The sequence below is a fragment of the Astyanax mexicanus genome, unplaced genomic scaffold (assembly GCF_023375975.1).
Source record: "Astyanax mexicanus isolate ESR-SI-001 unplaced genomic scaffold, AstMex3_surface scaffold_37, whole genome shotgun sequence".
Taxonomy (NCBI): domain Eukaryota; kingdom Metazoa; phylum Chordata; class Actinopteri; order Characiformes; family Acestrorhamphidae; genus Astyanax; species Astyanax mexicanus.
The window spans coordinates 1,190,809-1,312,704 of NW_026040047.1; the positions used below are offsets into that span (position 1 = coordinate 1,190,809).

The 121,896-nt window shown below is 38.4% G+C and overlaps 6 protein-coding genes across 7 annotated transcripts in view; 4 read left to right on the forward strand and 2 right to left on the reverse strand.

Moving 5' to 3' along the window:
- caprin1b (cell cycle associated protein 1b) overlaps positions 1 to 11,798 on the forward strand; it is a 13,904-nt gene extending 2,106 nt beyond the window's left edge. The window contains exons 3-19 of one of the 2 annotated variants that reach the window (XR_002649164.2): positions 222 to 284; positions 383 to 469; positions 661 to 899; positions 1,019 to 1,101; positions 1,547 to 1,717; positions 5,306 to 5,355; positions 6,443 to 6,526; positions 6,616 to 6,774; positions 6,860 to 6,968; positions 7,064 to 7,125; positions 7,307 to 7,417; positions 7,506 to 7,649; positions 8,581 to 8,734; positions 10,329 to 10,526; positions 10,989 to 11,095; positions 11,193 to 11,570; positions 11,605 to 11,798. Coding sequence is in view for 1 of the 2 variants with exons in the window: in XM_022664365.2 (XP_022520086.2) it covers positions 222 to 284; positions 383 to 469; positions 661 to 899; positions 1,019 to 1,101; positions 1,547 to 1,717; positions 5,306 to 5,355; positions 6,443 to 6,526; positions 6,616 to 6,774; positions 6,860 to 6,968; positions 7,064 to 7,125; positions 7,307 to 7,417; positions 7,506 to 7,649; positions 8,581 to 8,734; positions 10,329 to 10,526; positions 10,989 to 11,095; positions 11,193 to 11,279 (1,908 nt within the window). In the remaining variant the exon portion in view is untranslated. Of the gene's footprint in view, positions 1 to 221; positions 285 to 382; positions 470 to 660; positions 900 to 1,018; positions 1,102 to 1,546; positions 1,718 to 5,305; positions 5,356 to 6,442; positions 6,527 to 6,615; positions 6,775 to 6,859; positions 6,969 to 7,063; positions 7,126 to 7,306; positions 7,418 to 7,505; positions 7,650 to 8,580; positions 8,735 to 10,328; positions 10,527 to 10,988; positions 11,096 to 11,192 lie in introns of both variants that reach the window. The other variant, XM_022664365.2, reaches the window with a different exon arrangement.
- Positions 11,799 to 13,892: 2,094 nt separating this feature from the next.
- On the forward strand, positions 13,893 to 40,140 carry nat10 (N-acetyltransferase 10). Its single transcript, XM_022664366.2, has 28 exons — positions 13,893 to 14,309; positions 15,601 to 15,692; positions 16,585 to 16,756; positions 16,842 to 16,964; positions 17,054 to 17,115; positions 17,773 to 17,887; positions 17,963 to 18,070; positions 19,456 to 19,589; positions 19,688 to 19,781; positions 20,977 to 21,075; positions 23,771 to 23,907; positions 24,573 to 24,697; positions 25,971 to 26,121; positions 28,566 to 28,662; positions 28,742 to 28,858; positions 30,165 to 30,266; positions 30,353 to 30,427; positions 30,820 to 30,936; positions 31,035 to 31,168; positions 31,281 to 31,329; positions 32,415 to 32,505; positions 36,083 to 36,193; positions 36,284 to 36,456; positions 36,540 to 36,659; positions 39,157 to 39,255; positions 39,354 to 39,427; positions 39,541 to 39,621; positions 39,733 to 40,140. Exons 1-28 carry the CDS (start codon positions 14,196 to 14,198, stop codon positions 39,833 to 39,835), a joined length of 3,069 nt encoding a protein of 1,022 aa, XP_022520087.1. The 5' UTR covers positions 13,893 to 14,195; the 3' UTR covers positions 39,836 to 40,140.
- A 15,000-nt stretch (positions 40,141 to 55,140) lies between these two features.
- Positions 55,141 to 64,008, forward strand: LOC103026077 (LHFPL tetraspan subfamily member 3 protein). Its single transcript, XM_007242749.4, has 3 exons — positions 55,141 to 56,196; positions 61,645 to 61,881; positions 62,935 to 64,008. The coding sequence occupies exons 1-3, from the start codon at positions 55,770 to 55,772 to the stop codon at positions 62,937 to 62,939; spliced, it is 669 nt and encodes a 222-aa protein (XP_007242811.3). The 5' UTR covers positions 55,141 to 55,769; the 3' UTR covers positions 62,940 to 64,008.
- A 10,873-nt stretch (positions 64,009 to 74,881) lies between these two features.
- On the reverse strand, positions 74,882 to 80,545 carry LOC103022952 (uncharacterized). The gene is made up of 15 exons (XM_049473362.1): positions 80,447 to 80,545; positions 80,168 to 80,315; positions 79,284 to 79,973; positions 78,038 to 78,129; positions 77,901 to 77,945; positions 77,718 to 77,810; positions 77,563 to 77,640; positions 77,370 to 77,458; positions 77,174 to 77,276; positions 76,861 to 76,977; positions 76,653 to 76,753; positions 76,087 to 76,245; positions 75,928 to 75,988; positions 75,703 to 75,831; positions 74,882 to 75,088 (listed from the first exon to the last, which is right to left on the reverse strand). The coding sequence occupies exons 1-15, from the start codon at positions 80,543 to 80,545 to the stop codon at positions 74,963 to 74,965; spliced, it is 2,130 nt and encodes a 709-aa protein (XP_049329319.1). The 3' UTR covers positions 74,882 to 74,962.
- Positions 80,546 to 104,852: 24,307 nt separating this feature from the next.
- LOC111192015 (G2/M phase-specific E3 ubiquitin-protein ligase-like) lies at positions 104,853 to 109,566 on the forward strand. Its single transcript, XM_049473398.1, has 4 exons — positions 104,853 to 105,140; positions 106,079 to 106,233; positions 107,116 to 107,354; positions 109,058 to 109,566. Exons 1-4 carry the CDS (start codon positions 104,880 to 104,882, stop codon positions 109,309 to 109,311), a joined length of 909 nt encoding a protein of 302 aa, XP_049329355.1. The 5' UTR covers positions 104,853 to 104,879; the 3' UTR covers positions 109,312 to 109,566.
- Positions 109,567 to 110,020: 454 nt separating this feature from the next.
- On the reverse strand, positions 110,021 to 116,867 carry LOC111194824 (uncharacterized). Its single transcript, XM_049473399.1, has 5 exons — positions 116,614 to 116,867; positions 116,286 to 116,416; positions 111,461 to 111,622; positions 110,717 to 111,004; positions 110,021 to 110,577 (listed from the first exon to the last, which is right to left on the reverse strand). The coding sequence occupies exons 3-5, from the start codon at positions 111,508 to 111,510 to the stop codon at positions 110,148 to 110,150; spliced, it is 768 nt and encodes a 255-aa protein (XP_049329356.1). The 5' UTR covers positions 111,511 to 111,622; positions 116,286 to 116,416; positions 116,614 to 116,867; the 3' UTR covers positions 110,021 to 110,147.
- Positions 116,868 to 121,896: the final 5,029 nt, after the last annotated feature.

Here is a 121,896-nt window from a genome sequence, read left to right on the forward strand (position 1 = left end):
TTGAAAGGATCATTTTTGGAAAGCATTTTCTAGAATCTAACTTTGTTAAATACAGTAAAGTTAAGGAACGTTTATAGTTTTATAGCCTTTAACAAGGACAGAATGTCTAAGGCAGAATGTTTAGAAGTTCATTGTAACATTTCGTTTTTCATTGATGCTGTTTTTGCTAATGTGTCTTTATCTTTTCATATAAAATCATTATTTATTGTGTGTTCTGTCAGAGCAAACTGGATGACTATCAAGCCAGGATCAACAAAGGGGAACGCCTCAATCATGACCAGCTGGTGGGTGAAGATCATGCTCTACAGATTTGGTTTTGGGCTGTTTTTTTTTTTTTTTTTTTTTTTTTAAGACTTTTACATTTTATGTGCTCGATTTATAGGATGCTTTGTCCAAGTACCAGGAAGTGAGCAACAACCTGGAATTTGCCCGGGAGCTGCATAAAAGTTTTCTGGCTTTGAATCAAGATGTAAGATGATTTAATACTTTGTCTAATCTTTCAAATGAGAACAAAGTTGACTATAAATAAACTATTTAGTGAATTTAAGGATATGAATAATGTGTAATTGTAATGAAGTCCAATCATGTAACATTGTGATGCTTTGTATGCAAGTGAATCTCTCAGTAATTTAATAAAATTCAATTCACCATGCACTTCAGATCCAGAAAGCAGTAAAGAAGGCAGCGCGTCGGGAGCAGCTGCAGCGGGAAGAGGTTGACCAGGCGAGGCTCAGGAAACTTCTGGAAGTGCAGTTTCTCCTTGATCGACTTGGAGATGAGGCCATGCGGCAGGAGCTTCTTCGGAGTGCTGGCAGACCAGCGTTGCTGACAGAAAGTGAGCTCGCTGCACTTGATGACTTCTACAAACTGGTGGGGCCGGAACGTGACCAAAATATCAGGTTGATTTAAATTACTTTTCACCCAATTCACTGTCCATGTTTGCCTGTGACATTGGGCAGCTCTGAGTTTTTCTTAATTTTATATTTTGTATTTAAAAATATTGTACGTTCTCATGCAGGCTGACTGACCAGTATCAAGAAGCTTCACAGCATTTCTGGGACCTCTTGGAGGGGAAAGACAAGCCTGTTGTAGGAACAACATGTAAATGCAATTTTTACTATATTATTCCTATATAAAAACACTTAATGAACAGCTGCTGTGACTTTGAGTTTTTGCTTACCTCACAGTTGCTGCAGGATGGATGTCATGTATTGACACCATACAGAGCTGACAACAGCAAAAATACATGTTTATTTAATTGCAGAGCTAAAAACGCTGACGCATCTTTGGTCCATTTGATGTAGTTGTTGCTTGTAACTTGGTACTAAAAGGTCATTATAAAGAGTAGAGAACTAAGGTTGTAGGGGGAATGTGACTTGACTGAAAAAATATATCTAGATAGAGATGCTAGCAGATGTTAGATAAGGGTAATTGTGCACCTTAATAAAGGTTTACCGGTTCATTTGTGAATATTGAGGAAGTTGTGTGTTAATGCTGGCTCGTAATGGAAGTTTAACAGTTTCTGATTTTGTTTTTTTTTTTAAAGATAAGCACCTGAAGGAGATGCTAGAGCGAGTGCTGCAGAGCGGCTGTTTTGAACGAGTGGAATCTCATCAGAATGGCGTTTGTGCCGAGGATGGGGACCAGCCTGAAGATGCAGTGGAGACCTGTGAAGTTGTGGGGTTCTCTGTAACAGAGGAGCAGCATGCAGACCCAGGTTGCCCATTTAATTCACTAATGTAATGTAATGTAAAGCAGTAACCATATTTCATTATGGAGGATGAAAAAAGACGTAAGTGTAAATAAATGCACATATAAATGAATAACTATTCTAACGTAAGGCAGTGGCCGAGGCACCACGCCGTAGCCGGGGAGATCCTCGACCTGCCCCTGCCCGAGGGTATGACTGCATGTAAATTCAGGAAACTAAAAATAAAAAAATAAGAAATGAAAGTAGATATTCATTAATCAATCAATAAATAAATGAATAAATAAATAAATTAGAGCTTAAATTCTCTGCCCGAACCCGACCCGCGGCCCGACCCAGAAGTTAGTGAAACCATCAGACCTGAGCTCTCTAATGTGATTTGTAAAAGCTAACAAAGTTAACTGAATTGGAAAAGAAAAAATAAAAACAAAATTAAATTAAACAATAATGAAAAATTCTAAACTATTAGGTTACAAATTAAACTGTTTAAAGAAAGTTGCACCAGTTAGAATTAAAATCATGCAGCTCTGGCCGAACGTGAGCTCGTCCACTTGTCCACGTTTGACTATATAGTAGCATAAAAATAGTAGTTTTATGCTTCTATGTTACAGTGTTAATTAACATAATTCTGAACAGATTTCGCTCATTCAAACGGCCCGAAAACAGCCAGTTTATATATATATATATATATGTAAATTTAGAGATATATCAATCAATCAAATACATAAATAAAAAATTATTATTATAATATTATTATTATATTATTATTATTATTATTAATTAATTTTACTTATCTATACCATTATATACAGTCATATGAAAAAGTTTGGGCACCCCTATTAATCTTAATCATTTTTAGTTCTAAATATTTGGATGTTTGCAACAGCCATTTCAGTTTGATATATCTAATAACTGATGAACACAGTAATATTTCAGGATTGAAATGAGGTTTATTGTACTAACAGAAAATGTGCAATATGCATTAAACCAAAATTTAACCAAATGATCTAAAAACAAAGATTGTTCAACATAGTTGTTCAGGGGAAGGATACAAAAAGTTGTCTCAGAGATTTAACCTGTCAGTTTCCACTGTGAGGAACATAGTAAGGAAATCGAAGAGCACAGGGACAGTTCTTGTTAAGCCCAGAAGTGGCAGGCCAAGAAAAATATCAGAAAGGCAGAGAAGAAGAATGGTGAGAACAGTCAAGGACAATCCACAGACCACCTCCAAAGAGCTGCAGCATCATCTTACTGCAGATGGTGTCACTGTGCATCGGTCAACAATACAGCGCACTTTACACAAGGAGAAGCTGTATGGGAGAGTGATGAGAAAGAAGCCATTTCTGCAAGCACGCCACAAACAGAGTCACCTAAGGTATGCAAAAGCACTGCAAAGGCTGGATTGTCCTTGACTGTTCTCGCATTCTTCTTCTCTGCCTTTCTGATAATTTTCTTGGCCTGCCACTTCTGGGCTTAACAAGAACTGTCCCTGTGCTCTTCCATTTCCTTACTATGTTCCTCACAGTGGAAACTGACAGGTTAAATCTCTGAGACAACTTTTTGTATCCTTCCCCTGAACAACTATGTTGAACAATCTTTGTTTTTAGATCCTTTGAGAGTTGTTTTGATGAGCCCATGATGCCACTCTTCAGAGGAGATTCAAATAGGAGAACAACTTGCAATTGGCCACCTTAAATACCTTTTCTCATGATTGGATACACCTGGCTATGAAGTTCAAAGCTCAATGAGGTTACCAAACCAATTTTGTGCTTCAGTAAGTCAGTAAAAAGTAGTTAGGAGTATTCAAATCAATAAAATGATAAGGGTGCCCATACTTTTGCACTGGTCAAATTTTGGTTTAATGCATATTGCACATTTTCTGTTCAGTACAATAAACCTCATTTCAATCCTGAAATATTACTGTGTCCATCAGTTATTAGATATATCAAACTGAAATGGCTGTTGCAAACACACAAATATTTGGAACTAAAAATGATTAAGATTAATAGGGGTGCCCAAACTTTTTCATATGACTGTATGCATGTATTTATTCATTTTTATATTTATTTATTATTCATTTATAAGTGCAATTATTTACTCATACTTATGTCATATTTTGTTCTCCATAACAATTAGATCACTGCACTTAAAAAAAACAATCTATTGTGTAGTTAAGTGATCAGTTTTACATAAGAGGCCAGACAACAAAATAAAATTGGTTTCCTGGATTGAACTGCAAACCGTACACAGATGTTCTGGGTTCTGTTTTTGTTTATTTCAGCTATAAAGTCTTTAAAGTTGTATAACTTTCAGAAGCTAGCAAAAATATGGCTGAAATAAATAATTGGATTTAGGTTTTTCTTTTTGTGTATACAGATAAGGTTGGACATTTCTTTATCATTGCAGAGTTTGGCTTAAGTGATTCTTTCAGTCGGCCTGAATCGTCTATACACACCGTCACAACATTATGATCACCTGTTTCTACACTTTCTATCCGATCAGCTCCACTGATCATATAGGAGCACTGTGTAGTTCACTGACTATAGTCCATCACCCTGTTTCCATCCTGTGGGTCATTATTCTCAGCGCTTCAGTGATTGAGGTGTATGAGGTGTCAGTGTGTGCTGTGCTGGATCAGATACAGCAGTGCTGAACTGAGAATAGTATTTGACTTTACACAGTCATAGACACTCCTGACTAGGGGTCCACTCTGTAGAAGGGGGCAGTGAGTATTTATGACTGAAAACTCTAGCAGCACTTCTATGTGATCCACTTCACTCTGATCACCAGCATCACCTACGCTAACCCACCACCACCATGCTAATTAGGGCTGTGTATTGGCACCAACCTGGCGATACAATACGTATCATGATACAGGGCTCACGGTGCGATATATCACGGTACCTCATACAACCTAATTTAATCAAAGTGGAAAAAGTTTAATTTGTAAACAATCAGAACAGTGGGTGCTCCATTAGACGTAAGAGGTCCTGTAGCATCCAATATCATGCCACTTTTTTTCAACAGTTTTAAACACTCTGCCTTCTTCATTGTGGAAGCCAAAATGAGCCCACACTTCAGCTCTGTACACCCCAGGAGCCAGCCTAACGTGTTTAGATTCTGCCATCGCCAGCGGGGTGCTAATGCAGCGCTGTACTTACATGCAGTGTACTGGAGGCACCGAATGGATCAAGATAGATCACAGCACTGCCACCTCGCGGCCGGGTGAATAAACAACACAAAAGTAACTACTGTCTGCCATCTAGCTGCCGGGAGTTTAATAAAAACACACTTAATAAAAAAATCAATACAACGTTTTTGAGAATCGATACAGTATCGCGAAACGTAATATCGCAATATTCAAGTGTACCAATATTTTCTTACACCCCTAATGCTAATCAGTGCAATAATCCCCCACCACCCAAATAATAGACCTCTGTTATGGTCTATCGTGTGGGGTTCTGAGTATTGTAGAACAGGGTGAAAGAAGGATAATAATAAAGTATACAGAGACACAGATACAAAACTATAGTCTGGAATTATTAAAGAACTACAAAGTGCTATAAACCCTTTATATGTTTCTTATGGCTCTGACAGATGCTGAATTGACTGGATATGCAGAGTCCATTCTAATGGAACAGAAAGAGGTAAGAACAGCACAATACAGAGAGTACTGAGAGTACAGTTCAGATACTTCCACAATCACATGTTCTTGTTCTCCCTAGCTAATGGAACAGTTCTTATTTTGCATAGGATTGTAAAAAAATAATCAGTTAAAGTGCCAGTATGAGAAACATAAGGCCAGTTTTTGAAGGATAAACTAATACTCCATGACACTGCTCCATCCCGTTAATGCACTGCTCGGGTGTGGGCATTACAAAGGGGTTCCCTGCATCGTCCAATTAAATCAAAATAAGACAGATTTAGTTATTTGTGTGAAGGTAAGGTAATGTAATTATTACAGGTATATACAGGTTTTTTTTAGACCCTGATGTCTCTTACACTAAAACACAAGCACTTAACATGTTTTGTTTGTTGTACATTTGATGTTGTCAGGGAAATAGTAATTTTTAGAAATGTTCATTGAACTTATTATGAATCCAATGATTGGCCAATAATTGAAGTTCTCCCCATGGTTCTAATTAAAACTGTGAGGCCTCAGAGATTTATAATGTATAGATTATCGGTAAAAAAACATTTGATGGAGTGAGTTTTTATTGTGTTCATTGTAAATACATAATGAGGTGCAGCATGGTAATAATATGCACATTTGGTATATTACAGGTCATTTTATTTTAAGATAATCATCCAGATTAACACAAGACTTGTGATTGTTGTGGCACAGTGAATAACACCACTACCTGACAGTGAGCTACCATATCACGTGAGAGACTGCAGTTCAATTCCTGGTCTGGGTGACTATTCTGTGCTACGCCATTTAAGAGTACTTAAACAAGACCCCTAACACTACATTAACCCACCTCTGTATTAGGAGTAACCTTTTAAGTCGCTCTGGATTAGAGCGTCAGATAAATGCAGAAAAATGTAAATAAATAAATAAGTTGTATCAAAAAGGTATTGATAAACTATTGTAACAAGGAAATTTCAGTGTTGTGACAAAACTATTAAAATGTGCCTGTTAATGATGAATGAGTTGAGGTACATGAAGGGATATGCCGTTTTACATTATTTTAATGTTTCACTGAATGATCCTTTTCTTTTATTTTTCCTCAGTTTGTAAATACACAGTTCATTCCAGAGACCACAGATAGCAGCTGTGAGAAGGAACAGGAGGAGGAGTGGTGTGATGACACCAAGGTAGTGTCTTTTTTATACTATACTTTACTTCATTTTTTTTATTACTTTACTAATAGTTTTACTTCAGGTATTTTTTGTACTTTTTTTAGATGGCTAATTCCTTGCAACAGCCAGTTCATTCACCCCCTAATACAGAGGCTCCTCTGATGACCTCAGAGACTCCCCCATCCTCCTCAGACCCGCTGGTCCGAAATAAGGAGGTTCAGGACCTCATGGCACAGATGCAGGGACCCTATAACTTCATGCAGGTCGGAAGAGTGGTTGCTTACTCTCTACATTCAGAGATAATGTGTTAATTGTTTTTTTATATTATTATGATGCTGTCTTTCTCAGGACTCCATGCTAGAATTTGATGCACAGTCGCTAGACCCAGCTGTTGTCTCGGCACAGCCGATGAATCCAGTGAAGAGTATGGAGGTTCCTCAGATGGTTTGTCCATCAGGTTTGTTCAGTGTTTTTTTATGAGGGCTGCTCTTTAAGGTTCTTGTGCAGATCAGTTAGGATTGATTTAGCTCTCACTGTGCTTTGTACCCGCAGCTCATCCACAGTCACACCTCGCACAGCCTCTCACTGTTCCTGTACAGACAGAATCTACACAAGTAAGTGTAGAGTTTTTTCGTCTTAACCCACAATATGAATGTTCTCTAAAACTTTGTATAAATATTTTAAGATGCTAAATGATATAAGCCTGTGCTGCTGCTGTTGCCACACAGATGACATCAGGTGCTACAGATCTTCATAAAGTGAGTTGGAGGTGTGTTTGTCTTTGGTGCATTTCAGGTTTCTATAGTCTCTCCCTCTCCAGAGGCGTACTCTTCACCTCCACCTTCATACCAGACATCACACACAGCTGACCCTCGGCCCAGAGCAGATTCTGAAGACCCCATCCACGTAAGTAGTGACTGCTTTACTGGTTGATAGATTTACAGTACATTAGCAAAAAGGGAGTGTAATTCTGTGTTATGTTATTTATTTTTAGGTCCCCATTTCACTTACGGAGCATCCTCCATCCTCCACGGCTCTCGCTGGCACCTCCCAGCCTCAGGTGTTCCAGCCCAGTTCCAAACCCCTCTGCAACAGCGGCATCAATGTCAACGCAGCCCCATTCCAGTCCATGCACACGGTAATGCTCTCTTAAATGCACAGGAGATGGTCTGAGGGTGGGCATTTCAGTACTTTATGTACACTAGACTTCTGCATTGGTGTCTAACATTTTATTCAGTAATCAATTAGCTTAATGCAACAACCAGTGGCTAAGAGTGTGAATAAGTTTCACAACCCCATTAAGTAATTAAGTTAAGTAAAGCTAAGCTAAGTAAACAAAACTGAAATAAAAAAAACATTCTTTTAAAGTCAAACAAGCACTGGATATTAATCTAAATCGATTTCTCTCCTGAAAAGTGTTTATTTGGGTGAGTAAAGCGCTTCCATTTATTTACAGTAGCCTTAGGTTCTCTAATTTCTCCAGCGCTAAGGCTGGAGCATTAGCATTAGTGGCTAACCACTAGCGGGTAGTGGCTAATGCCGCCTGCTGTGCTACACTGAGGATCTGGTAAACCAGGGCAATTTCAGCTAGTGGTTCATCCCACGTAGGTTGTTTTAACACTGTAAACACGCAGACTACAGTCTGATATACTCACCTCTGAACACTGAAAAAGTTAGCGCAGATTTGGGTAATGCTAATGCTGCTTTAACAGCACTAGCCGCAGTTAGGAGCAGGTTACAGTCCGATAATACTCACCTCTGATTGGGGAAATAGCGTTTAGCGGCTAATGTTACTCCAGCACCGCTGCTGGAGAACTAAACTGAAAATCCTGTATAACTCTTTACTGCTCCTTAATACCTGACTGGTAAAATTTATACACAAGGTGCAAAGGATTATAAGGCACACTGTCGATTTGTGCGCCTTATAATTATTTAATTTAGCACCAAGGATGCTCAGCAATCACTACACTGTCTGTGCATGCTATAGTACTGAGTGCTGACAAAGGAAAACAAGAATTACGTTACAAACAGCAACAAAAATTTACTGTCTTCTCCAAATTTTCTTTCAGGTTTTCAATCTTAACGCACCTGTCCCGCCTTCTAATGAAACCGAGTCTCCTAATCACAGCAGCCAGTACCAGAACTGCTACAGCCAGGGTTTCAGCAGCCAGACCAAGCACTCCTCTGAACAGGCAGATATGCAGTCAGAACAGCATCAGTCTGGTGAGCAGCTTTTTTTTTTTTTTTTTTTTACAGAGAAGGCAAGGTTCCTCTGTGAAGTGTAGAGTATATAAGATAACTCCTATAAGATAATAAACAATTTATTGCTGTTTGTGTTTACTGTCATGTATTTTAGTTAAGATAATGATTCTTAGTTCTTATTTGCAAGAATTAACAAACAGCTATGCTGTCAGATTAGCTGTAGAGATCCTCATGTATTAATTACTGATTGATTAACTTTCCGATTTTGACTAGAATATAATACAGTTTTACTGTTGCTGTAGCCTTTCACAGTTTATTCAAGTCATATATATATATAGGTGTAGCTTGTATTCCAGTATGCCAGGAGTGGCCAATCTTTTAAACACAAAGAGCTAGAAAAAAATCATTACTACCAGGAGCCACAGGTTATGAATGTGAACAGAAACATGCTGACAAATATCAGTACTACCCCAACCACGAGACTGCAGTGGCATCGCTGAGACAACTTTTTACAAATTCCCTTTCACTCTACCGCTTTTCAGCACGAGCGATATTCCATGCCAGCTGATAGGAGGCAAGCGTGACAGTTTGTGACTGTTTTGTTAACTTCTGAAACAGTTTACCTGACTTTAAAGTGTTCAGCTTGGGCTTTTGCAATTCTGTACCTTTGGGAAACTCGTGGCCCTTTGTTGGCTTGCAGTGAGGTAAAGTGGTGCTGAAGAGTGGACGCTTTAAAATATGATAATGATATTTGGCATAACTTTCCTCTCAATAAAAATACAAATCCTCCCACTCTGGTTCATTTTCATATTGTCCTTTGGCTTTACATTACCCCGGATGCTGCCATGTTTCAGCGGTTATTTAGCTATTAGCGTGGCTATTGGGTCACACCAGCGCGTTGTGATGTTGGGGCGTACTCCTTATTGCGGGAGGGGCGGGGTTTAGCATCACTGTGGCAACGCACTTTAGTTTGGTCCGGCCACAAGTCAAATGTAAGCACGACAAATATTCAAGCACTGATTTAAATACATAAGTTGAATGTGAATATGTATTTTTTAATTATGAATGGAAGCCGCACGTGAACAGGCAAAGAGCCGCGGGTTGGCCACCCCTGCTATACTCTATTTTATTTTACATAGAAAATTTAAACATATTCAATTCCAGTGTCTAAATATTTTAATCGCTCTTTTCCAGAACCAGGGATGATTTGTGATTCTTGTATGATTAACGTTTTCACGCCCAAAGAACACACATTAGATTTATTCCCTGAAAAAACAAAACATGCAATTCAGTAGATCAATCTGAGTCTGAATTTATTTAGTAATGCTACACTACCTGAGTTATGTGATACAGTTGGATACTGAATACAGTAATGAGGCTGTAACAGAAACAAAGGGCAGCTACCATATATGAATTACCCCTGTGTCTAGAACTACCTGTAGGGTATGAGAGGACAGATCAGTGTGAGTAAAGGTAAAGAGCTTCAGATGGTGGAGTAACAGAGTAGAAGGATCAAACGCTAGAAATATAATTTTCCTATAAACTGTGCGTAGCATGGTTGTAGAAGAGTCACTCCTACCTGGTTTACAGTGTCATTTGTGTTTGTGTTCTGCAGTGGTTGGTTCTTTCCAAGAACAGTCTCTGAATAGTTGCGCTGGTCACCCAATCCTGTCCCAGCAGCCGGTGGGTCCAGGCGCCACCTTTAACCGCCAGCCGCAGTCCTTTTACAACAGCCGCGGAGTGTCCCGTGGAGGACCTCGGAATTCCCGGGGTGTGATCAACGGCTACAGAGGACCATCCAACAGCTTCAGAGGTACAGTACGGTCTTCTTGTGTTTGCTTTATATTGATCATCAAATAAACAGCTGCTGCCAGAATGAAGTATCATATTGAAACACTGCATGGAAGTAGGTAAAAGTTAGAAAAACAAAAAAAAATCATTCAAAAGTTTGACTAATATGGGCAATATTTATTATGCTCCACATGTAGAAATGACACCAGTCTTTCAGGCGTGTGAGGCATAACAAATGGTTTATCTTTGTGCTGATACACACTAGGGGTGTAACGGTACAGAAAATTCACGTTCTGGTTCACACCACTGTTGGGTAGGTTTTCGGTACCGTTGGCAGAAAAAATAAAGAGGCTGGGCATTCTGTATAGCATCTCCTTTATAAATTCATTTTCATAAATTTTGACTAAATGTCTTGTGCTGTTGTCTAGAATGTTTGTAATTTCTTTTCTTTTTAATGTGTGTATCTGTAATATAAATCTGATAGGAGGCTACGATGGTTACCGCCCACCCTTCTCTGGGACTCCAAACTCTGGCTATGGACAGGTGCAGTTTGGTGCTGCTCGAGACTATTCCAACACCAGCTATCAGAGAGTAAGTAGATGTTTATGAACTTTTTGTGGTTTTGGTCCAGAGGAAAATAACTCTTGATTTAAGTGTTTTTTTTTTTTGTTTTGTTTTTTTTTTGCAGGACGGCTTTCAGCAGAATTACAAACGTCCCGCTGGGCCGGGTCCTCGCGGTGTCCCCCGTGGAAATGCCCAAGCCATGCGGTCCTAAAAGTCCTGGAGACCGTTTTGACATGAAGTTGCACTTAGTGTTTAGTCAGATGTGGAAACGCATAAGTCCAACTCATTCAAACGTATGTTTCAAAAGTAAGGAACTTTCTGGGCACAAAATAAGCAAATTAAGATTATACTGTCCGTTTTTAGTGCCCTTAAGTGTAGTGCGGGACTGTCTATCCTGCACTACGACTGTGTTTAGTGTTACTCTTTGGAGAGGTGAACATAGTACAGGGCTACACTTAATATAGACAATGACCCCAAGTTCTGTAAGAACTAAAATACCACTGTTGAGGTTTTAAGCTAGATTGTGCACTTGAAAGATTTTCACTAATTTATTTTTTATTTTTTTATAAAATTAAAGGTGTGATGCACCTAAAGTACTTTTTCTTATTAGGTTCACAAAAGATGCTCTTTTTAAAAACTCAAAAAGAATTTAAAACAAGCCCCAACTCTTCAATTTGTATATTGATGTTGCTTTGAGCGTTTCAATAAAGATGTGTTGCATAAACTCTAATTGTGTTACATGTACAATTTATCACAGGTATATTAAGTACGTATTCTGCTAAATAAAATGCAGTATATGGTGTATTTTACTCTCACTGATCCAGGATGGCGTGTGCACTTATTTAGTGTTTGCAGTGGAGAAAGCAGTGTTGAATGCTGCTGCTGTACTACGCCAACACAATTCATCTATTCAAACTTTTCGTCACAATAATTACTGTTCAGACATTTCAGATATAAGGCTCTTAATATGTTCCTGCTGAAATAATAAAGGGTCTTGGTGAGGTATGTGTTGTATCACATGTTTGGTAGGTGACTGGGGATTTAAACTGTCTGTGTTTAAGACATGATTTATTTAATTCTTTAAACAGAAACAGGAACCACCTCTAGGTTTTAGATCAGGTGAAGGTGGTCAGATGGCTTGGCATGTGGATCGATGTTAATGTGGAAAACAGGTATCACTAATATTGAGGAGAAGTGTAAAAGTGTCCTCAGTGTACTTAAATGCCTGGAGGGCTGTGATTGAGGGGCTGATCGGTGGGTGTATGGAATTGTTTCTAAACGCACTGGTCACTCTTTCAATATTGTTTAGAGCTTTGTTCACTGCAGTAATGTCTGTATATTTTATAATGTATCTGAATTCATCTAAACTGCAATAAAAAAAAACATAAAATATTTTTTATTACTTAAAATCTGACAACAGCCTGAACAAGTGTTACACAAAACTGTACATTTTACTTTAGTAATTTTATGAAACTTTATAATGTTACTCCACTTGTAAATCTCAAATGATTAATATATTTACTGCACAGCTGATGTAGTTATTTTTCAGATTATGTTTCATACACATTACATCTTTCCTCACCTGATTTAAGTTAATTTAATCATTACTTTATTTTCCCTCTCGAGTTGCAGAGGACCTGCTAAACTAAGGAATCCACTAAATACTGCAGGAAGATGCACCTATAGGGCCAAGGCTGAAAAACACAACTGTAGATTGAGGATTTAAACACCACTAAAATACCTCTAAACTTCAATTTAAACATTACAATTGGTTTGGAATTAAGCAGCATAAAGAAGATTTCTCCCACTTTTACCTAGCTCTTATTTATTGACATTTTTTTTGGTAAAACAGATTTAGATGTTTAGTTGAGCATGGATTTTAATCTGAGCTGTAAAACACCTGTTTACAAAGAATAGATTTTTAGAACCAAAAAAGTTGCTTAGTTTATACCTAACTATACCACCCCATCCCCATTATAATTATGTGCACTGTAAACATCATTAATAAACAATGTAGTCAACACAGGTTTAAATAATAAAGGGTCCAAGCACCAAATGAGCGGGAACATTTTTGTTCTTCGTTTTTTTTGTTTAATTATTTTTCTCTGATAAAACAGAACAACAGAACAAACCGTAAGTTGTACAGACATGACGGTTGGTCGACAGGTAGTAGTCCCTCCCGCTACTCAGGCGCTCGGGCTCAGGCCTATGGGCCTGATGGTGGCGCTATAGTGAAGCATCAAACTTCAAAGTCCATATCTCTTACCCCGTATGACACAATATGCAAATGGAATTTTTTTTGTGTGGGTAACGGTTGGAGAAGTAAAGTCGGACAGTCTCCACCTGCAGAACTACAGCAGATCTCATGGTGTGGCTCTTATAGAAGAATAAAAGTAGAAAATACATATAACACTTATATGTATTATTTATACGAGAGGAAATTATATCAAAAGTATTCAATATTCATTTTAAACTTACCTGGTCTACATAAAAATAATAATAACAATAACAATAATAATAATAATAATAATAATAATAATAATAATAATAATAATAATAATAATAAATAAAAATGAATGGCGAAAATTATCTTGTTTGCAGTTTTTAAAACAACAAAGCAACAGTTTGAGAGAATTTAAAGTGAAAAAGTAAAGGATATAAAATACTAAAAGAATTTTGGTGCTCAAAAAATACTACCAGACATGCTGTCGAACCGAGGCCGGCGCTGATTTGGGACACAGCCCAAATGCGCACTCTGTAGGGTGCCCCGGCTGATTTGGGACACAACCGAGCGGGGTCCTTTCTCCCGCTGTCGCAGAAGTTCTGACGTCAGATCGGGCACTGTGTTCCCACGTGAGCGCCGCAGCGCGTGTGCTGAGAGATGATCTGATTCAGTAAATACAGGAATATTACCTCCCGGTTTATATCAGATTTACCGCGCAGGGTTCAGCCTGGAAACTGCAGCAGCGCGCGGGGTACAGCCTGTCTACTGATACTGAGTTTAGTGTTTAGGGTTAGTTATAGTGTTAGTGTCGGGTGTTCAGTGTAACTGATATTAAATAGTAAAGTGTGAGCTGTTGTGTTCCTCCTGCTGCTGCTCAGGGCTTCTGATCCGGTTCAGATCAGCATGGCGACGGTTCGGAAGAAGGTGGATAACCGGATCCGGGTGCAGATCGAGAACGGAGTGGCGCTTCATCACCGCAGCCTGTTTGTGGTGGTGGGAGATCATGGTCGAGATCAGGTAACGTTAGATTCCTCAGCCTGTTCCTCCTGTAGCTACACTAATACACACGTGGAGTTCAGAGGAACCTCCGCCTGCAGCATGTTTACATTCTGCTCTTCACATTAACCTATTTAATCCAGCAGATCAGTTTATTAACATCCTGATCCTGCTGTTAAAAGCAGGGCATCACTAAAATATGTGCAGCAGGTCACTGTTCTCCAGGTCCAGGGTTTGGAGTTCTCTGCGAGTTGCTGATGGTGTCAGTAGTTGGTACTGATACAGGGTCTGTGCTGGTGATCTGATTGGCTGCTGTGCACTGGAAAATACCTCAAAGGTTCTTGTTGAAATTTTCCTTGAAATGGTCACCATTGATTTGCTCACTTGGGTCTCGGCTCTAGAGCTCTGTTAAGCTGTTTCTCCACTATGGAGAAAATACTGATACTTCATAATGTAACACTATTAACTTATGCAGTAATGAACACAGCAGTAGTTTACAGATAAAGATTAGTTGCATGTAATCATCAGTTGATTCAGTTGGTGTGGTGTGTACAGTGTCTTCAGATCCCACTGTTCACATATCTTTTTATACATTAAATCATACGTTTTTATATTTGGAACAGTTTGCTAAAATGTAATTACATTTTGTGACCCTGTTTAGTACATTTATTATACAAGGTTGTTGCCAATACAGTATTAAGTGAAATGTGCTATATGATGTAAATGAATTCAGTTGAAGGAGTGGTCTGGGTTCAGTCTGTTATTTAAAACAACAGTATCACATGTTCGATTGTTTGAGGTCAGTGTAATGTTTATTAATTTAATTTTCGAACCATTTGTGGCTAAATGCAAAAATAGAAAATTGAATGTAGAAACTCATTTTCATTTTTTTAAATGTAGTGCAGTGTACAAGAAATAGGTTTTCATCCATTTATCTAATTTTTTTTTTCATTTCTGCCCCTCACAATCATAATTTCAGGGGGGGAAAAAAATCTTATTTTCAGATTTTGCAATTTTTGCATTTTGCAATTTTTATTATACCATCATATTTTGGTTACAAGATAGAAAATGGACCGATCTGAAAATTGAGAGAAGATTCCACGTTTCATTTCTCTTAAAATTCTGTTTGGGAAAGGCTCAAATAAAAAAACTAGATAATTTAAAAGTTGGATGAAAACCTATTTCTTCATCATTTAGAATTTAGCTTGATACAGTCAGAAAATTAAACTGCTAAATGTTACGCTGACCGTTTGACCTGACACTTTGCTTCTACATTTACATCCCCTGTGTTCTGCTTCTGTGTACGCTGCAGGTTGTCATCCTGCACCATATGCTGTCCAAAGCTACAGTGCGAGCAAGACCATCAGTCCTTTGGTGTTATAAGAAAGAGCTTGGCTTTAGCAGGTGTGGTCATACATATGATTCTACAAGTTCTTTTCAACCTACATTCAACTGAGTTCACTACAAAGACAAGATATTTAATGATTAAACTGATAAACTCTATTGGTTTTTGCTAATTGTTTTTTACTCATTTTGAATTTCTAAAGAAGTTGGGACAGGGTCAGCAAAGAATGGGAAGGTTGAGGAATGCTCAAAGACTGTCAGAATTGGGTAAAAAGGGAGCATCTCTAAAAGACTCAAGGGTTGGCTGAAATTCACCACTTTGTGAACAACTGCTATGTTAGAGCCCATGGCATGGAGAACCTGTACATCTCTGAAGCTCCATTAATACCGAAAGCTTCATCCAGGTTCTGGAGAAACACATCCTGCTGTCAGAGCAACGTCTTTTTTGGGAACGTCCTGCTTATTTCAGCAAGACAATGCCGAGACACATCCTGCAGGTGTTCCAGCAGTGCAGGTACGAAACAGAGACCCGGAACTGCTGATCAGCTGAAGACCTACATCAAGCAAGAATGAGAGAGAATTCCACCTAAAGACCTTTAACTATTAGTGTCCTCAGATCCCAAACTCATACTGAGTGTTAAAGGAAAGGTGATGAAACACAGAGACAAACACAATCCTGTTCCAACTACTTTACAACGTGCTGAAGCATCACATTCAATATATATATATATGAATATTAATTGCCAAAACCAATAAAGTTTATTAGTTTGAACATTAAATATCATGTCTTTGTAGTTAATTTAATTAAATAGGTTAAAAAGGATTTTCAAATCATCAATTTATGTTTTTATTTGTTCACACAATATTTCCCCAACTTCATCAGAATTGGAGTTGTAATATCACTGTAGAAAATGTGTAGACTTTTAAGTTGAAAAATGTGATCAATTTGCAGTAATCGTAAGAAGAGGATGCGACAGCTGCAGAAAAAGATAAAAACAGGCACGCTGAACCTGAAGCAAGACGATCCCTTCGAGCTTTTTATTGCTGCCACCAACATCCGCTACTGCTACTACAACGAAACCCACAAAATCCTTGGCAACACATACGGCATGTGTGTTCTTCAGGTTTGTCACATTTTCCAACTTTATGTTCAGAAATGAAATCCATGTACTCTGGATAGATGTGACTGTGTTTCTGTTTACTTAAAAGGATTTTGAGGCTTTGACTCCTAACCTCCTGGCGAGAACTGTGGAGACAGTGGAAGGTGGAGGCATTGTGGTGATTTTGTTGAGGACCATGAACTCACTGAAGCAGCTCTATACAATGACCATGGTAAACGTCTTGCTGGTTGTTGGAGATTTGGAGTCCAGTGTTAAAGAGTCTGGTTGTGGTTGGTTGTGATTGTCTGTGGTCTTTTTCAGGATGTTCATTCCCGCTACCGGACTGAGGCCCATCAGGACGTTGTTGGACGGTTTAATGAAAGGTGTGTAAAATACTGTATAACAGAATATCATTAGGATGTTAGGATGTGCGAGGTCACTTAAGGCAATTAAATCAAACACGTTGCAAAGTTTTAATTCTTGACACAAGAAGTAGATACACAGCGCTGTCTCTGTTTCTGTATGAGTGACAGGCTGCCGCTGCCTGAGAAGCTCAAGGGGGCGGTGGGAGGGTGGGTGTTGGCAGGAGTAAACAGCAGGTAACCGCACGGCCTCCATCCACATGGTTGGGTGTGTGCTTGTAAATGCACGTGTGGAAAGCTGTGCACCTCAGTTCAGCACAGCTGTCAGTTACAGCTGAATTCACACTTTTAATCCCAGAAATACACGCTTATTTACCTTTTAAAAAGCCTGATTAAAGGCTTCACTGTTGTTGTGCTGTTTTTCTTGGGTTTTGAGAGCTTGGTGCTGATTCAGCTCATGGTCGGTTCAGACACGAGACAGCGCGCAGGTGGGGGCGGGGCTGGTGATGTCATGGGCCATGCATTGTTAAATATTGCAAAATATATAGTAAAAAAAAAAAAAAAAGAACATTTGCAATGTACAATTTTTCCGATATCGTGCAGCCCTACTAAAGATGTTCAGCAGATGTGATGCAGAACATTTTCATTTAACCGACTGTTTCCATTTCATCTTCACAGGTTTATCTTGTCCCTGTCCTCCTGTCAGACCTGCGTTGTTATCGATGACCAACTGAATGTTCTGCCGATCTCCAAGCACATTGCAAATGTCAAACCTGTCCCACCTAAAAATCAGGTATGATTTGTCAATAACACGTCCTGATCATTTACCTGGACTGCTGTCCTTCATGCTGTGTGGCTCTTCCTACAGGAGGAGGGTCAGTCGTCAGGGGAGCAGGAGCTGCAGGACCTGAAGGAATCGCTGCAGGACACTCAACCCGTGGGTGTTCTAGTGGACTGCTGCAAAACCATGGACCAGGTACGGCTGAAAGAGCTTTTATCTAAGTTATATTTTACACGAATAAAACGCTCAGCAAAAGTACTTGTGCAAAATTAGAATATCATTAAAAATAAACTTTATTTTTGGCAGTGTGCCAAGTCCTGCTGGAAAATGAAATCCGCATCTCCATAAAAGTTGTCAACAGAGGGAAGCATGAAGTGCTGTAAGACACTGCACTGACTTTAGACTTGATAATAAAACACAGTGGATCAACACCAGCAGATGACAGACATGTCTCTCCAAACCATCACTGATCATCAGTAAATTTTACATTTCATTTATAAATTAAGGGAGCAGGGTCTGGAGGAAGAGTGGACACACAGTCCAAACTGCTCGAGGTCTAGAGTGAAGTTTCCACCAATCAGTGATGGTTTGGAGAGACATGTCATCTTCTGCTGACTACCTCTTTGCAAACTGGATGTTGTTTAGCCCAATGCTACAAACTGTAATAATCCGACTAATTGCTCTGTTGGATTGGAACACAGCCATGTGATCTGTTAAATAGAAGAATTATAGCCATGTTAACGCCTGCATGGGATTACGTTTCCAGTCAAAACATTTAAGCACGTTCTCCACGCGCACTGGAATAGAGGCTTCTACAGTACATGTCCTCCGTCTCACTTGCCAGGACAGTCTGTCTAAAATCACAAAGGATCCAAATCATTTCACATCAAATACATTATCTACACAAGTAGACTTGAGGAAAAAAGCCATTTTATTAGTTAACATTCCTATAAAAAGAAACAAAAACATTTCTCCCTTTATTTAACATACTTTTCGGACTATAAGGCACACCTAAATACTTACATTTTCCCAAAAATGGACAGTATAATCCAGTGAGCATTACATATATGAATTGTACCGGTCAGGCATTAGCATTAGCCACTAACTGCAGCACTAGTGCTGTTCAGAAGTGAGTATATTAGACTGTAGCCTTACTGTGTTAAAACAAGCTTCGTGGGACAAACCTCTAGCTGATATCACCCTGACTTACCCTGGAAATCTAAGCTTACTGTAATTAAACCGAAGCGCTTTACCAAACTAAATAAACAGTTTTTAGGAGAAAAATCTGTGTAGATTAACATCCAGCACTCGTTTGACTTTGAAAGAAAAGTTTTTTTTTTTATTTTTTTTAATACAGTTGTGTGATCTGATGAATTAGAGGCGAGACATGGTGATGCCCTTCTAGTTTGCATTTTTACTAGTGTCACTTTTTAATCCAGTGCGCCTTATGTACGAAACATGAAAATAGAAGGAAATAAATGAGATAAAGCTTGGAAAGATGTATAGATGCGTCCCTCGGGCAGCGAGACGCAGGATCATATTTTTAATGATTTTATTCTGTGTCTATGTGTGATTTTCAGGCAAAAGCTGTGCTAAAGTTCATTGAAGCGATATCTGAAAAGACTCTGAGAAGCACTGTCGCCCTCACTGCTGCCAGAGGCCGGGGCAAGTCTGCAGCTCTGGGGCTGGCTGTGGCCGGAGCTGTGGCCTTCGGGTGTGTGGTGGTATTCTGTATATTGTTTAGTGGCACACATCACCTTTAATCAAATGTTTGATTAAAACATATTAAACTGTATGATCTGTTTATTACAGATATTCCAACATCTTTGTTACGTCGCCCAGCCCAGACAATCTGCACACATTGTTTGAGTTCATATTCAAAGGCTTTGATGCCCTGCAGTATCAGGTAATGATCACAGTTAATTTTACTAGCTTTTACTAAATCTATATAGAGTACCAGTTAAAAGTCTGGACACACCTTCCTATTCAGCGTTTTTCTGTATTTCTTCATTTAATATTAAAAGAAAACTATTAATCCCCTGATCTAAACCTGATGAACTGAGCGTGAAGTAAAAGCAACACCCCTGGAACTCCTTCAAGATGCTGAGAAAAGGTGACTCTACCTCTTGGCAATTAAGTTTGGCTGTGGGCCAGATATTTTTTTCAAGCCAATACTTGGCGGGCCGCAAAAATAAATTCTGTTTTGTAAAATGAAGTGCAATGAGACTAGTAGCTCTCCAGGTCAGTGAGTTGTTAAACCCAGTTACAGAACAGTTGAATTCAAAGCAGATAAAAAAATAAAATAAATTAAGAAAGGAAAAAATACATAAATAAACACTCCGCTCCTCACACGAGATTGAACCTGTGTCGTTAGGGTCATGGTCCAATACTCAACCGCAGCCCCGGCTAGTGAATTGGGACGTGGCCGGGGAAAAAAAGCCCTAATAAGGAGATGAGAACGGGCAGAAAAACAAGAACAGCTGGAAACTGAAGTCACGCAGAGTGCCACAGAGAGAGAGACAGGGGAGGCATGTAAACAAAAGCACACCAGAGAAGATTTTTATTTTTTTTCATTATGGTTCAAACAATTGCCGACCCCTGCACTCCCTCTTGAAGACACTGAGATTAAAATATCAAAAGTGTGCAGATATGTCCCCAAAGATAAATGTGACACTTAGAAGAATCTAAAGTATAAAACATATTCTTTTTTTAACACTTTTTATTTACATATTTCAGCGTGTGTTGCTGTAGAGCTTTGATAAATAATATAAAATATTAATTAATAATATAAAAATCATACAAAAAAAAAGAAAACACACTGAATAAGAAGAGAAAACGTGTGTCCAAACTTTTGACTGATACTTTATATGTGCTAGAATTGAAGGATATTTTACACGGTGTGAGTTGTGTGGTCCTCTTCGGTCTGGATGAATTAGGGCTTAATTTTGTTATGTAATTGTATTTGCATAATAAGTGCAGTGTCGTCGTACAGAACCTTACATATTGTGATTAATAATATAATTAAATGCCAGTTATATATCAGAATGCATGGTTATGTTAGGAGTTTATTTATCTTTAAACTTAATGATCTTGTCTGGCAGGAACATCTGGATTATGAAATTATCCAGTCTTTAAACCCCGAGTTTAATAAAGCTGTGGTCAGAGTCAACATATTTAAGGAACATCGACAGACCATTCAGGTACAGTGACGCCTCTCTTTCCTCTCTAATGTGTTTAAACCTCAGTTTGGATTGTTTTTATAGCTCAGTGCAGAGAAGAGTAACTTACTAACAGTATAGTTGTGGTTTAAAATCAACAGATTAATTTATATTAATTTATTTTTGTTTTTCAGTAATGCTGAACGCTCCAAAATGTCTTAATTCATCACGCCCTCATGCAGCTGTAAATGTTTTGCATGAATACTGGGATATCAGCATTATAATCCATTACACCAGGACCTACCCACCCTAACCAGCACAAACACATCCATCTGTGGTTAAAAACCGCGATTAATTCAGCTCAGAAATACTGTTAGGATTCCCAGTTAGCCAGCTGTTAGCCCTTGTGGCTAATCTTCTCTCTGCCGTCAGGCCAACTTGTATATTCATTTTTATTTAAAAAAGAACATCCAATTTTTTTTGGACTAAATAAACTTTTAATAAAAATAAAATGTTGATAACTGTTGATTTAAATATTAAAATTCTCCTAATATTAAAAATCTGATTTTTAAGCATTTTAAGCAGGGCTGGTATATTTTGTCATTCCTCAGCATCATATTTCAGCTTTGCCAATCAATAAAAAAATGTAATCAGATTAATTACAACAATATTCTTTGATTAACTGCTATTAATCACGCTTAGACACAAGTTTTTATAGTGAATATTTAAATGTACCGGTAAAAAAAAAAATAATAATAATTATATATATATATATATATATATATATAAGAAATGTAAAATGCAATTATATTTATATTAGTGGAGTCAATTAAAATACTAGTAAATCACCCAAAGTTGTAAGAGATTTACAGTATTTACAGCATCTTTTACAATCTACAATCTTTTACTTTTTGAAGCCCTTAAAACGCTTCAGATTTTCTGTTTTTACTTCATTTATTAAATTTTAGTTCAGTGAAGAACTTCAGGCACCAACAGAAATGTATGTTGCACAGATTGTTAGTTAAGTATTTACAAGTCAATATTGCCAATATGGACAGCAAAAAAAAGTGATATAGAACTATAAGACTGTTATTAAATGCCATGTGGTCGAAATTTTGGGTGCCTAAATTTTTTTGCTGGTGCACCAGCAAGGCACAGGTCTGCTCTAAACTAGAAATATATGGAGCTGATTAAATTAAAGTCCAATTCTAAAAAGAACATTGTTCAAATACCCAGCCAAGATTTATCCACTTATTGCCAAAAGCCAAATAATTAATCAGCAATACACTCGAGGTTGGTGTTATGTAATATTGGCACTGTTGTGCTGCGGTTGTTGGCGCGAGACCCGCAGCACAACTATTATTGCGATTAGGGCTGCAGCTATCGATTATTTTAGTAATGGAGTACTCTACTGAAAAATCAATTCAATTAATCGAGTAATCGGATAAAACATAAATAAAGAGATTTCATAAAATAAGAAATTTTACTTAATAATGAATGACCATCTGGTTTAATTGTTTAATTTACAACATACATTTCCACATTGCAAACACAAATAGGAATTAATAAAAAATAAAGTAGACATAAATACCACAAGTATTAATTTAATAATTAATAAATTAATAAATTAAGTTAAATTATTTCAAATTAGGATTTCTTGTAAGTATTAAATATAGGGCATTATTCAATAATAAAGGCATAAACATTGGCTTTAGCTAAATGGCAATACAGTAAGTTCATGGCCGTGTATTTTCCAGCCATTTTCCAACTTTAGCTTAGCTAACTATAACAGGTACTTGTGTTATACACAGCGCTGTGTTTACTGATTACATAAAGCCTGTATTAAGTCTAGAACTTGTCTCTTGTAATAAACTAATCAAACACACATTATACAGTATTAATAATAATCAGCACTCCACAGCGCTGTTGTTCTCTTATTAAGGTACATTAATGTTAATCTTATTGATTTGTTATGAATTAAATTTACCTGCTCTCCGCTTCAAAAACCTCTGCCTCCTCCACTTCCTGCTTCCTGTTTGTGGGTGAAGTAACGCTAAGCGCTGTTTTACATTAAAAGTCCCCGCTAAATTCCATGCTCTGAGTTTTAATATTAATTAAATGATTCCTCGAGGCACCGAAAATTAATTTATCAATTTTTTAAATCGAGTAACTCGAATTACTCGAGTAATCATTTCACCCCTAATTTTGACTATACCACAGTTCCATTATCACAGTTTATTCAAAGATGTTGAGTTAAAGAGGAGGAGAAAACACAATCTGTTTGGTTATAAAAACTGCGCCAGTTAAAATAGTTCCTTTACTGCTCTGTTTGTAGCTGTGCTGTTTGGTTTGTAATCGCTGCGTCGTTGTTGAGTTACCTGTATGTGGCGGAGTAATACATGGAGAGCTTCGGTTACCGGCTGATAACTCCACTTACAGAACGCCTCTCAGCCAATCACATTGCAGGGTCAGAACTTCATGTGGTATAATTCTAGTTAAGGTACACTGTGCTCAGGCTCATATAAAAAAACAAGATACGTTGTGTGTGTTTCTATCCCAGGATAAATAGTTTTGGGCCCATGTGGATTTTAGATCATTTTAGAGTTCAAAGAAATGGTTAAAAGCCCTTTGTTGCCATGGCATTCACGTAGATGATGAGTTAATATGAACTTCTGAGCCTCTGTCGGTTGTGCTGTTGGTGGTTTGACCTAATTCTGACCTGAGCTGTGACCCACAGTACATCCACCCCGCTGACGCAGTGAAGTTGGGTCAGGCCGAGCTGGTGGTGATTGATGAGGCTGCTGCCATCCCGCTGCCCCTGGTGAAGAAACTGCTCGGCCCTTACCTGGTGTTCATGGCCTCTACAATCAACGGGTCAGTTCAGCAGGATTTACACGTCTTACTGGTTACTGTGTTGAGCCCAAAAATAAGCACAGGATAGATTTAGATTAATCTTAATGTGGTATTGCATAAAAATATCATTTTGATTTCTTACATGTGACCGTCTATGGCGTTAAGAGTTATTAAATTTCTGTTTGCAGAAAATGAGAAATGGCTGAAATTATAAAAAAGATGCAGAGCTTTCAGACCTCAAATAATGCAAAGAAAACAAATTCATATTCATAAAGTTTTAAGAGATCAGAAATAATCAATATTTGGTGGAATAACCCTGTTTTTTAATCACAGCTTTCATGCATCTTGGCATCATGTTCTCCTCCACCAGTCTTACACACTGCTTTTGGATAACTTTATGCTGCTTTACTCCTGGTGCAAAAATTCAAGCAGTTCAGTTTGGTGGTTTGATGGTTTGTGATCATCCATCTTCCTCTTGATTATATTCCAGAGGTTTTTAATTTGGTAAAATCAAAAAACTCAGTTTTTAATTTTGCCCTCTTATTTTTTTCCATGTGTGAAAGATCTTCATGTACTTCATGTTAATGTTTGTGCTGTTTTCTTGATTAATTGTTTTATTACTGGTATACTAGCAGTTGTGAGCGGTGTCAGTGGATGTGATGTGTCCGGTGTTCCTCTCTGTGCAGGTATGAGGGCACGGGACGTTCGCTTTCTCTTAAGCTGATTCAGCAGCTCAGGCAGCAAAGCGCCGACAGCCAGCAGAGTCTCTCCGCTGAAAACAGAACAACCAGCACAGCCAGACTGGCAGCAGGTATCTAAATATTACACACTGTAGCTAAACTGCCCAGTGACGTGTTTCCCCCATCCCTGTTAATGCCAGGTTTACACCACACAACATTTTAAATCGTCAGTCGTTGGGCTGGTCGCACTACATGCTGAGTCCTTCAGTTGTTGAGCCTTTACAGTACACGACTGATCACCACGGGGTCACAGATTAAACAGTTTCTCTCTATGGGAAATCACAGACACACTGGCTGCACTACAGAAACACGTTTATCACGAGAAATAGTGATGCCATGCCAGAGAATCTCTATAGAGGAGAATACGCACTTAAAGTGAGTCCAACATGAATGAGTTTATATACAGCAACTGAGCAGAATTAGAGTTTATAGGTTTCTGATCGTTTTCAATTATGTCCTGAACAGAGAACCATATCAAATGTTTCAGCACCACAGACATCATTTTTATTGTTTTATTGTTTTAAATTTAGTTATAATCCTCGATCAATATACGGAAAACTTTTGGCGACAAAAAAACCTGGGCTAAAATTGTGTAGTGTGAACCTGGCATAAGAAGAAACAAACAAACTTTAGGCTTTAGGACTCCACAAACTGATTTCATCTATTTTTCACAACTTTTCTGATGTGTGTTATATCTAGAACCACAAGGTATTCGAAAAATGTTTCATACATTATACAAAATTTAATACATTATTATTACGGGCTATTGCACAAAATATTGAAACCAGAAATTAAATAAGGCTACAGTATTTAGCAGTACAGTTGAAAGAAAAAAAAACAATTATAAACACACAAGTTTATCTTAACACACAACCAACACAGGTGTAGGCTAGAAAAGGTAAGTAAACTTTTAACCTGTACATCCACCAAACATTTCTTGTAGCTACAAATAATTTTATTTTATTTGTGTGTTTGGAGTTCATTATCTTGCAGCTTGAGGTTTTGAGCTGATGTTAAGGCTCGACAGTATGTTGAAAAAGTTTCACGTGATCAAACTGTTTTAAGCAAGATCTGGAAAAAAAAAACACTTTTATACAATCATTTTTAATATTGTGCCTGATCTAGTTTACTGCCTGTTTGCAGTTCAATAATGTGGCAGTGGTTTGATTTTAGGATGGATTTTAGACAGCAGCATGTCTATCACAGTGCTCTCCTGTGAACACCATTGCTCAGTGCTTTGTAGTCTATTCTGTATGTCTGCAGGTGTTTGCAGGGGCTCTGTATCACTAGGCCCTGTCAGAGTTGCATGTGGCTGATTGTTAATACGTAACTCTTTCTCTGCAGCACGTTCCCTCCATGAGGTGTCTCTCAGTGAGTCCATCCGCTACGCTCCAGGAGACCCTGTAGAAAAGTGGCTGAATGAACTGCTGTGTCTGGACTGTCTGAGTGTTCCTCACATCATCTCCGGCTGCCCCCTGCCTGAAACCTGTGACCTGTATCCTAAAGCAATAATTAAATAAGAAGTTCATGGTTAAGACTAGTGTACAGATACGGACGTGTCAGTATTCGGCCTTCGCTGATTTTACCTTTTTTAGGAGCAAAAGTGTACATAAATATATATTATATTTGTGCAAAGGTTTTTTTTTTTAAATCAAGACTTAAACATGCGCATATACAGTGGTGCTTGAAAGTTTGTGAACAAAAGAATGTGCTATATTTTGCATCAATTCTGCATGAAAAATGAAAACAAAAGTGCAACAAATGAGACAATAATTATATAATTATATATATATATTTGTTTATTGTGGAAGATGATCCAGTATTGCATATTTAGATTGAACTTTTTCTGCACAGCGGTTTGGAAGATTTTAGCCCATTCTTCTCTGCAAAATCTCTTTAACGCTGCTATAGTGTTGGTAGGGTTGCAACAGTAAGATATTTTCATGTTTTGGTAACGTCTCAAAAACAGTACAATGCTACTTTTGGTATGTGTTTTGTTATTATATTTTGGAATAGGGATTTTTTTTTTTGGGTTGAACAAAAAATTCAAATGTTTGTTATTAATAGAAGTATATAAAGACTGATACTAAAGAAAATCTCCTTGGCATAAAAAAAAGAAAAATATCTTCTTAAGGAATGGGATGAAGTTCTTACTCTGCTGGTTGCCCTTTTAATTAATTGGTTTGTTAGCATTTTTGGTGGGATTCTGTGTTCAGTAACAACTGTTGTTATTATTATTATTATTATTATTATTATTACTACTACTATTTTTTTTCTGTCATGAAAAACACAGTCCACATATTTGGGCTTTATCCTGCTTGACCACAAACTCCTTTAATTTGTTTGGGTGGAACTGGGCTGTGGGGCGCATCTTAATCACACAGCCTTTATTTAACAGTCCAGCTAAAGAAAGTGAAATGATGGGGAAAGACCTGAGTAACTCTTAAAGGAGCACAGCTTTGGATAGTGTGCTGAGTGACGGGGACCATTTTTAAACATTTTTTTTTAACCCTTCTACCCTTAGTTTCAAAAAAGAACAATGAGTACACATGTCCCAATACATTTGTCTCTCTCTGTGTAAAAACTAGGGCTGCACAATATTGGAAAAATGTTGCATTGCAGATGTTCTTTTTTTTTTTGACAATATTTATTGCGATATTAAACAATGCAGGGCCCATGACGTCACCAGCCCTGCCCCCACCCGCACACTCGATCAAGAGCCTGATCAAGAGCAGAGTAAGCGCCAAGCAAAACAAAAGTAATATGCCCTTTAATCAGGCATTGAAATGGCTTTTTAAAAGGTAAATAAAAGCGTTTTTCTGGGATTAAAATTGTGAATTTAGCTGTAACTGGAAATATCTGCTCAAAACTCTGCTGGACTGAGGTACACAGCTTGCGGTTACCTTATGTTTACTCCTGCCCCCCTCTAATGAATCTCGGGCAGCAGCAGCCTGTCATTCACACAGACCCAGAGACAGCGCTGTGTATCTACTTCTTGTGTCAAGAATCAAAACACTGCAACATTGCAAAAAAACATGCGCACATCGCGATGGCGATAAATCATGCAGCCCTAATAAAAATCCTATTATTACTTGGTCCATAAAACCTTTTTAGCTACAGTACATCCAGTTCATTCAGCTCTGCCTTAATGCAACACTATTTGATCAATAAACTACTAAAAATATTTAAAATGAATAAAAAATAATTTATGTAAAATAAAAACTCATTTAAAACACAATCAAAGGCTTTCTAATAGTGTGCAAAATAATATCAGTTTCAGTTAGTTTCAGTTTCAAATAATTGAAACCTCAACTTATCCTTTATATTTGACAATATTTGATTACATTTACAGGTCCTCACTCATCTTAATTTATTTAACTAAACTGAGTTGTTTGATCCAGCTGTTATATAATATTATGTTATATTAATACCATTTTAACGTTTTTCGTTTCTATGTTTTGAAATTCGTTAGATTGTATTTTTGTCAACATTTTGGGTTTATTTTCGTTTGTTATTTTTCTAATAATAATAGAAATTGCATAATTTATTTTCTTTTGTACATTTTTTAAAGGGCGAGTAACAAAAGTAAGTCAGTAGTTACTTTTACTGGGAACTAGTTACTTTTATTGTGAAATAACTCTGTTAGTAACTCAGTATATAATATACCAATTAGGCATATTTGTAGTTATATACCTGATTTGATCTTTTTCCTACAGTCCCTGCTAAAGTTTAAGGTGAAGGAGACCTAAAGAAGGTCAGTGCATGTTTCTGGAAAAACAAAAAAGTGGGCGTGGCATCACGATGGTTACCATCCATCGCGATGTTGGATCATAAATGACGATGGATGATGATATCGTCCATAGGCACAACCCTAGTAATCAGTGCATGTTTAATTGTGTTCGGTGCATCATGTTGTTTTTCCTTAGCCTCTGATTTCAGGTACTACGTTAACAGAGACACTTTATTCTGTTACCACAAAGCGTCCGAGGCCTTCCTCCAGCGGCTTATGGCCCTCTATGTAGCTTCTCACTACAAGGTGAGTGAACCCTTCCTTCTTCCTGCACAGACGCTGTGTCTTTTAAAATACTGAATTAACTGTGAATCTCTTTATGCAGAACTCCCCCAATGACCTGCAGCTGCTCTCAGACGCTCCAGCTCACCACCTCTTCTGCCTGCTCCCTCCTGTTTCACCCACACACAACTCTTTACCGGAGGTCTTAGCAGTTGTGCAGGTAAACAAAATCATTTGTTATAAATTGCATATGTAGGTATAAAAGTTATGTGGCTGATTTGTTAAAGCTTCTTAATCATACTGTAACTTTTGTTCTTAAATCTGCCTCAGTCTTCAGCTCTGACGTCTTGGTTGTTATTTACGTCAGTGTCGCATTTCTCTCAGCTTTTCACCATTCCCCTCTTTCTTTGGGAAGAGAAGAGAGACAGAGAGAATTTTTTAAACAAGCCTTTTTGGCACAATCTCAGCACAATTTCATAACAAAGTGGAGTCAAACTCTCTGTCCTGCCTGGAGAAAAATAAGAACAGCCCTTTTTCTGAGGAGGTCCTGCTGCTGTTCCTCACTGTATGACTGTTTTTATCCTAATAAAATAGAAAAACAACAGCAAACAGAAATTATCCATTTGCTCAGAAAGAGAGTAGTGGAATTGTGCAATTGATCCACAGCTCAGAGAAAAGTTCCTCTTATCCCCCAGACAAGCCCACGGTCAGTCCTTTATTTAACACAATAGATCAAACTTCCTACAATTCTGGATACGAGGTGCAAATAAAGTTGAAGCGCAGTAACTATAAACAATTTAAATATATTAATACTGTATCTTGAATGATAATATTAATGCACACTAAACTGGGAATTGTGATAAACTAATAAACAGCTTCTTAAATACTTGAATGCCTGTAAAAGCTTCAGTGATGACACATTGTAAATTGATATAAAACGTAGGTCTAACTTGTTCAGTAGGACATATGACAAGTATCTCTTTTTAATACTTAAACTCTGAGTATTTTAGGTCTGTTTATAGGTTTTTGCTGTGAATGAAGTCTGATTTCTTCATATATTGTGTAATTTAGGGAGACAATAGTGAACTCAAGAATAATCAAAGCCTTAATGGTTTATACTATACTGTTGCTGTCCAATGAAAAACAAGTATCTTCATTTTTGTCAATTTTTAGTTTACTACGTATTTTGAACACACTGTCCCTCACACTGTACCAAAATTTCTTGATGAACGGACCAATAGAAACACTTCAAAAATGAGCTGAAATAATTTTTTTATATATTAACTTTCTTTGAAAGTTTAGACGTTTTTTTTCTCTCTTTTTCCTGTAAATTTCTGTTTTAGAAATACTTGTTTTTCATTGGACAGCGACCATATGTAATTCTAACAGTACAGTAAGTCACAAACCTATATTAAAGCCCAGTCATGCCAAAAAAATAAAAATACTGTGATATACATTTTAATTATACCGCCCAGCACTACTGAAGTTAAATTTTTGTTGTTATATTGTCTCAATTTCCCTTAAAGGTGTGTCTGGAGGGAGAGATTTCCCGCCAGTCAATCCTCAACAGCTTATCCAGAGGGAAAAAAGCATCCGGAGACCTGATCCCGTGGACTGTGTCTGAGCAGGTATCTGAGAACATCACCTCATCACTCAGAATGTGTTTAATGTATTTTGAGTTTGATTGTGAGAGCTGTGTGCATGGTGTGTTCAGTTTCAGGACGCAGAGTTTGGAGGCCTCTCGGGGGGGAGGGTGGTCCGAATTGCAGTGAACCCTGACTACCAGGGGGTAAGATATGCCCTTTAGCCTTTTTTAGTTAAACGTGAACCAAAGCTGAGTACATTTTGATGAACCACGCTATGTGAAGTGTCCTTATATTATAACTAACTTTATCTATGCAATTCCTGAACACATTGGGCTATTGAACATATCGTTGTTCTTTGTTAAAAATTGTTTTGTGTGGTTCATCTGTGATATTACTCAAAGATGTTTTTTTGTTTTTAAGAGTGTAGAGGAGAATTTCTATAGATTCTACTTTATAAATAACTATTTGATATTTAGAGTAAAATGAAGTAAAGCTAATCTGTATGATGAAAAGATTTTAACATAACAGACAATATTAAAACACTTAACTTATTGTTTTAAGTCATTTTGAATAATGTTTGTTTTTTCTTTATTAGATGGGTTATGGAAGCCGTGCCCTGCAGCTGCTGGAGCTTTACTATAAGGGACAGTTTCCTGTATTAGATGAGAGGGAACGGCCGACCGCCAGTAAAATCACCTCTGTTAGTAGCGAGGTAACGTTTACACACGCATACGCTGCACTCATGAACACTGGATACTGTACTGCACTGCAGGAGAAATCACTGCCCGGTGTTCTCTCTCTCCGCTTCAGGCCGTCAGTCTGCTGGAGGAGGTGGTGTCTCCGCGGACGGATCTGCCCCCGCTCCTGTTGAAGCTGAGCGAGAGGACAGCAGAGCGGCTGGACTACCTGGGCGTGTCGTATGGTCTGACACCACAGCTGCTCAAGTAAATACAGTCACGTGCTATAAACATACACGGCTGTATCACACTGTATCACAGCTTTCTATTATCCCTGCAGCCCTTTGGCTCAGTTTGTCTTTCTTCTTTTCATCTGCAGGTTTTGGAAGAAAGCTGGATTTGTTCCTGTTTACTTAAGACAAACTCCAGTAAGGATGAAGAGCACGGTTGTTTTATTTCAGCATGTTTAAATTAAGAAGTCTAATGTGGGGATGTCCCAATCATATTTCTCTGCTCCCAAGCCGGAAAAAAAAATATTTTGAGTATCTGCAAATAGCAGATCCTAGTTGTCCCTTACAGGTTTTTTAAATGAACTTTACATTATTGTTGAAACAACGGTATTAAAACATACCATTTTTATCACAAAATCAGTACCGAATGCCATATGAATCATTTCCATTTAAATATGCATCTTTTTAATAATATTTTTTAAATGCTGGTAGTTCTGTATGTTTGGGAGGGAGACAGTAATAATAGTGTAGATAAAACATGGCAGACTAACTCAAAATCTTTCAATAAATATATTATTGCTTAAAGATAAAGAGGACAAGAGTATATGATCGGTTTGGTTATAAATACTCCGCGATTTGAAAAATTTCCATTGCTGCTCTGTTTGTAGCTGCGCTGTTTGGTTTGTAAGCGCTGCATCGTTGCTAGGTTACCTGTATGTGGTGGAGTAATATGACGTTCTTCGGTTACAGTGCATTACCGGCTGATAAGGACACTCAAAGAACGCCTTTCTGCCAAACACATTGCAGGGTCGGAACTAACTGTGGTATAATTAGAGTTTTCTAGTGTATTATATCTTATGGCAGTTTTGATGCTTTTAAAATGAGAATATTGAAATGTGCTGAGTTACTGTATAAATAAGAGCTTTAAAAGAGGAAATAGACATCAGTGTAGCTGCATATACTGCCTTTTCTTTCAAATTCCACCTTGGCAAAGGGAAACAGTGAGTGTCTTCAGCAACGTGAGGGATGGTTGCTGCCAGAGTGAGCACAACATGGGCATTCTCAGTGAACAAAGGGCAGCAGAGTTTATAGTGAACTATGTTCAACTATAGTAACAATGTAAAATCATGTAAAATCAGTGCTCTGGATCTTTCCCATCCTTTTAAAGTTGCATGATTAGTACTGATTTCTGATCACATGATCAAATTGGAGACATCACTAGTGTAGAGTATGGTTTTGTGCTGCTGTGTAAGAGTGATACAGTCTTGTGTTGTAATTGGTAGAATGACCTGACGGGGGAGCACTCCTGCGTGATGTTAAAGGAGCTGAACACAGAGGATTCAGAGGGACAGTGGCTGCCTGCCTTCTGGAAAGGTGAGTCTCATCACTCACATTCCTAACAACCTGCCTCCTTCTGTGCCCAGTTCTTCTGGTTGAAGGTATTTTGGATGATTCATCTCCAGTTCAGTCAGGTTTGATGATTCTGATCATGAACAGCTGCTTTAAATCACACCACAGATTTATAATAATATTCAGGTCTGAGATGATCTGAGATGATCATTCCAGAACTCTGTTCTTGTTCCTCTGCATGAATTAATGATTTATGATTATCTGAGATTTTTCTTGTTCTGCTACTTCAGGTCTTTAACTAGAACTGTTTCTGTGGTTCTTCCATTTCCTCACTCGGTTCCTCACAGTGGAAACTGCAGCTGAAATCTCTGAGATTATTGAGATTTTTATATCCTTCCTCTAAAAATGATGATGTTGAACAATCTTTGTTTTCAGGTCATTTTATATTTGTGTTTTGAGGCTCTCATGTTGCCGCTCTTCAGAGAAGATAAGAAAAGAGGAGATAATTAGATTCAACTGTGTATGTAGGTCAAAGGTCAATGAGCGTACCAAACTAATTTTGTGTTCCAGTAATAAGTGCTAAAGGTTTCAAATCAATAAAACAACAAGGGTGCCAAAATGTATGCACCTGCCTAATTTACTTTAAAGAATTATTGCACATTTTCTGTAAATTCATTATTTCACTTCTCAAATATCCTTGTATTCTTCTGCTATATATGATATATTTAACTGAAATTGCTTCTCCAAACAACCGATGATTTATAAAGAAAAATAAGGAAAATTATCATGGGTGCCCAAACTTTTTCATACCACTGTATGTTCAAATGTTTGTGGACAGGTTTGTCCGCAGGTCTCGCCGCTAAAAAATTATTTTAAATTCAAACAAGTTTTGGACATTATTCTACACAGATTTATTTCCTAAAAAACGTTTTTTTACAGTAACCCAGAAACAATGCAGAGCTTACAGCGCAGCTACAAACAGAGCAGTAATGGAACTATTTTAACATATTTTCTCCTCCTCTTTAACTCAAAATTCCGTGCATTATCGCTGCACCGGTTAGTGAATTGGGACACGACCGGAGAAAAAAATGCCCTTATAAGAAGATAGGAGCCCAAGAATGGGCGGAAACTAAAGTCACGCAGAGCGCGACAGAGAGACGGGAGGAATGTAAACAAAATGTTTCATGTTTGCTTCATCTGTCCCACGGGCCGCCTGTCGACCCCTTATATATGGCATCTGAAACCCAGGTCTGAGTATTTATTTATTTATTAAGTTGGCTTGGAAAAGCCACCTTACTGTTCTTCGTAATCTTCTTCTTCTTATTATTATTATTATTCTATTCGCAAAATTTAATCACTATCTACCTAGGGCTTTTAACGTAGAAACCTGAAATTTTGCAGGATCGTCGGACCTATACCGGTTCAGGGTGCTTGTGATTTTTGAAGCGATATATCGTACGGTTTTCGTAAAAACTTCGTAAACGTGAGCGTTTTTTTCCCATAGGAATGAATAGGGGAGAATTTTGAACGTCCACGTAGGTCACAATTTTTGAGATACAAAGACGAAATTCGGCTGGTCTATAAAACTTACCGCGTTCTTTCTGAAAATATGCTTCACGAACCGATACGACGTACGGTTTTCGTACAATTGTCGTACAAATTTTTCCCATAGGAATGAATGGGGGGCCCTCCCTGCAATCTCGCACACCAGCAGCTCTGCGCACGGAACCCCTTCTCTCCCCTGCTCCTCCAGTACTGTGAGTGTATGGAGGAGCTGCTGTATGGAGCAGCTATCAGTCAAAAGTTTGGACACCCCGGCACCCCAGCCAGGGCTTAGCAACCACCTATTAACTGCTTAGCAACCACCTTAGCAACCACCTGGAAAATGTTAGCAACTGCCTAGCAACCACTTAGCAACACCTTAGCAACCACCTGGAAAACGTTAGCAACTGCCTAGCAACCACTTAGCAACTGCCTAGCAACCACCTTAGCAACCACCTGGAAAATGTTAGCAACTGCCTAGCAACCACTTAGCAACACCTTAGCAACCACCTGGAAAACGTTAACAACTGCCTAGCAACCACTTAGCAACCACTTTAGAAATTGTAGCAACTGCCTAGCAACCAGTTAGCAACACCTTAGCAACCACCAGGAAAACGTTAGAAACTGCCTAGCAACAGCTTAGCAACCACTTTAGAAATTAAAGCAACTGCCTAGCAACAACTTAGCAACCACCAGAAAATGTTAGCAACTGCCTAGCAACCACTTAGCAACCACTTTAGAAATGATAGCAACTTCCTAGCAACCGCTTAGCAACACCTTAGCAACCACCTGGAAAGCATTAGCAACTGCCTAGCAACCGCTTAGCAACCACTTTAGAAATGATCACAATTGCCTAGCAACCAGTTAGCTACACTTTAGCCACCACCTGGAAAACTTTAGCAACTGCTTAGCAACCACTTAGAAACCATGTGGAATACATTAGCAACTGCCTAGCAACCGCTTTGCAACACCTTAGCAACCACCTGGAAAACGTTAGCAACTGCCTAGCAACCGCTTAGCAACCACTTTAGAAATGATCACAACTGCCTAGCAACCCCTTAGCAACCATGTGGAATATGTTAGCAACTGCCTAGCAACCGCTTAGCAACCACTTTAGAAAAGATAGCAACTGCCTAGCAACCAGTTAGCTACACTTTAGCCACCACCTGGAAAATGTTAGCAATTGCTTAGCAACTGCCTAGCAACCGCTTAGCAACACCTTAGCAACCACCTGGAAAACGTTAGCAACTGCCTAGCAACCACTTAGTAACCACCTGGAATACATTAGCAACTTCCTAGCAACCACTTTAGAAATTATAGCAACTGCCTAGCAACCAGTTAGCAACACCTTAGCAACCACCAGGAAAACGTTAGAAACTGCCTAGCAACAGCTTAGCAACCACTTTAGAAATGAAAGCAACTGCCTAGCAATCACTTAGCCACCACTTAGGAACCCCCTGGAAAACGTTAGCAACGGCCTAGCAACCACTTAGCAACCACTTTAGAAACGATAGCAACTGCCTAGCAACCACTTAGCAACACCTAAGCAACCACTAGGAAAACGTTAGCAACCACTTTAGAAATTATAGCATATGCCTAGCAACCACTTAACAACATCTTAGCAACCACCTGGAAAATGTTAGCAACTGCCTAGCTACCACTTAGCAACCATGTGGAATATGTTAGCAACCGCTTAGCAACCACTTTAGAAATGATAGCAACTGCCTAGCAACCAGTTAGCTACACTTTAGCCACCACTTGGAAAATGTTAGCAACTGCTTAGCAACCACCTAGCAACCACTTAGCAACCATGTGGAATACGTTAGCAACTACCAAGCAACCGCTTAGCAACACCTTAGCATCCACCTGGAAAACGTTAGCAACTGCCTAGCAAACGCTTAGCAACCACTTTAGAAATGATCACAACTGCCTAGCAACCACTTAGCAACCATTTTAACTTTTCAACGCTATTAGCGTACTTTTCCAAGCCAACTTAAAGTTCGTTCACGATCTTTGCCTTTTCTAGTTTTATTTATTATTATCTTTTTTTTTTTTGCAGATTTTCGTCGGCGGTTTCTGTCACTACTTTCGTACCAGTTCAGCACCTTTAGTTCTCCTTTAGCCCTGAACATTCTACAAAACAAGAAAATCAAGGACGACAGCCCAGCAGGTATAAATTTATATTATTTACTTCAGAACTTGTGTTTTATTACAGGTAATCAAATAACCTGATTCATTATTCTAATTGTTCTGATCACAGCACTCAACAGTGGGGAGTTAGCTGCCCAGTTTACACCGTATGATCTGAAGCGTTTGGAAATGTACTCGAGGAACATGGTTGACTATCATCTCATCATGGACATGGTCCCTGCCGTCGCCCGAATGTTCTTTCTCAAACAGCTGGGCGATATCTCCCTCTCTGCAGCTCAGTCTGTAAGTCCAAGCTTATTTTTCTGAAGTTTTCTCTCAGAGGAAAAGCTGAGTTTAGGCTCATGTTTATCTGTTACCTCCTGCAGGCTCTGCTCCTGGGTGTTGGGCTGCAGCACAAGACTGTAGATGACCTGGAGAAGGAGATTGAGCTGCCCAGCTCTCAGCTCATGGGACTGTTCAATCGCCTCATTCGCAAGGTGGTACAGGTAAGGGCTCTAAGGTGCCAAAGACACATTGTGACTAAAGAACAAGAAGTGGCTTTATATATATATATATATATATATATTGCCTCTGATTGGCTAACAACACTGCACAAGAGACCGCCTACCTGTCAAATTTACAGCTCTAAAACTAAAAGGACAAAATGTTTTCAGAGACACAGCCTTAGTTATAAAGATAAAGCACGGAGTGCTGGATAAAGTTAACACTTAAACTTCACTTAACGTCAGACTCGAGAGCTGTAACAGAGCTGTTAGCTCCTCCTTAGCTATAGCTCATTCTGCTGTAACCCGGGTTCATATCTGCCTGTGGGCGGTCCTGAGACGAGGTGGGCGGGGCCATGAACTCACTGGTTGATGTTGACACCCTAACGTCTCTCTGATAAACTCGTATTTCTGAGGATTTTCTTTTACTACTTACTGCAGACAGTGGAGGCTGAGGAAAAGTTTTATATGCAGCCTGCCTATACAACTACCTATAGTATTTTACAAAGAACAAGCAAAAAAGACTTGCTTGCTTTAAAACGCAAGTTTTTACAGTGGATATTTTAATGTAAATAAAAGAATGAATATAAGAAATGTTAAATTAAATTATATTTATATTAGTGTCAATTTAAATACTATTATATACTTGTATGTTTGAGGGGATAGAGGAAACTGTTTTTACTTTATTGTAAACATCTCAGCTTGGTTGTAAGGATTTCTGAATTAGAACTTAATTTGCTGAGTATAAGAGAGCGTTTTCACACCTGTAGTTGGTTTCTATTGTCAGAATTAGTTGATGAGTTTGTTTATTTGGAACGTTTCGTTCTCCGTTTGATTTGGTTTCACACAGATATAAACCTAAACGCACCAAAATGCGCACCAATAAATCACACGAGCACATTTTCCCCTCTGATTGGTCAGAGCTGTCTAGAACAGGAGAAAGAAAGTAAATATAGTGAGAACTGTGTTGCAGCGTGTATATCTGTGCAGGGTGAAGCTGCTTTAACACAGAACACTGAAAATCTGCAGCTGCGTGTTTTAAACACTGTGTTTTTAATGGGACGAGAGGCGCAGATTTATTATACACAGTGCTGCGGCTCAGAGCGGTGAACGCTGCACTTTGTGTGTAAACAGCATGGAGCAGCAGAGATTGTTTGTGTTCATAGCAGGATATTATCTGGCTGATAAATCAGATTAAACTGTACCTTATCAGCAGTTTAGCACAAATAAAAAGAAGTATTTTTGATAGCTGGGTCAATGGCATCAGTTGTTGGTGATAACTGTGAACGAGTGTTTCTCATCTCTGTGGAGGAATTTCGTTCTACTCTTCTTTTTCCAGCATAAACTTCCTGTTTAAGATCATCCGCCAGCATCTCAATCAGACTTTAACTAGATCACTCCAAAACCTTCATTTAGATTTTTTTTTTCTCTCAGATATTAAATAGTTTATGATTTATATAGTCATGATTTCCATAGCACCCCTTTCAAAAAGCCTTGCCTTATTATCATACAATGGTCATAACACAATTTATAAAAACACATATATGAAGCCATATTTATGTAAAAATCACAATGTCATACAGCAAGCATTCACCCAGAGTTTTAAGGATTTTTTAATATGCTTAAAAAGACTGTGGTCCATGCTGAGCAATAAAACAATGTGTTTTGTCTTTGCTCTTCACATTACTATTTACCTGTCTGAATGATTCACTTTATTCTGGTATTATAGTTCTATAGGGAGAATGCAAGCAAAACTGTTTAAATATCGATAAACATTTTTTATTTTAATGATATTTTACTTTTTTGTCAAACTGATTTAAGGAACAGAATGATCCAAAAATTCTGAACATGATGTTGATGTTTACTTAGGTACGTATAAGGAGAATTAATCTGGACGGGATTAGTTTCTCAGGGGGACGTCTGTGAAAAATATTTCACACTCCTGCTCAGTGATAAAACTCCTGCATCCGCACTGTAATTGAAAAAAGAGGAGAACCATTGAGTTTTTAGGCTTTTTTCTCGGTCACGTGACATCACGTTCAGTAGCTCCTCCATTTCCACTCGCTGTTTTGTTTTTATGTGGATCTCCATGGAAACGCGCTTCCAAAGTGTAATTACGATGCGCGGCAGTGGACAAATAGCTATTTTGTTAAACGTGAGGTGATGAAACTCAGAGATGTGCGTTCAGAGAAAAACAGTAGATAATTCAGCCTGTAACTTTCTCTCAGAAGACGTCTGAGAAAAACACCTACATGGTCTTTCCAGATGGGAATAAAATTTCAGAGGATAAAAACACCAATAAAAAAGAAAATTATCCCAGGACCCCCTGACAAACTAATTCCGTTTGGATAGGGCTGTAGTGTATATGTTAATTTACAACCACCAAAACCCAAAAAGTGGAGGGCTTTGGAAACAAAAACCATGTTTTGTGTTAAATGTATTTTAAAAAAAATTATGTTCACACTTAATTCTTTTTTTTTTTTTTTTTTTTTTTGGACAGTTTCTAAACACACTCCAGGAAAAGGCAGTAGAGGCACAGATGGTTGCAATCAAAGACATTAACCTGGAACCAACTATTCGTCCACTGCATGAAGATCTGGTACGCTTCAAAATCTTTGAAATGCTAAACTGAGAATGTGAAGTGAGGAATAGCATTAATGGCTTTACCATATTAAATTCTCCATTCCTTGCCTTTAGGAGGAGGCAGCTAAAGAATTTCAGGAGAAACACAAAAAGGACATGGAGAAGATTAAGGATATGGATCTCTCTCAGTAAGTGTCCGGCTCATAAACCCTGCATTTCCCTCCAATTTAATAACGCTGTGTAAACATGCCTGAAAAAAAGAGACTAAAACAACAATTTCACACTTCACTGTTCTATACAGGTACATGATCCGAGGAGACGATGAAGAATGGGACCAAGTGCTGAAGAAAGCAGGGCATACAGCTATCGTGAGCATAAAGAGGTAAGATGAGATTTTCTGACGCAACACCCCCTCCCCTTGTAAAGGCTAACTGTGGGTGTGATTTTCGTTGTGAGATGATGTTTTTGATCTTTCCTATATTTTTTCTTTAAGTGACAAGAAGAGGAAATCAGAGGGCACAAATAAAGAGCAATGGCAAAGCAAGAAGCTGAAGAAGAACAAAGACAAAAGCGGAAAATTTGGAAAGAAAGCTTAACTGTTGGACAAAATTCTGATCCGCCTGATGGACTATGTTTTCATCTTCAACTTTTTCATCTGTAAAATCAATACCTGATCTGAGACTAGATTATGTAAATCCACTTCAGTTTCGCCATGTGTTTTAATCAAATGTAAATGAAGTGCAGAACATATGTACTGATAAAGGTTTTCTTAAATGCTAAAATCAAAGAGATTTTTTTTTCCTGTTTTAGAGCTACTTTAACACCTTAACTTTGTGCATCATTTTGACCAGTGTACTGGACTACATTCTCTACTGTGAGTGAATAAAACCTTTTCACGGTATCTCTATTTGGTGGCTCTTTTTTAGGAAACCCATCAGTGCAGTTAAACACACACACACACACACACGCATGCTTGGAGCACCCGAGTAGCGGTCAGAAGAGCTCAGCAGTGGTTCAACAGTAGCATGAAAACCAGGTATTGAATCTACAACCCTGTCCGTAACCTCAGGGCTCTAGCCAGATTTGATTTGCATATGCATTGATTTAGTTCAGATATTATTAACATGGCTTAGCAGATTTATCATAATGGTGAACATGATCATCAAAGATTCTCTTTTGCCTAATTCAACGATTTCTTTACCTAAACTACCCCAGTGTGTCCAGTTCTGCAGGCTGTGACGTAATGGTAAGGTAAAGCTGGTTTGGAAGCTAGTGCTATGTATACACACATAGCTTTCATTAATTAATTTTGGGAGTTTATACACAAATGTAAGATACTAGGTCATGAGCACTTTTGCTTAATAACATTAGTGTCACCTAAAAAAACTTTGCCTGTTCTTGCTGGTGTTGCTAACAAGCATAAAATTAAATATCTCTCATAAATGTAGGCCTTTTATCAGTCTTTGACAGTCACATGTTTACTACAAAGCCACCAAAATGCCGCTATGTAGAAGGTATAGTTACTGTGAGCAATACAGTATAAGTGATGGAATCGAATTTGCTTTAATAATCTTTGGAAAATTTAAAGTAATAAAACTGTAGAAACAGAAGTAAAATAAGGAAATGGATCCTTCAGACGAGCAGATTGAGTGTAAACAGTGTTGACACATGTGAGACAGCGTTTTGCTGTTGTTTAAAAGCAAATCTAGAAATGCAACGTTTTTTTCTAAATGTCCAAAACGAGAGAAAGTAAACGGAAAAACAGTGTGTGTGTGTGTGTGTTTGTTTTTAAAGAAATAAACGCTGAATTCGTGTCAGAATTTCACTTAAAATGCAATCACCTCAACTGCATTGTATTCCACTATGAAGCCGTATAGGTCAGAATTCGGGTCTGACGACGCATAAAGCGTGTGTAATGCTTAAAAAAACGCCGTTTAGTACGACAACGTTTTAGGGCTGTACAAAAAAATGAATAAAAACAGTTCACTTCGAGAATTAATATATATTAATATCAATATTGCGAGATTAAAGTCGTAATATTAGAGAGTTCTAATTGCGTGGGTTGCCGTTTAAGAGCGAAGCACTGAAAGAGGCATTTTACGCTCATTACCAGTTACAAGGCTAATCACCATTTATCTATTAATTAGATAGAACTGGTGCCTTTCAAACACAGAAGAGAGACTAAAAATGGCGGAATATGGATTTATACAACTATAGATGTATACAGTGAGGTTTACTAAAAATTTTAAATCTTAAACTTATGATTGACTACATCTGTTGCTTCATTTAAATTCAGACACGCCCACACACGACGAGCCGAGAAATCCGGCACAGCGATGTGCGTTGAATAAAAGTGCTAGTGGACGCGCACCGTAAGAAGGACATGCGTCTGACGTTGGCGTGTTGACAAGTCAGCGGGTGGTTCATTCGGTGGAAAGCCTTTCCAGGATAAGGATAAAATGAATGAACAGATTCATTTCGTCTCCATACTGTGGTACACTACAAGCTTGCGAGACTGACAAGGCGTGGCGTGGACAAAGTGGGTGGGACTGGATGCGCTGGACGTCCAACTCCGCCTTCCCGCAGGCTGCAGTCAGTAGTAGTTGGTTATTTTTCTACGTCCGAAAGTTCGAACCATCAAGAAAAGCGCTTTTACACTGCAGGCGAACCGGACCATAGTTCAGAAGATCCGGTTCGCCTGGTTCGCAGCCCCTTTTACACCTGCTTCCACCTAACGTCCTCTCTTTGGATAACAAGCTGGACCTGCTGCGGCTGAGGATGAGTGTTTCTGAAGAGATGAAGAACTGCGCTGTGATTTGTCTCACAGAAACCTGGCTGAATCAGACCATGCCGGACTCAGCCTTCCAGCTCGCCGGCCGGCAGCTCTTCCGAGCGGACCGCAGCCAGCTATCCGGGAAAGCCCGGGGGGGCGGTTTGTGCGTCTACATAAAGAAAGGTTTGTGCACAAACTGCATGTTGGTAAACAGCCACTGCTCCGAGGCGACAGAACAGCTGACTGTGAAGTGTCGCCCTCACTATCTGCCTCGTGAGTTTTCGGCGGTGTTAGTGATTGCTGTTTACATAGCACCGGAGGGACGTGTACAGAGCCTTCGCCCGCCCCCACCTCGTGCTATCCGACCACATCTCCATCATGCTGGTCCCCGCATACCACCCACCGCTGCGACGCTCCAAACCCACACAGAAGACCATCACTGTGTGGCCCAGGGATGGCGACGCTGTGCTGCAGGACTGCTTCGACTGCACAGACTGGCAGGTCTTCAGGGATGCTGCTGAGTGTGAGGGGGAGCTGGATCTGGAGGAATACATCTGCTGTTCTCGGGTACATCAGCAAGTGTGTGGAGGATGTCACTACCACAAAGACTTTGACTTGCTATCCGAACCAGAAGCCCTGGCTAAACGCAGAGGTGCGTTCTCTGCTAAAAGCCAGGGATGCTGCCTTCAGATCTGGAGACTCATGAACTCAGGAGGGCTAGAAGAGATCTGACTGTTGGAGTTAAGAGGGCAAAAGCTGCATATGCTCAGAAAATCCAGGGACACTTTTCATGCATTGAGTGCATCACAGACTACAAATCTAATGTTGCACAAAGCTCCAAAGATCCATCCCTGCCTGAGGCTCTCAAGTTCTACGCCCGTTTTGAGAAACCTGACACACCCCCCAGCACCAGACTCCCACACTCACCAGGAGAGGAGCCCCTCAGTGTAACACCAGCAGAAGTAAGGAGGACGCTGAGGAGGATTAACCCCCGGACAGCTGCTGGCCCGGACAACATCCCCGGACAGGTGCTAAAAGACTGCGCAGACCAGCTCTCGGACGTTCTGGCCGACATTTTCAACACGTCCCTCACCCAGGTAGCTGTCCCCACTTGTATGAAGACCACCACCATCATCCCAGTCCCCAAGAGCTCCACAGTGACAGGTCTGAATGACTACCGGCCAGTAGCCCTCACTCCGATAGTCACAAAGTGCTTTGAAAGACTGGTTCAGAACCACATCAAAGCCACCATCAACATCACTGTGGATCCACACTAGTACACATACAGGAAGAATCGATCCACAGAGGATGCCATTTCCTCCGTGGTCCACACTGCCCTCACCCACCTGGAGCAGAAGGATTCCTACGTCCGTATGCCCTTTGTGGACTTCACATCTGCTTTCAACACCATCATTCCTCAGACACTGATAACCAAACTCTCCTCACTTGGACTGAGCTCTTCCCTGTGCAACTGGGTCCTAGACTTCCTGACCAACAGGCCGCAGTCTGTGAGGATTCACAACATCTCCTCCCCCTCCATAATCCTCAGCACTGGCTCCCCTCAGGGCTGTGTGCTGAGCCCCCTCCTGTTCACACTGCTCACATATGACTGCTCACCTCTCCATCCAGGCTGTCATATTGTGAAGTTTGCGGACGACACCGCAGTGGATCACGAACAGAGATGAGTCCAGCTACAGGCAGGAGGTGGAACACCTGGAGGATTGGTGCAGAGAAAACAACCTCTGCATCAATGTAAAGAAGACAAAGGAGATGATTGTGGACTTGCATGCCCACCTCCCCCTGCACATTGGAGGATCTGCGGTGGAAGTGGTCGACAGCTACAGGTACTTGGGTGTGCACCTGAGCAGCAACCTCACCTGGAGCAATAACACTTCCACTGGTCAGGAAGGCACATCAGCGGCTCTACTTCCTCAGGAGGCTGAGACGAGCTGGACTCAGTCCTCACCTCCTTCTACAGATGTGTGGTGGAGAGCGTCTTGTGCTCCAGCATCAATGTGTGGCATGGAAGCTGCTCTGCTACAGACAGGAAAGCTCTGCAGAGGGTGGTGAAGGCTGCACAGAGGATTGTTGGAGTTAGCTTCCCCAGCACCATGGACATCTACACCTCCAGATGCAGGAAGAGGGCCACCTGCATCAGGAAGGATCCCACCCACCCAGCACACGCACTTCCTGTCACTCCCCCCTCAGGCCGGAGGCTGCGGAGCATCAAGTGCACTGACAGACAATGACAAAATACTGTTTACAAAACACTGTCACTTTAAACCGCACTGATACACTTTATCTTCTACTGCTCTTTTTCCATATCATGCTGCTATAGCACACTTGCACTCTGGACTTCATGTTGCTGCAACCTGTCTACTCTCTCTATTTATTTATTTATTTTTTGGGGTATTTATCTTATCTATTTTGTATATTCTATTTTTATTGTTTTCTTTATTTTATCTATATATCAACTTTAATAACAGCTCTTGGGTGTAAACTGGATCGTTAGATCACAATTTCGTCACAATTTCGTGATGTGAATGACAATAAAATCTCCTTGAATCATTATATTAAAACTAGGTTGGCTAGTTATAGCTTGTAAATTAAAGCTAGGTTAGCTAGTTATTATTTATAAACTAAAGCTAGGTTAGCTAGTAATAACTTATACATTAAAGTTAGGTTAGCTACTTACAAAATTTTAAATTAAAGCTAGGTTGGCTAGTTATAGCTTATAAATTAAAGCTAGGTTAGCTAGTCGTAACTTATACATTAAAGTTAGGTTAGCTACTTACAAAATTTTAAATTAAAGCTAGGTTGGCTAGTTATAGCTTATAAATTAAAGCTAGGTTAGCTAGTAATAACAAAAAAATTAAAGCTAGTTGGCTAGTTATTTATGCCACCCCTGAGTGTAATGTGCCGCTCCTGAGTGCAATATGCCAATCCTGAGTGGAATATGCCACTCCTGAGTGTAATATGCCACCCCTACATTTAATATGCCTCCCCTTAGTGTAATATGCCACCCCTGAGAGCAATATGCCACTCCTTAGTGTAATATGCCACTCCTTAGTGTAATATGCCACTCCTGAGTGTAATATGCCACTGAATATGCCACTCCTGAGTGTAATGTGCCACTGAATATGCCACTCCTGAGTGTAATATGCCACTCCTGAGTGTAATATGCCACTGAATATGCCACTCCTGAGTGTAATGTGCCACTGAATATGCCACTCCTTAGTGTAATATGCCACTCCTGAGTGTAATATGCCACTGAATATGCCACTCCTGAGTGTAATGTGCCACTCCTGAGTGTAATATGCCACCCCTACGTTTAATATGCCACTCCTGGGTGTAATATGCCACCCCTACATTTAATATGCCTCCCCTGAGAGCAATATGCCACTCCTTAGTGTAATATGCCACTCCTTAGTGTAATATGCCACTCCTGAGTGTAATATGCCACTGAATATGCCACTCCTGAGTGTAATGTGCCACTCCTGAGTGTAATATGCCACCCCTACGTTTAATATGCCACTCCTGGGTGTAATATGCCACCCCTACGTTTAATATGCCACTCCTGGGTGTAATATGCCACCCCTACGTTTAATATGCCACTCCTGGGTGTAATATGCCACCCCTACGTTTAATATGTCACTCCTGAGTGTAATATGCCACTCCTGAGTGTAATATGCCACCCCTACGTTTAATATGCCACTCCTGGGTGTAATATGCCACCCCTACGTTTAATATGCCACTCCTGGGTGTAATATGCCACCCCTACGTTTAATATGCCACTCCTGAGTGTAATATGCCACTCCTGAGTGTAATATGCCACTCCTGGGTGTAATATGCCACCCCTACGTTTAATATGCCACTCCTGAGTGTAATATGCCACCCCTACGTTTAATATGCCACTCCTGAGTGTAATATGCCACTCCTGAGTGTAATATGCCACCCCTACATTTAATATGCCACTCCTGAGTGTAATATGCCACCCCTACGTTTAATATGCCACTCCTGAGTGTAATATGCCACCCCTACATTTTATATGCCACTCCTGGGTGTAATATGCCACCCCTACGTTTAATATGCCACTCCTGAGTGTAATATGCCACTCCTGGGTGTAATATGCCACCCCTACGTTTAATATGCCACTCCTGAGTGTAATATGCCACCCCTACGTTTAATATGCCACTCCTGAGTGTAATATGCCACTCCTGAGTGTAATATGCCACCCCTACATTTAATATGCCACTCCTGAGTGTAATATGCCACCCCTACGTTTAATATGCCACTCCTGAGTGTAATATGCCACCCCTACATTTTATATGCCACTCCTGGGTGTAATATGCCACCCCTACGTTTAATATGCCACTCCTGAGTGTAATATGCCACTCCTGAGTGTAATATGCGACTGAATGTGCCACTCCTGAGTGTAATATGGCCTCCTCCCCCACCTGAAGTAGGTGTTGGTGAGGTGATGTGCTCCTGCACACTCCAGAATCCGTTGGCCATCATTGTTGCTGGGCCTGTAGCCCTGGCCCCCATGGCACTGCTTGTCTTGTGGAACAGCTATGGACGTTGAGGTCTCCACTTGTTTGACTAAAAACATTTTTTTCATGTTGCATTGTTTCCTCTAATCCTAGGATGATTTTTAACAGCAAAGGCAGGTAGCTGGTGCTCTTCGGGGTCGACATTTCTCAGGAGGGCTTTCAAACTGTCCTAAAATTCACCCTTCTCGTCGTCGGAGCAGTTGGCCTGTGGAGCGTAGCAGGAGACCATTCGGAGGGCCACAGCACTGCAGTCGATCCTGACTGTCATGATCCGATCGGATGCACGTTTGACTTCCATGATATGTCTCTGAGAACTTTGTTGACTGCGATTCTCACACCATTTCACACTGAGCTTGTGACATTGTAAAGAACTTGAATCCTTCGCCAAAGGATTAAAGTAAAGGCAGGTCAATTTTAGAAATAAATTAGTTGACGGTAGTCTGAACGACATATACTAAAGATGTTTTTTAAAGGGCCTTCATTAATTTAGCCGTTTTTCATTGTGGGGTAGAATTATTGTCCTATTCTTTTTAAGCGGATATTTTCTAGCTAATTGTTCCACCCCTTTTTGCGTCTCCATCACCAGTGGTGCCTGCGACCCTAGGAGGGTGCGGACAAGCACATGCCTCCTCCGACATGTTTGGAGGACAGCACAGCCACTAGGTTCCGATACATCCGCTCACAGACGCCTCATGTACATGTACAGGATTCGAACCGGCGACCTCCCGCACATAGTGGCAGCGCATTAAGCGGCTAGACCACTTGGCGCCACAATTATGTTTTATCTACAAATTGGATTCCAATCAAGATTATCTCAGCAGTGCAATTCTACACCTAGGTTTACCTCAGAAATGCTATTCTAAACATACAATTATCTCAGCTGTGCAATGGTAGTGTTAAATTTACCTTGGTAGTGCTTTTCTAATCACAAATTTACTGTAACACTTGTCCAAGATGTGATGCTGAAGAACTATTTGATTTAATTTATGCAAGGACAGTGTAAAAAATTAAGCCTCACATTCGCCAGATGCCTACCATATCTGTTAAAATTATCCTAGGATTAGAGGAACCAATGCAACATGCAGTCAAACACCCAAAGTGCTTTTTTTTGCAATGCAAATCATTTCATTTCTTCAATATTTTTGGAGCATTGTTTTTTTCTAAAGGACTTTTCATTCTTCCACAGGCACTGCAGAAGGTTCGCGTTTGGTCCTGAGGTTCTGAGAGGATTCTGAGGTGTTCTCAGGACCTAACCTGGCCATTGAAGGACCTGTTTCAGCATCAGTCTCACTGCTTCAGACAGGTTAACTCACTACTCCATAGCATGGTTTAATGAAACAGAATAGTTCATATGTAATATACATCAACAGTAAGAAATGGAAGGCCAAATTGGAATTTTTGAGAAATACTGAGATTTGCATGTACATTTCCATTCCTGATTGCAGACTCCCAACTTCCTGTCTGCCAGGTAAGAGATTTTCATTTTACACCACAAACTAGAACTGAGCTTGAGTTTTGTTTTTTCTTTGCTTCTTCCAGAACTGAATGCTGTTCTGTTCCAGGTCTCCTGCTCCTAGTGTCGACTTTCCAACCGGTTAGCTATGGAAATACAATCAACCAAAACAGTTCACAAAGAGCTTAAACTAGAAGAAGGAACAAACATGGAATCCACAAAAATCTGTAATACTCAGCAAAAATTTTCGCCTACCCCTCCCAAAAGAATGCAGAAAAGTACAGGGAAGAGGAAAACTCACCACCGCTCGGACTGTGGGAAGAGTTTTAGTTTTCGGAGTCATCTCCAACAAAACCAGAGCGTTCACACTGGAGAGAAACCGTATCACTGCTCAGACTGTGGGAAGAGTTTTAGGTGGCAGGGTACTCTCCAACTACATCAGCGCATTCACACAGGAGAGAAACCGTTTCACTGCTCAGACTGTGGGAAGAGTTTTAATCAACTGGGTAATCTCCAACAACACCAGCGCATTCACACTGGAGAGAAAGCGTATCGCTGCTCAGACTGTGGGAAGAGTTTTAATCAACTGGGTAATCTCCAACAACACCAGCGCATTCACACTGGAGAGAAAGCGTATCGCTGCTCAGACTGTGGGAAGAGTTTTAATCAACAGAACAATCTCAAAACACACCAGCGCATTCACACTGGAGAGAAACTGTATCGCTGCTCAGACTGTGGGAAGAGTTTTACCTGTCACAATTCTCTCCGACGACACCGGCAAATTCCCACTGGAGCAAAACTGTATTACTGCTTTAAATGTGAGAGGAGTTTCAGGCATTCAGGTAGTTTGAAGGTACGCAAATGCTCTAAGGTCAGTGATGGAACTGGTCTTTAAAACATCAATAAACATTTTCAGGAGTAACAGACAACTCCACAACAGAGGTAGCTTACTGGATTTAGAGTAGATTCAGTGAAGGTTTGTGTTTCTGTGCATGGGTAGCCAAATATACTGTGTGTCGTGATTAACACTTGGTAGTTTCACCAAGTTCGAACGTTGTACGTTCTGCACCAGTCAATCAGGACAGTTCACATTCTAGAATGAGTAAGGGCAGCATTGCGGCAGGTAGTGTGGCTATATAGATGAATTTTCAGAAGGTAATTATTGATAACTAGCTGAGTCATTGTGAGCTGGCTTTAAATTTGAAGGAATTAAAAATGGAACTGAATACCGTCAACAGGCAACTATGATTAAATATAATACTACATAACTAAATGCTGGTAGTCTTACTGTGGAGAAACTTGGACTAGCATCACATTATCTCTTTTGTTTATTTTGATTTTAGTGTAGGATTTAATGTATGATCTATCTTATTAGAATCTAAAGAGCTTGGTTTGCATATATTTGCATGAGACACAGATAGTAATGAAACTTGGATAAATTGCAGATTAGTTACAGAACCCACCCAAGATGGTGGCGCGTTAACACGCAGCGGCCGCTCCGGGTCCGTTAAATGGTGCTTTTGTGTTACTATTTGTCGTTTTTTCCGTTTATTTCCTGCAAATATGTGCATCGGAACACCCGTGCACATGTTCTACCACCGCCAGACCCTGCTACAGTGGAGAAATCAGCCAGAAAACACGCTACCGGACGAGGTTCTGCAGACGCTACTTGAGCTTAGCCTGCTAAGAGACCCAGGCCGCCAGCCTGCGGTGTTTCCTGACGCCGGAGCCCAGCGGAAGTGCCATCGCAAGTGGTGCGAGCGTAAGCGCGGAAAGAGAGCCGGGATCCACGCGAGGCTAAAGGCTAGTCCTAGCCGGCCGGCTATACCATCGCTCTTTCTGGCAAACGTCTGTTCCCTTGACAATAAACTGGACTACATCCGACTCCAGCGAACAACCCAGCGTGAGTTCAGAGACTGCTGTGCTTTGGTTTTTGTGGAATCGTGGCTGAACGACAACATTCCGGACAGCGCCATTCAGCTAGCGTTCAGAGCGGATAGGAGCGCGGCTCTATCCGGGAAGACCCGCGGTGGAGGCGTGTGTGTTTACATCAACACGGAATGGTGTAACAACGCTGTGACTGTCGCCAAACATTGCTCTCCGCTGGTGGAGTTCCTGATAGTCAAGTGCAGACCTTTTTATTTAGTACGGGAGTTCTCCGCTGTGCTAATAGCTGCTGTCTACATCCCACCCAGCGCTAGCATTGGTGCTAATGCTAAAGAGGCTCTGTCTGAACTCTATCGGTCTATCAGCGATCTGCAGAACAAACACCCAGACGGACTGTTTATTATCGCCGGAGATTTCAACCACGCAAATCTCAAGTCAGTGCTCCCTAAATTCTATCAACATGTGGACTTTGCAACGAGAGGAGCGAGCGCTGCTGAGGACCCGCGACTCCGCCTTCAGAGTGGGTGACAAGGTGGCCCTGAGGAAAGCGAGAGCCGACCTGTCAAGAGCTATCAGAGTGGCAAAGCGCGCACACGCCCAGAGAATCCACAGCCACTTCAAGGACACGGGTGACGCGCGGCGTATGTGGCAGGGCATCCAGGCAATCACCAACTACAGGACAATGCCACCGTCCTGTGAACGTGATGCCTCCCTCCCTGATGCCCTGAACAACTTTTATGCACGGTTTGAGGCACAAAACAACACGATGGCGAGAAAGACCATGCCCAAGCCGGACGAGCAGGTGTTGTGCCTGACTGCAGTGGATGTAAGGAACACTCTGCGCAGAGTCAACCCACGAAAAGCTGCAGGACCAGACAACATCCCCGGCAGAGTGCTCAGGGAGTGCGCAGACCAGCTGACAGATGTTCTCACGGACATCTTCAACATCTCCCTGTGCAGCGCCACTGTCCCAACGTGCCTCAAGTCCACCACCATCGTTCCCGTGCCGAAGAAGTCCACAGTGTCCTGCCTCAATGACTACCGTCCCGTTGCACTTACACCCATCATCATGAAGTGCTTCGAGAGGCTAGTCATGAGGAACATCAAGACACGACTGCCCTCTTCACTGGACCCCCTGCAGTTTGCGTATCGTCCCAATCGCTCCACGGACGATGCCATCACCACCACCCTTCATCTCTCCCTCACCCACCTGGAGAAGAAGGACACTTACGTCAGAATGCTGTTATAGACTTCAGTTCAGCATTCAACACCATCATCCCACAGAACCTCATCAGGAAGCTAAGCTCGCTCGGCCTCAACACCCCCCTCTGCAACTGGATCCTGGACTTTCTGACGGGGAGACCCCAGTCAGTCCGGTTCGGGGGCAGTACCTCCAGCACCATCACACTGAACACTGGGGCCCCCCAGGGCAGTGTCCTGAGTCCTCTGCTGTTCACCCTGCTGACTCATGACTGTGCTGCAAAACACAGTTCTAACAGCTTTATCAAGTTCGCCGATGATACAACCGTGCTGGGTCTCATCACCAAAGGCGACGAGTCAGCATACAGAGAGGAGGTGCAGCGGCTGACAGACTGGTGTACAGTCAACAACCTTCACCTGAATGTGGACAAGACAAAGGAAATGGTTGTTGACTTCAGGAGAGCACAACACACCCACTCTCCACTCAACATCGACGGGTCCTCTGTGGAGATTGTTAAGAGCACCAAGTTCCTTGGTGTCCACTTAGCAGATAACCTCACCTGGACCCTGAACACCAGCTCTACAGCCAAGAAAGCCCAGCAGCGTCTCTACTTCCTCCGGAAGCTGAGAAAGGCCCGTCTCCCTCCACCCATCCTCACACTCTTCTATAGAGGGACCATTGAGAGCATCCTGAGCAGCTGCATCACTGCCTGGTTTGGGACCTGCACCGTCTCTGACCGCAAGACCCTCCAGCGTATTGTGAGGACAGCTGAGAGGATCATCGGCGTCTCTCTCCCCTCCATCACGGACATTTACACCACCCGCAGCATCCGCAAAGCAACCAGCATTGTGAATGACCCCACCCATCCCTCACACAAACTGTTCTCCCTCCTGCCTTCGGGAAGAAGGTACCGCAGCGTCCGGTCCAGCACGACCAGATTCTGCAACAGCTTCTACCCCCAAGCCATCAGACTCCTCAACTGCAGAGACTGAACTGATGGTTTTTCTGTACATGCACACACACTCTTACCCCACTTACCCCAGAAAATGGAAAGCACTAAAAACCCTACTACCTCACTGGACTCTATTGCACACTGTGTAATAGAGGTAATTACTACCTCACTGGTCTTTTTTGCACACTTTTTGCACAATGCATAATTTGCACACTGTCTTGTTATTTATTATTCTTTGTCTGTATTGTGTTGTATTGTCTGTCTGCACTTTTGTACTGTTGCACTATTGTTCTGTCTACACTGTGTTTATGTGCACCATGGTCCCTGGAGGAACGTTGTTTCGTTTCACTGTGTACTCTGTATATAGCTGAAATGACAATAAAAACACTTTGACTTTGACTTGACTTTGACAGTGTACAGTTTGTACAGATTTGTTCCCTAAAAATAACTCCAAGCTCAGTTATTAACGTCCTCCAATGGTGGAGGTTATACATTTAATGTTCAAACGGATAATCTTAGGTGTTTTTTGCAGAGATTCTCTCATTTGTAATTTGATTTCAAGACAGGAGGAACAAGAGACTGGGAAAGTTGAGAAATACTAAAAAACACCTGTTTCATTCCACAGGTTAACAGGTTAACTGTTAATGTTATCGGCCAGTGTCTTGATCGGGTGTAAAGGGAGCATCCATAAACAGTTCAGATGTTCACAAACAAGGAATGGGCGAGGTTCACCACTTTGTGAAAAATTGCATTAGCAATTAAACTAACAGTTTAAGATCAACATTTCTCAGCATGCAACTGCAAAAAATTTAGGGAATTCGTAATCTGCAGTCAATATCAAAAGATTCAGAGAATCTGGAGAAATCTTTGCAAGTAATCGGCAGAAAACAAACACTGAATGTCTGTGATCTTCGATCCCTCACTCCATTACAGAAACACCACCGGCTTTAAGTATATTGTCCTTGAAGTGCATTTTATTAAATGTAGGTTGAAAAGGATTTGCAAATCATCATTCTGTTTTTATTTGTTTTACACAACGTCCTATTTTAATGGGAATTGGGGTTGTACAAATATGTACAAAAAAGTTTTTCCTTCTTTTATTTTATCCACTTTGTTTATAATACAAATGTCTGTATTTTGTGATGAGTTATTTAAATAAACTGGAAAAGCAGTTTTACCCAGACTTATATTTCTGTGGTTGTGTATGTGTTTTTGTAAACAACATGTAAGGAGAAGAGAGTTTTCTGTGAACTATATTGAGTAAATAAGTGTTAAGAAAAATCTTATCAAGCAAAATATGACGATGGTTATTACCTACTTTTTCTAAAAGTGTTGATAAAAAGTGTTGATAAAGATACTGTGTCTTATACGTTTATATAACCCCCGTTATATAAAAAAAATAGTCCAAAATGAATAGGGGTTAATTATATGGAGCTAAAAACCTAAAAACACAAATTAAAAAATAGTTACTATCCCACTGGCCAGGACATTCTTTTAATTTTCAAAAGTAAAAGTATGTATTTTGCAAAAAAAAAGCAGAGAAAAATGACCTGTATTTTAAAGTTTATCTTCACTAAACGTTTTTTTAACAGGAGTTCAAAATGTAAAAGATTTATAAGGATAGTTAAAAAGCTTTATAATAACTGGGTTTTAAAAAAAATATATATATATATATATTTAACATTTTAGTCACAATTTTAGTCACTAAGACTGTGAACTAGAGAATAAATGTAAATTTCAAGAAATAATCTACAACATCTTATATATATGTATATATAAGAGTTGATAGACTAAATTTAGATTTTTTTTTTTTTTTTTACATTTTTTTTGCCAAATATGTCAACCACCTATACAAAGAATTAAATTCACAGATTGGTTGGTTTTCATTATATCCCCCTATGCCTTGTGAACATGCTGAGGAGTCAAATAAATATACTGTCATTAAACAAGTGTTGCGATCTCTCCACAGCATGAGCAGGATCTTTAAGACTGCACAGGTAGCTCTACATGATGTCACAAGAAGGCTTGCTGTCTCCTGGCCCAGTCCTTAAAGAATGCTAAACCTTGATCCTGGAGATCTACCAATCAGTAAAGTTTAGCTCTAACTAAAATCCAGCACAGAAGAAGAGTAGCCCAATTTCAATCCTGCGCTAGAGGGGGCGCCAAATCAATGCCGGAAATTATTTCTAGTCGGCATATTCTGTAAGAGCTATTTGTTCATGGATGATAATACACAAGGGCGTCGCCTGGCCTGGGCTTCCGAGGCTTTAGCCCAAAAACTTTATGTTCAAATTGTTTTTATTAATTTAGGATTGCAGTACTTACTGTAAGCTATAATTAACGAAAATTAATTTAGGTAACCTGTTAGCTAGAAGCTGGATGTTGTGGAGAGACAGAATTTACTACTATACTTGTTTAAATTAGTTTCTTAACCCTGGTCTCTGCCCTAAAATTGTATGTTTTCCACCGGATCCAACTGATCAGCTAATAAAACGAATATAAGCCCCGGATTTTTACATACACCGGCAATGCCCCTGATAATACACATCAAAAAACAGAAGCGAAGCACTAATCAGGCGCTCATACACTCCTTCATCTACCCTCCTGTCACTTCCTCCCAAAGAACGCGCCCAGGCATGTTTTTTTTCCGTCTGTATTTTTTTGGTGCTGTATTCACAATATAACGGATCATAACTAATAAGTTAGTTAATGGTGAATCATAAAACTAATTTGTTATAGAACAGGGGTTGCCAACGCTGTTTTTTATATTACATAACTGATATTCTGCATCTAGAAATAATAAGGGAGTAGTATATTCTAACAGCAGAGATGAATCAAAACCTCAAAAAAAACTTTTAACTGAATTCTTTATATTTAAAGAAGCTGCACACATTAATTATATTTTTTAGTTAAGTTGTTTATTGGTGACACCAACTTTAATCACCTTCTTAAAGCATGGACCAAACCAACGCTCCTCAACAGTGAATCCGCAGCTCTGGCGCCTCTGCTGGCCAGTTTTAGTATGATGCGCTTGGTCCATCCCTATTTTAACCGAATCAGTGAAAAGAACCGATTCTTTTTCGGTTCTGGCATCGCTTCTGGGCTGCAGGAAGGGGACGTCTGTTTGTGTACGACTGCGTTTGATTCAGTGCGCAGGTTTGATCTTATATTTAAGGTCTGTAAGACAGTGGCGGTCAGTGGTCTGGCGGCGGGGGGCGTCGTTTCCCGCTGTTCATTCCTCTGCTCGGTCACTGTGTTCAGAGAGGAGTCGGTGCGACGGCAGGAGGATGGGTTTAGGTGCTGATGTCCGCAGTTGTGTAGGACAGGCCCGGTTTATCTGGATATGATCTGATTGCGGAGGAAGAGAGTGTCCGGCCGTCTCTCAGCCCCGCTCAGGTTTGGGTTCGGGTGCTGATGTAGGGATGGTGATGGTGAAGGGCTGTCTTAAATCCCAAAGATGCAGCCGCAATAAAAGAAGTGTTTAATATAGTCTACAGCGCGAGCTTTAATACAGCGAGCACCGGATCCCCGCACGGTGAGGATGCGCGGACAGTAAGGACCATGGTCCGGTCTCTGCATTAGGATCACAGCAGCATCAGGACCGGAGCATCACTGACCGCAGCTAAACATCATCACCACCACCACCACCACCACAGCACCGCCTGGTCCATCACAGCGAGGCCCACCCGCTCGGTTCCGTCCCCCCAGAGCATGATACCAGGATCTCCAGCAGAAATGCTCCCCGCCTCTGAAGCTGCTAAGATCTACCAAACCAACTACATCAGGAACTCTCGCGCTATCGGAGTCCTGTGGGCCATCTTCACCATCCTGTTCGCTATCGTGAACGTTGTGTGCTTTATTCAGCCGTACTGGATCGGTGATGGCGTCGATACTCCGCAGGCCGGCTACTTCGGCCTCTTCCACTACTGCATCGGGAACGGATTATCCCGGGATCTGACCTGCGAGGGCAGCTTTACTGAGTTCGGCTCCATCCCCTCGGGCGCCTTTAAGGCCGCTTCGTTTTTTGTCGGAACCTCCATGGTGCTCGTGCTGTCCTGTATCGGATGCTTTGCACTTTTCTTCTTTTGCAGCACTCTCACCGTCTACAAGATCTGCGGGTGGATGCAGCTTGGCTCTGGTGAGCGCCCGAACACTTGTTTGCATTGTTAACAATAAATTGGTTTAATTTAGTAGAGACTGTATCGTACTGTATCGCATCGTATTGTCGGTAATAAAGGGGTTGATCGTTTAAGTTATATCCGTTTGTTCGCTGTACAAACAGAATAAAATAGAATAGAATATCTTTATTTGTCTTTACACAAAGTATAACGAGATTAAGGTATAAGCGTCTCCAGTGTCAAAAACAATAAAAGGATACAATAAAAGATGACAATAACACGCAACAAACCATATACAAATAGTAAAAAAGAAAAATGTACACTGCCCTATTAAACAATTAATATTACACTTAATAAATATTACACTTAAAATAAAATCAAATAACTGAAACATTTATAGAATGCACAATCCCATGTTTATACACACGAAAACAGAGAGGTATAATATAAGTACACTTTTCATAATTGTACCCTTACTGGTATAATATTGTTTTTTAGAGGGTCAGATGTTCCCTCTGAAGTACAAAGTTTTTCTTAACAGCAGGAAGTACCGATTTGTACCATTTAACAAGCCAAAAGGTACACTGCGTATTCTGTATCACACATTTATTAATATTTTTTATTATACATTATTAATTTGAAAGCCAGACAATTTTGGATCATCATGTTCTTTACACATATTCAGTTGATGATTATGTTTATAATGTTTTATAATTATTTTATTTACTGCTACAAAAACACTTTCATTGAAAGGCACTATTCTACCTCAAAATAAGGTACAGCCCAAGCGACAAGCTTTGTACTCTATAAAGTACACATCTGTAAAAAAAAAAAGTCCTAACTCAAAAACATAGTGTTCAGGGTGGAATTTGTCCACAACATAAAAAAAAGTAAATCCTCTGATGGCTGACCCCTGTGTGATTTTATTAGAATAGAAATTCACACAGATGGAAGGGATAATTTCAGAGTATTAGACCCCTTTCCCCTTCTAAACATCTGTTTGAATTATTCCTGATGCTACAGATCGGTACAGAACATTTACATAAGAATATGCAGATGTTTACTCCCATGCAGTTTTTGTCTAATTGTGTCTTCATTGAACAAAATAATTTTCTCTGTTTTAAAAAGTAACACATTAATCCAACAGTGGTTGATTTATCCAAACCCAAATGTTTACTCAATCATTTTTAAAAACTATAGGTATTTATATATATATATATATTTTTTTTAATAAATAAAAATTGTACTTTACTTATTTTATCTCTCAGTTGGTGGTGATAAAGGGATGGGCAGGGGTGTCTGTTTAGCAGCTTGTTCAAGAGAAGAGCATTGGACAGTTAGACAGATTGTGCTGGTGAGGACTGAATACAGCACTGTGAACAGAGAGAGTGAAAAGGAATAAAAGGAAACAAAATTATTTACAGTATAGAATGATTTGCTCTTATCAGCGTTCAACTTTTTCTCAACAGGGTAATACTACAACATTTACAAACACTTTTCACTTAGTTTTGAAACTTTTTACAGGAAAAGTGTAATCATCAATCTTATCAAAATTTACATTTAGACATTATAGATCCCATCAGCATAAAAATAGAATTATATAGATTTGTTACACCACTATGTATAACATGTTATGTATACCATAATGTATACCATAATATAAAATGTTTAAAGACTGTTAAACATTTGTTAGTAGTAGCATGAAAGCATAAAATGAACAAACTAAGCTTAATTGGAGCAGTTTTTGAATAAGGAAAATGTGGAATGTCCAGTACAATATTTTGTAAAAGTAAATGATATACAATAAACATTGACTTGACATATAAACAAACAGATAATGTCCATTAAATTATCATTATTGCTGTTACACTGATCTTTTAAAATATATATTTATTTAGATTTTACATAAGAATGCAAAACATACAATGCATCTACATAACATTCTAAAAGAATAAAATAAAAAAAGAGTTAAAGAATAATAAAAAAAACAACAACAAAAAAACAAGCAGCAAAACAAAACACTACAATGTTGGGCGTTTATCATAATGAAAATGCTGTTGCATCTTTATTATACATCTCAAAATAGGTATATAACAACAAGGCATGTAGCGTATCATGAAAGGTTAACCGTCAACCTCCATCACAAGTTTGTTTAACAGGCCATATCTATGTCTCTCCATGGTGACCATTGGTGGGAAAACTGTTGTATTTTTTTTTACTGCCTACCAATTTGCTTTTTTCCAATAATATTTTACAAAAAATAGTTTAAAATGCTAAGAAATCTACATGTTGTTTTTTAGATCCAACACTGATTTAAATATTAAACACTTTTAATACTTTTAAAATCACAACTGTGAAAGGACCTGACATGGAAAATTAAACATTTCTTGTAAACTAACTGAACTTTGTGTTTGATCATTTTTCAGGTTTATAAGAACACAGAATTTAAAGACATTGTTGTCGTGTAAACATAGGACTTGCCCCAGGTTGTATCGTATACTTCTACAGTTATGAGACAGTATGAAAAAAGTAGATACTGTTCAGCCCTACAATGGTGTCAGTTTATTTGAGTTTATCAGTTTATCAAATAAAGTGTTTGATTTTAATATGAATATATATATATATATATATATATATATATATATATATATATATATATATATATACAGCTCTGAAAAAAGACCACTTCAAAATGACTAGATTCTCTTATTTAGTTGTAGATATATGTTTGATTAAAATGAACATTGTTGTTTTATTCTTAAAACTACTGATGACATTTCTCGCAAATTCCAAATAAAAATATTGTATTATTAAGTTTGATGGCTTGTGACCATCTTTCTCCCTGTTGATTGTATTCCAGAGGTCTGGGGTTCAGGTCTGGAGATTGTGCTGGTCATGACAGGGTCTTGATCTGATGGTCCTTCCTCCACTCCTTAATTGATCTAGTTGTGTGGAAATGAGCATGGAAAAGAAAAGTCCTCAGAGTTGGGGGACATTACCAGAGCAGAAGGAAGAAAGTTTTCTTGTTTAACAGGATAATCTTGTATGTAGTTTGATTCATGCATCATTCACAAAAACCAAACAGCCCAATTCCAGAAACACCATCCCCAGATCATCACAGATCCTCCACCAAATTTCACACTGGCTGCAGCTACACCTCTGCAGGTCTCCATCTAAACATTTAATAGCCCGGTGTGAACTGGTCCAATCAGAGAAGATTATCTTACTCCAGTCTTCTATAGTCCAATTATACCTTATGATATTTTGCAAACTTCAGCCTGGCTCTTCTTTCCTTCTCATTAAAGAAAGTCCTTTTCTAGCTTGAGTCCTAAACCTCTTTGAAAAACCTCTGAATCTAATCATGTTAGATGTAAGTTGGTCACAAGCCATCAAACAAAGCTGAACTGCTTGCAGTGGAATACTACAGGAGTGGAATAAGGTCACTCAAAAGCAGTGTGTAAGACTGGTGGAGGAGAACATGCCAAGATGAACTCTTAAAACATTAGCATTGTTGTTTCTAAATAAATATAAACTTGTTTTCTTTGCATTATTTAAGGTTTGTAAGTACTGTACCCTTTTTATTATTTTGACCATTGCTCATTTTCGACAAATAAATGCTCTAAATTACAATATTTTAATTTGTAACTTGGGAGAAATGTTGTCAATAAGCAAAAAAAAAAAAAACCCCACAATGTTAATTTTATTTAAATATATACCTATAAATAGTAAAATCAAAGAAAATGATTATTTTGGAGTGGTCTCTTAATTGTTTGTCCAGAGCTGTATATTTAATATATATTTAATATAATTTACTATAAGGTTCTGATCTTAGAATCTCCTCTGAAAAGTGGGGAATGTCTTGTCTTGTGAAAACCACTGTAATTAATCATGACTTTAATTTTCTAAGTGCACAAGCCATATTAATGCCTATAGCTACAGCCATAAAACTGTGTAACAGGGAAAACTCATCATACCCATCAAACAGAGCCTGTTTGTGCCTATAAACATTGACACCCCTTGAATGCTTTCCCTTCTTGCTTTGATGAATAGACAATTTATTGTTGGACAGAAGTATGTATAAAACATCAAAAAATAATCTTTAATGAAACAAAGAACTTCTGAAGTTCTGCAACATAATATATGAAAAAACATTAAACACCCCTATTAAACATATTTAATTCTATGGACATTTGAGCTTTATTTGAGCAGTATTTACATAACTAAACAAATAAAGTTACAACATATCTGTGTTAAAAATGTAAATTGCCTGTGAAATTTAAAATTTTCTGCCCTTATACCTGATACTGCTCCCTCGACTTGGAGGTTTTCACACTCCTCCATGCAGAATTCTTTCAGCTGTGTAATGTTTTAGGGCCTTCTTGTGTGCACAGACCTTTTTAGATCACCTCACAGCATCTCTCTAGGGTTTAGATTCAGGCTTTGAGTTGGCCATTACAGCAGTCTGAATTTCTTACTTTTCAACCATTCCTTGAGAATTTACTGGAATGTTCGGGTTGTTGTCATGTTACAGGGTCAACCTCTGCTCCAGGGTCAACCTCTCCGTTTGTTTTTGGGTAGTTTTGGGTGGTTAGAAATGTGCACTGCAGTATTTTCTGGTTTAGTGGTGTTAGCTCTGCTGTGTTGCTGTGCTAATAGCTATTCACTGTGAGCTAAAATAAGCATGATCTCGAGTCGGGTATCCAGATAATGATAAAAGTATTTATTTTGCTTTGTCCACAAGGCATGTTAGTTTTACATATGGTTCTGTAAAAAGACAAGTGCGATTCTGAGGAGTAAAACAAAGCCCTGCTTCAACTCTATTGAGCGGTTGGACAAAGAACTGCAGCTTCCTGTGTTCATAGAACCTCTAGAATTAGTTACTGTAAACCCTGACAGACAAATATGATATATTTGACTCTCATGATAATTTAAATTAGAGAAATATAAACCTGTAACCGACGCATATTTTGGCCAGTAATTGGCTGATACTGACACACATACTTCGTAAATTTTTGTTGAACTAAATGTATTTTTCCAAGCCTTTTTTTAATGACATTTGTTTATCTTGTATGAGTATATTTCAATGTGGATCTTGTAAATGTTCACCTCATATATCTATTTAATGATTTTAATTTTGACATTATTTTTATTTAGTATAGTTTCTTTGTGCTTGTATTTGTTTTGAGTGTAAGAACATTCAGGTGGCTTAATTCAGGTGTTAGACGTCTGTTGGCAGCTGCAGTACTTGGCAGCTGCTTCATGTGGCTGCAGGCTAAGGGCAAGGATCTAGAAAGAAAACTGATTTTTGAGTAGTGCAGCCCAGTGTGAAGTCTAAAAGAAGGTCATGGCCAGTGACATATTTAAAACACCAAAAGGAAGGCATGTATTAATGTACTTTATTATATATTCCTAATAATCGTTTCTTTCCCTTCTGTCTGTTTTGTCTCTTCACCTGATGTATTAATAAGGTGTATGTCTGGTGCTGGGCTGCATGATCTACCCTGATGGCTGGGACTCAGATGAGGTGAGACGTCTGTGTGGAGAGCAAACGGGGAAATATTCCATTGGAGCTTGCTCTGTTCGCTGGGCCTACATCCTGGCCATCATGGGCATTCTGGACGCGCTCATCCTGTCTTTCCTGGCCTTTGTGCTGGGCAACAGGCAGGATGGGCTGATGGCTGAGAAACTTCTGGCCGAGAGCAAGGGTAAGAAATAATTGTTATAATTATTGAGCCTTTGTGTATGTCCATGTTTTGCTGTATTGCCTTAATAAATGGTAAACATATTTTTTGCATATACAGAAGTTTTGACCCAAACCTTCATTAACACACGTTTTCCTTCTTTTTACAAAGGAAGAGTAAAAAATTAAGCTCTTTCCTGTACAGTATTTTATAAAACTCATTATTGTAGGTTATACTTCTAGTTATTTTCCAGAAATACCACCAATATCTGTTATCTTAATATTGAAGCGATCATTTACCTAAACAGCAATTGTGTTTGTTCTGTTGTCTCAGATGGAGTTACACAAAGTAAGTTACTTTTACTGGTAACTAGTTACTTTTATAGTGGAGTGACTCAGTAACTCCACTAACTTTTGTGGAGAAGTAACTAGTAACTATAACTGATTACTTTTTCAAAGTAACGTGCCCAACACTGCTGATTGTGTGCTGTAGTAAATATGTTAAGTAAACTTTACCCCACTTTTTGTGTATCTCAGCTGTTCCGTCGAGGTAATATATACTCATAATATGGAGCAAAGAGGCACAGTGTGTTCCAGCAGGTATAGTGCTGTCCATATGATCATTAGATTGCTGGTTTGAATTCTGCTCATTCAGCTTGCCGTCAGCTGCCAAAGCCCTGAAAGAGCACAACTGGCCTTGAGCTCGCTGGGTGGGTAGATGGCGCTCTTTCCCCTCATCACTCCTAGGGTGATGTGGATCAGCACAAGTCTGCGTCTGTGAGCTGATGTATCAGAACCAAGTCACTGCGCCTTCCTCCGAGTGTTAGTGCTGTGAAGCTACTCGGTAATGCTGCATCAGCAGCAGCTCAAAAAGAGGTGGAGTCTGACTTCACTTCATGTGTCAGAGGAGGCGTGTGCTAGAGTACATACGGTCATCCAGTCCAAGATAAGTGTGAGTACACACTTAGGAACAAAGGCAGTAAAATGTATACACTGTTCATTATATAAAATGTGTTTAATTACCTATTTCACAGTAACAATGACTGAAAGATGTTGGCATGTCTTCTTTTCTCTATAGACTAATAGGAGGGATACTGTGAGCGAGAGTCTCTTCTTTGAAGAAGAAGAAGTATGGCAGTCCTGCAAATCATCGATCCTCACATCACCCATCAAGTGGCCATTGTGTCCATATTACAGTGTATCTAGGTCTACGTAGAGCATTTCAGCCCCTATTCATTTTATAGCAGACTGTAGACCATCAAGAGGACCGGCATCATAAAGGCATTTTACTCTTCACTCACATTCACATTCTGATATGTAACACATTCGTGTTAGAATAGTTCACCCTGCATTTACTTGAAGATCACCATGTGTAGGTTCATTTTGTGACAATGTTAAGTCATAGAATTAAATATAACAGTAAAGGTTAAGTAATAATAACAATACTTATATATTTTTCTCCAGTACTGTTTTAGTTAGTGTTTTGTATTTGGGTATCGAAAAAACAAAGTAGTAATTACCTGGATTCAAGCCTCTGACAGTTCAGATTTGTTGCCTATTTATCACTGAATATTAAAGTATATTAATGATTACCTGCAATAACATGTGATTTGTGCCCATTTCAGACTGCATATGGACCCTGGTCTGTTGTCATTGATAAAACATGTCATTTTACAGATATGCTGTAAAAGAGAGGACGATGTTTTTCTTTTAAAAGTTGATCGATGTGTGAATTTGAATGAAGGAAAACATTGGCGCTGCGGGAAAGAAATGTAATATATGTGAACTGTATAGTGATGTATGGTGATATGACAAGTTATGAGGAAGTGAATTTAATGGCATTTCATAAAGACTGTCTTGTAAATATTATGGACATTAACCAGCCACCTCAAGGCTAAACTGAAGAAAGAATATCTGAACATCAACTTCGTCAATCAGTTCACCAGCCTAATCGTACTGACCAAGTAAATCTTTATCTGTAAATAAGATGTCTTATCTGTGATTGATGCAGGAGAGCTAACGTTTCTAGCATCTGTTATCACTGCTCAGCACTGTACGCAAGTCACTGGTATGTTAAACTGTGTTAGTCTTATTAGAATTGAAAAACATTGTGCAGCTTAATAAAGATTTTCATTCTGTACTCTCACCCAAACTGGACTCTGCTCTCAAATTTATGTGTTAATCATCACTTTTTTCAGCATTTTGTAAAGGCTAGATAACTTTTTTCCCCTTTTAAAATAATAATAATAATAACAACAAAGGAAAATTTTGTGAAGAAACTTTAAGTTGGCTTGGAAAAGTGCACTAATAACGATAAAAAGTCAAAATGGTTTCTGTCTGAAGAGTGTGAAAAGATGTTGCTATGCTTTTGACTTTCAGCTAAAGGCTAATCGGGCAATCTATTATAATTAGGGCTGTCATTAATATGCAATCATTAAAGCTTCATTATTTTTTGTAACACAGTTAATTAAAATCTAAAAGAACTCCGGACTAGTGGTGCGCTTGTGATGAGAACGTTATCTGGTCTTGATCTGACACAGTTATATCAAATATACTTTTTTTTTCAATTGAGCTAAACTGCCGATACGGCGCAGTTTCATCTGATGTATATTAGCCAGATAATATACAAACGCTGTCTCTGCTGCTCCATGCTGCTTACACTGGGCGCTGTATGTGCAGAATTCACTGCTCACAGATGTGCAACTCTGTTTAATAAATCTGAGTTTGAAAGCACAGCAGCAAATTTTCAGCATTCTGTGGTAAAACAGCAAAATCACCTGATCCGGACCATAGAAACCAACTATGTGTGAAAAAGCTCAAAAACTGTGTTTTAAGAAGAACAAGTGATATTAATCACAGTTAATAATGTCTTGATTAATCTGATTAAATGTCTTAATGTTTGACACCACTAAATAATTCAAAACATTAAGCTGAATGATCTTATATATATCATTGAGAGTTTTTTTGTATAAAGAATTTTTGGGGTTTTGACCACTGAACTAGACCACGCTATAATAAAAGTTTGGCGCACAGCATTTCTATAAGTGTTGTACCATTAAAATAATTTGCTATAATGAACCCCGCCTACGCGATGCGGGGAGGGGAACTGAGATGTTGTTATTTGGGGTACAGTTCAGAACAGCTTGAGACGGTTCTCAAGCCAGGTCCCCCCCAAAAAGACGAAAGTGGGAGGATGTGTGAAAATGTATTTATAGTAGATGGTATACAGAGTTAGCATCATCCTCGTGATAAAATTTGCAGACCAGTATAAGCTTGACTGAATGGGGAGTTCGACAGGTTTCGTGGCAAGGTGAGTTTTCTTCTCGACAAAGGAATGTGACAACCATGTAAATTTAAATCGACAACTAGGTTATGACACCTGCTCCCGTCTGAGTTCAAAGTTTCTGGTCATTCAGCTGCGTACAGGGGTTGAACTCATGAAGTTTATGGTGGTCTGACTGATCCTTTCGGCCTGATGTGTGTTCATATGTTCCATAAATCAAGGAAGAGAAGCCTGAAGACAGAGTCCTGAGTCAACATGAACCAGTTTAGAAACAAACAGTTGATAACTGTTAATTGTTAAATAACTGATCTCGATTTTAATCAAAAATAATAATGATCATGGTTTTAGCCATACGTTTTGCCAGAGATAGCTTAAAACTTTATTAATGCTTTTTATTTTAGATTTTTTTTTTCTGCTCTCTTCTCTTTCCTCCTTGATGTACTGGCATTGATAGGGGCCCACGACATAGCGAGTGAACAGGGCCCAGAATTTGCTGCTACGTCCCTGGGTCCGCCTCGCCGGCCGTGATCGAGGTAACAGAGAAAAGAATCGAAGTAATGGAAAGAATAGAGGGCAGAAAAGAGAGCCGTCGCCTTCCCTCATGGTAAATGTACGTAGTAATGCCGAGCGTAGGGTTCCGCCTCGCCGGCTGGGATCGAGGTAACAAAAGAATCGAGGAAACAATTAATCAAATTAAGGGAACAATAAATTAAAATCCGTGAAACAATGAAATAAGATTAAGGGAACAATGAAATAAATTGAGGGAACACTAAACATAGAGTGAATACAAATGAGGAAACGAATTAAATAAAGGAAACAAGGAATTAAATAGAGGGAACAATAAATTAAATTGAACGGGAAAATAGATTGAAGGAACAATAAAGTAAATAGAGGGAAACAACAAATTAAATCTAACTGTGGATTAGAACGACGGAACGATGAGTAAATCGAGGGAACAATGAATTAGAGGGAACAATACAATAAATCGAACCTTGAAATAGATCGGGAACAGTGGAATAAATCGAGGAAACAAATTAAATAGAGGGAACAATAAATTAAATCGAACGGAGAAATAGATTGAGGGAACTGAGAAATAGACCGAGCTAACAATGAGCAGAGGGAAACAAATAAATAGAGGGAACAATAAATTCAAACGAACGAGAAAAGGATCGAGGGAACTGAGAAATAGACCGAGGTAACAATTAAATAGAGGGAACAATAAATTAAATCGAACGAAGGAACTGAGAAATAGACCGAGCTAACACTGAGAAGAGGGAAACAATTAAATAGAGGGAACAATAAATTAAATTGAACAAAGAAATAGATCGAGGGAACTGAGAAAAAGACCGAGCTAAGAATGAGCAGAGGGAAACAATTAAATAGAGGGAACAATGAATTAAATCTAACAGTGAAATGGAAACTGAAAGATCGAGGAAACAGTGAAAGATTGAGACAACCGTGGAATAAATTAAGGGAAAATTAATAAAGGGAACAATTAAATAAATAGAGGGAACGAAAAATTAAAAAAGGGAACAATAAATTAAATAGAGGGAACAATAAATAAAGTTGAACAGTGAAACAGATCAAGGGAAGGATGAAATAAATCGAGTAAATAATACATTAAATAGAGGGAGCAATAAAATAAATCAAGGGAAGAATACATTTAATAGAGGAAATAATAAATTTAACCGAGGGAACCATGTATTAATTCGATATAAGATCAGCCTCACCGGCAGGGAGGGTGGCCGCGCAGTCTGGGAGCCAAGCAATCGCGCTGGGAGACGCCTGCGCTGAACCAGAGACGTGCAGCGGCGCCGGCAAAGAGCCCAACTACCCCTCGCTGCAGAACCACAAGTCCAGGGGGTGGGGCTGGATCTGATCCAACTCTTCCTACGTCGTGTTTTCATTGGTCTGAAGCAGATCGGACTCTTCCCCATCCGGTTTTACTCACTCGCCTTTCGGAGTCAAGTAAACAATCACGAACGTGAAAGTAAGTTCATAATAGACACATTTTCATTTTGCTAATGCTATTAATTAGTTTCGTTGGGTGATTTTACTTAATTGAAAATCTGATTGCTTCTGTTTGCGCGAACAACCTAAGCTATCTAGTAGGTGGCTAACTGACGGTTAAAGCTGATTTAACTTTGACTTTGTTCGCCGTTTTGATTGTGTATTAATATCTGTAATAATAAATGAACATGGTAGCTGGTAGATAAGACACTCATTGGCATCCTTTATTTTAATTATTTATTTTTTATTTTTTATTTAGGCCCTTTTTATTAAAGATAAAAAAATGAAATAGTTAATATTTATATAGGAAATGTACAGCATTTTATTATGTTTGTAATCACAGACATGTTCCTTCTTTTAAATCTGTATTGTGTGATTTAAATGTGCTACGTAGCAAATAACATTTTGATCTATAAACGGTAAAAGTCTTAAGGTTGGGTTCCAGGATTTATTTGATAAGATAAAATAAGTCCTGGTCGGGAAACGTAAGCGACACGTGTTAAGTTTAACGACGAATTGAAATGCGATGCTGGCTGAGTCGGACCGGGCATCTGACACGCTGAATCGAGTTGCTTTAGCTGGCGCCGGTGCTGAAGCGTGGAATCAGCGAGTCCGGCAGGTAACGTGCTGGGCCGGGCCTCTGACCAGCTGAGCCGAGGAGACCACGGAGCGCAGCCTGGAGAGCGATGAAAGCGGCAGAGGATGAGCGGTTAGAGAACAGCTCGAAATCCGAGGCAACCAGATCAAGGCCCAGGGCGGCAGGATCGTCACGTGCGAGGTCGAAAGTCACGTAGGTGAGCACCTGGAAGGTATATATATATATATATATATATATATATATATATATATATATATATATATATATATATATATATATATATATATATAGGACCAGGGGGAGGAGCTCGGGAAATTGAGGCGTGGTTCATATCCCAAAATTTTGTTAATTCTTAACAACACATATTAGTTTTGTAAACTGGAAGTGTAAATGCAGTCCCTCGCAGTGTCTTCTATATAAAATTGTATCAGGTCTTTTTTTAGTGTTGTTTTATTTTTATATTTTATGGTTGTAAACATTCACACATGGACAAAATTGTTGGTATCCCTCGTTTAATGAAAGAAAACCCACAATGTTCACAGAAATAACTTAAATTTGACAAAAGTGTATGAAAATTAACAAATTAAAATACAACATTTATTTTGAACCGTGGTTCAACAGAATTAATTTAAAAAGTAAACTCAGTAAACAGGCCTGGACGGAAATCATAGTACCCCTGAAAATAATGTGACCAAAGGGTCAGGTTAAATAAAGTTGTGTTCAATAATTAGCATCACAGGTGTCTACAATCATGTAATCAGTCAGTGTAATTAGTCAGGACTATTCTGAAGTGGGCTTTTATGAGCCCTGACCTAAATCCTATTAAACATCTTTGAAAGAAGCTGAAACATGTCCCCTGGAAAAAACATTTTCAAACCTGAGACAGCTGGAGCAGTTTTCTCATGAAGAGTGAGCCAAAATACCTGCTCAGAGATTCGCTCAAAAAGCTGTGCAACAAAATATTAAGTTAAGGGTACCATTTCGGTCCAGACCTGTTTCATGAGTTTATTTTTTTAAATAATTCTGTTGAATGTGGTTAAAAAACAATGTCTGACCTTTATTTGTTCATTTTTATAGCATTTTTATTTACTTACTAGTTATTTCTTTGACCATTATGGGTTTTTCTGTCATTAACCGTGGTTTACCAACAGCATTTTGTCCACGTGTGTGTACATATAAATTTATATTTGTATTATATTTCATGCAAGTGAGTAACAACCTCATCTATGGATTTGACTCTTCTGTAAATCTCTGTCGAAGAGGTGATCTATACAAAAAAAGAAATATAGAATATAGAAGCTGCCGTGGCAGACATTCTTCATCTTACCACGTCTAAAATTACTTTAGTGTGCCAAAGTCATTAAACAGCATTGGCCATAATGAGTATGGCATCACCAGAGGTGGAAAGTAACGAATTACATTTACTCACGTTACTGTAATTGAGTAGATTTTATGAGTAATTAGTAATTTTTAAAGTAGTTTTTAAAATAGGTAATTTTACTTTTACTCAAGTACATTTTGACACAAGTAATTTACTTCGCTACATTGGAAAACTCCCCATTACTGAGTAAAAAATAAAATGCTGGGGAAAAAACTGTGAACTAAAAAAATGGCATAAAAAATTATGAAATAAAATTAAAATAGCCACGTTACTCATATTTCATTCTGGCAACATAAAAACAAACAAACAGATAAATCGCGCCATCCGAAAAGCTTGTGGTTGAATAACAAGTATAAACATATACCATTCAGACCCTCCATTGGTTTGTATTTGATGCGTGACCTGAACGTCAAATCAAACTCCAGAAGTGCGCCAGTGGTAGTAGGTAGTGGTAGTAAGACCCCAATTATGCGTCTCCAGCTGCAGCGAACCGCGGACACGCCACCTGCACGGTCGGTCGCGCTATCTACACCGAAAACTGAGAGCGCGTCTAAACCGTGTTTTACGGTAGCCGCGTGCACAGCGCACCCGGAGGAGCAGAGACTGGCGCTTCTCGTGCAGACTGAAAATAAAACAGAAATTAATTTTACACCTAAATAAATGATTTAACGAGGTCTAATCCACAAATATACACTAGAAAGACCACTGCTTATCTGTAGAACAGTATAACGTTTTGAAAATGTTTGGAGTGCTATTAAATAAGCAAATCAAATTGTTATCATATCACAGTACTAAATTCTAAACTCAGATCTTATTCTCATGTTTCCCAGATATATGTTTGAAGTGATATTACTGTATCATTTTGGGGTAATTGGATACCAAAAATGTCCATTTGGTTTTGTATAAAAGAGATTTCGGAGTCATCATATCGGACTGTGAAATCAGTGAAGAAGACATTCCATACTATTAATGACATGAGTAATTTGGAGTAATTGGATACCAAACTTAGGAAAAATGTCTATTCGCTTTTGCATAAACCAGATTTCAGATTCCTATAAAACCAGCTAATTAAATTGTTATCCAATGCCACCAAAACAGCTTTAAAGAACATACTCCATAGTATTAATGACATGAGTAACAAAGAATATTACTGTATCATTTTGGAGTAATTGGATACCAAACTTTTGAAAAGTGTCAATTCGGTTGTGAAAAAACCCAAATACAGAGTCCGATAAAACCAACAAATCAAATTGTTATCCAATGCCACCAAGACAGTCTTAAAGAGCATATTCCATACTAATAGTGACATGAGTAACAAAGGATATTACTGTATCATTTTGGAGTAATTGGATACCAAATTTCAGAAAAGTGTCTATTCGGTTGTGCATAAACCAGATTTCTGAGTCCTATAAAACCTGAAAATTAAATTATTATCAAATGGTACCTGGATAGTCTTAAAGAACACATTCTATAGTATTAATGACATGAATAAAAAGTATATTACTGGTTTTATAGGACTCCGTAATGTGGTTTATGCACAACCAAATAGATTTGGTATCCAATTACTCCAAAATGATGGCGTGTCCGCAGCTGCAGCGAGGGGCTTCGTTATGGTTGGATGCAAAAACAACTTTTTTCGGATGCGATGCAGCTTAGCATCTAATTTGAAAAAGAATATTGAGGTAAACTGAATGTTTCCTACGGTTATATGTTGATAAGATACTGTAGTAACCCAGTGATGCACTAATGGGGTATTTGTAATGTTTGCTGTGGCTTGGTACAGGCCAAGACATGCCGAGGTTTGTTTGCTTGGTCTAGGCTATGGGTTCGGTGTTGTAAATTCGTTTGGAGAGCGTGTGTGAGCTTTTACGTTTATGAGTTTAGGTGTAGAGGTGGATAATCTAGGTTCAAACAGTAAAAATCCATCCCAGGATTTCGCTTCCATTGCCTGGCTGGCTCTAGAGCTAGTTCAACCTAATCCCTAGGATGGATTTTTAATTTCTGGATCTGGATTACCCACCTTTAGCTGCGTGTGAGTTTGGCTCATTCTTAAAACACCATTCTAGGTTCCAAGCTGAGCTAAGAGAGCGTTGAGGGTAGACAACACTGGCATCAAATTAAAAGCTTCTACTTTATCCTCTTAATGCGCCCTGGCCCACCCACGGGCCAGAAAAATGTGTTTTTTTTAGTTGTCTAGCCTATTTAGCTGTATTTCCTTTTAGAAAATAAACATTTACGGCGAAGTATGCCTAATTATTAAAATATTACTTATAATTTGCATATTTGCTTTTTACGTACGTCCATATTTGATCTAATGCAGACATTTTATACATCATTCCAAACGTCTAACTCTCAGGATTACAGAACTGCAAACCATTTCACTGTACAGTTCCTGGATTAGAGCCTAAAGAGTGCGTTCGACTGATTTATACAGCAGCTTGTGTAATCCTCCTGGGTAACTAGAGGTCAACAGTCACACACTCACACAGTCCCACCAGCGCTTACCGCTCCCTGCTGCTTCAAAATCGCTCCAAATCAGTAAAGCCATCAATCCATTCGCCAGTAATCCTTATTTTTGTCAAAGCAGTGCTTATAATATCGATTTTCATGCCTTATTTATTTAAGGTTTGGCTGGGTTTACAGCTTACTAATGCACATGCGAAGAATCAACAGCGTCTTCTCTGAAGAAAGACATGTGAATCGGCCTATCAGGTGCGGCGTTAGGCGGAGACAGAGGTGGGGCGGGGTCTGTAACCCGACACTGTCACTGAGCAGATATATAGAATACAGAAACACATTCTTTACTGCAAAATAAGTTATAAAATGAGTAGTTTTTGTTTTTATAAAGTTTCCAGTCATTTGGAGAAAGACAGGAATATCCCAGGAGCAGATCACTATAATATCTAACCAGTGAAAGAGAGCAGTTTATAGTTTTACATGGTGAATGTAAACACGTTGTATCTAAATAAAGAACTATAAAAACACTTATATAAACACACAAATTAAAAATGAGAAAATCTGAAAAGCACCTGTATTTTTTTCCCTGTTTTAACCATATTTTGAATGTTACATGTTGACCAACAGTTTTTTTTTGTATGACTTCATGTTTTTAATGATAATTCCTTAAGTTTTTATTGGGAACATTAAACAATCTGCTTGTGTGGTAATTTAAATAGCAGTTAAAGCATAGCAATGGCTAGATAAAAAATAATAATGACCTGTAAAACTATAAAAATATGGTTTATAATCACCTATACGACCATAACTTTTTAACAGTAAAAAAACAAAATGGATCATAGAAACCTATACCACTTGTTCTTGAAAAAGTTTTATGCGGTGGTCTGAACAAATACTGCATGAAAGGTCCAAAATATTATGTGGAATAATAGTTCATTTAAAACGATTTCATTTATGATTTGTTGTACTTTTTACATCAAATAATTAAAAGTAACTATGCAACTTTTACTCAAAGTACTTGAGTAGAATTTTAGCAAAGTAAAGGTAATTTTACTCAATTACAATTTTTCAGTATTTTTTCCACCGCTGGGTTATTTGGATGTTAGGTAGTCACAAACCCTGGAGATATCAGCCAACAGTATTCGCTGAGGGAGGCGATCCTGATCCCGCCCCCAAACTGTCAAAACCACCCCTTTCAAAACTTGAGCTCAAAATCCTCGCTCAAGCAAAAACATAAACAGCAGGTAATTCACACCGCGCAAAGAGAACTGTGAATTTGAGAGGAAAATAAACACCGGCGAGGAGAAAAATGAAGCTCGAGAGCGATATTCTGATCATAGCGCACACAATTCACTATTTTTGCTAATGAGCTTCACATTTGCGTTTGCAAGAAGTTAATTTACATACGCAAAATGTTAAAACACGATGGTTAATTTCTTTTACCTGGTATTTTTGCGCCCCCAACTTTTGACATTGATGTGACGCTATAGCAAGGATGATGTGTCCGTATACTTTGGTATGCAGACACATAACAATATACAGCTCAATCAATATTACCGCTCCCCCTGCTGACGTCCAATCATCTGCGTCTCACTGCTATCAGAGGCACACTGCCAGTGTGTCCCAATTCAGGTCTGCATCCTTCGAAGGACGTGGTCTACGAAGGTGTGTCCTTTCAAGGATGGGTAGGCTGCAGCGGCTTTACTGAAATGGGACAGTCTACCCTACAGAGTATTTCCTGTTTCCTGCTTAAGATTCTACCCACCACAACCTGAGAAATGAGCCAGAGATTTTGATTCTAGTTTTGCTTCAGACCACAAAATACCAAATTAATTAAGTCCAGGTCAATTAACTGTGCAATGACTTAAATATTTTAAATGTGAACGGGTGGAACTGAACATAAAAAGGGCGTTTAAAATAAAGTTGAGTATTATGTAGTTTATAGATATATAAATACTATAAATATAAACTAAACAATACTTATAAATAAAGTAAATTATACATTAATATATTTAATTTATATTATTTAGTTTATGTAAATAAGTATGCAAGTATTTATATCAAGGGCGTAGGAGCGGGTTTGATATTGGGGGGGGACACATTTGCTAATATGAACCAAAGCCCACCCTATAGTTTCCTAGAAAAACATTTGCGGAATTACTTTTAATCCCAAATAATCCTTTTTTTCTGTATTCTGTATTTATTATTAGTTACATCCATATAAAGGTAATTTTACAACCTAAACATGTTACTCCACATTACATTTACTGTTGCTAGAAAAAATTATACGTGAAAGGTCTGAATAATATACATAGCATAGGAGCAGTCAGTGGCAGCCGCCGGCCGGGCAAAGGCAGCCACTGGCCGGGTAAAGGCAGCCGCCGGTCGACCAAAGGCAGCCGCCGATCGGCCAAAGGCAGCCGCCGGTCGGCCAAAGGCAGCCGCCGGTCGGCCAAAGGCAGCCGCCGGTTGACCAAAGGCAGCCGCCGATTAGCCAAAGACAGCCGCCCGTCGGCCAAAGGTAGCCGCCGATCGGCCAAAGGCAGCCGCCGATCAGCCAAAGACAGCCGCCCGTCGACCAAAAGCAGCCGCCGATCGGCCAAAGACAGCCGGCAGATCAGCATTGACGGCAGCCCGTTATTGCTAATGAACCAGGGCAGACACCTTTGGCATTGGCAGTTGCCTGTTGTAAGCAATACTTCAGTTGCTTTGTCAGGTGTTTTGACGAATTCTAGCTCTGTCAGAATACGACTGCCCTTCAGGGTTACGCGCGCCCTGAAGCAAAATGAGTGTAAAAAATCAATCCTTAGATTCCTTTAATTTGTAAATAAAGGTTAATCTTGTGTTACATTAAATAAATTAATTCCCAGTTTAAGCTTTTGTGGCCATACTGCGTGACGCGCCTGAACACCGAGGGGCGTTCCAGGTAACAGTGTTGTTAAACATTATTCATTACTGATATATAGTATTACCAGCTGACATTTTATAGTTAATATTTTTATTAATGCAGCATATGAACATGAATAAGCCCTTGGTTTACACCGCTTTTTGTGAACAAATGAAATAACCATTTGGCTTTCAATGCTGGCTTTCAATGAGTAGATCTGTTCACAAAAATATTGTCATTGTCAGACAACAAACGTGGCAGTATATTTACACTGACATCTCCTGTAAAGTTGCTATTTTGGGGTTTACAGAACAGCAAAAATATCACCTTTTTTAAAACAAAAACATACTGAAAATGATCAGTCCTCAAATTTGTAATAGTCTTGATTACAAGAATTAGACAACAATAGTTGTACTTCAATAAATTTATTAACAAATTTACATATTTACATATTTACAAATGTGATTCATTCAAATCGACATTGGTCATTTCAGTATAATGAAACTTTGTCATCTTTGTCATCCACGACCTTGCAGAGACCCCAATCACGGGCAAAGGTCATTTCCGCCTGGTATCGACTGAACCCCTCTAGCTTCTTTAAGATTAGAATTGTGACCTTGGGGGCGGGGTTGGGGAATTTTGTGGAGAGAGAAAAATGTTAACACAACTTAGTAAGCATTAGTGTAAATTTGTTATAAACTGACAGACTGAAATTTATTTAATAAGACTTTACCTCTGGTGTGATGACATCAAGCACAAAAGACACATTTCTGACTTCACTTCTGTCAAGTTTTAAAACTGCGAACGTTTTTTCTATTATAGCAGTAGTCTGTAAAAAAAAAAAAAAAATATATATATATATATATATATATATATATATTTTTTTTTTCATTCTTCAGCAGGAAAGAGTCCACTACAACAACAAGCTAATGGATAAAAGTGAAACTTTTGGCTGGTAATATAATTAACTAAATGGGATATTGTGTGCCTCTCCTACAGCAGAAAGCCTACACACATATTATTTTTCAAAAAGGGGCGGTGGTCCAAAATGTATACATAAAATATATACATTTGTGATTGGTCACCTAAGAGAGAACAACATACTAACAGTAGCATAGGGATTAACAAAGAATTAAGTATTTTGCGATACAGTGGATTAGCAGTGTTCATATTATTAAAATGCAAGAATATTTGCAACATGCAGTAACAAGGATAATATAGTTACACTACCTGTTTTTCGCCGAAAACGCAGAACCGTCGTTCATTCATAGCTTTCATTTTGAGACTGAAAGTAGGGTTGTTGTAAAGGAACAGTCGATGTGACCTCACAGTACCAGCTAAAAGGTCATCTTGCAGTTTCTGTGGATCCATTTAAATGCATGTTTTACCACACAATTTGGAAAAATCTAACATTAAAACTGTATAATATAACTAAAAAATATTTACTCCTCATACCAGAATCTCCCGGTCTTCAATCAAGTCTGCAACCAGGCCCGTCCGCAATGCTTCATGTGTACTACAAATAAATAAAAAAAAGGTGAATTATCTGACCCAATTTGGACCAGGTAACTGTACTCTCTCCATTACATTAGTAATCCACATAGGAGGTTCTACCTTTCATATGGGTAAGGCACAGGGAGATGGCATCCACAGCTAAATGGAGCATCCTTGTCCAGTGCAGATACATCAACACCTGCACAGTCACTGTGTAACCAACCATCACAGTAATCACACTGGATCCACTCCACTCTTTTAATGTGGGAATGCATGGCTCTGAAAACAAACAAATAAAATTTACACCACTAGAGAGTTAGCACAGAAACTGCAATTGTGACTGCAGCTCAACATTACTGTTTTAGAAGTAGTTGCTGAGGTGTTGCTTTTGGCAAAATTCTAGGGTGCCAAAACGTTTGCCAAAAAGCTGGTTGGTACAAAAGCTCAACCATGGCTAGACAGCACTAGAGAGTCACACACATTCTCTGGTTTGTGGGAGCTAAATATTTTGAAACAATTGCTCCACTTTTTAAAATTAATTAGTCGGTGGAAAAAGTATTGGGTCAACTGGTTCAAAAACTGCCACATTTTGTGTTTTTTGGACAAATAAATTAAAACAATTTTTAACTGCAATCACACTAACTATATAATTAATTAAAATCTTTAAACATGTACATAGTGCTCACCTTTTCCCTGACTTCTGAAAAATGCAAGCACAGATGTCTCGAGCAATGCAATGTGCTGTAGGACCTTGGTCATCTTTTGTCTCTACACATGATGGGAAGTCCTATGAAAGAAAGTAATTTATCAGTACACACAATGTCATATGACACCCATCATGTCATGAGAAGCAGTTTCATTGTATCTGTATTGAAAAAAATCTTTGAAGCGTACCTCAGAAGCCAGATTCCTAACCAGGCATGAGGCATGGTACAGAAGTAAATGGCAAAGCTGTCCATAATGGAGAGTTTCTTCTCCAATTTTGGCAGCCCTCATGTCCAACTCAGCCATCTTTACAGATAAAAAAAAAATAGTTACTTTATTATACTAATAATTGTAAAACAATAGTCACTATAAAACACTAAGTATAAGCACACTTTTTTAAAGCCCCCCCACCCCAATATTTTTATGTACCGAAATGATATTTTATGACAAACAGTAGTATTTATGTCATGTAGAAACAAATGAGCACATACAAATTACATACTGTGCAAACGAACACACCGCAATTGACGCTGTCATTTTGTTTCCATGTCTGTGCAGATGACACTTTCCACCCATTCAGTGAATCATGGTGTCGAAATATGTTTCTGGGGAAGAAGCAACACACACACACAATATGTTGAATAAAGCCATAAAGCCAATCCATCAACCCACATCTTTAGAAATAATGAACAAAGTACCTTAGCATGTCCATGTCATCACTTTCAATTGTGAAATTAGAGCTTGTGGAGTCATAAACCCGAAGCTCTTTTCCAGGGATATCAAAAACCTAAACAATAAATCCAACATATCATTTATTACAACCTATAATCAAGAATGCCATATTTACATCCAAAGAGGTAATCAGTTCAAAGTAATGACTGTATGCAATACCCAAAGGATATAGTGATTTCCCCATTCTGGACCAACAGTGCCCCCAACAATTCGTGGCCACAGCACTTTCTCAGTGTTCTAGAAAAGAGCAAGAACATTAAATATTTTTCCTCCATTATCTGCAAATAAAAATGTATGTCATTGTGGCTTCATACTTCTAGAGGTGCAATTTCTTCATCCGGAATGTTTCGGTTGGCTTGCCATTCCCTGTGCCATATCATGAACGTGTTTGTTGACAGAGCAACAGTCTATAGTGACAGAAAAAAAACAAACCCAGCATGTCAAATGTAACTGTAATAACAGTCTTGTAGAGGATGTAAGGTCCTTAGCATACTCACATTTGGCCCCTGTGAGGCAATCTGAACCACTCGACTGTTGACAACCTGTAAAAAAATGTAATGGTAAAGATTACATTTTACACTTATCTTAAACAGTGACTTAATGTATTAATTAATAAAAAAGAAAAAGGTCTTACATCATCAGTAAGCCAAGGCAGTCTTGGCTTTGGTGCAATTTCTGCATCAAGAAGATGCTGTGGACAGATACTCTTGAGGTCTCTGATTGTAACTGGGTTGTTATAAAATATGTGATTATCTGCCGCTCATTCCTTCGCCCAGTATACAACTCCAAGAGTTTGTCCTATTTAAAATAAAAAACATAGTAAAAAAGTAAGAAAATCTGTGTTTGATAGATTTTTTTTTAGCTGACTCAATGCTTCTTTGTATACCTAATTTATGTACCGTTGAAAAGCCTGTTAATTTCTTTTAAATGGAGACATTTAAGGAACATGCATTTGTGGGATGAGTAGTAGTGTGCTACTCCCATTTGCAGAATCCTTTCTGCCATTGCCAAACAGCTTATTCAGAAATTGACTTTTGGGTTTGGTTGTCCAAATGATTGAATTTTGAAAAACAAGACATATTGGAAATTAACCATTTATTAATTTGATAAACAGGTGCCTTAGTACCATGTGGAAGAACAGCCACAGCCACAACAGCCTAGCACGTTCTCATGCTGCTCACCAGCCTAGTCTCACACTGCTGTGGGATGGCATCCCATTCTACAAGTAGCCAATGGTTGTATTGGTCACTGGCATAAACAGCAGCACGCTCAAGATTTTTTAATGGAGTTGAGGCCAGGACCTCTCCACTCACACATTTTAAAGATAGTCTCCAAAACCCCGCTCTGTGGGGGTGAACGTTATCATTCTGGATGATAAGATTTGGCAATTTTATAAGTGTAGCCCACATACTCAGCCATACTGCTCATTCCAAAAATGCATTGTTCTCACAAATGTGGCACTATTTAAAAGAGAAATGAATAGGCTGTTCAACAGCATAAGATTTATAATCAAGAATCTCACAAATAAACAATCCACAAATTTCCTTACTTTTTGTGATATTTTTATACACAGCTAAATTACATAGGCTGTTAATGTAAAACAATACAATGTACATGCACAATTCAGTTGTTATTACCTTATTGTCAGGAGAAACGGGGAACATGGTTACTGTAAATTCACAGTAATCTGTTTCTGTGTAATGCGCTTCTTCATCTGCAGGTGGAATTTGACTCCTCTCTGCTGAAATGAGAAATATCAATTACCACTTAATAGTGCTTATCACAAAAAGCATATTCTTATTCCAAAATATTAACCATATTTTTTCTTCTAAAGAGGACCTGTAAATTATTATGAAAAAATAACTTCCAAAATCAAGTACCTTGAGAGCCGAATCTCAGCTTTCCAGAGATGTCAACATGCAAGGCTTGCTTGGCTAGTTGCTTCAATTTGTTGGTGTATTTTTCGTTGATGTTGTTGTTGTGAAGATGAAAATATAATCGCAGAGTAAACATGTCATGCTGATCATTCATCTGGCACAAAGAGTACCTGCTTGATGATAGTTCTCTGTTTATCTGCTCTGCTGCAGATGACTTAACCAGAGCAGCCAAATCTGGCACCAGTTTTAGACTCCTCAGTAATTCCTCTGGTCTTCTTTGATTTTTCTGGTGGAACCTGTCGTACAAAGAAAACCTTGCACTGGTTCCTGTCACGGGGTGCATAGAGGAAAACCTGTTAACAGATCTTGGGATCTGATCGTGGGAGGCTGATCTTGAGGACAAGCCAACACTGGTCACCCACAGAAACTGGACATGGAGACTTTTTTCCAGTGCAGCCTGAATGTTCTCTTCTGTGTTTGCACACAGACGACCATCATGTGGCTGGAAAAACTGCTGGTTTGTCCGGTTGTTGACATGCCTAGCAACTCGTCCAGCGATGTCTGACACGTACACTGTGGGGGGATGTTTAAAACTCAAAAGAGCATCTCCATGATCGCGGGCTGACTCCTGCCACCACAATGCTGACTGGTAATACACTACAGAGTGTATACAGGTCATGTGTAGCACTCCACCTAAATTGGATATAAACAGAATCAAAAACTTCACTACGCATTTTAAAATATAACTGTCTATTTATTAATCTAAGTAGTGAGAATGAAAATAAAAATATCACAAATATGTAATGAGACATTTTTATCAAAGAAGATAAGACAGTGTTAACAATAAAAAGTTTGCTTGTTTGTGTGACAACAGAATTGATTCTTACCACCAGTTTTCTGGAGCTTTACAAACATTTTAGGATAGAGGTCCTTGTACAGTAGTAGCTCTTCCAACCGACTGATTAAGTCTGTCCGACTACCAATATCAGACACCCCAAGAGCATTGCATGCTTTGATCAGGTTCTCTTTTCTGGGCTAAGGGAAGAAAACAGGCACAAAAAAGAATATAATATAAGGATTTGCATGTCATTACTAGAAAAAAAGTAAAAACATTAGAGATATTGTGGATAAATTCTTAACAAGGTCCATTCTAGGGTAGTACTTACTGCTTTTGAATCCAGTGCCTGCAATATGGCATCTTCATCTACATTCATCCAACCCCTTGATGAGGCAGCACGGTCCTTCTGAGACAGACCTTTCAACATTTCTGTCTTTGGTACCACATCATTTAGTCTGGTGTCCTGCCCCAGCCATGGAGTAAAGGCAGTGTATGTCAGAGAACTTTTAAAAGGATTGTTCATTGTGGTACCTGGTGATACATAATAAACAAACAATCTTAATATAGCATTTACTTGTTAAAAATGTTTACAGAATGTTCTAAATTCCTCTTACCATCACAAAAACCAGTGGCTACAATCTGCTTCTCAAGCATCTCCCATCTAGTCCTCACATTGACTTGAGTATCCTCGGGTCTGGCATTTTCCAAATTTGGGCATCTAAACAGGTGGACTAATACATGAAAAACAGAATAAGCTAAATGACTACATGTTGCCTCTACATACATTTATTGTTGACAGTCAAATAATATTTTGCGTAGACAACCTCATGACTCATAGGCAATTCACATATTTGTTGCCTTTCTGCATTCAACATCTAGTCTACATTTTGCTGCCTTGTTTTGCAGTTTGCGTTATGTTAGATAAAATATCAGGATTGGATCCCCAAAAAGTAGATTAAGAAAAGAAAATCCGTATTAGATTTCTTACCTGGTAAAATAAAAGAAATTTTCCAATTTGCATCAGCAATCAAGATTGGTGGATTGTGGCCACATCTGTTGCAGGAATAGCTGTAATTGTAATTCCTTAAAGCAGAAAAATGGTAAAATGCCCGTCGTATGATATTGTGGAGAAGTTTGAGGCTGGCATGATCCTCCAGAGTTCGCAAAAATCGCCCAACTGCAATGTGATTCTATTAATAAAAAACAAACAAACAAAAAGAACATGACCATTTGCTTAAGTGTAGTTCATAAAAGTTAATACAAAACTTTGGTTACTCATAAATATGCATATCCAATGTGACAGAAAATATCACTTTAGTACTGTACACAGCGTAATGACCAAGGAGCAATATAAAAGTAATTTGTTAATAATATATAACCATGTGTAAAAGCAAGATTTAGTGTCTCACCGATAGTCCTGATGTCAGCAGAGAACAAAGAGGAATGGTCAGAAAAACCTTATTGTTGTAATTGTGAAATCCAGACCGATACTCCTGGAATCTCACAGGACGTCTGCAAACCGGGCACTCCTTTATGTACACTGGAACATCTGAAACAATAACAATAAAAGAAAGTATAAAAAATGTGAGAAGTAATTCTAAAAGAGTAATTAAACAAAAGAAGCTTAAAAAGTACATATAAAAAGGAAAAGGCAACATGTTAAAGTGTGTGTAATGAAATGCAGAAATTTATTCTTAGATATGCTTAGAAAATAGTATGTTTTAACACAAGAAAAAAAATTACAATATGATAAAATTGTTACAGTTGCAACACGGAATGAGGCAGCCAGGAAGTAAAATAAAAATACAAGTAAAATATAAAACAAGAGGAACAAACTGACTAGACTAAGAGAGTCTTCTCTCCCAAAGCTGGGGGAGATGGACCAGGACAGTAAGGACAGTTTGTCTCAACAGGTTCGAATGATTGGGGACTTCCCTTTCTGTTTTTGAGAGCTCAACATCAAGCTCTCCTGGGATCCTCTTTTGCCTTAAAATATATTTGGTCAGCTGGCATACATCTACTGAAGGCCTCTTTGACACATCTCCTCTGGTGTCATCTGACTCTCTGACTCTTTCATCAATATCATCTATGTCTTCAGCACTTGGGTCTGTTTGAGCATGAAGTAGATTGGGTCTCTCCTGAAAAATCCACCACATAGATATGTATCGATGCACACATTTTTTCATTTTGTTTCGGCATTGGCAGTGCCACTGGCCTGTCTGACTGTCAAATGTCACCCTTGTCCTCCCAAACTGACACCAGTTGTCTTTCATTCCGGTAAAAACAGAAAAGTACACGTATCGCTCAGACAGACCATGTTCTCCCCAAAAAATGGGAAAAACACTGTCAACACCTAGAGACAGAGTTTTGGAGCTCAGATCAATACATTCATCTTTTCGAGATGAGGAAATGAGGCCCAAAAATTCCATTTTTGTCATCAATGCAGATGATTGGCTGGCCCTCTTTGTCATGTTGCTGTGCTTCATGACACTTCAAATTAGATCGGGAACTGAAGGTCAACTCCAGACCTGAAGATGGTCCACTTTCTTCCTCTTCTGGTGGATTTACTGTTTGCGTAGTGGTCTTAGCTACATTTAAAACACAAAGGCAGAGGCAGAAAAGCAGGTGATATTAAAAGGCAAACACAATTGTTTCATACATTATAAAAGAAAAAAATTGAGGATACATATTTACTTAAAGTGCCTGGGTGTTTGTCCCTAACTTCAAAACCTGCAACATAGTAATAAAAGAGCTTGATTCTCACCAATGCAATACAACAATAAATACAATCCAAATAAAAAAAATATATATTCAAATATATACAAACCATGATTACGCAGATGTTTTATAAAATCTGGTAATGCCAGTGGCTCCTTTTTTCTTCTTTGACATGAGCACAGAAGCAAGGAATGGAAAATTTCACTATAAAGACACTATAAAGTAACAATGTATTGTTGAATGATACACACATTTCTAATCCAAGTTAGAGAATGTTTTCAAAAATGTTGTCTTTTAGAGAAGAGTATACAATTTCAGACAGCACACATTCTCTAAAACTTCGTAATTAGAAATTAGTAGGTTTGGTTGAATATTTTTTAAATATACAAAAAGAAAATATAAAGGAAATATTGAGTTATCAGTACACAAAGCTTGGCTCTAGCTCACAAACCACAAAAAATGAAAAATATGGACAGCAAAATAAAAGCAAATAACTGTCTCAATGGCAAGCAAGAATGAATTGTTTAACAATGTATTTTACCAGAAAAATGATAAATATATACTTACAAATGCCATTGTATTCAAAATATACAGCATATTTTAGGTGCCTTGTCGCAAGATGTCCACGAGATGCTTTACCTGCATTCTTGCAGTAAGGGCAATTTTCTTCATCTTGCAAAGAAAAAAGTTCCTCCTCTCCTGTAAACTCAAAAGCAATACCTGCACAAACATTAATGTACATTATAACAACATACCGTTCACATGTGTAACATGTATCAAACAAAAACAATTCCATATTGCTACAAGGGCATGTGTTAGAGATCACACAGACTTTTGCCTCCTAAACAATTATGGTCACGATATGTTTAAACCTGAATATAAAAGTTTATTTATAAATATGTTTACTAACTGTCTGTTTAAACTATTCTTACCTGCCATGCTGATGAAAGAGTAGGAAGTATGGTGTGATGAAGAAAGATTAGGGGGGAGCTCTTAAAAGAGCTGTTGGGTTAAGCTAAGAAAAGTAATAGATGGAGGAGAAGGTTTTAGTAGAGTAAAAAGTGAATGAATGGCCAGTGTGAGTATTTAATGAAAGATTTCCACCATGAGGTCAGAGAAATTATTTTTTTTTTCATTCTTAGCAGACTCTGCATTCTACTAAAATATGTACATAACAGCATTAAGTAGAAAACAAGTAACAAGACAATTAGAAAATTGTAAGAAAATTTGTTGTACTGTATTTACAGCAACAAAAAAAATGATCGTTCTATTTTTAAGACATATAAAACACTGACTAAACATCACCATTATGTTTCCCCATGAATATCATAATTAGTATTTTTTTTTTTTTTAAAAAAAGGTCAAAAACAGGCTGCCCTCCCAAATACTTCTCATGTGCTATATCCGCAAAAAATAATTCGAAAAATTAAGAGGATCGGACAGCACTTAGACCTTCAAGGCCTAAGGGCCGAAACGTTCGTGTTTTATCTGTGAGTCAAATATACTGGACATTATGTCCAGTGTTTTATTAAAACATTCAATATAATAAATACTCATGAACTAGGTTTAGTGTTAAAAAATATAACGTTACTTTAGTTGCAAGGTCGTGATGCTAGCTATTTAGCTAGCTATCAGAGCTCGGCTGAGTCAGCTAACTAATAAGGTGGTATTAGCTTGGATGTATGGCGACATAATCAGTGTTATTAAGCTTTCAAGCTACACCAACCTGACTCTATCAATATTACTAATATTAGAAAAGTTTGTACTGTAAACTCGGCTGCATTTCATATGTCATTTTCATAAAAGGGCAAAAGATACTCACATTGTAAACACCTGGACGGTACCAAAACAAAGGGCCAATTTAAGCTTCTGCATATAATCTGCGTCTGTTCGACCCTTGTTTAACGTGCACTTCGCCGACATGCTCCGCCCTTTAGCCACGCCCACTTGGGCTCCGGCCTGCATCATTACCCTTCTCTATGGAACGCCATAAGGCCCAAAAAACGCCTGGACCAGGACGCTACAATATGCAGAACAGTGGGAGTATGCAATAGAATATGGAAGAACAGGGTTAAGAAACACTGATCTAATCTGGAGAGGGGGTTTAATCTCTTACTGGCAGTTGGCAGCAGGGAGGAGCAGTCAGTGGCAGCAGTCGATCACTACTGGTTGTAGGATGGAGCTGCCAAAGGCAGCATCCTATTCTGAGTGTCTAAAAATGGCATCAGGAAGGAGCAGTCAGTGGCGGCCCGTCAATCGTTATAGCGGTAGGCTTATATGGAACGCCAAAAGGCCCAAAAAACGCCTGGACCAGACGCCTTTTATCGGCTTTTTTCTGTGTGGGTTTTACGCCGTAATATACGCCGTATGATTTCAAGACGCCGCAATATACGCCGTATGATTTCACGACGGCGTTAAAAACGCCGCTAAAAGCACAGAAGACGCCGTTTCCCCCGGCGTTTTTCGACCCTTTTGGCGCGCCGTACAGAGCGCCGTCTCAGTGCAATGAGACGGCGTAAAAAGCGGCGTTTTAATGTCTCTCTTGACGCCGTAAAAAGCGGCGTTTAATAATAAGATAATGAGCTCCACCTTCCAGTTTTGAAATCCAATACATTTAAACTCTGTTCAGCCAATGCTCTTACAGAGAGACTCAGTCTAAAGCAATTCACTGCAGATCCGAGCTCCTGAGCTCTTCAGACACAGTTTTTAAGAAACAATTAACAATATACCATCTATAGACATTCCCGCTGGTGCTCATGCCTTTTATTAGTCTAATATTTATGCTGTATCAATGTAAAAATAAACTCTAGGTTTAGGTGAAAGCAAAATGCTGTGCAGCTCCCCACTTTTTTTTTATCCAGACGGAAATCACATCACCAGTATATCACACATGAAGAACCCTATTGTTGCAAAAACATCAGGGTTTCAATAAATGAATTTATTAATTTATTAAATTAGTTACAAATTATATTAGGAAGCTGATTCTTCTTATTTTTATTCTTATTATAATATTATAATTATATAGTATAATTATAATATATTATATATATTATATTATATTAAATTATATATTATAATTATATAATATTATTATTATTATTATTAAAAGATGTAAATTATTATGAATTTACTATGAATATTATTGTTTTGTTGTTGTTTAAGCATAATATTATTAATATTAGTTTTTATGCTTCAGCAGATCCTGTAATATTTCTATTTCCATAAGGAAACAAGTAATGTCTTTTACAGACATAGACTTACAAGTTACATATTTATTATATTTATATTTATTATTATATTATATTTACTTCAGTCGCTTAGAAACCTTCATTAAATTATTAATCTGGCTCTTTACTTTGGAAAATCTATTCAATATCCAAACTCATTGGCAAGCCCCACGCACATTATGAGTGTCAACTCATCTCATCATATTCTATTATTATGTAACATCAATTAGCTGATACACATACAGGCAGTACAATACACTGTATTTATTTTAAACACACAAACTGACCAACAGCACCCCAGCTAGCCTAACTCACTCCAGTCTAAATGCTGGACAGCCTGGATCACTAGCTTAAAAAAGCGCTGTTTAATTTTGCGTGCGTGTATGCATTTTTCTTGACGCGGCTCCGAGACAAAGTGGATCAGATCTTTCGCGCTGCGTGGGGAGATTGATTTCGTTACTAAAATTCTTTAATTGTGGTATACTTTAAGATTTGAATATTTTTAACAGATTAGAGAGACACTTCTGTAAAAACAATCAAAACATCCCTAAAAAGGGGCTAAAGCGACGTTCCTGTGTATAGACACCTATTCACGGTTTGCGGGTGTCTTATCAAGTCTTGTCATTTATTTGCCCTAAAAAAGGCCTTTACATCTTACTGTAAATCCTTTGAATTTAACATTGTTGTTGTGTGCTTTTTGCAATTTTCATATTTTCATAATTTTGTCTCTGGTGGTCTTAAAAATCATTTATTTGCACAAACAGGGGCAAAGCAGCCTGGCATTGATTATTTATATATATATATATATATATATATATATATATATATATATATATATATATACATTTTTTCTCATTTATTCTTATTAATTCTATTTTCTTACTTTCTATTTTCGTTTAAATTGTAAATGCTCGGCTACACTGGAAATGATGTATTCCCGAGAGAAAAAAAAGGTTTATTGATTGAATGATTGGTAAGTTGAGCTATCCAGTGATCAAGAGTGTTCTTCGTGGAGTATAAATTTAGCCGCCATCCTTCTCTCTACCACCACCTCCGTGTCCGTTCCTTGAATATTCAGCTGTCGGGGTGTTTTTTTGAAGTGTTTTTTAGTTTATCACTGTATGTCTTATAAACATTTACGTTTCCTTACATTTTATGATTACTAACACTCCTGTTATTTAAATCCTTCAAATAAGAGCTAATATATTTAAGAGCTAATAAACCAAGAAACTCTTAAAATATAGCAAAATGACCCTATTAGCTACCATTTACCAAACGTAGCCTAAAAAGAAACACACTATTAATTAATAAAATTCATGCACAAGGGGCGTCCCTACTACTTTTAATTTTATTTAAAATACATTGAACATCATAAATATTAGACTAATAAAAGGCATGAGCACCAGCGGGAATGTCTATAGATGGTACATTGTTAATTGTTTCTTAAAAACTGTGTCTGAAGAGCTCAGGAGCTCGGATCTGCAGTGAATTGCTTTAGACCACATGTGTCAAACACAAGGCCCGCGGGCCAAATGTGGCCCGCCACGTCCTTTTATGTGGCCCGCGAGAGCTTGTAAGATCTTAGTGTCTATAATAAATGGATCAGAAGCGTGCTTTGACCAAAAACTACGTTTCCCACAATGCTTGTCGATTGTATTACCCGCGAAGTTACGGCTTACTGCCACTACACGGCAGTGTAGTCATTGATGTGGAAACCCTGCCGGAGGGAAGGCGTAACTTCGCGGGTGAAATGTTTATCCCATAATGTCCAGAAAAAGAGAAGCTGATTCAGACGGACGGCTGTGCTTCAAGGCGAAAGACCGGTATGCCTTTTGTGTTACGAAGAGTGTTACTGACCAAAATAAACGCTTTTTAGGAGAGATATAAGTTATGTGTAAATATTTATAAGACAATAGCTGACAAAATCTGTTTTAATGATTTTAATAAACATCACTGTGTCAGCGCTATTCAGTTTCACCGCAGCGAAGGACGAGCACGTGAATCACTTATCTAACCAGCCTGTACTGATTTCTGCTCCAATAACCCTTTCAATAACCTCCAATAGCCTTTTATAGTCTTCAGTAGCCTTCAACAGTCTAACCCTGCAGCCGTGGTGTGTGCACTAAACTCCGTAGTTATAAACATTCTGAGGTTAGCAGCGCGCTAACTGACCTGTTTATAATGTAACGTTAATCCGAGCAGTGACTCCGTGACGCTGCTCTGAACTGCTGCTGTTAGCTGCTTGTGCTGAAAGATGAGCTGTAGAGAGCTGTATTATCCGGTTAGTGGGGTTAAAACCTTTATTTCCTACACAGAAGAACTTAAAATGTTTTAAAAACGCTCCAGACTGGCTGAGCTGAGCCTGTAGCCCGTGGCTGGGCTGTAGCTCTGACTCAGTGAAGACAGCGGGGGCTTGTGCTGCTGCTGCAGCTGCCACTAGTGGTTGGATGAGGAACTGCTAAATCTGAGGAACTGCTAAATCTATCACATATTCTTAACAGCTCACAATTTTTGATTTTATATTTATTAAGCCTTATTTCAGTATCAAACGTTTTGATCAAAGTTAATATAACTTGTATTTTATGTCATTTCTATTCACTTGAATAGTTTGGTTCTTGATTGATGGAGTTTTTGGATTTCATAACATGACAAATTAAAAGGATTTATGTTAATAGAGCAACAAGCAAACATTTTTTCCATTTAGAGTTATTTAACATTAAAGAGTAATTACATTCATTTTATATTACATTTGGTTACATTTTATTACATTTATAAGTTACATCTGGCCCTCAGAGGACAGCCAATATGCCAATGTGGCCCTCGGCCAAAATGAGTTTGACACCCCTGCTTTAGACTGAGTCTCTCTGTAAGAGCATTGGCTGAACAGAGTTTAAATGTATTGGCTTTCAAAACTGGAAGGTGGAGCTCATTATCTTATTATTAAACGCCGCTTTTTACGCAGCTTATTACGGCGTCAAGAGAGACACTAAACGCCGCTTTTTACGCCGTCTCATTGCACTGAGACGGCGCTCTGTACGGCGCGCCAAAAGGGTCGAAAAACGCCGGGGGAAACGGCGTTTTCTGTGCTTTTAGCGGCGTTTTTAACGCCGTCGTGAAATCATACGGCGTATATTACGGCGTAAAACCCACATAGAACGGCGTATTTTTCCTGCTGCCATTTTTAGACACTCAGAATAGGCGGCTGCAAGGGCGTAGGAGCGGGTTTGATATTGGGGGGGACACATTTGCTAATATGCACCAAAGCCCACATAGTTTCTTAGAACAACATTTAAGGAATTACTTTTAATCACAAATAATCCCTTTTTTCTGTACTCTGTTTATTATTAGTTACATCCAAGTAAAGGTGACTTTACAACCGCCATGTTACTCCAAATTACATTTAAACAAATATGCGTGAAATGTCTCAATTATATACGACAAAAACTGATCAGTTATCATCTGCGCTTTTAATTGTTTCTACTGAAAGCACTTCTTATGATGGTGTCCTTTTTTGAAAAAAGAATGTAACTTTACGTTTCATAGAGATTTTTGACAGAAGTTAATATAAATATTAGACTAAAGAAAAAAACATTTGGATTCACCTGGAATCCCTCTATTTACTCAGGATTTAGTCTTACTGTGAACTACAAATAAACAGAAGTCAGGTTAGAGCAGTGTTTCTCAACCCTGTTCCTACACATTCTACTGCATATCCCCACTGCCTACTCTGTTTTAAAGTCACTTAATAAAGTAAGTGGAGGTATGATGTGTCTAATACACTGCTGACATACATAATGATTTATGCTCAATAGGGGGCTAAGGGGTTTTAACAGGTAAACTCAGTAAAGGACTGTTTCTTGGATCTGGTGGAAAACACACAATTTTAGGGCAGAGATCAGGGTTAATAAACTGCTTTAAACTACCAACATAAAGTATTGTACTAAATTCTGGCTATCCACTACATCTGGCTTCTAGCTAACTATTTTTTTAGTTTACTATAGCTTACAATAAGTCCTGCAATCCTAAATGAATAAACACAATTTGAAAATGAAATAGTGATTAGCTGATCAGGCATATCAGGGCAAGCTGAACATAACATTTATGTTTTTTTAAGCCTTGACTCCCTGTCTAGCTAATTCCAAAGTTAAGATAACTGACTAACACAGCTGCAGTTTATTATCACACGGTGGGTTTAATCTGTGTGTTTTGATTTGGAGAGGAGTCTTTTTAACCAGCTATCAGAAATAATCTCAACACAGGTCACATGGTTAGCTCCGTTACCTCTTAGAAAAATCGCCGTATATCCAGATTTACTTCAACACCAGCTGATGCTGGACACCGCTTCTAAATCTCACAGCGAGGGGGAGGGGCTTCTCCTCCACCAGCACGCTAACTCTTCTCGCAAGACCAGCGAGCTGATTGGCTGTTTATTCTGAAAGGCGGGACTTTCTCCCTGAAACGCACCGTGATTGGTTTCCCAGCGCTTAGCGGTCGGTCTCTTCATTAACAATACGACTGAGCTGAGCGAAACTATTTCATTTTTGGGGGGGACATATCCACCTGTTTCTAATATTGGGTGGGACATGTCCCACCCATCCCCCCCAGTTCCTACGCCAATGGGCGGCTGCCATTGGCAGCTCCATCCTACAACCAGTAGTGATCGACTGCTGCCACTGACTGCTCCTCCCTGCTGCCAACTGCCAGTAAGAGATTAAACCCCCTCTCCAGATTAGATCAGTGTTTCTTAACCCTGTTCTTCCATATTCTATTGCATACTCCCACTGTTCTGCATATTGTAGAGCTTTCTCTGATTTAAATGCACATAATAAAGTAAGTGATGGTATGATGTGTCTTATACACTGCTGGACATACATAATGATTGATTTATGATCAATAGGGGGCTAAGAGATCTTAACAGGTAAACTCAGTAAAGGACTGTTTATTAGCTAATCAGTTGGATCTGGTGGAAAACACAATTTTAAGGGCAGTAATCAGGGTTAAGAAACTGCTTTTAACTACCAACATTACCCAGTGTTGTACTAAATTCTGTCTATCCCCTACATCCAGCTTCTAGCTGACTGAGTTATCTAAATGAATGAAAATTAAATAGTTATTAGCTAGTCAGGTACAGATTAAGCTGAACATGATATGGTTTTGTTTTTCCTAAACTAAGCTAATTCCAAAGCTAGTTCCAAAGTTAAGCTAACTGACTGTCACAGGCTGTAATTTATGAAGCACAGAGTTGGTATGTTTTGATTAGTGATCTTACAATGCCTTTTTATTGCATATAAGTACAAGTATTTGTTGGTACGTTAACAGGACAACATTCACTTAAACATGTTTCATTCAAATTTAAATCAGGTAAAGATTTAAAAGGTAAAAAATATAATTTTATGACTTAATATTACTTAGAAGTAGTGCTGGACCATATGGGGAAAATCTTTTTTTATTTTTTTATATCACGATAACGATATATATCATGATATACCACATTTATATAAATCAATTATAAACAAATTAACAAACACGAAAATGAGGGTATCAATCTGTAATTTCAGTTCGTTTTAGTTTTTATTTTATTTACCGTTTTAATTAGTTTCAGTTAAGGAGAAGTTTCGTTAACAATAAGACTTGGTTACTTAGCTATATGGTGATTATTATGCCATAGCTTTATATAACATTAAAATAGTATTAAAAAACAGATAACATCACAGACTATTTTCTGGAGCCCGACCGGCCGAGGAAAGTGACGCGCTCATCCGCGCGTTTAAAGCTCCGCAGGTGGATTAATAGGTGCGCGGCTTGCGGGGATCTGGCGCTAATTCTACTGCTTTGGGCTGCGTGACGTTCAGTCTCTCAGTCTGCCAGTCAGACTACAGTGTCAGCATATAAATCTGGTGCGTTTTCCTACAGGACAAACCATTCAAACATGCTGATAAGCTCTCAGCACCCGATTAAAAAATCACACAGTGTCTGTCTGGCTTAAAATAATTAGATACAGCTATTAAATGAATAAATCAACATTTATTTAAAAGACCAGGGAGACGTTCTGCATGCTAACAAGCTAGAAGCTAATAAGCTAACATTTAATAAAAACAGAAAAATAAATATAAAATAGGAAAATAGCCAACTTAACTAAGCTCAAAATGCTAAAAGAAATATAACCTAACGAATTCTAAAAGATCAAAACGAAATAGTGAATCCTCAAAGCAGTAGCATAAAGACAGAATATAAAGCTTTACCACATTCAAAATTATGAATCTTAATTCTAATAAACAAGGCATATTTCGCCCTAAATGTTTATTTCCTGAAAGGACATACAGCTAAATAGGCTAGATACTGAAAAGCAGAGATTCTATGCTTTAAAATGGCATATTGGGTGTCTATAATTATTCATAAACACAGCATATTTCTGGCCCGTCGGCGGGACAGGGCGTGTTAAGAGGTTAATGATGTGTATTGGGCTCTACAAAATAAACTACGCTAAATCGACATTGCAAACGTTGCCCAATAGCTGACGATTCAAGATAATTTTCATATCTCTGTTAACCGGCTGCAGCTGAAGTCTGTCCTCTGGAAAACAAGTTTGTTAATTTTGCACATTTGGCAGCTTCTTCTTCCATCTTTTTTCTTTTTTTTTAATCTGGCCTTTTCGGCTCCGCCTGGCCTCTTTTTACCCTCCATCACAGCCGACTGACGCTGCGTGCTATTCTGTTGCTGTATTTAATTTGATCGCTTCAGAAAAGACCACTTGTGGATGCAACCAACCCATCTAATCTACTGCGAAGTAGGGGCTGTGCTGTCAGGCGAATAGAGAATGCATAGTTGAATGGAAATGAATGCAAGAATAAGACAAGTGACGGGTAAAAAAAAAAATTTTCCGTCCAACCGACCCAAACTCGAGGGACTGACAACATTAAGTATAAGAAACTAGAATTAATAAGGATAAATGAAATAAATAAATAAATAAAACATTTAAATAAATATTTTTAAATATATATACATTAAATATATTTAAATGTATTTAATATAGATTATATATATATATATATATATATATATATATATATATATATATATATATATATATATATATATATATATAATCAGTGCCAGGCTGCTTTGCCCCTGTTTGAAGGTGCAAATTAAAGATTTTTAAGACCACCAGAGACACAATTATGAAAATATGAAAATTGCAAAAAGCACACAACACCAATGTTAAATTCAAAGGATTTACAGTACGATTTGAAGGCCTTGTTTATTGGTCAAATAAATGTAAGACATCCGCAAACCCTGAATATACACAGAAACGTCGCTATTGCCCCTTTTTAGGGATGTTTTGATTGTTTTTACAGAAGTGTCTCTCTAATATGTTAAAAATGTTCAAATCTTAAAGTATACCACCATTAAAGAATTTTAAGAACGAAATCAATCTCCCCACGCAGCGCGAAAGTTCTGATCCACTTTTTCTCGAAGCTGCGTCAAGAAAAATGCATACACGCACGCAAAATTAAACAGCACTTTAATTTAGTAAGCTAATGATACAGGCTGTCCAGCATTTAGACTGGAGTGAGTTAGGCTAGCTGTGGTGCTGTTGGTCAGTTTGTGTGTTTAAAATAAATACAGTGTATTGTACTGCCTGTATGTGTATCAGCTAATTGATGTTACATAATAATAGAATATGATGAAATTAGTTGACACTCAAAATGTGCGTGGGGCTTGCCAATGAGTTTGGATATTGGATAGATTTTCCAAAGTAAAGAGCCAGATTCAGGATCATAAATAACTAAATGATGGGATTTCACTTCCTAGATTTTTTTATTTTCATTTGCCCTGAAAAATCTATTCTGGTTTAAGTGGCTTACTGCTTGAACCCTTTGATATGCAACATGGGTAAAATGGCCCTCATTCATTTTCTGTGTAGCTTTATGTGTTGTTGAGGGTTTCTATGATAAATTAATTCAGTCATTCAGAATTTACGTTATTCCTCAAATAACTTGTTTTAGCATAGAACATGAATTAGCATAGAAAATGAATGTGGGCCATTTTTGACCCATGTTTGCATTACAAATGTATTGAAAAAGTAAGAAAATTTAAAAATAAAATAAGGATGCATGATGATCAAAGACAGGTTAATTGGGACTGAATGACTGAATTAATTTTTAATTTATTACTAAGATACATCATAGAAACCCTCAGCCTTGCATGAATTTACGTAGAAAATTAATTTTGCGCATTAGATGGGGTGTGCATATGTTGCTCTGCATGCACAAATAACAGATTTAGTCTTTCTTTATATGTACATAATGTTGTTACTCTGGAGAGCTGGTGCATGTGTAACAATTATAGCTTCATGCACTTTCATTTTCTGAAGTTGTCTTATTTTGTTGTAAACTGGCTTGTTTAGTATATTTTCTTATTCATTAATTAATAATAAAAAAATCTCTGGTGATGTTACACACCGTAAACAAACGTGACAGCGTAGTTTTTTTTGTTTTTTTTTGTAGTAGTGTATTGTGTACACTATTTGTATTGTTTTATATGCATTTGATGTTGTGTACCATTACTGTCAATTGTAAGTAAAAAAAAACAAAAAAACAAAAAAAAAAAAAACAGCGGATACCAGTCCAGAGGTCCCGCCTTTTAGTCGTCTCAAAAGGCGGTAAAATATACGTTTTCCGGTTCAGCTTTCTTGCTTACAAGGCAGAAAATGTCAGGAAGACAGTCTCGATTTAGAAGACGAATCAGTGATATAAGAGACCGAATGAATGCTCAGTTTATTCGACTCTTGAATGAAGATTCCCCAGAAGAGGAAGACGTCGGTCTTCTGCAAAGGTACATGTTAAAGGTCACCTTCCGTCGTTTTTTCTTTCATTTTAAAATGTCTAGTTGTGGTCTCTAGTATGAATGAATGACATGTGAGCCGTTTTTGTAAAAAAAAAAGTGCTCAGGTGTCTCTGTATAGCTCTTTTTTAATGGACTGTTTTAGGGGTGTGTCCAAAATGACCGGATTCCAGCTTTGCTCATGAATATTCATACATGCAAACAGCATGCAAATATCTCTCCTCTGATTGGCTAGGAGCACTGCGACGCCCCTCCACCGCTCTGCCGCTCACTGCCTCCCACCTCCTAACTGATGAGCGGTGATGTTGCGTCGCTTCAGCTCCGCCTCTGGGAGTTTCTCGAGCCAAGGTGGGCTGGTCTGTGAGTTTCTGCCTACGTAGGCAGAAAGATAATTCAAAATTCACCCGTTTTTCGGAGGGGGGGAGGGGGGATTTCTTTGCTTAGCTCCTGCAGACAATGGGGGCTGCAAAACAGTTTAATGTGCAGGTGTACACATTCAACTCGGAGAGACCTACTGTATTCCACAAAAAACAAGAAAAATCGGATTTTCGCGGAAGGTGAGCTTTAAAAAAAAAAAAAACTGGCGAATGTATTAATTTATTGAGCTATGAACACCAAACATCCCAATGTATTATTTAGACCTTAACGTGAATTTTTTGTTTAATTTATCAGTCAATTTTAAGCATTACTTAGAGCATTTGGCTTTAGGGACATTAATATGCCAGAGTACATCTACTGTCAAATGCAAACAAACAATGGAATGTCTTGTCCTAAGAATATTTAAAATAAAATAAATCAATGAAATGGTAATGATAACGAGGGAAAATGTCAGACACAAATACATCAAAACAGTAAACACATGAACAACAAAAGAGTGCATTTCCTGCACATTTAGCTAAATGTGTTCCTAGGTTGTTCTTTCCTGATAAAAATCTTTTTGGATGACCAGCTGTTCTTAAGCTGGATTTTTAGCAGGGTATTAAAAGGTTTCAATGAGAGGACAAAAGCTTAAAGTTGATTTTTTTTACATTCCTATTGGAGTACAGGCCCATCTTTAAAGCAATAGAGAGTACTAATAAAGAGTAATAAATGAAGTAAGGTTTGGTATTCCTAGCTCACTGTTTTACAATATCCAAGAAAAGTGAGTACACCCCTCACATTTCTGCAAATATTTTATTATATCTTTTCATGGGACAACACTATAGAAATGAAAATCGGATATAACTAAGAATAGTCAGTGTACAGTGTGTATAGCTAGCAGTATAGATTCACACCTGGAACCTTAAAAATCTAACAAGTCATATAACACCAGAGAGGGACAAGGACACAATTGGGCACAATTTGGATATGTTCACTGTGAGGTGTAGTCTATTTAGACATTAATGGCTGTGCGTACAGTTATTTTCAGAAGCAGTAAATTTATACTGTACAAGCGCTATACACGGATTACTCTAACTTTTATCCAAGTTTCATTTAGGACAGGTTAGGACATACATTAAAAGCTTTATCTTGAACATATTTTAGCATATGGACATTTGATCTTTATTTTAACAATGTTTAGGGATGGATGTATTATATATAAACAAAAAACTAAAGAAATGTCTTGTAAAAATCATTTATGAAACATAATTAAGAGAAATTCACTTGTCCTGTGAGGTAAAAAGTTAGAACACCTCCACAGTAATTAAAAGGTCTAAAAATGTATTCAGCTGCAGCATATCAACACCAGGTAATAACATTTTTAGAGAGGTGTTTGGAAGGGTCTGCCTTATTTAAACCTCCGACATTAATTTTGAATTTACCTTGATTATTGAAATAAGTGGGATCACCATGACACCAATGTCATAGTTTATGGCTGGTTTGCAACAGGAATGTCTGGTAAGCTCTCCATTATAGATCCACTAGTAGATATAGACAATGCCACTCCCCAAATATAAAGGGTGGGAGAGCCCTATTTAGCAATAGTTTCCCCCACAATGGTTCACTTCATAAAATTGATCACACAGCTGTTTAATACATTAACAGTTTTATTGAGAAATCACAGAGTATCAATTGCATCAATTGCACATTTATATATTGCCCTTTTATATATAGCCCAGTATGCAAAATATCACTGCGGTCAATACAACCTTAAATTTGGACCTACACACCCAGGTGTACCCATTTCCACTCCAATCTCAAGCTTAAACTATGTTTCCGTTCAACCAAACACCACACACAAAATGGGCTAAAAGTTAGCTGAGCCACCCACCCAAACATCCACAATTTGAACCAGAAGACCCAAGTACATAAAGGGGGTGTTTAGCATTTGTTAAAAAAATGGGAATTACAATTAATTATAAAATAAAACATAAAAAAAGGTTTGAAGAAGGTAGCCCACGCAATAAAGCAGGCAATGCCAACCAGTAAGCACATTAAATCAATAGTAAACACTTCCAGTAATAAAATAGAGGTCTGGATAGTTATCTGTAAATATTGCACTGTGCTCACTCTATTTAAAAAATAGAAACATTAGTCGCCCATTAGCATTACAAGTGGCAATATTCCTTATACAGAAATAAAAGACCATTAAGAGTCTAGGAACATACTGTAAATCTCCAATCACAATAAAATAAAAAAAGTAAATTATAAACATCAAAAACAAAAGCTAGGCTAAGTAGCTCAGTAGCCACAATGCTGCTAATGCTAGCAGCTCATCTTCTTACAAACACTGTTACAAAAAGCACCAATATACACATTATCTCTCCATAGGTTACTCAGTGATTACGTCTGCAAATTCCCTCTACGCTCTCTTCCACTGGCCCTGGCCACCTTGGATGACTAAACATGATGATAAAATACAACTAGCCCAATAGCAATTAAACTATACAACACGGAGCCACTCTATTATAAAACCCACAGCCCCACACTCTTTATGCATGATCTAACATTACCCAAAAAGCATAGTAATTCCACTTCTATCCCCAATATTACTGACGGTGTAAGCACAACAAACCCCCAGTACTACATCCAGCTACATGATAAACAAAAAGCCCATTGAGCCTAGACACAGAAATCTGAACTACTAATGTGAACTCGCAATAAAACACTAAGAGAGTTCACATACCGTTTCTCTTGCGTGCACATAATCGTACAGACACCCTGTAGCAAGCACGCTTCTCAAAAATGCCGCACACTATATTTAGGTTTGTTGCTGCAAGCGATGGCGCTTCCTACTATGTCCTGGTGCCCCTCCCATTTCTTTCCCCACTGGGACCTTATGTCCCACAGGCTACACATATAAACTCTATGAAACTTTCTCCCAGTAGCAGACTGGTCGGTGGTTATAGAGATATAGAGAATTGAGGTTATTTTAGCCAAAGGGGAAATACCAGCTATTAAGGCATAAGGGTGTCCTTACATTTTTACATTACTCACATAATTTTTTTATTGTTTATATTTTATAACTTACGTTTAAAAGTAATTCCTTCAGTTTTATTTTATTTAGTTATATACGCTCCATCTCTCAGTGTTGTTCAAATAATGCCCAGATGTCCATATGATTGAATATGTTAAAAATGACAAAGACTTTCAAAGGGTGTCCTAACTTTTTAATATGCCTGCATATAGAGTTGTCCCTTTAAAAGTTATAATTAAATATTTGCAGGAATATTCTGGGCCAGTGTGTATGTCATGTTTTTATTTTTACAGAAGCACCACACCAGTAATTCTTGTTTATACTATGGTGTAGGTTTGAAATGTTTCGCACTTTCAGAGTGTCTGTCTTAAATAGTGCCTCAATACAACGTTGCACTTCAAACAGAGGTAATTCGAAATTCACTTTGTCTAATTACCAGGGCCCAATCTCCCAAAAGTATCTTAGCATTAATAATATCTTACAGGGAGAGAGAGTTGTGTGAAGCTATGTTCGCTTGACCTCTAAGAATCATCTTAGTGCTAAAAACCTTTTGGGAAACCCACCCCTGTATGTTTGTTTTATGTAGGAAGGTTTGGTAATATTCCACATTTTTAAAGAACGCATGAAATAAATGTGATAATAAGTGTACATTTTGTTATTATTTGTGTTCGTACTTTTTAGATGCCACTGCACCATGTCGTGTTGTTGTGCCATTGGATTGTGATGAAAGAGAATTCTTTCAGTCACTCAGGGAAAGTGTACCTGACCTACCTGAAGAATTTGAACTCTGCAAAATGAATGGGCAAAGGATGATTATTCCTTTGAGGTTACCAAGCTTGTGTCCTAGAGAAATACAAAGCTGCAATGCTTTGGGCAGGTCAGCCCTATACATTCGTCCAAAGGTAGGCAAACACCATGCTATAATTTTACATGTACTTGTTTAGAGAAATGTTTTTTATAAATCATTCATTAATAAAAATAATAATGAATGTTTGAATATTTAAAAAAATCAATTTCTTGCAGATTTAAAAAGACAGGCTGCACCGACTATTTCGAGGTTCTGCCACTGTTGTAAATGTGGAGTCATTTTATAGTTCTATACAGTATGTATAGTATTATGAAACATATGAATGTTGGTTTGTAAAAGCCACCCTTTTGGTATTGGCAGACATACAGTGGGGATAATAAGTATTGAACATATCAACATTTTTCTCAGTAAATATATTGACATTAAATTTTCACCAGTCAGTAACAGCACAAGTAATCCACACATACAAAGAAATCAAAACATATAAGTCCATAATTTAAGTTGTGTAACATGTAAAAAAGTGGAATTACACAGGGAAAAATATTGAATGTGCTTATTGAAGGTTAATTATTACTTAATAGTCCTTTTTTTTGGTTTCAAGATGCGGCCTGTCACATGCATTTTTCATATGTAATTTTGGCCTATTTTCCCACATAAATTGTCTTGAAATCTTGAAAGTTCCAGAGACCCATTTCGTCCCATAGATTTTCTGTTGGAGTCATTCTAGCAGCTTTATTTTCTTTCTCTGAAACCTTTTGAGAGTTTCCTTGGCTGTATGTATGGGATCGTTGATTTACTGAAATGGCCACCCTCATTTCATCCTCAACATCCTGGCAGATGGCTGCAGACGCACACACCGTGATGTTCCCACCTACAGACTTTCCTGTTGGTATGGTGTTCTTGGGGCTTTGTGCATGTGTGCTGTGACATCCAGAGACTTCAATTTTGGTCTCACCTGACCAGACCCTATTCTCCCAGTGTTTCATAGGCTTTTCCAAATGTTGTTCAGCAAACCTTAAAGGTGCTTCAACATGCTTTTTCTTCAGCAGTGGAGTCTTGGACAGTGAATGTGCATAGAGGCCATGGCATTACTATTGAATGTCCTTTTTCGTCATGTGTTCAATACTTTTTCCCTGTGTCATTCCACTTTATTACATGTAACTTAATTTGTGGACTAAATTTACAGAATTTATTTGATTTCTTTGTATGTGTTGATTACTTGTTATATCTTTTGACCATTTCATGTAAATTATCCACCAGACAGATATTTTCTGAGAAATGTGTTGATGGTTTTAATGCCTATTTTCCCCACTATGTTTTTAAAAGTCCTAACAACCAGTGAGTTAGATGCTATGAAAAGGTGTGTTTAGTACAATTTTAATAAGGACAACAACCTTTTTTTTCCCAGAGCCCTTCAGAGACTCCATCCACTGCTACCAGGACTCCTGTACTTCAGAGTGAGGTTTCACCTTCTACCAGCACTCAGACTAATGTGTCTCCATGCCAAATTTCACCTCTAACTGTCAGCCAGCTGCCTGCTCCTCCAAATCAGCTTCCACCTACCACAGCTCTCCGGCCCTTTGCACCTTTACAAACTACAGCCAATAGGCATATTGCAGCACAAGTTCCACGTACAACATCTGCCCCAGTAGGGCAGGTTCCACTCTCCACTGTCAGCTGGCCCTCTGCTACACCAGGACAGTGTTGGGTGATACTTCAGCAGGCTTCTTCCACTACTCCTGGCAAGTCCTCTGTTCCTCTAAGGCAGGTTATGGTCAACAGCACCAGCCATTCTTCTACAGCTCCAAGCCAGGTTCCACTCACCACTGTCAGGCAGACCTCAGCAACCTCAAGCAATGTTCAATTAAACACCAGCATCCAGTCATCTGCAACCTCAAGCCAGGTTCCACTCACCACTGTCAGGCAGACCTCAGCAACCCCAAGCAATGTTCAATTAAACACCAGCATCCAGTCATCTGCAACACCAAGCCAGGTTCCACTCACCACTGTCGTGCAGACCTCAGCAACTTCAAGCCATATTCAACTCAACTCCACTAGCCAGTCGTCTATAGCCCCAAGCAACTCTTCACCTAACACTGACTGTCAGTACTCTGCAACTCCAAGCTATGTTCTTCATACCAATACCAGTGACGATCCCGAGGTCATAAGGTTGGTTGTAGAGGCCGACCGATCGATCGGCCAGCCGATTTAATCGGCCGATTTTTGTTATTTTTTTATCAATCGGCATCGGCCGATTTTCTTATTTGGCCGCGCCGATTTTAATCCGGCACATCTGCGGGCAGCTACTTGGAACGCAGCACAAGGTTTCAAGAGTGAGCAAGACTTTCAACGGGTAAGGCATCCATTTTTACAATCCAGTGTCCCAAAGTCTATATTTTCTCTCATGATTAGTAATCTGTGATGTTGCTTCATTTACTGAAAAAGAATAGAATTTCAACTGCATCGGTGTTGTAGCATTTCTCTCCAAACGAAACTATGCTTAGCGTTGATGGCAGGAGTGCATTTGGAATGCGCCCTGACTATGCAAGGCAAGCCCTATCTATAAGCTCTAGTATAAAATAACTGACGTCTCTTCTTCAGAAACGAAAATCTAAGTAAATAAAATCAAATTAACACTTGATATTTTCAGTATTTAAATTATTTTTAGACGAAATGAAAAAGGGCAGGACTAAAACTGTTTAAGGATATTCGCAGCATCAGCTGCGCTGAAATAATAATTACTGGTTAGTCAGGATTATTAGAGGACTGTACTTCTCCTTATATATAAACAGTGTTGGGCACGTTACTTTGAAAAAGTAATTAGTTATAGTTACTCGTTACTTCTCCAAAAAAGTAACTGAGTTACTAACGGAGTTATTCCACTATAAAAGTAATTAGTTACCAGTAAAAGTAACTATCTCGTTACTTTTTATTATTCGCCCGTCAAAAAAAGGAAATCAATTATGCATTTACTATTATTATTAGAAAAATAACAAAAAATAACAAACGAAAATAAACCCAAAATGTTGACAAAAATATAATCTAACGAATTTCAAAAAAATAAAACGAAATTCTCCACACAACCAAAGAAAATGACTAAAACTTGTAATACTGAAAAAAGCGGAAAAACGCGTCTGGGGATGAAATTTAACAAACCAAGCCACACTCAAAAGAAATATGTATATATAAAACAAAATAATGGACAAAAACAACAATTTAATGCCCGTTAAAATGGTATTAATATAACAGCTTCACCAAAAGAGAATAGAGCTTAGATCGTGCCCAAAAAATCCGACCCAGCCGGAGCCCGTGCACATTCTGCCCAAGCCCGAACCATAAACTGTCATTATGAGCCTGACCCGATCCGCCCCATAAACTGTCTGTTTTCGGGCTGATTGAATGAGCGAAATATAATCAGAATTATGTTAATTAACACTGTAACATAGAAGCATAGAACTATTATTTAATTTAAATGATTTTTAAGAACAGCTACACACAATGCTGCAAGTCAAACGCGGAGGCGTTCACGTGCGCCCAGAGCTACGTGATTACAGTTTTCATTTTTATTATAGTTTAATTTTATTTTGTTTTTATTTTTTCTGTTCATTTTAGGGTGGGCTTGCTAGCGCGAGCGCTTTACACAAGAACTAACGGACCACGAGTGCCGCGCGCTCGGCACAACAACTCCCGCTGTACAACTCCGCTGTACAACAGTGCTTATAAATAAATTAAACACAAAAATGAGGGTATTCTATCAGTAATTTCAGTTCGTTTTAGTTAGTTTTATAAACACAAAATACAGTTCGAGATAGTTATGTTTTTCCTTTTAATTACCGTTTTTATTAGATTCAGTTAACACAAATGTTTTTTCACTTTCAGTTTTCGCTATTTCGTTCGCTTTAGTGAACAATAATAATTGGTTACTTAGCAACATTGTGATTATCACACCAGAGCTTTATATAAAATAAAAATAGGAGCCTGATTTCGGGTCGGTCCTCAGGTCAGGTGGGATTCGGGCAGAGAATCTAAGCTCTAAAATAGAAAGCAGCAGCACCACAAAAACCGGAGCAGCTAATAAGAGCTTAACGTCCTTAATTCGGAACTTGGGTTGTCCACGGCAATCACTGAATTGATTAGAGCACGCAAATCGTCACAATTGTGCCTCACTTCACCACGCCAAACCACAGGCACAGCGGCCAGAAGCTCAAGTTCACCGGACAGAGGAGGGGTTAACCAGGGCAAAGCGAAATAAAAAAAAAAAGTTCATAGAGCTGCTAAAGTAACGTGCAGTAACGGGGTGTCGGAAATGGTAACGGCGTTATAGTTACAGTCATAGTAATTAGTTAGATTACTCGTTACTGAAAAAAAGTAACGGCGTTAGTAACCGGCGTTAGTGCCGCCTCCTGCTGTTCTGCTGTAAAACTCACCCGTTTAAAGCGGTTTGCGCTGTTAGATATTAAATGAAACGATGAGCAGAATTTTCTGTTTTGTCGGGTTCTACTTTAGAACCCCCTCCAGACTTTTCTGATAAAAGCTCATTTTATCCTGAACCTATAAAGTCCGCGCTCTTCAGCTTTCTCAACTCATTTTCCGCTCACGCACCTAACCTCCAGTACAGCTGATGAGACGCGTTTCTCTGGCTAAGGAGCTCATTTGAAGAAGAAAAAAAAAACAGATAAAGCTATATTTAAATTACAGCACCTGTCTGTTTTTGCATTATTTATAATTTTATTCTTAATTTAAACGTCACCCATTTTTGTAAAATAATAGCTGCAGCCCTAATGTGAACATTTTATAACATTGTCCTCCCATGTCCATTCGTTTTCAACTGCATGGAGTTGAAGAAGAAATGAGCTTTGCCGTTTTGGAGTAACTATCTAAAGTTGTCACATTATGGAAGTCTTCTTGCACTCTGTTAAACATATTAAAATGAATAATTAATAGACTAACAGACTGCAACAAGTCATACATTTGTTAATTAGTAGGCCCCAACAGTAAATTTTATATAGTAGCCAACATAATATTTCTACTATAAACATGAATATATAGTGTATATAGAACATATGTTATATAATGAATAAAATAAAATGTTATGGATAATACAATCTAAATAAAATTAATATTTTTTTTATTAACATATAGTGATATAGTAACATTAAAGTCACTATAAAATGCTAACCTTATTTTCAATAAATTGTGTGAAGTTTACAACTGTTGTTCCTCCTCTTACTAGTATGATTTTAAGCATGCCAAATAAATATAATACGATAGCATATCGGCCCTAAAAATCGGCAGGTCACATCGGCCATCGGCTGACTCTGACCACTAATGATCGGTATCGGCATCGGCCTTAGAAAAACCCATATCGGTCGGTCTCTAGTCTGTAGTGACTGACTTTGCAAAAAGTTTGTGTCCTCTGCTCAGCATTTGCTGACCCCCCTCTGTCATTTTACATGGCCTACCATTTGGCCTACCAGTTGCTTCTAATTGTTATAATATCACTGACAGTTGGCTGTGGAATATTTGGTAGTGAGGAAATTTCACGACTGGACTATCACGGTACCACACTGGAATTCATTAAGCTCCTAAGAGCGACCCATTCTTTCACTAATGTTTGTAGATATTTGTGCTTGGTTTTATACACCACTGGCTTTGGAAGTGAATGGAGCTTAGTAATTTGGATGGGTGAATGAATACTTTTGGAAATTTAGTTTATGAGTGTGACAATAAAACATTTTTTTCTTTTTCTTTATATTATAGACTCCTTATGATCGAGCTACAGCAGAGCTTTGGAGTTTTTTTTGGCAAACCTGGGCAGCTGCTTTTTAGCTATGACCAAAGGGCCTTTGCCCTCAACAAGTTTTACACTGCAGGCAAACTCATTGCCTGGTCCATTATGCACAATGGACCTGGCCCAAGATGCCTCAGTCGACAGCTTTATTTACTTATGTGTGGCCAGAAGCCAGATTTTTCGACATTTGACGTGAGCAATTTCCAGGATGAGGAGTTGCAAATCAAACTCGAAAAGGTAGGTAAATTCAATCACATTCTTCAATTCTTCAAAGTAATATCACAAATATTGATGGAATGGAGTATGGAGTTATGAAGTTATGAGTTATATCAGTTCCTACTTATATTAATTTGTTAGGAAGACTATTCTAATACTGTGTAGGGCCCCTTTTTGCTCTTAAAGAAATTTATATAAATATTAATAATTTTTATTTTATCCTGCAAATCTCACATTTAACCACATTTGAAAGGTCACTGAATAACACTAATCTTATTGTCATGTTCATGAAACCAGTTTGAGATGACAACTGCTTTGTGATATGGTGCAATACCATGCTGGAATTGGCTGTTGCAATGGATGTATACACAATATCGGCAAGAACAAAAAAATAACCAGTCAGCATTTCTGTTGTGTACATAGTAATTTGATCTCTGCCTTTAACCCATGTGTCCAGCGAACACAGAGTGAGCACATTTCCTGGAGCAATGGCTAGTCTATCTGTGGCACCTGTGCCATGTTCCAAGGCAGTTCACCTTTGTCCTGATGGCCTTCCAGTGGCAATGTGTTCATCCACAGTTCTCACAATAGTGTACAGTGCTGTTAGAATGAATCTATCTATGTATCTATTTAAAGTCATAAATATGTTAGATTTGTTATCTGAGTTACTGTAACATTTCTCTCAGATCCAACCACTCTGACCTATCTCTGCAGAACGTCTATTCACTTGATGTACTTTTCTTTTACATTCTGAGTAAAGATTTTGTTTGGCAATCATGTCATGTTCACATTTGAAAAATCACATAAGCTGCTGACCCAAATTTTTGTCCGATTAGATAATGGCAAATAGGTGTACAAATATATACAGAGTACACAATGAGTGAATATAAAATGTACAGCCATAAAATATAGTGACATTAAACCTGACACTGAAAAACATTGACATTTTCTTTATTCAGGTTGCCACATGTAGAACTCTGGCTGAACTTGAGGAAATAAGAAGTAGTTTGGGAGACTTTATTTTTGAGTGTGGTGTCCCAAACATCTACACAGCTTCAGTTGCTGACATGCCCACGATTTATGAGCAGATAATCACTCATCATTTGTACCACAGGTAAGAAAATTTGGAGATTCCTGTTCAAATTACACGCATTGTCACATATATAATGCACCAATTGGTGAAAACTGGGGTAAACCGTACATTTGGGGGAAATGTACATTTCATATGAGGCTCTTGTAAGGCAGCATACAAATTCCGTATGACATCCTGCAGCACATTTACTCAGATAAGTCAGCTGGGCCTGGAGATTCTGCTCCCAAGATGCCAAAGCTGGTGTCCCAGTTGATCCCATAAATGCTCAGTTGGTGACTGGCAACCAGACAGGCCAAGGAAGTGTTGCACTCTGGTATAGACATTCCTAAGAAACCTATGCTGTGTGTGGGTGAGCATTATCATACAATTTGGAAGCCCTGCCATGGGGGGAAATGTGGTTGCAGGATGTTCTGCACATATCACTGAGCTGTTAATTAGTGTCCCTTATATCACTACTAGGGTTGAGCAATGGATGTATATGATGGCTTTCCAGATGAGAGCACTTGGGGCAAAGATGGAACACTCCCCACAGGCCTACATACTCTAATCCAAAGTTCCAGCCCATTATTGTTTAGGTTTTTTCATTCACAACCCACCGCAGATGAATGTGACAATGGCTGGAACACACTGTCTGTCAAAATAACCATCCTGTTAGGTACACTACCCAAAAGTAGCCTAGATTAGAATTGGACGTGTAGTTTATTTAGTTTCGTGTTTACTAACCCCACACTGAAACATATTTGGAACAAGCATTTGTGCACTTTGTATATTGTTAGCACTTTGAGTTGACTTTGAATATGTATGTACTTTTTGTTCTTTTTAAAGTGCATCTTGCAGTATTATGTGAACTTTGGATGATGCAAAATGTGAGAATGTATTTTACAACAAATGTGCTTAATGTAGGGTGGCAAGCATGATACACCAGTTCGTGTCAGGACTGAACTCGTGTGGACTGATGTGGACAATGGTGGAAAAGTTCTGGGAACAGTTCCTTCCCATGTTCACCCACACAGGAAGAACGCTTTCAAGGAATGATGTTCAGGAGCTCTTCACAATAAATTGGAGTGCACAAGGAAGCAACCGTAGGGAGCAGGAAGAGGACACCATTTACCTCTGGGAATGCTGGCTAATGTCTATCCAAGGTAGGTTTAAGGCATTTGTTTGCAACCTGTACTTAAAGAGCAGCTGTATATTTAGTCTGTAAAATTGTTCACATATTGCCTGTACAATAGTAGCCACACATACATTTTATTGCCAAAAGTATCCACTAACTTTGCATAATTTGGTGATGTAATCTTGGATGCTTCTTGGCCTTGGAATCCCATTCCATGAAGGTCATGTACTGTGGAGGAAATAAGTATTTGATCCCCTGCTGATTTTGTAAGTTTACCATTTTAACAGTGAGAGATAGAATATCAAAAATAAAATACGGAAAATCACATCGTATAAATTATATAAATGTATTTGTGGTTTGCAGAGGAAAATATGTATTTGATCCCCTACCAACCATTAGCTCCTACAGACCAGTTAGACGCTCCTAATCAACTCGTTACCTGCATTAAAGACAGCTATCTTAAATTGTCACCTGTATAATAGACTCCTGTTCACAAATTCTATTAATCAGTAAGACTCTAACCTCTACAACATGGGCTAGAACAAAGAGCTTTCTACAGATGTCAGGGACAAGATCATAGACCTGCACAAGGCTGGAATGCTACAAAACCTTAAGGAAGATACTGGGTAAAAAGGAGAAAACTGTTGGTGCAATAGTAAGAAAATGAAACAAATACAAAATGACTGTCAATCGACATCAATCTGGGGTTCCATGCAAAATCTCACCTTGTGGGGTATCCTTGATCATGAGGAAGGCAAACCTCATCATCAACTACCAAAAACATCTTGACTGCTGTGCTTGCCAACAAGGGTTTTACCACCAAGTATTAGGTATTGTCTGCCTGAGGGATCAAATACTTATTTCCCTCTGCAAAACACAAATAAATTTATATAAGTTATACAATGTAATTTTCTGGATTTTATTTTTGATATTCTATGTCTCACTGTTAAAATTAACCTACCCTTAAAATTATAGACTGTTCATATCTTTGTAAGTGGGCAAACTTGCAAAATCAGCAGGGGATCAAATACTTATTTTCTTCCACTGTAAGTGCTGTTCTTGATCTTATCAAAAGACCACATGAAGTTTGAAGAGATTAAATTTATTGACCTCGGCACACTTTCTGCCTCAGCAACTGCTGAACCTGTTCTGTCATTTTACATGGCCTACCAGTTTGTGCTGAGTTGCTTCCCCCCCCCCCCCCCAGTCACTTCCAATTTGTTTTAATAACACAGACAGTTGACTGGGATATTTAGTGGTGAAGAAATTTCATGTCTGGACTTGTTGGCACAAGTGGCATCCTAACATGGTAAAATTAAGGTGCAAACATGAGAGAAAGAATGGGTCTATCTTAGGAGCTCAGTGAATTCCAGTGTGGTACCGTGATAGGATGCCACTTGTGCAAAAAGTCCAGTCGTAAATGAAAGCACCTGGGAATGTAAGGATCTCGCTCTTTCAGCATAAAATGACAGTGGGGTCAGCAGGTGCTGAGGTGCATATTGCACAGAGGTCACCATCTTGCAAGAGTCAATTACTACAGACCTACAAACTTTGTGGCCTTCATATTAGCTCACAAACAATGTGTAGAGATCTTAATGGAATGAGCAGCTGTATCCAATCCTTTCATCGCCAAATGCAAGGCAGGAGAGTGGATACTTTTGGCAATATTGTGTACTTCTTTTTGTCTAAAAATTTTATTGTCTTGATTTTTTTTTGTATACTTTTCTACAGAAGAGGCCTCCATGAACATCACATACGAAGATGTATTGGTGTTTGTGACCGGAGCTGATGCAGTGCCTCCGCTGGGGTTCCAGCAAAACTGTCAGATTGACTTTTATGGTCTGGAAGCTGGTTGCCGGAGGATACCATATTCCTCCACATGTGCTTGCTGTCTCTTCTTGCCACGTGGCATAAGAGATGAGGCTGAATTCCGTGACTTAATGTTCACAGCTCTTAGAGGCTCTCTGGGTTTTGGGAAAGTTTAAGTTTATTTTTCAAAATACACAAAGGGTGTAGAAATGACAGAGACTAACTTCACATGTCTTGGAGGAGGCATGTGCTTGTCTTCACCCTTATAGTGTTAGGGGAATTACTAATGATGGAGGAGTTTTAGTGAGTGGGTTGGGTAACTGGTCTTCTAAATTGGGGAGTAATTGGGATAAGAATAGAAAAAGAGATCAATTCAGAAAACATTTATGGAAGTTGAACCTCATATAGATAAATAGAGAATAGGTGTATCAAACATGCAACTTTATTTTAGATCTGAAGTTATGAAGTTTTCAATATTTCTACATCAATGTAATTGTTTAATTTTTCATTAAAAAGAAAAAATAACTCCAGTGTTATGGCCATTTGCATAGTCATTGTTACAGTAGGCTGACTGATATAAAAGTCCAGCAAAAACTGGTAGGCTTTCTAGACCTTTGTAGAGATTGGTGACTCGTAAAGTACTTTGTACGGTTCTCAGGTTTGCAAAGTTACTGCTCTCAGAAAAGTGAGAACATCTTGAAGGATGTCTAATCCGAGCTGTGTTCTTGGCCCTCCAAGAGGATTAATTTGAGCAGCCAGCTGTTCCATGTTTGCAGGGTCCAATGTAAAATGGACTTGAGGCACAGTAACTCTCTCTGGCCAGTCCACTGCTTGTGCCCCACCTGCAAAAGGGTCTTGTCCACCACCAGAAGCTGAAGCAGCTCCTGCTGACCGCCTTCACTTGTTACAGCACTTGCACCAAAGAGATCACGCATTGCAGTGGTTGGTCGTCCCTGCTGTTCCAAGCAGCCCCGGACAAAAATCTGTGTTGGACTCTGGTGCCTTTCTGTCCTCAAACTATGATTGACGAACAAAGGCATCCAAATCCCTGTTTATCCTGGGCAAGTACACATAATGAAGAGCCCAGAGATCCATTATCTATGTCCACAATACCCTCACTCTCCAGGAAACTGAAAATGTCATAGTAGACATTCGTCAACCCCCTCCAAAGATCACCCCAAAGCCTCTCGATTCGTTGGTTGTGTGTGCTCCTTCCTCTGAGAGCACTGCCTCTTTCAGGACCTCTGAAAATGTTCATCATTAGGCATACGGAATTGTTTTCCCCACCATGATCAGTTCTGATTCGAGAGGGTACACCATATTTGGACACTGCATTAACAAAGCTTTCCATCACAGTGCTACTCCGGTTGTTGTTGGAAGCACGTAGGAAGACAATGAGTCGACTGTATCCATCAATGCCCCCGTGTATAACTATCCTCCACCTAAAAAGGATTAAATATAATTAAATTAATTCAAATAAAATGCACAATAAGGCCACTAATGCCTAGTGGTTTGATTACCAACAAAAATGACAGTTTGAATGCACTGTGAATAAGTAAGTGATAAGTTATGTGTATTTACCTTATCAATTTGTGGTTCCCATCTAGATGCCACAGAGAGTTTGGGCCAGCAACATGGTACCTTCTTCGGTGCAGTGTCTGAGACATTGCTCGGAGGGCCGCTGCTGTAGGATTAACCCGCCGCATGCTCTCCCGTACTCTGGATCTCTGCACACGAATTCCTGACGCGCCTAATTGTGCCCTAACAGCTTCTGGTCCAAGCTGGTCATTTCCAGCTACCAGATCCCTGATTGTGTCATCCAGGACGGAGTCTGACATTTCAGAATAAGACCGTGAGAGACCAAAGTGTCTGAAATCATATAGAATAAGCAAAATAATTAGTCTAATGTGTGCATAAATGCTTAATAATTAAAATGTACATTAACTTTAAACCTTGAACATTAATAATCCTATTGCACTCAAGTCAACATCAGTAGTTGTGAGTAGTCATGGTTCTAGTCTTATAATCTTCATATAGTTTTGTTAATGTGCATTAGTCATGAACTGTGTACAGCTATGGAGAAATTTTTTTTTTTTTTTTTTTAATCTCACAAAGAAGGATAATATTACAAGATAGATGGTTGCATTTTAAAACACAGGATTATGTACTGTATTTCCATCAAAATAAGAAAAACTGTTTGAAGACATAGTTCAACTCATCATCATACAGCAATCTTCTAATATGTTAAAACAAAACGTACAATGCAAGTTGGCATGTAAGGCATTTACAATCCATATTATTAAAAAGAACAAGAAGTTTACTTACCTTAGACGACGTTTCACTGTATTCAAAGACACATTCAAAATATCTGCCATTTGTGACACCGTAAAGCCACATGAAAAAACAACAACTGGTCTCTAGTGATGGAGTAATGGGGACGACCTCGAGAGCTACTCCACCTCAGTGGTGCTTGGTACCTGGAACTGGCTGTAAAAACAGAAGATTTGTTAGGGTAATATTTTTGGAATCAGCATCATCAAAACAGTAATCAACAGCACTAGCAGGGGGGTTGAGCTCTCTAGCCAGCACTCGAGTCACTTTCCTTGACCACAAGAAGGGCAGCCAATTGGGTCACTTTGTCTCTTTTTGACACTATAGAGGGCAGTTTAGGGCATAGAGACAAGCCTGTGGTTTCACTTACACATAACATGGTTACGCTTGGAGGTCAAAACACTGCTGAGTCTTGACAGATAGTGGCTAGCCCAACTTGAACATTTGCGTTAACTGGATCGAACACATTTATTAAAATAAAACATTTATAATATCAAATCAATATTTTAATATTAAACAAAAATCAAACTTTACAGTAGAATATAGCTGCTTATTTGTTAAGCGATTTTTGGATTATCTTTGTTTTTTAGAATCAATTCTAATTAAAAGGCATTAATATTTTTTTTTTACGTTATGCCAGCTAACCATCATCCCATGTTAATTCAGTGTAAATACATCATGAAACAATATTTTATTAACAACTAAACCTTCAAGAAAAGAAGAAATTGCACATGGTAACACCAGTGAAATGTACCACCTACCAGCAAGCAATAAATGCTTTCTTAAAATCGAAAATGTAAATACGAAAATAACTGCAGTTATTGGTGATTAATTTTTACTTCTGCTGTTTAAAAAACAGCAATCATACACCCAGCCATTCCACATAATTTGTACAAGGCATGAAATCCCTAGCCAGTTCTTCCAAGCAGCAAAAGGAGTAAAACTTCCTCCAACCAATAATCTATTGCCACCTTTAGTTTGCATCTGGATGATTTAGCTGAATTTAAGGTTATACGCATCCCAACATCTTTTACTAGTGTCAGCATAGAAAAAAATGGCTGTGGGTTTATGTGAAACTACAGTTACAGGACATGGGAAACTAAATAATAATTAGGCTTTAGGTAACGGGGCACGTGGTGCAGGTTTTCATTCAAATGTGTCAAAAGCTCACCTAATTTCACTTGTTTAACCAACTACTCTCAGCCTTTAAATAAGATCATACAGGGTGCGATTCTGCTTGGTTGGAACAAAAACCTGCAGCTGGTCTTTTGTAGACAAGATTAGTGACCGCTGCTTTAGGTCTACACTGCCCACTCATAAAAAATGCAGTTACAGAATACGGTAAGCTTTAAAAAAGTACCACCTTTTCTGTTATATCCTTCTTAAAATACATTAGTTTATTGATTTATTATTAACATTGTGCAAGTAATTTGAACAAATTACTGTAAATTACACACAACCATATGTGGAACTTCCAGTAAGGCCTCACAACCGACAAATGACCGATTCTTAGTGCTTCTAATGTTAACAATATTATTGTTGATACTAGAGACCGACCGATATGGGTTTTTCTAAGGCCGATGCCGATACCGATCATTAGTGGTCAGAGTCAGCCGATGGCCGATGTGACCTGCCGATTTTTAGGGCCGATATGCTATCGTATTATATTTATTTGGCATGCTTAAAATCATACTAGTAAGAGGAGGAACAACAGTTGTAAACTTCACACAATTTATTGAAAATAAGGTTAGCATTTTATAGTGACTTTAATGTTACTATATCACTATATGTTAATAAAAAAAATATTAATTTTATTTAGATTGTATTATCCATAACATTTTATTTTATTCATTATATAACATATGTTCTATATACACTATATATTCATGTTTATAGTAGAAATATTATGTTGGCTACTATATAAAATTTACTGTTGGGGCCTACTAATTAACAAATGTATGACTTGTTGCAGTCTGTTAGTCTATTAATTATTCATTTTAATATGTTTAACAGAGTGCAAGAAGACTTCCATAATGTGACAACTTTAGATAGTTACTCCAAAACGGCAAAGCTCATTTCTTCTTCAACTCCATGCAGTTGAAAACGAATGGACATGGGAGGACAATGTTATAAAATGTTCACATTAGGGCTGCAGCTATTATTTTACAAAAATGGGTGACGTTTAAATTAAGAATAAAATTATAAATAATGCAAAAACAGACAGGTGCTGTAATTTAAATATAGCTTTATCTGTTTTTTTTTTCTTCTTCAAATGAGCTCCTTAGCCAGAGAAACGCGTCTCATCAGCTGTACTGGAGGTTAGGTGCGTGAGCGGAAAATGAGTTGAGAAAGCTGAAGAGCGCGGACTTTATAGGTTCAGGATAAAATGAGCTTTTATCAGAAAAGTCTGGAGGGGGTTCTAAAGTAGAACCCGACAAAACAGAAAATTCTGCTCATCGTTTCATTTAATATCTAACAGCGCAAACCGCTTTAAACGGGTGAGTTTTACAGCAGAACAGCAGGAGGCGGCACTAACGCCGGTTACTAACGCCGTTACTTTTTTTCAGTAACGAGTAATCTAACTAATTACTATGACTGTAACTATAACGCCGTTACCATTTCCGACACCCCGTTACTGCACGTTACTTTAGCAGCTCTATGAACTTTTTTTTTTTATTTCGCTTTGCCCTGGTTAACCCCTCCTCTGTCCGGTGAACTTGAGCTTCTGGCCGCTGTGCCTGTGGTTTGGCGTGGTGAAGTGAGGCACAATTGTGACGATTTGCGTGCTCTAATCAATTCAGTGATTGCCGTGGACAACCCAAGTTCCGAATTAAGGACGTTAAGCTCTTATTAGCTGCTCCGGTTTTTGTGGTGCTGCTGCTTTCTATTTTAGAGCTTAGATTCTCTGCCCGAATCCCACCTGACCTGAGGACCGACCCGAAATCAGGCTCCTATTTTTATTTTATATAAAGCTCTGGTGTGATAATCACAATGTTGCTAAGTAACCAATTATTATTGTTCACTAAAGCGAACGAAATAGCGAAAACTGAAAGTGAAAAAACATTTGTGTTAACTGAATCTAATAAAAACGGTAATTAAAAGGAAAAACATAACTATCTCGAACTGTATTTTGTGTTTATAAAACTAACTAAAACGAACTGAAATTACTGATAGAATACCCTCATTTTTGTGTTTAATTTATTTATAAGCACTGTTGTACAGCGGAGTTGTACAGCGGGAGTTGTTGTGCCGAGCGCGCGGCACTCGTGGTCCGTTAGTTCTTGTGTAAAGCGCTCGCGCTAGCAAGCCCACCCTAAAATGAACAGAAAAAATAAAAACAAAATAAAATTAAACTATAATAAAAATGAAAACTGTAATCACGTAGCTCTGGGCGCACGTGAACGCCTCCGCGTTTGACTTGCAGCATTGTGTGTAGCTGTTCTTAAAAATCATTTAAATTAAATAATAGTTCTATGCTTCTATGTTACAGTGTTAATTAACATAATTCTGATTATATTTCGCTCATTCAATCAGCCCGAAAACAGACAGTTTATGGGGCGGATCGGGTCAGGCTCATAATGACAGTTTATGGTTCGGGCTTGGGCAGAATGTGCACGGGCTCCGGCTGGGTCGGATTTTTTGGGCACGATCTAAGCTCTATTCTCTTTTGGTGAAGCTGTTATATTAATACCATTTTAACGGGCATTAAATTGTTGTTTTTGTCCATTATTTTGTTTTATATATACATATTTCTTTTGAGTGTGGCTTGGTTTGTTAAATTTCATCCCCAGACGCGTTTTTCCGCTTTTTTCAGTATTACAAGTTTTAGTCATTTTCTTTGGTTGTGTGGAGAATTTCGTTTTATTTTTTTGAAATTCGTTAGATTATATTTTTGTCAACATTTTGGGTTTATTTTCGTTTGTTATTTTTTGTTATTTTTCTAATAATAATAGTAAATGCATAATTGATTTCCTTTTTTTGACGGGCGAATAATAAAAAGTAACGAGATAGTTACTTTTACTGGTAACTAATTACTTTTATAGTGGAATAACTCCGTTAGTAACTCAGTTACTTTTTTGGAGAAGTAACGAGTAACTATAACTAATTACTTTTTCAAAGTAACGTGCCCAACACTGTTTATATATAAGGAGAAGTACAGTCCTCTAATAATCCTGACTAACCAGTAATTATTATTTCAGCGCAGCTGATGCTGCGAATATCCTTAAACAGTTTTAGTCCTGCCCTTTTTCATTTCGTCTAAAAATAATTTAAATACTGAAAATATCAAGTGTTAATTTGATTTTATTTACTTAGATTTTCGTTTCTGAAGAAGAGACGTCAGTTATTTTATACTAGAGCTTATAGATAGGGCTTGCCTTGCATAGTCAGGGCGCATTCCAAATGCACTCCTGCCATCAACGCTAAGCATAGTTTCGTTTGGAGAGAAATGCTACAACACCGATGCAGTTGAAATTCTATTCTTTTTCAGTAAATGAAGCAACATCACAGATTACTAATCATGAGAGAAAATATAGACTTTGGGACACTGGATTGTAAAAATGGATGCCTTACCCGTTGAAAGTCTTGCTCACTCTTGAAACCTTGTGCTGCGTTCCAAGTAGCTGCCCGCAGATGTGCCGGATTAAAATCGGCGCGGCCAAATAAGAAAATCGGCCGATGCCGATTGATAAAAAAATAACAAAAATCGGCCGATTAAATCGGCTGGCCGATCGATCGGTCGGCCTCTAGTTGATACGTTTATGAATATGCGGTTCAAAAGAATGTAAATGTTGCTGCAGATATTAATTATACTAGTTACCTTGAGGATCCTGGATGCTTGTCCTAACCTCCTGGCAGTATTCTGTTATGTCGTTGATGAGACGATCTGCTGTAGAGACATTTACCAGCCTCCCCCTTGCCCATTCAAGGCTCCTTTGCATTGTTTCTAACCTAGAAATTGATAAAATAACAGGACCGTTGTGAGCTCACACATATTGAACAATCTACAATTTAAGCTAACGTAAGCACAACTGGATTGATTGTAAAAGTTGAAAAAGATGAGTGGGTTGCAGGCAACAGCTATAACAGTTCAGCACATCTCAAAAAGTGACGAAGATGGAGGTAATTCAGGAAAAAACACTACTAACCTTATTAACGTTGACTGGCGTACATCAGGTCCAGGGTCATCTGTTAGGAGAAGACGAGTGCAGTCATTCAGTGTACGCCTACAGCGCAAAATTAAGTTCCTCCGTGCCATGATCCTGCAAATGCAAATGTTGCTAGCCACTTGCCAATCTAAATAACAGAACAGCAGGGGTGGGTTTCCCCAAAACGTTCTTAGCACTAAGACGATTTTAGATGGTCAAGCGAGCTTCACGCTGAGCACTCCCGCCACGTTAAAATCTTCTTTGTTCTAAGGTGCTTTGGGAAACTGGGCCCAGACTCGATACACCTATGCTTCGCTCTCTTTGCTGCCATCCAGTGTCTGGAGTGTATAGCACAACAGTACATTTCTGTTGTAGTACAGATAACATACAAGCATAATATTTTGACAATTGTCGATATACAGTACATTATGTTACTGGTAAATGAAAAATAATATTTATATAATTCTACTACGCAGATTGTTTTGAACACCACCATGATACCAACACATGGTTAATTAACTTATTCACGCTCTTAAACATGACCCTGCTAAAAAAAAAAAATCTAGCTGAACACCAGCTAAAATACCTTATACTAAGCAAGAGCTAATTAACGAGCTATCCAACCAGCATTATGTTTGTAGCTGATCTTCAGCTGGGTTGTTCAGCAGGGGAATAAATTAAATTAATAATATCCTCTTGTTTATGGCCTAACCCCTTCAAAAATAATTTAATGGAGGTTTTCTAAGCGACTGAAGTAAATATAATATAATAATAAATATAAATATAATAAATATGTAACTTGTAAGTCTATGTCTGTAAATGACATTACTTGTTTCCTTATGGAAATAGAAAAATTACTGGATCTGCTGAAACATAAAAACTAATATTAATAATATTATGCTTAAACAACAACAAAACAATAACAATATTCATAGTAAATTATGAATAATTTATCTAATTTAATAAATTAATTTATTGAAGCCCTGATGTTTTTGCAACAATAGGGTTCTTCATGTGTGATATACTGACAAGGTGATGTGATTTCCGTCTGGATAAAAAAAAAGTGGTGAGCTGCACAGCATTTTGCTTTCACCTAAACCTAGAGTTTATTTAAAAAAAAAAATACATTGAACAGCATAAATATTAGACTAATAAAAGGCATGAGCACCAGCGGGAATGTCTATAGATGGTATATTGTTAATTGTTAATAAAAAACTGTGTCTGAAGAGCTCAGGAGCTCGGATCTGCAGTGAATTGCTTTAGACTGAGTCTCTCTGTAAGAGCATTGGCTGAACAGAGTTTAAATGTATTGGATTTCAAAGGGTCGAAAAACGCCGTGGGAAACGGCGTCTTCTGTGCTTTTAGCGGCGTTTTTAACGCCGTCGTGAAATCATACGGCGTATATTACGGCGTAAAACCCACACAGAACGGCGTATTATTTTATTTTTGGTCCAGGCGTTTTTGGGCCTTTTGGCGTTCCATAGATCTGAGCGAAACCATTTTATTTTTTGGGGGGGACAAATCCACCTTTTTCTAATATTGTGTGTCCCACCCATCCCCTCCGGTTCCTACGCCAATGATTTATATATCTATAAACTACAAGATATAACAACATAAACATGATACCACATATTAAAAAAAAATTATATATATATATATATATATATATATATATATATATATATATATATATATATATATATATATATATATATATATATATATATATACATATAATATATGTATAATAAATAATATAAATGATATAATATATAAATAATATTTATAATATCTATAAACAACATAATACAACCGACTCCTCTGCTGACACCGCTCTTCTCTCTTTTTTTTTTTTGCTGAAATAAGCCGGCACGCAATGAATCTTGGGATACTGTAGGCTGTGAAGGATGCACACGGTGGATCCTTCGTTTCCAAAGAAAAGTAGGCTGCATTCGTCGGCTGCATTCGAAGGAGTCTTTGAAATGGGACAGTCTAATCACACCGCGGTGACGTAATCGGCATTCAAATGAGTCCTTCGAAGGATGCAGCCCCTGAATTGGGACACACCTTGTTTCTGCTCTGGCCCCGCCCCTCAATCTATACATTACCCAGTGCCCCTCATAAACTACTAATCCAATTTTGTAGACTGAGCAGAGTTTTATGGTGAGTGTAATTCATTATGGTCAGTTGGTCAGTAGATGGCAGTATAGGACTACTTGTCTCATTAATTAAAGCAGTGTTTTGAAGTGAGTGTAGTTCATTATGTTGGTCAGTAGGTGGCAGTGTAGGACTACTTGTCTCTCATTAATTAAAGCAGTGTTTTATGGTGAGTGTAGTTCATTATGTTGGTCAGTAGGTGGCAGTGTAGGACTACTTGTCTCTCATTAATTAAAGCAGTGTTTTATGGTGAGTGTAGTTCATTATGTTGGTCAGTAGTTATGTTGGTTAGGAGTTTATAGCAAACGCAAATGCAATATTATAATGGAAGGTAGCATCTTACATGGGGATCTGCCCTATTTTACCCCGATTCTGAAAGCAGCGTGAGATGCATGCTTTGTGATGAATTTCACCAGCTCAGAGTTACAGCGCTCAGATTTAAATACATGGCGGACGGAACCGGCACTGCGGGGAGTTAAGTAATTATCTCCTGTATTTCCACTCACCGCTGCGTGTGTTTATCAGACTAGTATATTTTAGACTGTTTTAAGTTGTTTTCCAGTGTTGTTTTTGCCTGTACGTTATTTAATGTAAGACCTGACCAGGTGAGGCTACCGTTAGCTTATCGCGCTAATTTACCGGGTAAGCTAACACGTATCTAGTCGAGTTACAGTGTACCAAACGCGGCTGCAGCGCTGAGAAAACCCCCGTTAGGAAACTATGATAACCCGGCCGTCCAGCATAAAACCTTTAACTGTTTTAAGTCACTGTTACGTATAACTAAGTGATTTAATGTGTAAATAGTTTAACAGTTAGACTGAGTTACTGTTGATTACAGCATACCTGTCAAGTTTTAGATTTAAAAATAAGGGATATTTTCCTCTGTCCGCTTAAAGCCGTCCCACCAGCCCAACGAAGGTTCAGTATCTCTTACATTTTAAAACAGGTTTACAAAAAATCTAAAATAACCACATGTGAACCACTTACACACTACAATTAGATTATCAGAATCTGAAATGTTGTGGACATTCCTACATATGTCATTCTTTTAATACAGCCAAATTAAAAACCCTTTTCTATATCTTTTTTTAAATTTAAGATTTCATGTCTTTTTTGTAATAAATGCACTCTTTTATATGATATATTTTTTATTTATTTAATGGATTTAAAATTGAACAAAGAGTGCACAAATTCTGCAAAATGACTGTTGGTGACCAGATATATTCCATCAGTAAAGTCCTAAGGGGCCTACACAAAAATTAATACTTCTTCCTTTTGATCACTCCACCCCTGATCAGTTCATTTAATGTCGGTCCTCTCCACATTTCTAGTTAAACTGAGTCACAAGCTGTAATTTTTTTTATTTTAAAAGGTTTAATCTGTGTGTTTTATTTCGGAGTATTTTTAAGCAGCTATCAGAAAAATCTCATCACAGTTTCCATGATTAGACTACCGTTACCTTTCTTTTAGAAAAATCGCTGCATGTATGTTTTAACATCAGCAGCTCCAACTAGCTGCCTGAACTCACAGCGAGGAGGGCGGGGCTTCCCCACACTGACCCTCCTTGCAAGCTGATTGGCTGTTTCTCCTGAAAGGCGGGACTTTCTCCTTGAACCGGCTCCACGATTGGTTAAGAGACACAGAGCGGTCAGTGCCCTGTATCCTCAATAATATATATTTTTTTATTTTAATAAAATACGGGAAATTTACGGGAAAATACTAATACGGGAGGACGGCGGGAAAGAGGAGTAAAATACGGTAGTTTCCCGGCCAAAACGGGAGACTTGACAGGTATGGATTACAGGGTAACTGAGTGATTTAATGTGTAAATAGTGGAATTATTTCGTTCACAGGGATGAACGCGGGCCGGGAAAGATGAACTCCGGTCAGACCGGCTGGAGGCAGTGTTAGCTCCCTTTATGAGGAGTTTTATTGGTAACACTTTATAATACTGTTCCATAGTTAATAGGTAACTAAGCAGGAACTAAGCAGTAACTAATTAATAGTGCTGCATTAACACCTAAATATTATCTATTAACTACCAGGAAGTACTGAATAATTACTCAGTAGATAGTACTGAACTAATGATTATAGTAGTTCACTATTAACTCCACAATAATTACTGAGACTTACATATCTCTCAGAGAACTACTTACTAATTATGTCTCCTTTATAATAACTACTTATTAATTACTGCTCAAATCAACATTAATTACTGAAAACCCTTACATCCCACCTGGGGAACTATAGATCTAAATCAGTCTACACAAACAATTATTCTATCAGTGGTGATATTAAAGGCCTTAATTACCTTATTATCATCATTATCTTCCAAATATTAGCAACATATAGTAAAATACTACAGTGTGTCTTAATCTGCTTAAACCCCATTTTTAAAAGAAAAAAAAAATAAAAAAATAACGTAATATTATTACATAGTAGACATTATTTATGTTCTCCAGAAGACTCTAAGACTGACTGTACTCAATTTTGTTTTAATGGTCACTGCTTTAATTTTCAGCACCAACCTTATAAACGTTCATCTTTAGCCTTGCAGTCTCACAGACTTTTAGTGCGCATTATTAGGGTAATTACGGTAATTCCACAGCACCGGACCGCTAGCTTCTATCAGTGTGTTTATCTGCTGCTGCAGGTTATTCTATCAGTGGTGATATTAAAGTCAGTGACACCACTTATCATATATTAACCTTACTTACCTTAGTATGCTCAATATCTTCCAAATGTTAGACACACTGAAATGTGCAGTAGTCTTCTTAACCCCCATTTTTGTAATGTTCTGTCAGTGTGTTACAGGTGTTTATTCTAAACCTGTGCTCTTCTTCAGTCCTCCTGGAGATGTGCTCAGTAGAAGTGATGGCTCACATACAGCTTTACTCTAGGCTGTGTCCTACATCCTTATTCTGGGGGAAATCATGTTTAAATGAATAAATATTTGTGTTAGATAACGGACTAGGTATCCCTGTGTTCTTCATAGATAATTAATAAGGGGTCCCTGTCTTCTTTTTTCGGGAGTTAACAGCAGCACATGGTAACCCGTTACTAATGACTGAGGAGTTACTGTGTTCTTCTTTAGGAGTTACTGCAGATCATACCACAGTATTATAA

Bases quoted from the DNA above. Each gene is read 5' to 3' on its own strand.
- nat10 (XM_022664366.2), top strand. From the start codon at position 14,196: ATGGCGACGGTTCGGAAGAAGGTGGATAACCGGATCCGGGTGCAGATC. The intron at 16,965-17,053 runs GTAAACGTCTTG...GGTCTTTTTCAG, and splicing joins AGCTCTATACAATGACCATG to GATGTTCATTCCCGCTACCG. The intron at 19,590-19,687 runs GTGTGTGGTGGT...TGTTTATTACAG, and splicing joins GCCGGAGCTGTGGCCTTCGG to ATATTCCAACATCTTTGTTA.
- LOC103026077 (XM_007242749.4), top strand. From the start codon at position 55,770: ATGATACCAGGATCTCCAGCAGAAATGCTCCCCGCCTCTGAAGCTGCT. The intron at 56,197-61,644 runs GTGAGCGCCCGA...TGTATTAATAAG, and splicing joins GTGGATGCAGCTTGGCTCTG to GTGTATGTCTGGTGCTGGGC.
- LOC103022952 (XM_049473362.1), bottom strand. From the start codon at position 80,545: ATGTTGAAAGGTCTGTCTCAGAAGGACCGTGCTGCCTCATCAAGGGGT. The intron at 77,641-77,717 runs GTATGAAGCCAC...GCTCTTTTCTAG, and splicing joins AAGAAATTGCACCTCTAGAA to AACACTGAGAAAGTGCTGTG. The intron at 76,754-76,860 runs GTACGCTTCAAA...TTTCTTTCATAG, and splicing joins TTAGGAATCTGGCTTCTGAG to GACTTCCCATCATGTGTAGA.
- LOC111192015 (XM_049473398.1), top strand. From the start codon at position 104,880: ATGATCGAGCTACAGCAGAGCTTTGGAGTTTTTTTTGGCAAACCTGGG. The intron at 105,141-106,078 runs GTAGGTAAATTC...TTCTTTATTCAG, and splicing joins TGCAAATCAAACTCGAAAAG to GTTGCCACATGTAGAACTCT. The intron at 106,234-107,115 runs GTAAGAAAATTT...TGCTTAATGTAG, and splicing joins ACTCATCATTTGTACCACAG to GGTGGCAAGCATGATACACC.
- LOC111194824 (XM_049473399.1), bottom strand. From the start codon at position 111,510: ATGGCAGATATTTTGAATGTGTCTTTGAATACAGTGAAACGTCGTCTA. The intron at 111,005-111,460 runs GTAAGTAAACTT...ATATGATTTCAG, and splicing joins ACAGTGAAACGTCGTCTAAG to ACACTTTGGTCTCTCACGGT. The intron at 110,578-110,716 runs GTAAATACACAT...AATCCTTTTTAG, and splicing joins GGGAACCACAAATTGATAAG to GTGGAGGATAGTTATACACG.